The 144,179-nt window shown below is 40.3% G+C and overlaps 1 protein-coding gene across 1 annotated transcript; it reads left to right on the top strand.

The window, feature by feature from the left end:
- Positions 1-73,309: 73,309 nt before the first annotated feature.
- Positions 73,310-140,122, top strand: cdh2 (cadherin 2, type 1, N-cadherin (neuronal)). The gene is made up of 16 exons (XM_086081251.1): positions 73,310-73,780; positions 75,479-75,587; positions 109,060-109,271; positions 113,833-114,000; positions 115,581-115,736; positions 116,522-116,666; positions 116,755-116,927; positions 119,879-120,016; positions 120,355-120,540; positions 121,166-121,419; positions 122,768-122,910; positions 123,683-123,916; positions 125,410-125,643; positions 125,855-125,994; positions 131,010-131,174; positions 138,635-140,122. Exons 1-16 carry the CDS (start codon positions 73,718-73,720, stop codon positions 138,839-138,841), a joined length of 2,727 nt encoding a protein of 908 aa, XP_085937377.1. The 5' UTR covers positions 73,310-73,717; the 3' UTR covers positions 138,842-140,122.
- The last annotated feature ends 4,057 nt before the right edge of the window (positions 140,123-144,179 follow it).

Below are 144,179 nucleotides of genomic sequence, written 5' to 3'. Positions count from 1 at the left end.
CCCTGTCAGCTCCATTAGAAATACAGGCTTGACCATTGCATTTTTAATTATCCCTGAGTACTAACATATCGGGGAGCTGTCCCGCGTGTCACCGCGCATAACTCTTGGCGAGAGAGCGGAAATGACTTCATGTATTTCACACTGAATTTGAGATCAGACAAAATGTCGCACAAATTTCAGCTTGTTTATGCAACAAACTTCATTGCTTTTTTAGTTTCCTTAATCAGGCTGTTAAAATTAATTAAATAATTAACTCATTTACTGCCATTGACGGCTATAGCCTAATTAATTTGAACTAGTATGAAAACAGAACAGATATAAATGATCGTGAGTTAACTATTGAAATCATGCGATTAATTACAATTAAAAATTGTAATCGTCTGACACCCCTAATTTTTAATAATCGTTTTTTCCAATAGTTAACTCATGATTAATCAAAAATTTTATATTTGTTCTAAATGTACAATAAAAAAATTCTAGGTTTTCATACTCTTGTTAACAAAAGTGAAAAAAAAAGTGAAACTAATAGAAATAGTTCAAATGAATTTTTGATGTCTATAGCCGTCAATGGCAGTAAATGAGTTAATTAATTAATTAATTAATCTTTACTAAAAAAAAAAAAGCAGATTTATTTCAGAAGTACAATTCAAAAAGTGAAACTTAAATACACATTAAATACAAATTAAATACACACATACGGAAATATTATCCAGAAGGCCAATTCAACTCAATTTTTTTTGAGTTGGTAAAACTATTTAAAAAATAAATAATTAAATATTTTGCTCCTTATAGTGAATATGCCTTATATTTAAGTAACACATTTTGAATTTTACTACTGTCTTGTGACACGTCAAGCATTTTAGGAGCCCTCTCATTGAGAAGTTCTATGTAAATAAAATGTATTAACTTATTTAAATAAGTTGAGTTTTCCATAATATTGTAATTATTGCGATACACCTGGCTAGCATCTACAGTACGTGGCGAGAAAATGGAAAATGTACAACATGCACTTTACAACTTAGCGGAAACTATGTGCTTCAGAGCTGCTGTTTTGGTCAGCAAGTGAATTTAAATGTGCTTAGAACTTAACTCATTCATGTCCCAAGTAGATGGAGATGTAAAGGGTGTGTCAGAAAAGTGCCAGGACCTGGGTGATACATTTAAACCCCAAACTACAAACTATGAGCTTTTCCTCTTCAAAGTGGGCCAAATGATTTCCTAGCATGTCTGCAATAGGGATAGGCCGGTTATCTGCGTTAATATTGGGCATTTTGATGAATATTGGTATCGTCTTTTTTTTTTTTTATCTGACGGCAGCTAAAAGCTTAATCTAAAAACATTTTAACCTCAGTGAAGTGTTTATTTACATTTTCATTTAACTTTATAAGAGATGCTGCTGATCCTGGGAACCTTCTGTTTTTGTTTGACATTAAAACAAAGGAATGTGAAAGTTTTTGATTTCAGGTATTTTGAAATTTTGGAAAAAAATATTTACTGTAGAAAACTATAGGGAGCTACTTACTTCCATTTAACTTGATAACCTTGGGACCCTGAACTTTTTTTTTTTTTTTTAATTTAAAATGAAGTCTATTGTCTAAGATAAAAAAAAAAAAAATTACATTTTGAAAAGTCTGAAAAGCCCCCCGCTTTTTACTGAAAATTAATAACTTTAAATATCGGTTATCGGCCTTCTTAACTACAAATAATCGGCATCGGTCATGAAAAAAACCATATCGGTCTATCTATCTAGTCTGCAAAGACATTCTGTGGCGTTTGCTTCATTCAGTGCAGGAGAAGAGGCAACAGTCGTGGCAGGGCAACTCGTGCCTGCTCACAATGCCCTGAGCATCTGACAGTTCCTGGCCGAGAATGACCCCATGCTGGTGCAACCTCCCTACTCACCTTTTTGTGTTCTTTCAAAAGCTCTAAAGCTCGTTTTGAAAATGCGGATGACATATAGATGGCCTTATGGAGCTGCATGGAATCCCGAAAGAGTCCTTCCAGCAGTGCATGAAGGCGTGACAGTGAAGGCCAGCAAAGTGCATTACACTCCAGGGAGATAACTTTGGATGTAAAAACTTGTAGTTTGCACTTTGGATTTGAAATGTCTTTTGCGATGCTGGTCTTGAAACTTTGTTTTGGACACATGTTGTATACAGTATTTGTCTGCATTTGATGCTATGTACTTTTGTTGTGGTTGTTCAGCAATTCACTATTTAATGACCATAAATGAACAATAGCGTCAATGAATTGTGATAATTGCAGTTATGAAAGATGTTTTTTCTACAACTGGAAAAGAAAGACATGTGGAAGAAAGTGTTTTTAAATGCCTCAAGTGGATAGCGGCATATATATTCATCTTGAGCAGATGACTCACAAACAGCATCAATTTGAGAGAGGCATTATTTATGTGCTTTTTGTTTTTAGAGTTCAAACTGGGATCAGCATTTAACTTTTTTTTATGTCTGTGTGTGACCTCAGATACAGTAACTGCCTTTCTAGACGTCAATTTGAAGGAGGCATTAATTTGTCCAAAGTAGACTCAGCAACTAATTGGGCCACTGTGTCCGCTGCAGAGACGAGCATTATTTGAGGAAATAATGTATATATTTAAACAAAACAAGCAAAAACGAAAACATGACCTAAGTCTTAAACTTGAGGCTCCCATGGCGATGACAGCCGTGAGCATATAAGAAAAATCCTAGCGTGTGTTATGTTGACGGGATAAAAAGTGAAGATTGTTTTGTAGAAGTATTTTTTTTTTTTTGCAGAATGTTACCAGAGGCGAGACTTGTTTGTTGAATAATTCAACCATTGATGAATAATTTAGTCGTGGAGGATCAACAAAACTGCCTTTTTTCTTTCTTTCTTTTTTTTTTTTATAGCATAAGCAACTCTTGCTGCTAACATTACCGCTATGAATGCTACATTGAGTCTTTTTCCTGTGTTCCCGCACAGGTATATTGAACATTTGTAACACCCAAATAACCTGTAGCCTCAGAAACAAACAAGAGGCAATGCTTGAAGTTCTCTGGCAAGCTCAAATGATATTAAAAGTAAAAACTCATTCTAATGCCCAGCAAAACATACTTTTTCCCATGTACCTAATAACCATTAAGGTCACAAACTAATTAAGTGGACTGGGAATATTAAGAAGTAGTATGTACGCACTAACACACACTAACCTATTAGAAAGGCATCACAACAATATCATTCGGTAATTCTCCGTGGAAACATGATCATTGATAATAGTTAAGAGGTGTGCTTAGCTGGGTAATTAGATGTTAGCTGCTTGCCATGCCATGAAAAGATTTCCAAGTCGTTGTGGGTCAAATGAAACCAGACAATACTTGTTGCTGTGGAGAAACATTGCTATGACTTCATTATAGAACAAAAATTATTCAGGCAAATTTGTCATTTAGCACGGCTTCATCATTTGAAATCAGAAACTGCGGACCCCTTGTAACTGAATCCTGTTTCTTAGTATCCTCGATGCAGGGGTAATCGATTTACAACACGGTTTATGTTACAAAGCTCATAATTTACATAATAACCGCCCCCCACACTGAGTTTCTCAATCCCTTATTTGGCAGTTCCTTAATGTGCCATTGACAAGAAATAAACTACACAGAAGCACGAGCATGTCAGAGCCAAATTGTTAGTTGAGCTTCAGTGTTAGCATATATTAACCTAGCTAACAAGAAATTAGCCAGTGCTTGCAAGCCTGGAAACATCTTTCGCTCTGTAGCAAGTCTCAAAGTCTCCAGAGTCTCCAATTGGAAACAAAACAAAAAAGTGGCTACAATTGTTGCTTGTCACTTTTTTGAAGTTATTCAGGGGTCAGAAAAGTCACAAAACAGAGCAAGGAATTAGCTAAATTAGCAACACTGATTAGGCACTCACTTGATTGCATGCCCTCGCTCCACCCACAGCCTTCATCATTGTATTGTGATTGAGATGAAATGGCCAACACAGCTCACCACCTACAGAAAATGCCTGTTTTAGTACCAAGACTGAGCTGTGAGAGGCAGCACGGTGCCACAGGTCATCCAGATTGAGGAAAAATACAAAGAAGGGAAAAAAATAGCTAGGGACAAGGATTTATGATACTAAATATTGAAACGGTTTGACATGGTTGAATGGAGGCAAATGTTCATTGAAGTACAGTTCACCTTTAATGCAAAAGGCTTCCACAAGTCAAATTTTTGTGGAGTCTCCTTCTGTCTCTATAGATAGTATCCGCTTGACATCATTTGCCCCTGTTATGATTGGTGTCCTGTCTTGCTTGTTAGGTTTTGTTTGCACCTGTACTCGTCATCCTGGTCCCTTGTGTCATCCAATTATCTCCCCCAGCCATTTGTGTCTTGTCCAGGTGTCTCTCGTTGTCTCGTCAGTTGGCTTGTATTTAGCTCCCTGGTTTCGTTCAGTCTTGGTTGGATCATTGTCACTGTCACCATTCTTGTGTTTTGTTGTTACTTAGATTTTTGGTCTTTTCAGAACTTTGTTGGTTTTGTTTATTTAGAGTTTTGCTCAGTACCCCTGTTAGTGTTTTTGTTAAATAAATCGTGTTCAGTATAACATGCATCCTTGCCGTGGTTCGCCTGCCTCCCTGCATTTGGGTCCTCCACCCCCAGCCGTGACAGCCCCACATTGTGTGCCGTTCACGGGTCCACGGAATGTCGAATGGAAACGGACAAAGAAGTGTCCGGAATTGCAAAGATACATCTAATGAATTTCCAACCGACAAAGTCTACCAAAGTGTGTTCTGACCATTTTGATTAAGGTAAGTGTCCATCCATCTATCCATTTTCTTAACCGCTTGTCCTCACAAGGGTCGCGGCTGGAGCCTATCCCAGCTGGCTTCGGGCAGTAGGCGGGGTACACCCTGAACTGGTTGCCAACCAATCGCAGGGGACACAAAGACGAACAACCATTCACACTCACAATCACACCTATAGACAACTTGGAGAGTTCAATTAACCTGACATGCTTGTCTTTGGAATGTGGAAGGAAACCGGAGTACCCGGAGAAAACCCACGCAAGCACGGGGAGAACATGCAAACTCCACCCAGGAAGGCCGAAGCCCGGACTCGATCTCACGTCCTCTGCACTGGGAGCGGTCCGGGAACTAGCTAACATGGTTAAAAAAAAAAAAAAAAAAGAGATTCTTCACCTCAAATTCACAAATGATAAATGCACATAGCAACCAATAAAAGACAAAAGTACAGAAGACACAAGAATGTCCGTGTTTTGGGAGCCATCCTACCTCAGAGCATACATTGTTGTAGTCCGGTCTGGGCAGTAACATCGGCAAATATTTGTAATCCAATCGATTCAATTAATCAAATGTTTCAACGTGTACCGCTGCAAGGATTTTTGTGCTAAATCTTCCGCATACATCTTGATTATACATGTAATGTTAGAGAAAGCTGTGGAGGGTTGGGGAGGGGGGGGGCATTCATTAATAACAAAAGAACATTTGGTGTAAACACTATAGAAACAGAAAGTTGACCCATCATGAGGGGCGGAGTTGCGATCCCGTGATGTCAGTGAATACCATTATAATACAATCTTTCCTTTAATTCCCTAAACAATTGACTCCAAATTCCATAGTGGCACCTTGTTCTCTATATATTTGTATAACTGTTGTTGATCAATATTACACTGCAATAGACGCTTTAGAGTGTTTCAAGGACTTTCGACATCATTGTACAAAGTTGTATCGCAATTACTGCACGACTGGCCACTTTCTTTGCTTGAGGAGTCTCTGCATTGTTTACACAATGGTACCTGCACATTACATAAAGATCTCTGCACTTAAGTGTCACGTCTGTCATACTTGCTTGTAGCTCATACTACCGGAGGCAAATTCCTTGGGTGTTTTTACATACTTGGCCAGTAAAGATGATTGTGTTTCTGATTGTTGCTGTTGTTAGTGGCCATGTTTCCCGTGAAATGAAACAATTTTTCAAGAGATGTCAGGAGAGGGTCTTTCTAGTTTAACGTAGATGCCCTTTTCAACACCTTGATCAAACAAGTGGTCATTCCTATCCAGAACTCGGACATCATTGTCTTCAAAGTAAAATTATTTTTGAGACTCATATGATCTGGTGACTCCGGACATGAAAAATCTTCTCGTAACCTTCCCTGTCCTATATTATGCCATGATGCGGTTGCATTAAGGCTGCCTGGTCTTTCCAACGTTGATATCATTGCACTCCTCACTACATTGTGCTGAATAGTGGCCACTAATGAGCTGTTTTGCCTCCAGGCAGGTAAACCAGCGGTTTGCATACAGGACGGTTGCTCCCCAGCCACGCCAAACAACAGCAAACCTTTTGTGGCCTCCCACAGGGGACACAACCACCACAGTCTTAAATGGGGAGACTTCACTCTTGAAATTCTATCATTTAGGAAACCTTTTTGAATAAAGGTGAAACATCTTCAACAAACAAAAATCCATCCTATGTGGATTACCATAATCTGGATGACTAGGAATCTACACACCCAACACTGAAGATTATCTGACTCACCGTTTTCTCAACAGATCAGGGAGGGTGGGAGGAGCATTCTTAAAATGCCCCGCACCAAGGATAATTGGTCAGAGACATCCATTGGGGCCTCTTCTAACTTTCATTTTAAGGGAGGGAAAAATTTGGCATGACTATCGGTATGGCTCTTGTCATACAGAGATTTGGCCAAACAGACTTTGAGAAAGAGCGTCTGGGGAACTCCCAAAGAGATCCACAATTTGCTCACTTTTAATTGCAAAGTCCTGCTGGGTCGAAAAATGTTCATCATTAGAGCCATTACTCATAATCTGCAGCGTTTAGGGCCGGACCTCACGTCAACGTGCACAGACTTGATGGCTACAGTCGGGGGGCCGCCCGTGTAACAATCATCGCTCGTGACAGGCGGCGGCTCTTTGGAGCCTTTCACGGGGCAAGCTGACCGTCTCATTTCTTTCGGGGCTTTCATTACGGCGCATTGTTTCACAGAACAATGTGATTTATGAGCATGAATGATTGCTACACGCTCGCCACAGGTTGAAGCGCGCCGATGATGGATAGCAACGCGGCCGGGTCATAATTCTAGAGCTGCCGGTGACTTTAGAGCGTTCCACCCACAGCCATCGACGAAAGCTTGCTTTATTTTTGGTGAGGCGTTAATCAAATAAAATTGCCCGGGCGCTTCAGAAGTAGTCCGAGCGCATCTTGGCACGCTTTGCTCGGGGGCAGATAAGCAGCGGCAAAAGAGCAGCGAGGTCATCTGCAGTGCAGCCTGCAATTAACTCCATGGAATTAATTGGCGATTTCCGACGCTTGAGAGGAATAAGGGCACAATAAGGAATTCAGGGGGATATGCTATGATTGGCTTTCACGCTAGCTTAGGCTGAAATTTGCGGATAATGGCCAACATTGTGTATTAGTATTCCATTAGAGTGTAGCCTTTGCTACATAAAAAGAAACAACCCACCAGAGAATTTTCTGTGCAGAGGTAATGTGTCACTCTGTTTTATGGCCATTTAAGTGGAAATGTGAATGCTAGTGTGAGAATAAAATGACTTTACAGGAAGGAAACTTAGAATAAAGCCGCAATGTTATGACAGTAAATTGATGAATTTATGAAAAATGGTTGTTTAAGGAGAAAATGTCATAATTTGACGTGATTGAAGTTGGAATGACGCACATGTAGTCTTAATTATGCGGGGACATTTTTATTTATTGCAAGAATCTATCATTTTTCAAGGATAAAGCTAGAATGTGAAGTCTGAATTAGAAGAATAAAGTCATATTTACATACCAGAAAACATCATCATCAAAAAGTTGAAGAATATATCATAAATACAAGAATAGCCCCTTAGCAGTTATATTGTCACAAACGTGGCGAATTAATGACAAAAAAGTTGGAATTATGAGAATAAAGTTTGTTTTGTTTTCTCTGGCGTTCATGATCATTGCTAATGATCAACTCATCTTATTCAACTTGAAATGCTTCCCAAGCCTGGAGGTGGGGCTCGAAGGCGAGCGTCTGGTGGCCGGGCCTACACCCATGGGGCCCGGCCGGGCACAGCCCGAAAAGGCAACGTGGGTCCCCCTTCCCATGGGCTCACCACCGGTGGAAGGGGCCAAAGGGGTCGGGTGCGCAGTGAGTTGGGTGGCAGCCAAAGGCGGGGGCCTTGGCGGTCCGACCCTCGGCTACTGAAGCTAGTTCTGGGGACATGGAATGTCACCTCTCTGACAGGGAAGGAGCCCGAGCTAATGTGCGAGGCTGAGAAGTTCCGACTATATATAGTCGGACACACCTCCACACACGGCTTGGGTTCTGGTACCAATCCTCTCGAGAGGGGCTGGACCCTCTTCCACTCTGGATTTGCCCACGGTGAGAGGCGCAGAGCAGGTGTGGGCATACTCATTGCCCCCCGGCTGGGCGCCTGTGCATTGGGGTTTACCCCGGTGAACGAGAGGGTAGCCTCCCTCCGCCTACGGGTGGGGGGACGGGTCCTGACTGTTGTTTGTGCTTATGCACCGAACAACAGCTCAGAGTACTCACCCTTTCTGGAGTCCTTGGAGGGTGTGCTGGAGAGCGCTCCCCCCGGGGACTCCCTCGTTCTGCTGGGGGACTTCAACGCTCACGTGGGTAATGACAGTGAGACCTGGAGGGGCGTGATTGGGAGGAACGGCCCCCCCGATCGAAACCCGAGCGGTGTTTTGTTGTTGGACTTCTGTGCTCGTCACGGACTGACCATAACGAACACCATGTTCAAGCACAAGGGTGTCCATATGTGCACTTGGCACCAGGACACCCTAGGCCTAGATGATCGACTTTGTAGTCGTGTCATCGGATTTGCGGCCGTATGTGTTGGACACTCGGGTTAAGAGAGGGGCGGAGCTGTCAACTGATCACCACCTGGTGGTGTGTTTGCTCCGATGGCGGGGTAAGATGCTGGTCCGACCAGGCAGGCCCAAACGTATTGTGAGGGTCTGCTGGGAACGTCTGGCAGAATCCCCTGTCAGAAAGAGTTTCAACGCCCACCTCCGGCAGAGCTTCTCCGTTGTCCCGGGGGAGGCGGCGGAGGTTGAGTCCGAATGGACCATGTTCCGTGCTTCCATTGTTGAAGCGGCCGATCGGAGCTGTGGCCGTAAGGTGGTTGGTGCCTGTCGGGGCGGCAATCCTCGAACCCGCTGGTGGACACCAGCGGTAAGGGATGCCGTCAAGCTGAAGATGGAGTCCTATTGGGCCTTTTTGGCCTGTGGGACTCCGGAGGCTGCTGACAGGTACCGGCTTGCCAAGCGGAATGCGGCTTCGGTGGTCGCTGAGGCAAAAACTCGGACATGGGAGGAGTTCGGTGAGGCCATGGAGAACGACTTCCGGACGGCTTCGAGGAAATTCTGGTCCACCATCCGGCGTCTCAGGAGAGGAAAGCAGTGCGCCATTAACACTGTGTATAGTGGAGATGGGGTGCTGTTGACCTCGACTTGGGACGTCGTGAATCGGTGGGGAGAATACTTCGAAGACCTCCTCAATTCCACCAACACGCCTTCCTTTGAGGAAGCAGGGTCTCTGAGGTGGGCCCCCCTATCTCTGGGGTCGAAGTCACTGAAGTGGTTGGAAAGCTTCTCGGTGGCAGGGCCTCGGGGGTGGATGAGGTTCGCCCGGAGTTCCTAAAGGCTCTGGATGTAGTAGGGCTGTCGTGGTTGACACGTCTCTACAACATCGCGTGGACATCAGGGACAGTGCCTCTGGATTGGCAGACCGGGGTGGTGGTTCCTCTTTTTAAGAAGGGGGACCGGAGGGTGTGTTCCAACTTTAGAGGGATCACACTCCTCAACCTCCCAGGTCTATTCGGAGGTGCTGCAGAGGAGGACCCGTCGGGAAGTTGAATCTCGGATTCAGGAGGAGCAGTGTGGTTTTCGTCCCGGCCGTGGAACAGTGGACCAGCTCTACACCCTCAGCAGGATCCTTGAGGGTGCGTGGGAGTTCGCCCAACCAGTCCACATGTGCTTTGTGGACTTGGAGAAGGCGTTTGACCGTGTCCCTCGGGGAGTCCTGTGGGGGGTGCTTCGGGAGTATGGGGTACCGGGCCCCCTGATACGGGCTATTCGGTCCCTGTACGACCGATGTCAGAGTTTGGTCCGCATTGCCGGCAGTAAGTCGAATTTGTTTCCTGTGAGGGTCGGACTCCGCCAAGGTTGCCCTTTGTCACCGATTCTGTTCGTAATTTTTATGGACAGAATTTCTAGGCGCAGCCGGAGTGTCGAGGGGGTCCGGTTTGGTGGCCTCAAAATTGCATCTCTGCTTTTTGCAGATGATGTGGTGCTGTTGGCTTCTTCAAGCCGTGATCTCCAGCTCTCGCTGGAGCGGTTTGCAGCCGAGTGTGAAGCGGTTGGGATGAGGATCAGCACCTCCAAATCCGAGACCATGGTCCTCAGTCGGAAAAGGGTGGAGTGCCCTCTGCGGGTCGGGGATGAGGTCCTGCCCCAAGTGGAGGAGTTCAAGTATCTTGGGGTCTTGTTCACGAGTGAGGGAAGGTTAGAGCGGGAGATCGACAGACGGATCGGTGCAGCGTCTGCAGTGATGCGGACGCTGTATCGGTCCGTTGTGGTGAAGAAGGAGCTGAGCCGAAAGGCAAAGCTCTCGATTTACCAGTCGATCTACGTTCCTGCCCTCACCTATGGTCACGAGCTGTGGGTCGTGACCGAAAGAACAAGATCCCGGATACAAGCGGCCGAAATGAGTTTCCTCCGCAGGGTAGCCGGGCTCTCCCTTAGAGATAGGGTGAGAAGCTCGGTCATTCGGGAGGGACTCAGCGTCGAGCCGCTACTCCTCCACGTTGAGAGGAACCAGTTGAGGTGGCTGGGGCATCTGGTTTGGATGCCTCCTGGGCGCCTCCCTGGGGAGGTGTTCCGGGCATGTCCTACCGGCAGGAGGCCCCGGGGACGACCCAGGACACGCTGGAGAGACTACGTCTCACGGCTGGCTTGGGAACGCCTTGGGATCCCATCGGAGGAGCTGGCTGAAGTGGCTAGGGAGAGGGAAGTCTGGGCTTCCCTGCTAAAGTTGCTGCCCCCGCGACCCGACCCCGGATAAGCGGAATTGAAGACGGAACGGAACGGAACGGAACGGAATGCTTTCCAAGCATACCCAGTCACCACAGGTGTGCCCCAGGGCTGTTGCAGAGGAACTGTGCATGTTGCAAACTAAGGAAAATGGTAGACATTTACCAACAGTGTTTGCCAAATGCCAAAAGAAAGATGAAGAAATGGAAGAAGAAGATAAAGTAGTAGTCATAGCAATTAGTAACCAATATGTGACATATCGCTAGTTGACAAAGATTTGCTATTTAGAACAAGAAAAGTTATAAACCGAAGTAAATTAACATTTTTATCTGAAACCGAAAACCGAAAATGAAAAATGCTTGGCCGAAAGCCCAAAACTGAAATGCAGAAAATAAATTATGCCAATTTTTATTATCATTGTGTTTATTATAATTAATTAAAAATATAATATTATTATAAAATATTTATTTAGCTGCACTGGTTTTTATCAAAGCACAATATAAATAGAAATGTGCCCACACCGCAGACATGTTGGCTAATGGTACATTAAACACCAAACGAGGGTTGAGCATTTTCTGGCGGTGCGATTGCACCTTATAGTCAATGTAGTTCGGATGCGTGCGGCGGGACAAGGTGCGGCACACTTAAAATCTGCACATTCATATATTCACCAACGTTTAAAAATAAATAAATATATTTGTTCACACCAGCTAATCGTCTTCGGGAACGGACTGCAAAGTCACACACAGCGTCCTGTACAAGTCTGTCGCCACCCGGAGATAGCAGTAAGTGTTCCCGTATTTAAAACTGTTGATAGCAATAGTGCTAGCATTAGCTAAAGTATTTAGCACGGCCACTGGGATGCCGGTGAAAAAGTAGAAGCGTTTGAGGGGCTCTTATAAAAAAAATGTAAAGAAGGGAAGGCGCTGCAGGAGAAAGAGTGGCACCTGTACACGGCAGTTCTGTCTTTTTTCAACCCGCTTAAATGTTGTACGACGCCCCTTTCCTCCGGTGTGTTCAATGACCCCGGGAGCTGTTGTGACCGATTGGTGCAAACTCACACGGCGAGAAGCGAGGCGGACTCTCACCCCCGCGTTCGCTGTTTAGTTCAAACAGATGCTTGCTTGCAGCGGTTTCTTGTTTGCGTCACCACAACATCCTATTTCGGCCATATTCTTTCATTTTATTTCGGCCGAAAATTTTCGGTGACCGAATATTTGGTGCATCACTAGTTAGAAGCTTTGATACAACCAGAACTCACTCACTATGATTAGGGAACGGAGATTTTGGGTTCAAGTCCAAGTTCTACTGTTCTTGGTCTCAGTTTTTGTCAAATAAATTTCCGTAAAAAATGTGATTTACAGTATTATGCTTTTTTTATTTTTTTATTTTTTACTGTTGTTATTTATAATTGGAGCAACTTATAGTAAAAACAATACGGTTATTATTTTTTTTTTAAGTGAAGCATTATCTACATAAAAAAATTACCCACTAAATTAGGGGTGGGAAACCCTGGTCCTTGACAACCACTGTCCTGCCTGTTTTTGATGTCTCCCTCCAACAACACACCTGATTCAATGAACAGGATCGTTAGCAGGTGTCTACAGAGTTTGCTAAAGAGCTGCTCATTTTAGTCAGCTTTGTTGGAGGAGGGAGACATTGAAAACAGGCAGTGTTCCCTACCCCTGCACTAGATAATCTTCTGTCCAGAGACAAAGTGTCATTTAATTTAAGGTCATTCAAGGAAACTATTATATGTGCGACATTAGAGGATTTTTATTTTAGCAATGCTCATCTCTGGGTCACTATTATTGTATTGTTTGTTCAAGATGGTGCTGCATTGTCCTTGAATTTCAAATATGCCGTCAGTAATCCAAGGAGACCTCGCCTACTCATGTGCGCTCCGTTGCGAATGTGTCATGTTTGCACAAGGTGACTAGACTGTCAGGATTGGTCCCTGGTCAGCCAATGTCCAATCTAGTGCGAAAAGGGGCCCGAGCTGTCTGTCAGAATCAGGCCATAAAAGTACAATCAGGCCTCTTTGTGTATCACACCGTGTCATCCATTTACAAAATAAAAGACACTTTTGATTAATTTAGACAGAAGTTTGTGGCCTCAAAGCGATTTTACAGATGACTAATCACCCGCAATCTGGCGGCCTAAAAGACAAATGAGATGACGGGTTAATTAATTTGCTTTCATGGCACAGAAAGGATTCAATCTTTGCCTGAAAGGGATCATGGAGTCAGGCACTGAGACCCAGCGGTTTTAGGACGGCTTACAATGAGCTCTACTGTGACCAAGCTGTTACCATGACGAACGGGAGCACTGCCTGATATTTGTGACCACAGAGGCTTTGCGGCCTGCTTCTTGTCGTTTCGCCATCAAGTGTATACCAAACAGCAGCCTGCATTTGGTCATCTTTTCTTTATTGTAAACTATCTCTATTAGCCTACACTATCAGAAATAGGTAGATAATGAAAGTGTACATGGTAAGACATGTACTTAAAGAACCAAATATTTGTACAGTCAACTTCATTCATAAGCACAGTAGGTTCACATGTAAAAAAAAATTGTGTGTGAAACAAAACTATTGCTGAAAAAGACACCTATTCGCACCTGTTCTGTGCTCTTTCTATAACCATAAGATGACACCGCCACTTTACTAAGCTACAGTATGTAGCGTTAGGCTAACGCTACTACTAGTAGCTACTGGCGTTAGCTGCTATCTAGAAGCTGGCCAGCTCGACAGAAAACCGTAATGTGATGAAGAATTGCAGTTAAGGTCCTACAGGTAAAATAAATGTGTGTGGTTTGGACATAGCGGGCTGATAAACCTCTCAAGATGAGAAAAGTCCGGATCACCATCATGCTCAGCAGTGGTAAACAGCTGACTGGCTTATAATGGCGCGCTTGTCCCATGCTGCTGTCATGAACGAAATACGATGGCACGCCTCGATCAAATGCACCAAAATCACCTTACACCATCTGCGCCACCACTTAGACCTGATTTTAGCAAGTCTAAAGTCAATTTTTTGTTACCAAATTGCTCACAGCATACTCAAAACGCCTATCGAGATGTAGTAGGCTCTACCAAATTCACCAACATGCTAAAGCCAGTATACTATTGAGGGCTGGTGTGTTGGTGAACGTTTGCAAAGCTACCGAATGGTGATATCTCGTTAGGGTTGCCCAGGGTTTGTTCAAGGTCGCAACATTTGGTAAACATTCTCTGTTGGCCATGCATTTGCCAAAGGTTTTCATTATTTTTCGCAAGGAAATTTAAGAGCATATATGAAAGAAATGAAAAAGCATGGATTCACTGTACAGAAAATTAAAAACTCAGTTTTCCATAATAAATTAATTATTACTATCTCTATGCCATTAAATAAGGTCATAAATTCCCAAATTTAAATATGAAAGCGTGGAGGCTAAGGCTGTTTTACCATCACCGTCCTACTCCTGATTGGACAGGTGATAGGTAACAAATGGGACAAACTTCAACGCTCTACTCCCACATCCTGAGATGTCATTTAGCTCCCCAAATGTTGTGCCAGGGAACATCATTCACAGCTGTCTCGCCTATAAAAACATAATAGAAAAAAAAAGAAGAAAACATGATTTGGAGCGTACCGACAGAATTTCAAAGAACCGCTGATGCATCTTTGTGAATTCAATGCTGCACAAAACCTTGCACTCTGTATTTTTGAGGCTTAATAGGATGCAATTTTAATTCAGAAAAAAACCCATTACAGGTAAGGAAAACAAAAGAAAATTATTTGACTTCTTCACAATCACTTAGCTCTTGCGTGGGCAGCAACTTCTTCAAAGATGATTGCAAAAGTTGGTATGACAAAGGAACATTTAGAAACATTAAACTAATGCTTCTTATTGTAATTACAGCTCATGTTTGTGCAGGAAAATGTTGGCACTGGAAAAAAGTTACAAAATATAAATTCAATCTAGTTAGTATTATTACTAGATGCAAACTATAGTCAAGGCTTGCATTAATTACAGAAATGCTCTCTATGTCAAAACCAAACATTAATATTATGTCAATCATTAAAATATGTTTTTTTGATATTATGAGAAGTCAAAATGAATACTAAAACTGTAACAAATTTCTGTAAAATCTCCGGTAAAAAAATGACAGCATTTTTTTATGTTTTGTAATTTTGCAGTATTTAACTGTATACAGCAATGCATTATGGGTAAAACAAAGTGCACTATGGGTAAAAACAAAGTACAGTAATTTGGTGTATAATTAGCGGTCACGTAAATTTTATAGCAACTATGTTTTGGCACGTGGATTACAGGTAAATAATGTAAAGATTGTTGGATTTTGGCGGTTATCTCTACAGGAGAAGAAGCAAATAGCGGACCTTGTATTGTCACCGGAGCAAGGACAAGAACAATATTTTAGCGCGAGGGCAGTCTGCATTGTCTCCACATCGCATTTCTCCAATAAACAGGCAACATTACAGCTAACATTCATTTATGCACTCGGCATGGTGGCTGACTGGTTAGCACATCCGCCTGCCAGTGCGGAGGGCATGAGATCGAGTCCGGGCTTTGGCGGGTCTGGGTGGTGTTTGCATGATCTTCCCGGGCCTGTGTGGGTTTTCTCCGAGTGCTCCGGTCTCCTCCCACATTCCACAGACATGCATGGCCGGTGTGGATGGTTGTTCGTCTCTGTGAGCCCTGCAATTGGCTAGCAGACCCTTCAGGGTGTGCCCCGCCTGCCCAAAGCCAGTTGGGATAGGCTCCAGCGACCCTTTTGAGGATTAAGCGGTTAATAAAATGGATGGATGGATTTTACAACAACATACTCTATTATGTATTTACAGGAATGTAAATTACGTAGAATACAAGAAACGGTTGTAAAATACATTACAGTGAATTGCTGTAAAAGTAAATACAGTAAGTAACTATAATTGATATACAATAAATACTTGTAAAAAAAATTCAGTAATGTACTGAGATTTTACAAGAATTAGCTGGCAACTTTTTTGCCAGTTATTTTCTGTAAATTCTACAGTCAATTCGATACAGTGAATATGTTACTCACTCACTGGAGGGGGGGAAGTCTAATCAGGTCTAAAATATGAGAACATCAACGTGTTTGGAAAATTACGTTTTTTAATTTTAACATAAATTTATTTTGAAGTTCAAATGTGAGGAATACATATTGCAAACGGAAAATAAAAGGTTCAATTTTTGGAGGATAAATCTGAATATTACAAGACAAAAGATAGCAACACTGGGAAAATTTACATCAAATAAGTTGTAATGTTAAAAATGTGTATCATTTGAGTATAAAGAGATTTGTAATGGGATACATTTTAAAGTTCTAATTTTAAATTAATTAAAAAAGTCACATTAGGAAAAATTAAGTCAACATATGACTTCATGATACGGTAGAGCTTTGAGTGGCATCTCTAATCGAGTGATCGAGCATAAAAACTGGTGCGTCTTCATTTTCGTGCCGTGCAAGTCTCATTTTGCCTGTTTGGGAACTTGGCAGACGGTTTAAAGTAGACTAAACTTTACACCTGCAGGAAATATGTCTAAGTATTAGCACAAGTAGTTGAATGCAATTTTGGTGAATTTGATTGAGGTGCAAGCAAACAGATCCTAAGCTCCGTCAAAATGTGGTGGATGTCATTGTATTTCATTCATAAATATGACAACGGCATATATCGAACCAGCTGAATCATTGCAGACATCAATTTATTGATTGCATTATTATTATTATCATTTATCCTCTCCCTGATGGTCTCCAAGTTCCCACTTCAAAGATCTATGATCACCTAGCTAACTTGGTATAATCTGCTCATATAATGTTGCAGTTCCTTATAACTGTACTTAGGCACCTCGCTCGACCTGGGTTAAAGTTAATCAAGTAAATCGGTGTCTTCTTTTGCCATTCAAGGAGTATCAGTACACCTCCCGCATGTGGCATTTAAAGGGAGATGCTTCGATTGGGGGCAAACAAGTTGGCTGTGTTCATTCCCCTTTTTCAAAATGTGCCAAACTGCACCAGCCTGCACGAGTCTGCGAAAATACCAATAATTAGTCTATCCTGCCCATGTGCAGATTTGCACCGCGCCTTGTGCCAGACTGGGCACAAATAGAGCCCCATGACTTAATTCTTGTAACATTCAGTTTTTCTTGTATCTTACATTTGGCTGTGTAGCCCTTACACTCCTTTTATAAAGACGGACTAAAGTTTTCATTCGTTTTTTTTTTCTTGTGTGAGTCTATACTTTGAAAGTGTTTTTGTTTCAAGGCCAATGCGCATTTTTTAAAAGTAAGCTCCTTGCAGGTTCTGTGGAACTGAATTTAAATATGACCGGCCCCAGACACCGCTAACGCAACACATTTGTCGAGGCCCAAGAAAAACACGCCTGACCACCTGTCAACCTAAAAGCCCTTTAAAATAAATCACGCCGACCTGTACCTTCCACAGGGGACGAGCTAAGTGAAAAGAAATGGAGGTAGAGGAAAATAAAGAAACATTTTAGTGAAAGGGAAAAAATGTTAATGATTCTCTGTTGAAAGAACGGTGCCAGCAACACTCAAATCTTGCAGATTTAATCTTTTTTTCATTAGTGAGACACGTTTACCATCCCAGACTCGGTTCATTCATGGTGCCTTTTTAGTGTTGGCTTTGCAATTTACAAGGCTCATGGAAAGAAAAAAAAATTGTTAACACTGCAAACTTTTAATTAGGACAAGGTGTGAAATAACAACATTGGAATAAAAAACAATAAAAGAATAGTAATCAGGCTGCCGTGACTACCATACTGCTAATTACAAATATCTGGTTGATGCTTTAAAGGTGACGCGTACAGTAAAAGGAAGGCTTTATTGCAAACAGAATCACATTTGTAGTTCATCCGAGTGTGTGGACAATGCATAGCGGAATGCTAATTACAGCCTGAAATTCAATTAGGGGGCAAGGTCGCAAACACAATATTTAATTCATCTAAACAGGAGAGGGGAAAGCAGACGCTAACAAACAACAAAATGTGTCAACATAGTCATAAAATTCAGAGCGCCAAGCGATAATAGATTATAATACATGTTTAAAGGAGCATTTGAATTTTATGAAGGAGTACCAGGAGGGCCAAACTGACAACAACAGCAACAACAAAAATACATTCAACTACCAGAATGAAATCATGTTTTTTTCAAGTAATCCACCTTGGGAAAAGAAATCCCAGATGACTTTGGTAAAAAGCTAGGCTGGTCACGAGTCAATCACACAGCACATATATACTAAATGAAGACAAGCTTTTACAATCACATTCACAACATCGTCATTTTTTCTGACTGATACCAGTACGAGGATTCATAATCTCGGATTCCTCTAATACTTTTGATATATAATTTCCTTCACCACGACAAGATATTTTTAAAAAAGACCTTTTTTTCTGATGCAAATGATGATTCGCCGATTTGTCAAATTGCCATAGTATGCGGGAGGAGGATACCGATACTTACCTGGTATCGGTACTTGCAAAGCTCTAATTTTAATATTACAACTTTGATTTTGAAACATTACAAATGTATTCTTGAAAGTAGTGCTGGGCAATATGGAAAAAAACTCATTTTCAAGATAATAATAATCATAATAATTAAATCTCTCTCTATATATATATATATATATATATATATATATATATATATACACACACATTCTCATGTGTTTTGTATTCACATTTTATTGAACAAACATTATTTTAAGTATTTCTTTTTCTTTTTAAATATGACTTTTGGTAAGATTCTGACATTATTTCTTACAATAAAACTGTTTTCCCAAAAATGTAACCCTTTTTTCTTTTATTATTACAGCTAAACTACTCTCATAAGTTTTTAGCAAGACTCCCTATGATTTTTCTTCAAAAATATCCTGACAAAATTTCAAATGTATTCTGTTAAAAAAACAACAACTGTATTTTAAAAGGTTCTGGCTGTTTTTAAAGAAAGAAAGAAAAAAAAAGGAAAAACAAATATTATTCTCTTAAAAAAATTAAGACATTTTTAAAAGTTTTTTTTCCCTGTGCTGTCCAGCTACCTGCATACTGAATATCATGTTCTAAATCGCACACATACGCTGAATTTTGAAAATGGCATTGGCTAATATTGGCCTAACATGCATATTACAGCAATTGCGCTTGTTTTAGCAGGTCAGCTGCTAAAAGACTTTTGGTTTCGGTTACAACGCTGGCATCAATGTTGCTTTTTTCGGTCCATGACTATGTCCAAAAAAGTCAAATACTTTTCAACTTTAAGAGCTATGTGTCTGAAAGGTAAATTCATGTTGAACAAGTCATACATTTTGTCCTTCGAATAAGTTACATTTTGTTGAGCTGTTGCTGTTAAGCATGAACAAAAAAAAAAAAACGAGGCCCATCAGCAGCTGTGTAAATTATTTTACAGCTCAGCATTGAAAATTAGTTTATTGACAAAAAGATAAATTGTGCCTCTTTCTAAATGATGTGATATTTATCAGGAACTAAGTAAACAATATCCATAACTTGGCGTGAAGTTGATTCTTTAGTCTCAGCTCCCATGGTAATATGAGTACAATGGCCTAATGGGTGGTAAAAAAAATAAAAAATCATCAGCGGTATTTCTGCGCTAGCAGAGTGCTATCAGCAATGAGTGCCTCACATTGAACTGATGGCACTTTGGCAAGTTAGCAGCTTTTACCTCAGTTAATTAAATAGCGTTAAGACTCGCTATCACTCATCGGCCTTTGTTGCTTCCAAGGCCATGTATGGTGTGTCTGCACGCTGTTATACGATGCTACTTATTGAGTTTCAGGAGCGATTGCTCAGGCCTATTTAAAAGCTTCAACCTGGAACACGTCAAGGATGCCACTTTATACTCCTGCTTTCCAAAAAGCTTTGGAATAAATGTAATTAACAATGACTCTTCATCTCGCTTCACTTGTCATTATTATTACAGCCATGCTCTTCTTCTTCTTCTTCGTCTTCTTCTCCATTGAAATGTTTTATTCTTTGTCAAAAAACAATGATGACATTCAAAGGGAGTGTTTAAGTACATTTTTGGCTTGAGCTTGAAAGAACACGCAGCAAAATTTGTGGATTAAGAACCCATTTGTGGGCCCTGAATGTATTTGCTCATAAAAACAGTAGGCAGCTGTGTGGAACTACACAAACACACGCACACACTCTCGTCACACACTTCTGATGAGTACTATCTTGGTCATCTATCTCGGAGTGAGGCCTGACCAGGTCTTAAGGACCAGGTTATTGAATTTGAGATCTTGGCCACAAGCTAACCAACTGAGCCGCAACAAGAATGTGAGTAAAAACATTTGAAAGTCAAATCTGAAGTTGGGAGGGAAGAGAGCAGAAGCCGCAAACTGGATTTGAACTGCCGTCTGCTGGAAAATGGGAAAACGTCCATGATACTAAAGCACGGGCTCTGAGCTACTGCGTACACGATCATACACAACTTGCAATTGCATATTTCACCATCAGCAAAACATGTTCATTTTAATATTCTCATGTCACAATATTGAGGGAGAAAGTCAGCGTATATAAAGATCACGAGATTGAAATATGAATGTACAATTTTATTTCAATGCTATTGTGACTTAAATTTTGAAAGCATTTAACATTCAACTTTGTCTTTACTTTATTCTCGATATGACTTTTAATCTTGAAAATGTAATTTTTGTCTTGAAAATATACTACTTTATGTATATAAATATCCACTTTCCAGGAGGAAGTCCCAATAGTCCTTACAACTGATATCATCTTATACCTGATACAATGTCATCAACCTGAGTTCCAATGCATGTCTATGGAAGCGTGAACTGCAATCTGGAGTAAATTGACTGGCAAATAATTCAAACGTATTTGCAAATACGTTTAAATAAGTTCGTTTCAACGTGTAAATACGTTCAATCATACTTGCAACTAAGTTTCAATTAAACATATTTGCAAATGTTTTTTTTCAAAAATGTTTAATCTACATTGGCCGTTCTATTTTTCCGTACTTTATAACCTTGTGATGACCAGATGTTCTCTTTTCTCCTGATGTTTTGTCCTTTTCAGTACCATTTTAAAACACATTGTAGTCCTCCCTCTGTGGTTTAGGTTTCTGATTAAGACCCGCTCCCGCATTAATGTAAATTTCAGTCACTGTCATACATGATTGGATGAAGTAGACGTCACTCAGTATAGTACAAGTAGAAGCCTTACAGATGGTTTGCGATGTGTCTCTGTGTGTGCATGTTCAACAACTAAATCCTGTAGAAACATCCATCCATCTTCTTAACCGCTTGTCCTCGCAAGGGTCGCGGGGGTGCTGGAGCCTATCCCAGCTGGCTTCGGGCAGTAGGCGGGGTACACCCTGAACTGGTTGCCAGCCAATCGCAGGGCACACAGGGAGGAACAACCATCCACACTCCCAATCACACCTATGGACAATTTGGAGTGTTCAATTAACCTGCAATGCACGTCTTTAGAATGTGGGAGGAAACCGGAGTACCCGGAGAAAACCCACGCAAGCACAGGGAGAGCATGCAAACTCCACCCAGGAAGGCCGAAGCCCGGATTCGATCTTACGTCCTCTGTACTGGGGGGAAGGACGTGCTAACCAGTCATCCACCGTGCCGCCCCTGTAGAAACAATAATATTTGTTTGATTGATTGTTTTTAGTTTATAAACATGGAACACAAGAAAACAAGACATGACACGAAAATAAATATGATCTAAACAACAAAAATATTGTGACAATAGAGGCTTACTACATTTTTATTTCATTTTGGAACCAGTGTCACTAAAAGCAATTATATATATATATATATATATATATATATATATATATATATATATATATTGTTGTTGTTGTGTGTGCACATTTTTACATTCTTACGTTTAAACTTAAATTTTAAATTTGACAGTCGGCATCCGTCTTTTGAGGTTCGACTGTATTCTGTTTTGTATCTGTTTTGTAATGTTTTCCCCACCCCATTGCCAGTGGCTGCAAAAATGACCCGTGATTCATTTTATGTGCGAATGCAAATCTTTAGAGCCTGTCTTTATTTTCAGCTCCATTGTAGCAGAAATCCTTTGTTGAAAAGAACAGGACTTACACTTTGGTGAAAGCAATGTCAGACCAACCCAAAATAAAATGGATGACACGGCTGACCAGCTGAACTTGTTGAAACATAAAGCCAGTGGAGCGTTATCAGCGCATTCGTGCAGGATGCGCACAACGGCATCAGGGAGAACAAGGACAGACCTTCACAGCTCGTTTGATGAGGACGGACACAAACAAATAAACAATGTTGTCAGGGGGCGACCAAAGTAGATTCAGGCCTAAATGGATGGTAGATAATCGGTTTGTTGGCTGTGTGGTTGGATAGTTCAGTAATTGTTGGTTGATAGATTGGATGGTTGATGGATGAATGATTGGTTGTATGTATGTATGGATGAATGGATGAATGGATGGATGGATGGACGGACGGATGGACAGATGGATGGTTGATTGTTCGATAATTGTTTAGTTGGATAGTCCGATGGTTGGTTGGTTGGTTGGTTGGTTGGATAGATGGATGGATGGATGGATGGACGGATGGTTGATTGTTAGATGATTCTTTGGTTGGGTAGTCTGATGGTTGGTTGGATGGATGGATGGTGGATTGTTAGATAATCTGTTAGTTGGATAGTCGCATGATGGATGGATGGACAGATTTTAGATATTTAGATGATCAGTTAATTGGATAGTCTGATGGATGGATGGAAGAATGGATGGATGGTTGATTGTTAGATGATCGTTTGGTTGGATAGTCTTATGGTTGAACGGATGGATGGTTGATTAAAAGATAGATGATCAGTTGGTTGAAGAATTTGATGTTTGGATGGATGGACAGAGTCCGATGTTTGTTTGGATAGATGGATGGACAGATGATTGATTGTTAGACAGATGATCGTTTGGTTGGATAGTCTTATGGTTGGTTGGATGGATGGATGGATGGTTGATTACTAGATAGATGATCGGTTGGTTGGAGAGTCCGATGGTTGGTTGGTTGGATGGATGGATGGATCAATGGATGGATGGACAGACGGTTGATTGTTAGATAATCATTTGGTTGGATAGTCTTATGGTTGAATGGATGGATGCTTGATTAAAAGATAGATGGTCGGTTGGTTGGAGAGTGATGTTTGGTTGGTTGGATGGATGGATGGATGGATGGATGGACAGATGATTAATTGTTAGACAGATGATCAATTGGTTGGATAGTCTTGTGGTTGCTTGGATGGAAGGTTGCATGGAAGGAGGGATCGATGAATGGACGAACGGATGGTTGATTGTTGGTTAATTGGATAGTCCGATGGATGGATCGCTAGATGATGGATGGACGGATGGTTGATGGCTAGACAGATGATTGGTTGGTTGGATTGTCCGATGGTTGGTTGGTTGGATGGATGGATGGATGGATGGTGCATATATAAAAGGATAGATTTGTATCCCTGTGGCAGACAACAGACATACTTCGAAAAGTCCTAATACCAACATACCCTGAGGTTGACTGGCAACCTGGTTAAGGATAGTTATAGTATCTATAGAATATATAGTACAGAAAATGGATGGATGCAATAATATAAAACAACCAATCAATGCATTGTTCTCATATTAGTCAAAGGTTTATATATACAGCATATCATTTTATTGGAATCTTATTTCTCCACATTAAGGTAATGCATAACTGTGCCGACGGTCTAAATAAGTACAACTGAATTGAACTAATGGCAGCTGCTCATACACTTCATCCACAACATACGCAATTGCATTGATCACACTGGAGATGTCAATCGGCCTCCCCTGCAATAAGCAAGGAATCGCTCAAGGGGGAAAACTGCTATAATTAAGAAAGCGGCCACAACCATTAAAGCGGCGGCTAGTTTAAACCTCTTTCGTTTTTGGAGTGCACACACTTCAATAGTCCATTACTGCGATGTACAGGTCGCAGAGGAGCAAAAACTCAATACGCCGGCTCAGACGGCATTATGAGCGATATCAAGTTCAGTCCGCCGTCAGCTCGACAATAGAAGACTTTTTTGACGCCGTATATATATCACTTGTAATTTCTTAACACGATGGAGAGGAGATAAAAATAGCTTAAGACTGTCACACTGCATCAAGTGTGACACGCGGGCGGACGGCGAGATGCTGACAGAATAAATGAAGGGAAAATCCCAAACTGCAGTCAGCTTCATTTAAATCCCCATAAATAATAATAAAAAAAGATATTGGAATTCAACAGTGAGGTTTTTGCTGATAGTGTCAGTCAAACAATAAAGCACACCTTTGGGGCCGTCGGGCGGTATTGGCACGTAGAGTGCACAAATTAAATACAGTCTAATGCTGCCTTCATGTGGTATCGAAATTATGGTAAATACCACGTCGAGTAGAAAATTGCACGTGAACGACCCCTCATGTCCTATTTTCTACTAGACAACTGCAAATTTATTTTGATACCCGAGTTTTCCGAGTTGAGAGAACTATTCAAGTTGAATGGCAAGAAATATTAACACTTAAGGGTGTTAACATCCGCTAGCACAGCAGGTCGTTTTAGAATCTAAACAATTACGTAGCAAACACTATTTTGTTAGAACAACAAAATCACATAAACAGAACTCTGTCGTAGTTCGGAGTTTACGAGTGGTAAGGTCCATCTTTCCCATAGCACGTGAAGGCATACCTCAGTATTTGTCATCTTTCCATCCATCCATCCATCCATCCAATCCAATTAACGAAACAACCTACCATCCGTCAAATCAACCATCCAACCGACCAACGTACCAACCACCCAACCAACATCCAACCTGTTCACAATACCCGGAGCATTCGACAGTTCCTGGCCACTCACTCGGTCGGCTTTGTGCAATTTTCTCCTCTTTCTTAAGCTCAAGCGATGCATCAAAGGGACCGGCTTTGTAGACGACAGCAAAATGGCCATGATGCCAAGTTGTGGAGTACATGAAGGTACAGCAGAGAAGGCGGCAACTGCAAAGGGATACTTAGCTGAAATATAACCCCACGCAAAAAGTAATATAATTTACAATTCAACCAACATTTTGTGGGGAAAAAGAGGCAAGCAAATGTGGCAATTCATTCCAGGCTTCAGAAATGTTCATGATATCTCAGCTTATAGATCAATTTTGGGGGGTTTATTGGCAGTATAGCCCCGATTCAAGAATTTGTTGGGGTTATTTATTTATTTCAATTATGGCTCTCTATTACTACAAATCGTAACTGCAAAAAAAAACCTTTGTCCATTTAAAAAAAATTTTTTTTACATTTTTTGCATTCATCCCCAAAACATAAAAAAAAATATTTAAAAAATGACAAAAATTGACATAAGTGTTTTTCACATAGCAGCGACGATACGCAGATTTTCATTATTCACAGGCTGGCTGTATCTAATACCGGTGGTCCAATGTACAGAAAGGCACTGGTCAAGAGCTTTATCTGAAATATCAAGTCAATATGGGTTGATGCAAAAATTATTTTGCGTCTGATAATAGTGAACCTCAAAGAAAAAATCAATTAGCTGAGCAGCTAGTCCACGTTTAGAAATAAAGAGATTCAAATCCAGCTCACATTTTACAAACACATATTTTGAATAAAATTAGAAAAGTTCAACTTTTTTCCCCAAACAAATTCATTTTCCCCAGCACTTTGCATTGTTGCTGACATGATTTGACAAAGGAGATCAATAAGAACACTGTGCTTTCAAACACCACATACTTTCTCCAGCCCACTTAATGCTCAGCAAATGTGCTTGAATTTGAATGGAAATGACAAACAAACGGCCTTTGTTGACGCGCTTTGGAGATTTGAAGAAAAACACGAAGCCAAACAAACAGAGCGGAAAATGACTCTGTCCTTGGCGACGGGAACAATCAAAAGAAAAAGGACAGGAAGCAGGATCACATAAACATGCAAACACATGGTGGAAGCGATTGATAGTTTAGCATCTTCGTCAAGTGTGCTTCATATTGATGGTCTGCATGACTAACTCTTCATTGAAGTGCTTTTATAATGGATTGGGATCACACATTATGTGGTTGGCACATCTGCCTCACAGTCCGGATTCAAGAGAAGTGTTTTTTTCAAGACCCTCCTTTGGGAACATCTCCCTTTACTTGCGTGGTTTTGTTCCCACATATAGACAACATTGTTAGGTTTATTGAAGAGTCTAAATAGGTGTTAATGTGGGTGTGAATTTTTGTCTATAAATGGTGTGCAATTGGTTGGTAATACAACCAGCTTCTCAGCTAAAGTTAGCTGGAAAAGTCTCAGCTCAACCTGATACTAGTGTTAATTTTATCCACCATTTAAAAATGTGTCTCAGTTTTAGTCCAGGTTCTATGACGCTTGCTAGTTTTTAACAGAGATGGGAAAAGTACTGACATTCTGTACTTAAGTAAAAGTACAATTACTTGCATAAAATATTACTTTGGTGAAAGTACTCATTCAAATAATTACTCAAGTAAAAGTAAAAAAATACAGGCTTAAAATATACTTTGCAATTAAAAGTAAAAAGTATTTTCTTCCTCGTGTCATATAATTTGAAGACCATTCAATTTAAAAGATCATCACTGAGCAAACCCTGACTTAAAACGGACTAAATCGCCTCATGTAGCCCTTGCAACATGTTTTTACTCCTCTAGATGGTGCCCTTGGTTTAAGCATGCCATGTAAATTAATGAAGTTTTCACTGCATCAACCCAAAATTTCATTTAGAGGAGTTAAAAAATATCACAAGTGCTTCATGAAATCTGACAGCAAACAAATGGAACCTGGTCTATTACGCTAATATAGCATTTAATGCTAAACTAATGTCACTGATCTGACTGATATGCCGATAACGATAGGCCAAGACTTTTGAAGCCGCTAGACCACCATTTTGCTTTTCCCAAGAAACGTTTCTCGGCAAACGATCCTATACATTGACAGTCGAAATTGGAGAACATTAGCAGAAACAGCATGATTTATGATTTATTTAAATTTGTTAAACATAAACAAGAGGACTACAGACATTATACAACTTGACTTAAATACATGTATAAATTATATGCTTAATGATGTTTACAGGAGGAAACTTGTATCTTTTTTTGTTAAAGAATTATAACTGAGCGATAAATGAAAAAGGGGGTCTTCAAAGCAGCACATACCGTCCACTTGTTCTTTTTTTTTCTTTTTTCTTTTTTCTTTTTAACTTATTAACAGTGACCACCCTGCCACAAAAGCCCCGCCCCCGCCCCTATACTAACTGCCTATGAGCTGTATATGTCTCATCTGTATGTATACCGGATTGTTTATACAGTAGTCTGCTCGGGCTATCGTCTATCCAGTTATATATTCAGAGCACTGCATTAACCAGGGCCAAGCTAACGGAAGGGTAATGATTATTTAGCTTTACTGTACCTTACCTCAATAAATTGTTTCAGATTGGACGGGGAGTTCTTGCAGGCGGCTAGCTGGTGGACTTTAACTTTACACAACACATGAATCGTTCTTCGAGCCGACCACATTTCCCGCAAGTAAGGCCATGGTTGGGGGGGGGGGGGGGGGGGATTGGGTAGGCAGACAGCCGACTCGCTAGCTCCTTCTGAGTGTTTCAATCTCGTTTCAACTTCGACACTCTCCATCGCGTCATCTCATAGGTTGAGATAGAGCCTATCACAAGCGGGGATGAAAAAGAAAAGTCCTGCAAACATGCAAAGTTCAAATGCTCATAACATAAAAACATAACCAATTTTTGGGCTGTGGCATTTAATTTTTTCCTGAATTTAGAATGGCCCTACGAGAATTTCCTGCTGAGACTTTAGTGTATTTTGTGACACCTTCGTGCACAAAAATAAATCTGCTCTGATATATCCTTCCTCCCCCGCTGTCTGTTAAATGTTAAACACCTGCAATGTCCAAGCGATGACTTTTTAATGAGACTCTTTTTGTTCAGCGTTTCTAAAAGCCAATCGGGGACTTTGCATCCTAGAAATTCACTTTTTATTCTTTGAGATGATTGAATGGAACTACTTTCTGTGCTTTTCCATAATAGCCCCCACTAGATAACGGCCCAGCTCGCTACGGTTGAGCTCTTAAAAAAAATGTATATTTTACAACGTCCTTCATCAGAGACGCTGGCTGACAGTTTGACACCAAGAGATGCTTTGTTTTCCTATCAAAGTCTACTTTTCCCGCCTCTGTTTCTGTTTATATCGGAACGGCTTTGATGATAATCACGTTCAACTAAATTTAGGCACCAAAACTCTTTGCTTCTGCTGCTTTGGAATAAAAATGTGTCGCTATTAAACGTGCAATAAGGTCTCCAAGGGTGGTCAACGTGCAATTTATTTTTAATGACATCTTTTGTGAAAGCTGTATTTAATTACAAGATTTATCCTTAGAAAGTCCAAACCACAAAGCACAAAACAATGAAAACAAAGGATCACACTATGGTTAATTAGCTTTCCAATGGACTCATATTGTTGTCATTTAGTTGCCCTGAGAATTATACTCGCTGTGACAACACTTAAATGATGCCCTTAAATAGAAATGTCTTAGTATTAACTGTCATATAAGTATTTCCAAAAATGAGAAAAAACACTGAGGCACGCAAAGGTGTTCGAAGTAAAATGTCTTTATTGCCACTCGGCCAGTTGATAAAAAAAAATTGCGTTTCGGCCTTGGTAGGCCTTTGTCAGGGCAAAGATTTTTTTTTTTTGATAAATCCAACATATCCTTGCAGCGCTCCTGCATACTCAGATTTTTTGTCATATGAGTATGAAATGAAATCAACAACCAAATTAAAATGTACTTTACTATGCCTAGAGCGAAACGTGAACCCATTACGCCTTCTTGTCCCATAGCAGACAACAGGAATGTGTGTGTGTGCGCGTGTGTGTGTGTGGGGGTGTGTTTGTGTGTGTGTGGTCTTGTTTTTGTTACATAGTGGGGCCAACATTTCGGGATTTCAGAGAGTTGTGGGGCCCTTTGGGGCCATTTTGCTGAGCCCCACAAGATTAGACCTCTTTTTGAGGGTCAAGACTTGGTTTTAGAGTTTAGGTTTGAATTGGGTTATGGTTGAGGTTAGGGTAAGAAATAGGGGTAGGCAATCATTTTTATGATTGGGGTTAGGAGGAGGGGCTAGGAAATGCATTATGTCAATGAGATGGCCCCACAAAGATAGTAAGTATATATATATATATATATATATATATATATATATATATATATATATATATATATATATATATATATATATTAGGGCTGTCAAAATTAAAGTGTTAACTTGTTTTGATGCTTTTTGGAGAACTCTACAGTAATTTGCTCACTTTGCAGAGCCAAAATCAAATCACATCATCTCAGAGCAAAATTCCCTGCTTAAGTTTCTTCGCAAACCAATGCAGATGGAGTGTGGTGCTTGTGAGCAGAACTAAACCAGCTGTAAGCAAGAAGTTCTGAGAATTGTTTCTATGAGACAAAAGATGGGGCTTTGATTTATTTAACAGTTGTATTTTACAGAAGTATTGTATTCAAGGATCAAAGAACGCTGTAAGAACAGTCTTTGATTCTAAACGTATGTTCTACTTGATGATTTTACATCAATTCCAATCTACTCATGTAAATATCTGTTACAAGCGTTGAAGAAAAAAAGCAAAAGTAGAGAAATGGAATTAATCATGATTAATCACAATTAATTGCGGAAAATTGTGCAATTAATTAGTTTAAAAAAAACTGTCAACACTCTAACATATATAAAATGCTTTGTCCTGAGTTGTTTAACACATCTAGATGTAAATGCCTTAAAATAAAAACTTTTGTCTATTGGCATGTATGCGGGTACTTACTTACTACTTTCAGAAGTGTATAACAATACTAGAAACAAACAATTCCCCAAATATTTTTAACATGCAATAAGACTCCTAACTCATACGAGACACTTTTTACATGCCCCTTGTGAGGCGCATGGTAAAAGTTGTACAAATAAAGGTTACTGCGGTTTGAGCAAAATATATATATATTAACAACGACCCTTCACCTACAAGAAAGAAGACAAAACTCAATATCTTGTCGTGAGAACTGCTTGGAGGCGGGTGGTGGATAGGCAGGCAGCCGAGGTCCATCGGGATATCGCCGGGTGAGAGCGAAGCAATCGGCTCACAATCGAGCCTCGACGTTATTGAAGTTGTTTCAACTGGAACTCCGGTGACATCTCGTCAGTGCTGGACTAGTAAGATGTGTTGAGTGTTGACTCAGACCGTTTTACTCCGGAGGTTACGTTGGAGTTGTTTTATTTAACAAAGCTTCTGGCTGAACTATTCAGAGAAGCAGGGCAAAAGAGCTCTTCTTATATCAACTATTGACATATGGACTGTGTGTGGTTAAATTGCTGCAAGAATATACTGCGCTTATCATATTTCCTCATATTGAGGTTTATTCATACAACTGCAGTTTGTTGGAGGTGTCTAATGGTGGAGAGGCCTTTATTTGTATACTTTTTAGAATTCAATTAAACAATGGTATGGGTATATTACAATCTATCAAACTTAAAACAATATAAGAATGATTGGGTCCTCTCAAACAACATTGTGGAGTGACCACATCAGAGACTTGAAAATATTTTCTAAAAGTGTAACCATTGAATGAATCTTGTTCCAGTTACAGTAAATGTATGTGAGAACATTAAAAATGCACTGTATTTCAATAAAGGGTACTAAATTGTGGAGTAAACTAACATTGAGTATTGCCATCCGGGGCACGGGACCAATTGCAAACTTGTATCGGTTCATACTCTGTTTCGCTATTTAAAGGGATACTTGACTCGTTGAGCCATTTTCAACAGTAAGAAGATATTTTGTCTATAATTAGTGTGATAACGTCATTAACAATACCTTTTAAAACTCATTTTGACATCACCTGTGCTGAGGTAGCAGGTAACGACCAATCACGGCTCACTTTGCTGACCAAACCCAGAAAACAAGTGAGCCGTGATTTGTCATTACCTGCTACCTCAGCACAGGTGATGTCATCTTCAGTCAACAGAAGGTGGAAAAAAATTATTTTTATAAGTACTAATTGTACATGGAAAATAATTAAGTTATCAAATTAAATCTGGACAAAATATTAACCTTTTTACTGCAGAAAATGGCTCAATGAATCAAGTATCCCTTTGATGTATGCCTGAAAGATCGACACACGGCAGTGGAGCCTTTTTCTGCCCGATGCGGAAGAAGGTCTAATCTAGCCAACATGCTTCTTACTCTTATCTTCTTTTGACGAGGGCGGCTCTGTGTAGCCCATGTGACAATGTGTCAGTCTTAAGCCAGGAGAAAAGTTCACAGCAATACAATGGCGGCCGTGGCTCACGATGTAGAGACGGTCGTTCAATAACCAGAAGGTCGGCTGTTCGATCCCCGCTCTCCCCAAAAAGTCATCTGTCGTTGTGTCCTTGTAATGATTTCCGGAATAACCGGATAGGGGATCCCACAAACGCAGAGACACAAAGGGTGTGGATTGACAAATTTAATTGTACACACACAACGGAATTCTACGACACAAAGCGCTGGACGAAGCCGGTAGAAGAACAGTTAACAAAAATCGCTTGCAAAGTATGCAAGGAAAATAAAGTAACAAAAATACACCCGAGGGCTGTAGAAACGCACAACGCAAATAAGAAAAACCAAAATACAAAACGAGCGATACAAAGCGGATCAACTAAAAGCGACGCGGGCAAAACAACACGTGGATACCAATCACTCAAGCGTAAAGCTGAGGAAACACAAAACTACGGAGCAAAAAAGTCTCAACGCGTGGTTAACAAGCGCTCAAGCAATAAGCCGAGGAAACAACAACATAAAACTACGTGTCAAAAGACTCTCGTGAGAAACTGGAAACAAGAAAGGAAGCTAGAGATAGCAATTTGGAACACAAAGTAAGAATAAAGCTCTTGGGCGAGGACGTAGCAAGGTCAATACTCCGACGAAGAGTGCCGGCAGTTCCAGTCCTTATAAAGCCTTGATTTGTGAATGAGAAACAGGTGCGGCGCACAACCATAACAGTCCTTGGGCAAGGCACTTCCCACACATTGCCTCCAGTGCTACTCACACTGCTGTATGAAAAGGTGCGAATGTTTGGTGGTGGCCGGAGAGGCCGTAGGCGCACACTGGCAGCCACACTTCCTTCAGCCTGCCCCAGGGCCGCTGTGGCTACTGAAGTAGCTTACCGCCACCACACAGTTTGAATGTGTGAGTGCATGAATGATGTATCCGTTCCATTGTAAAGCGTCTTTGAGTGTCTATAAAAGCGTGTTATAAATCCGATGCATTATTATTTATCATTATAATTGTCTAGCTGAAATCTACTTATGAGCCCAAGAAGCCTTATCTAACATACCAATCCACGTCATATTTTACTCGTTTAGAGCATTGTGGTAATTTTGTCTAAGAGTGTTTACGGGCAAACTCAATTTTAAATAAATATGGTGCATGCGTTCATTCTGAAAGATGGACCAGCCTCAACCAGAGGAAGACAATGACATGAGGTGAATGGACTTACTTCATGTATCTCAATACGTTTATTCAACATCTATATATTTTACTGTTAATGGCGCTTCAAATGTAGCTTTCATATTCTGTACAGTTTGTCCCTGAAGCAAAAATGATTCATAATTAATGATCAACTTATTTTCATCATTTGCTGTCGGACAAATAAAAATGACTTGAACGGCGGGGTTGCAGTCTCGTCATTTCACCTTTCCATTTGAACAAACTTTAATGGAATGTGCTTTTTCCTTCTTCTTTTTTTATTTACTTCTTGCAGGGCTGATAGCGTTTGGTTTCTAATTGACCTGTAAAGTGTGAGCCCATATAATGGTCCCTCTAATGTTTCTTTGTGGGGAAACGGCTCAAATATATCTCTCCAGTTCCAAGCCAATCACGCTTAAATCCCTCCCCTCCCTGACTGTCAGTTTTGTTTGTTATAAAGCCTCAAGTGCTCAATGTCAAGAGCATAAGAAAGATGTAATAATAATAGAAAATACAAATAAAAGACAACACAGTTCATCACTGGACGCAACGTAACAACAGTTTGTGGCATCATTAGCGATATCACATTTAGTGCAGCCACAGGGGGTTGCAAAACAAAACACGAGCAAAACTGGACTCCCACTGGACGAGATCATCAACAGATCAGCGGGATGTTAATAGCATCCCAACCACCTTCCTCCTAACAAGGATATATTGTTTATGACAACGCAGAAGAAACCCTTGTATTCCCGTGACTCGCAGACGTGGCTGATGTCGGAGATGTTGACCAATCAATAATGTTGACAACTAATTTGTCATTTTCGGTCACTGCTGGATGGAAGACTTATCTTTTAATGAAATTCCCCTTAATGGAGAATGGAGCCAGACTTTGGTATTTAAAGGGGCAGGAGTCATTACAGAAAGTTAATGTTTAACATTCCACTGACACTGAATAATCGAATAAGCAATTAACCCGCTAATTGCAATTAACCTCCTGATCGGAAGCTACCGATCAAAGTTGCTAATTACAGACATATTTTTTTCCACTGGACAGCATGCTCTATTTCTGCAAATAGTGGCTGCAGGGGGGCATTTATTAACTGAATTGCAGTCAGTGGCAAGGCCTTATTAGTAAAAACCCACCCATATTACCAATATATTCCAGTTTATGTCAAGTGAAACAGGAATTAAAAGTAACACTAAGAAACTTTTCAATCTTAATAAAATATTTTCATACCTCTTCTGATGAAACATCGACTTAAAACTAGTTGAATGGTACCTTTGCCATGGCCTGAGGGGTTCTGTATCATTTTTACTGGCACTAAGCAACTTTGAGGAGGATGGTAGGAACACTGCCACACAAAGAACTACAAATGTGCTGACTGCTTTATGGCATACATCACTGACCCCTTTACCCATTCGTTACAAAGACTGAAGTCAATTTGAGTGTCGACGCACGAAAAAAAAACCGGCTCAATGCTCTTGTCCTCATGGGAAATGTGGTCTTCTTTCAGGCACATTACCGTTTTTGTCCATATGGCGGCGCCATCATCAACATAAACTGAAAGTTCCTTAGTGTTGCTTTAAAGCAGTCAGGTCACAGTGATAGAGGAATAAGGGATCAGAAAGAAAACAAGATAATAATTAACCATTTATCAATTAATTAACACAAGTAAAACAGAATATTAGAGTCGTAGAATGATAAGGAAACTTAAAAACAATGACAAAAACACATTGTGGAAAATACTAAGCAATTTGAATCTGTATATTATAGCAGTATACAGCATAAACAATAATACAATAAGGAAAAATACAAATATTAACAATTAGGGTTATTGACTAGGGCTGATTCTTCAGAGCTGCCAACCTATAGAAACTCACGTCCAAAACACAATTGTATGAATTGTCAATTTTTCTTTTTTTTACCTGAAACAAAGGTTTGATTAAACAATAAAAAAATATGACAATCGAATGTTTTAATATTTGAGTATCCTACTGCAAATTCTATCAAACAATTAAATATTTGGATAAAGTACTTTTTTTTTTTACTTGATTAAAGAGCAATTAAAAATACAAAAAAAAGGAAAAAAAACATTTTACTTAACAATTAACAATCTTTTTTTATATATATAAAATCAAAATCTACAGCATAGCAGCAAACTATTTTCTTATGTAGAAATATTTTCTGCGGCGCAATTTCAAACACAAAAATACATTCAGTTTAAACATTAGCATTTCTTTAACTGCCTTAAGGCAACTTGCGAGCATTTTAGCCAGTGGCATATTACAGAAGGTTAAATTGATTCATACATCTCCTGAAAAACATCTCACAACGCTTTTCAACAGCAATATTTAACAAAGAAATTACAATTTTGCCCAGTCGATATATTTTCTTTTTATTGATTTTGGAGAATATTTATGTCACATAAATTAATCATATTACTCCATATTGAAAAATGTCATCACATTTTGAGTAACAGTAAATACTGGTCTCACATTTCCAACTACTACAGCAATCAGAATAAAAGACCGCCCTTAACACAGATGGTAGAGGAATACAGCTGTTAGCGTTGTTACATTTGGAGTCATTGCAAATGCAGCCGTGAACTTTTGACAGATAGTTTGATAGATAGTTCCAGCCTCCAAACATTTTAGTCCTACTGATGATTTTCATGTGAAGACATGATCAAGAACCAAAATAAAAACAAATGATTAAAAATGTCACTCACCATTAGCTACGCTTCAATGAGCCGTGAACATATTCCTACTAAACAAATATGACACTGACAGTAACGGCACAGTGCAGTGTCATGGCGTTTGTATTTCTATGATTAATAAAGTTATCGTTAGGTTGGTGTCTGTGCATTATTGGACCTAATAATCTGGTGATGAAGCTTTCATTATTTTTCACTGCTGATATGCATTTATTAAGATTAGCAGTGACAGAGGTTACAACTTTTTGACTTATGTTGTTAGCTTTCTGCTAATGTTGGACTTGTCGGCTAGCTTCCAATGCCCATGACTGAGTATTGGCTACCAGCAGAAAAACGCTGCCTCTGTGGTTTGTTGTCGAACATAGATCACAATTCACTATCAAATATTTTTGTGGTTTTCAGCCTGTTAGTCGTATTTTTTAAATATCCGTCACATTCTGTATTAACGGACCTAATGAGGTAGCGTTAAGTGATTTCCATATCAAAATATGCACAATCCGTAATAGTCAACTAAATTGGCATTTATGTAATGATAGACATTTGATGTAACATAACACCTTTCCTGCTGTAACATATTTGGACGATATTTTATAGGTGTCTTTGTTCATGTTGTTTGGGCCAGTGATAATTTCGCTGACGAAAAATTTTCCTCATCATTTTCGTCACGAAAAAAAAATGTCAGACGAAAATTAAACAAAAACTAAAATAGAAGCCATTCATTGAGACGAAAACTATAACTATAATTGACTGACAATTCCGTCAATGACTAAAACGAAAAAGAAAACAAGACAGTGATGAAAATTCACACAATCCAATCAGAAGGAATGAAACGCGGGTAGGAGAAAAGAAACACTCAACTGTCCAGTGTTCACTGCACTTTATTTAATGTTCAAACATGTTTACATTCATTGTGCACCTGTAAGATTAATCTCAAGCAATTATGCACTTTTTTTTTATTTAGGTGAAAATTAAGTTATATTATTGTCAGTTCAACCAACATGTTTCATTGAAACAATTAATAAAGACACCGTTACTACAGTTACAAATAGGTGTGTTCGGTATAAAAGTTGAAATGTATGCTAAAATGTCAATTAAGTCGACAAAAATTGCTCTTTATTTTGTTGACTAAAATTGGGTTAAAACTCAAATGCAATCAGATGACTAAATTATGTCTAAAACTTTTAGACTATAACTAAAACTAAATTAAAATTTCTTGTCAAAATTAACACTGGTTTGGGGTATGTAAACATCAGCCATCGGTGTATTTTGAAGACGATGCGATGCGTTCGTATTGGCAGACGTCCGGATACATACTAGATTTTTATCCCATTTGGAAAAGGCCTGATTCCAATCCGAGGACATTCAATTCTATGTAGTATTTTCTCTTTGTGTTGCCATAAAGCATATCACAATTATGTCACTTGTACCATGCAGTGTAAATCAGCTTAATTGAGATACTGCATCTATACATGGAAATGTGTAACGTGTGTTATAAATAGCTTTGTTTACCAGTGAGAACGAGAAAACAAGCCTGCAAAGCTTTGGGACAAATGATCATCATCAATATTTGTGTCAAGACAAATTGTTTTGGATTCCTTGCAAGAACTTCACGAGCCAAAAGTGAGGTGTTTTTGTTTCGTCTTTGTTGGCAAGATTAATGATGATCATAAGGCCCTTGAAGGACATTGCTAGGAGAACTAGCATGTCCGTACGCACATATAGGAAATCTCATCAGCCATTATAAGATAACACATTTTGCCCCTGCTTTGCATGCGACGGGATGCCTCAATGTCCTTTGGAATCGCAGCGCACTTAATAGAAATTAAATTGATGGCATAATATCGCAATGGGGTGGGGGGTATTTTTAGCGTGCCATTTGGAGCGTCTTTAAGCCTCAAGTTAATGCTCAAGACTGAGCGCATCTGTCACGTCCGATGTGTTTGAGAAGCAGAAGATATGAATCGATGTTAATGCAAAATGTACAACGAAGATTTTCCCGGATGTCAGGCAGTCTTTTTGGACTTCCACTTTTGGAAAAATGCCACTCAAGATTGAATAAGGACAATATTGTTGTCCAGCTTGGCAAAAGAAAACTTTGGTAGAAAGATGATGGCAAAAACTCTTACACATATGCTTTGTTTACTAGTCATACACTCGTGGGGTTCCAATAAATTAAGATTACCATCGCTTATGAAGAACGGAGTTGCCACACGATACAGAAGGCTTTAAAAACAAATGATCATTTTTACTCGGTGTTGCAAGGTAAAATTCCCATATGCCGCTGCTACAGTAAAGTGAACAAAAGAAAAAATGGAGCAATTGAAGTACTATAAAGCCCTCACATGAAGAGCCACAGCCGCAGGTGCACTTTCCGTTTATTGAACGGGACATTCAAAGACAAAAATACAAAATGAGAACCCACCCGACCCACCTTACTCCTGCTACTGTCACCCATGAAACCATGCTCTTTAAAGCATCCAACACACAAATACTACAGTACATACATTAAACCAGTAAACATTCATTATGCTGGGATGAGTTAATGATGTCTCAATTAATTTCAATATAGAAAATTGATTTGATATACAAGTAAATACAGGTAAATAAATAGAATGCCCACCTTGAGTGATCACTATTAATCTGAATTTTATTTGAATCACTTCAGTATCCGAAATAAGGCTCCAGAAAGTGGAAAGAGGGTATTTTTCATACAATTTCATTCATCTTTCTTTTATTTTTATTTGGCCATTGGCTTCCACCTACAACAACCACAATAAAAAGGGCTTTTTGCTCATCAAGGCCAATGCAAGTATTGGAATATTTCCCAAATCTTGTCACCATCACTTCTATGTTTATCTTGCTGGCTTTGTCTGCGTAATAGGACCTTCAGGCAGCAGTGAATGGTGCAATACAAACCTCAATGCGAGCCGACCCGCGGTCCATTTGCAATGAGTGAAAGCAAAAATGTTCAAGAGCCATCTGGGCGAAAATCAGGGGAAATGCTGATAGAGGAAGGATGTTTAAAAAGTGTGATTTGTACAAACTGAACCATGCGGGCTGATTTATATGATGGATGGATGGATGGTAGGGCTGGGCGGTAAAACGGTAATACGGTATCCCGGGGTGTCCAAAAATGGCAAAGGTGTCACTTTCAATGCCGTCATTTTAAAAACAAAAAAAACTGCAGCGTATAATGACCTATTATGATGTTAAATTTATTTTTTTGATAACACGACATTTGTTCTCAAATTAGTAACACTATAACAATTCATATTACTATAACAGTTTAAAGTTAATAGTAAGCTGTTAGTCATGTCAGTCACATGACCGAGCGAGACAAAATGACCAGTCGGCACAGCTCGGTTAAGCGGTCCCCTAAAAAGAAAAGAAAAAATGAAACTGCTACAATTTGGCAGCAAATGTCGATGAGGCCCGCATGCAAAATCTGCATGGACTGCAACGGTGTGAGATATATTTCGTATCTCCGGATTTATCTGAAGAACAATACCGCCCACTCACTGCTGCAAATGAGATGAGTTAGTCCACCATTCGTTGACCAACTACCGATACTTTTAAGTCAATATAACCTCCAGAAGCGCGCCACAAGCGCTTTTATTGAGTAGGCTATATGTGTGTGCTCTGTGGGTGGGGGCGTCCCGTGCATATGTTTGTGTGTCCCGTAGATGTCGAGTGTGCGCCCACAGCGGGGTCCCCCGACCCAGTAAAGAGTCCAGTAAATCGGGAAACAGTTTGTAAGTGTGTAGGACCGCTAGAAGTTTGTGCGGGTCCGCGGGGAACAGTTTATGCTACGGTAATGCTATCCGATCTTGGCTCATCAGCGTAAAAGGAGCGCATGCACGTCAGCTGCACACTTCAGCCAAAGACGTGCTGTCATGGAGTGACAGACATTCAAATGCACTCCGTCACACAAAAGATTATTACAAATGCAACCGGAGCACACAGTGAACGGATCTGTGACCATTAACTTCGAGACAGATTGGCTGTTGTCAGCACAAGATAAGTCTATTTAAAAAAAAGTTTAAAATTAGCAATGGTATTACCGTATACCCCTGTGAAATGTGGAGACGGTAAAACGGTGTCAAAATTTTAATACCGCCCAACCCTAATGGATGAATGGTTGGTTGTTTGGTTGATGGGTGGTTGGTTGCTTTGTTAGTTAGTTGGTGTGTTGATGGATGGATGAATGAATAATTGGATGCTTGGAAGGGCAACAGTTTGTGGTCAACAATATTGACAACCTAGCTAGACAGTGGCTAGGCTGCATTAGCACTAGCATCAATGCTAATGTTCCTGTTCAAAGTTATATATACAGCACAGTGAAACAAATAATCATGCTTATCTTGAAACCAGACCGAGCTGGTGTGTGAGGCAGAGAAAGTCCGACTAGATATAGTCTGCTCTCCTCCACACACAGCTTGGGCTCTGGTACCAATCCTCTCGAGAGGGGTTGGACTCTCTTCCACTCTGGAGTTGCCCACGGTGAGAGGCGAAGAGCAGGTGTGGGCATACTTATTGCCCCCCGGCTTTGCGCCTGTACGTTGAGTTTCACCCCGGTAGACGAGAGGGTAGCCTCCCTCCTCCTTTAGGTGGTGGGACGGGTCCTGACTGTTGTTTGCGCATATGCACCAAACAGCAGTTCAGAGTATCCACCCTTTTTGGAGTCCTTAGAGAGTGTGCTAGAGAGTACTCCCCCTGGGGACTCCCTCGTTCTGCTGGGGGACTTTAACGACCACGTGGGCAATGACAGTGAGACCTGTAGAGGCGTGATTGGGAGGAACGGCCCTTCCTATCAGAACCCGAGCGGTGTTCTGTTATTGGACTTCTGTGCTCGTCACGGATTTCCATAACAAACACCATGTTCAAACATAAGGGTGCCCATATGTGCACTTGGCACCAGGACACCCTTGGCCACAGTTGGATGATTGACTTTGTAGTCGTGTCATCGGATTTGCAGCCACATGTTTTGGACACTCGGGTGAAGAGAGGAGCTGAGCTGTCAACTGATCACCACCTGGTGGTGTGTTGGAAGATGCCCGTCAGACTTCGTAAACCAAAACGTATTGTGAGGGTTTGCTGGGAAGGTCTGGCAGAATCCCCTGTCAGAAAGAGTTTCAACGCCCACCGCCGGCAGAACCTCTCCCATCGAGTCCATGTTCCGCGCCTCCATTGTCAAGGCGGCCGATCAAAACTGTGGCCATAAGGTGGTCGGTGCCTGTTGTGGCGGCAATCCTCGAACCTGCTGGTGGACACCAGCGGTAACGGATGCCGTCAAGCTGAAGAAGGAGTAATATCGGGCGTTTTTGGCATGTGTGACTCCGGAAGCACCTGACAGGAACCGGCTGGCCAAGCGGAATACAGCTTTAGCGGTCACTGAGGCAAAAACTTGGACATTGGGGGAGTACGTGAGGCCATGGAAAACGAGTTCCGGACGGCTTCGAGGAAATTCTGGTCCACTATCCGGCGTCTCAGGAGAGGAAAGTACTGCACAATTAACACTGTGTATAGTGGAGATGGGGGTCTGCTGACCTGGACTCTGGACGTTGTGAATCGGTGGGGAGAATACTTCGAAGACCTCCTCAATTCCACCAACACGTCTTCCTTTCCTGAGGTGGGCTCCTATCTCTGGGGACGAAGTCACTGAGGTGGTTGGAAAGCTCCTCGTTGATTGATCGATTGATTGATTGATTTAGGCAGGTGGACAATCTGTCGCATAGTCATCTTTCTTCAGTCTGATAGAATTGGCCTCACCATATAAACACTACTTATAAACACCTTGCACCCTCTACAGATGAGTGAATAAAAAAATTTTTTGAGTCTGTTGCTAAAACAAAAAAAAAAAAAAATCATAATAGTGTAACTTCAAATCTTGATGTCCACACAAGCCCTCCAAGAGTCTCCTGCTTTGCTTGTTGCCATCTCACTGTCACCTCACTTAGCCCGATCCGCCAGTCGCGCTCACAGTAATGCGAGACGACACTTTCCCCGCACAATCCTAAACTCTTGCCACAATACGATCTGTCATCACATTTGGAAGCTGGTGACATTCATAAGCGATGGACTGTCACGATCGATTTCATTTCACGACGTTTGGTTCCTGATGCTCTTATATGTTGAAAACAAAGCTTTTCTGGGGTGTGTTACCTGAGCCTGAACATTGCAAATGTGACCAGTGAAACCTGACATTGTGCATTTTGGGGAAAGATACACTTAAAAATGATAACCATAGAATGAGAAATGGAAGTCGTTGCGACATATAGCATCTTACACGCATCTCTGCCTTGACTGCTCAGTAAAATCTAGCAGACCAGTCAAATTCCAGACATCAATTGAAGACTCCACGCAAGTGGCGAACTCACTTCTAGCCTAAAAGTCAGCAGGGATAGGTTTCACCGCCAAGATAAGGGATGTACGATAATATCGGTGGCTGATAATTATCGGCAATTATCGGCTAATTTGACGTCATACAGATAGACCAGTTAATAACGAATTCAGCCGATAATTATCGTCATTTTGTATAAAACAACCCATAAAGTTGGGTCAAATTGACCCATAAAGTGGTTCGATCCAGTTTTGATCCATAATTGGGCTACTTTTGGTAATGTTTTTAGAGTGTAGTCAAGACCCACATGAGAACAACGCAGTAGCTCTGCACCCGGTCGTCATGGTAACAAAACCCATACTAGGCATAACTGAATCAAATTCTACAACTATTGTGTCTATTTTGACGCAAGCAATGTCTTTTATTGTCACCTGCTAACTCCTATAAATTGTGGGGTGAAATTCTCAAGACATAGAATCAACTCCGACTGGATTCTTCTGGCTGTTTTCGAAGACATTTTCTGATCCGAGCAGGCGTCCATCAGTTCCAGCACCAAAGCTAGATAGGACAGCTCGGGCCTGAATGTTGGTGTGGAAATCAAAGTATAGTGAAGTCTCCTTTTTTTTTGAGTGTGTGTCCTAGTTTTCATACAATTCGTTTTTTTACATCATTTTAAGCTAAATTTTGTACCTTATCGTACAGCCACTCTGCTTTTGTAAAACAACAAAAAAAAAAAAAGTCATCATAATTTGTTTCCCAGCATCAATCCGCCATGCCTTGTGCTCATGACTCAGTCTTCCTTTGCTTCTTGTTGTGTGAGGGATCAGCATATGGCAAGGCGTATTCCAAAATGTTTTGACCCACAGTATTCCACTCTTATTAACAACTCAAACCAATAACAACACTCCGGGTCTGCTTGGCAACACTCGGGCAGCATCGGCATAATACATGCAGTGCATAATACACATAGTGCCGAATCCACTAAAGGTTTGTGTGGCATTTGCGCAATGCTAACCATATAAAATGGGCAATTCAGGTAAGCGGGTATTCTTAGGTAGCCTCAATTTGACCCATGAATGTATGACTTTTATTTCCATTATTTCCTATCCTGGTCAATTTAAGCAGTCAAGCAGTACCACCTCCTATAGTGTGTGCCCCCCCCCCCCCCCAGCCCCCCATCATTGGAGATCAGCGCCGTTTATACACACCGTTCGCGCTTTACTTAAAAGCACTTTGGAGGCAAAAGCATTAATGACCTATGGAGCTGCAACAGCGAGCAGCAATCAAGGTGACGTCTGTCTAATTTGTCCCAGAGGCAGCAGTGAAGTCGAGGCGTAATGATGCGTTTATGAGAAGTCATTTCTGACCCTTCAGGAAACAAAGTAAATTAGGCACCAGCGCATTAGTACTCTGTCTCTTGACCTGGCTACCATTATTCTAACATTTGCATTAACATATAGCAGGGGAAATTTAATTGAAGGTGGACGTAACCTTTTCATATGTGAGGCCAATCAGTAGTAACGTCAAGGCGAGGGCGCAGCGCTTACTTAACCTACTCAAGCCGCATCACATCTAATATATGTCGTTTTTGCAATAGAAAAGCAAAGTGCTAAAGTGAGTGGGGCAACTTAATTAAAAGTTGACCACGAATCCGCGCGTCCAAAGGTCAGCAATCAGTCTTACTGTACGCCGAGAGGCACAAAATTAATCTTGTCGTGTTAGATTAGGTTAAATGTACTTGTGGCACACAACTGTAATAACAAAAGTGCAGAAGAAAATCAATTAAAAAAAAAAGAAAAGACTGATTATTCTTTCTATTTTTAGATGACTCACCTACTTGTTTATTAGTTCTTTTTAATGTGGAGAACAGACGCCGGCTCTGCCAACAGAAATACTCTGTCAGCAACTTGATTGCATTTACATGGTAGAGCGAAGCGCAGGCTGGAGCGCATTAGCGAGCTGAACCGTGAGCGTCGGAGAAAGAACAGGCCTTTCAGCGAATGCCAAGTGGGAAGAAAAGCTAAAATCAACAACTCGCTAATGTATGCTCTGTATATAACGGGGCGAGCAAAGACAAGCTCGATGTGTTTGTCTCGTTACAATCCAAGCATATGATGAGCACAATGCACTGTTGTGAACACATTATTATGCATACATTATTTAAAATCTTTATTTAAGCAAAGGAAGATTAATTGTGTGAATGTTGAAAGCATTATTATTGTTATTCGCATTCTTTATTTCAATCATTCCCCTCACTTTTTTTGGACGTCATTTAACGCCTGCATACAACATCCGATAAACACCGTTCCAATTTCAACTTGCTCCAAAAATTCACGCCACCCGGGCTCATATTTCTCTCATTCAACGTACTTAGAGTTTTCACACAATTTGACGTTTAATATCTAAAGGATTTCTTCCATTTTCAATGGGACAGACGTTCAACATTCCACTCCCTTACGTTACGTACCACTCATAATCATTCACAGGTGCTTGAAGCAGCTCAAATCCCACCGCCAACTGTACACTGCAAATGTCCGCATGCCATGGGAATCACACTAACTGATATGCATATATACTAGTGATGGGAAAATGAAGCTTCATGAAGCACTTGTGATATTTTTTGACTCCTCTAGATGGCACTCTTGGTTGAAAGAGGCAGTGGAAATGTAATCAATTTCCTTTGCACTAGCCTTCATATTTAAACCAAGAGCACCATCTAGGGGAGTCAAAAAATATCACAAGTGCTTCATGAAGCTTCGTTTTCCCATCACTAATATATACCTACTGACTATCATATCAGGAAGTGCATGTTGATTTCACTTAAATGATTAGACATATAACAGCTTCAATGATAGCATCATACCACATTGTTCAATACAATCACATACCGTGCCACAGATTTTTCGAAGTCATCAATAGTGCAATTAAAGCAAATGACTGCTGCGTGGGAGACCATGGTTCGAATCACTGTTGGAGAAGATTTTAGTCCAAGTATAATTTCATGTAATAATAATTCTTCGACTATTTAACATCCATTATATTCAATGTCATTTCACATTATTATTATTATTATTATTATTATTATTATAAAGCATTCCACCTGATTCCATACACATTCAATTAGCAAATATTAGCATTAAGTTATTGCGTTAATATCACGTTAACTTAAAGTGCTTTTAACGGCACTCATTTTTTTAACCCTCAATTAACGACCGCCCCTTATTTGGAAAGCCTCTACTGAAGGGAATTCCAGTCATGACGCAGCAGAAACGTCCACGTCAAAATTACCCAATAGAAATGCACTGTACTACACTGGAGCTAAAACACACAATGTTTAAGGGGCAGAATGTTAGCGTGGAGGAGCCATTTGAACTGTGTAGCACTTTCGCCGGTTTCCCTGCTTTGAAAGAACGCGCTCGGTTAGCCGTTAGCAATGAGCTAGGTTGCTCCAGCAAGAGGTGCTCGTGGCAATTTTAAACCCTGTGAGAGCCAAGAGCCGAATGGACGCCGTCTTGTCAGTTGGAGTGACCCCCAGTGGCCACTTGATCTTTAGATGTGAGGCGTATTTTATTCAGCAACTCCAGAAAATAGCTCGTTAAGTGTAACACAGAGTCGTACTCTTGGCTCGCTGTCGCTTGCAGCAGAACAGCTCTCTCTGGCTTGCAGTAAAGCGATGTCACTTTACAATCAATGTGCATCCGAATTTAACAAAATAAAAGCGTTCAACGTCGTGGAAAGGAGTCACTATAACACAATTTAGCTGTACTAAATTAAATAATAATGCATATATTTGTGGGGACTGGCGTCAAGTTGCATTTTACAATTTTAAAAATGTGCAGAAGTTCGCAAGTTACTTAAAAATTAGAAAGCGATTAATATGAAAATATCTTTTGTTTCGTTTCCAGTAAAGTTGAGTCATTTTACAATGTGCATCCATTTTGAACTTAACAAAATAAAAGCACTGAACGTTGTGCAAAGGGGCCACTGTAGTGATGCACCGAATATTCGGCCACCGAAAATGAAAGCATAACGAATATGGCCGAAATAGATTGCGTTGACGCAAGCAAAAAAACGCTGCAAGCAAGCGTCTGTTTGAAACAGCGAACACGGGTGTGAGTGTCTGCCTTTTCTTTTCGCTGGCTTCTTGGTGTACAACATTTAAGTGGGTCGAAAAGACAGAACTGCCGTGTATTGCAGTACAGGTGAGCCACTTTTTTTATAAGAGCCCCTCGAACGCCTTCCGCTGGCCATGCTAAATACTTTCGCTAATGCTAGCACTATTGCTATCAACAGTTTTAAACACGGAAACACTTACCGCTATCTCCGGGTGGCGACAGACTTGTATAGGACGCTCTGTGTGACTTTGCAGTCCGTTCCCAAAGACGATTAGCTGGTGCGAACAAATGTATTTATTTATTTTAAAATATTGGTGAATATGTGAACGTGCCGATTTTAAGTGCGGTGCACCTTGTCCCGCCTCACGCATCCGTCCCCGCCTGAGTGAATTACATTGACTATACGGTGCAATCGCACCGCCAAAAAATGCTCAACCCTCGTTTAGTGTTTAATGCCAATGTTTAGCCAACATGTCTGCGGTGTGGGCACATTTCAATTTATATTGTGCTTGGTTGAAATGCCAGTGCTAAATAAATATTTTATAATATTATAATTTTAATTAATTATGATAAATGCAAAGATAGTAAAAATTGGCATATATTTTTGGGGCCGTTTTGGTTTTCGGCCAAGCATTTTTTATGTTTGTTTTTATGTTTCGGCCGACCATTTTCATTTCGGTGCATACCTAGGTCACTGTAACACAATTTAGTAGTAATAAATTCAATAACAATGCATATATTTGTGGGGATTGGGGTCAAGTTGTATTTTACAGTTTTTATTTCACAAGTTACTTCATGTTAAAAATTAGTCAGCTCTTTACATGAAAAGGAAAATGCACTGAGCAGTCACCATTGTCTTATAAACACAATTATGCCAGGTAGTGAAAGAAAAATGACCAACAAAAATCAATGTCACAAAAAAAAAATTATGAATTGTTATGAAATTACTGTATCAATGACTAAAAACTGCAACCATATTTTTATTAGATTAACATTTAAGAGTATGAAAAAAATAATAATAATTCTGTACACTTTCTTATAAATTGAGCTATAAAATGTGTGATTAATTTGCGATTAATCGTGAGTTAATTATTGAAGTCCTATGATTAAAAATGTTAATGGAATGACACCTCTACTTTCAGCATTCAATCGCAATTTCTCAATAAATTACACGTCTAGTTAATCTCGTCACATTATTTTGGTGAAATTTGGTGACAGAAAGTAGACTGCACTCAGGTTAAAAGACAAACATATTCAATTTCATGCCGGGGGCAAGTCTAGTTGAATGCGTTTGTGAATTTGGCAGACCGTGCTACACCTTTTTGGTGACAAAAAGTAGATTCGATTTTAGACTAGCTTGTGGTGCGTGTGGTGTAACGCAAATTTGGTGGATTCGATTGAGGCGCAGGCACTCGGTGCTCGGTGGTCGTATGCGGTTGACATAATCTACTTCATTCAAGAATATGACAACAAAGTGAGGGAATCCCTCTGAATCATTGTAGAAATCAATTAATTTAACAAATTATAATCATTATCATCTTAATAGCACTGTTTGGGTGGTGATTTTAATTCAAATGGAAGATGCCACTACGACTGCGGCGACAACGGCGCAAACGCTCCGTTACACTCAATTCTAGCTGTGCAAGGCCTACGAAAAAAACTAAAAGAACGAAAACCCTTTGCACTAGACTTGCACTGGTATGTCACTTCAAGTGAACATGGAAATAGACAGTCAATACGATCGGATATAGGCATTAAATCAGAATTAGGTACTTGGACCTGCAGTATAAACCCAGCCATAGTGACGAGGATACAATTAGATGATGAGAGCAGCATCCAACCATCACTATTTTCACCTCAATCATAGAAATATAATCATTTCCTGCAAGGATATAATGGCACGGTATGTTTCCAACTGTGAAGCTGGAACTTTGTGGTGGGTAAATTATCATAAATACTGCTTTGTCTCACATATTTTCCACAAACTATTAAACACATCTAATTTCATTTCTGCTTTTGAAGAGTTACTGTTTTCCTGGACAGCTTTCAACCGTCACTCGGCCAACTACAGTCTTCATGTTGCCACTGAGGTTAGAAATATGTGCTGGAAACACATTACTCTGGCTATGATGTATCTGTGGAAACATTTGAAGGTGACTTTAAGGTCACTTTCTTAAAATTCTAATAAAAGCAGACAAAAGCCACCAAGTAAATAAAACTAAAATATAACTAACTTCAAAGTAAGCTGTAAACAAATCCATTAATTGCATTCATTCATATGGCCGTGCCCAGCATATGAGCAAACACAGCAGTTACTTGTTCAAGCTAATTGCCTATGCATTAGGGGTGTGCCAAAAAATTGATTATCATAAGAATCGTGGATTCTCATCTAGTACGATTCAGAATAGATTTTAAATGTCCCAAAATCAATTTGATTTAAATCATTTTATACTGTCTTGCCTTTGTCTGTGTGTGCCTTTATTTGAAGCGCTGTTCATGTTGTACCCGGTTTGGCCACTGAGGGGCAGTGTGGTTCCACACGGTCTAATACACTGTTAAGTTGTAGTCACATTAGAGAGTAAAAGGAAAAAGTCACGATCAAGTTATTCCAATAAAAGTTTTTTTTTCAGCGTGGAGCCGTTCTTTTGAGTGATAAAAGTGCCGCGAGTAAGACTGGAGTAGATCATTACAATTCCTTGCACATCTATAGATTGAAGCAAAAATCAGTGTCAATCAAATCATTTTGAATCAAAAATCGTTCTTAATCGAAAATCGAGTCTGAATCGAATCACAGACACAAAAATGGGAATCAAATCGAATCGTGAGACATTCAAAGATTCACACCCCTACTATGCATGTTAAGAAAATAATTTAAAAAAACTCCTTGAGCACTGTTTTCGGTTCAAGAACATTGTTGCTGTCTTGATGTTAAAAGAAAGCACGTTTATTCATCACTGAAACAGAACCAAATAAATAATGGTGGACAGTTTTTTTTTTTCATGAACTATGAGGTGGCCATCCCTGGTCACTCTCTGGCCACCACACATCTTGAGATAAGCAATTACTTTCCAGTTAGAGGGAGGGCTAGGAATTCTATATCACCCGTGTCCTGCCATAATAAGTCACAAACCTATTTAGATGTTATACAAACAAAAGATGTAGGCAAAAAAAACACACTGACTCAAATGCACTTCATTTTGTGCAAAATTCTAATGGGAATAGACTCCTAACAGCTACGCACCATTTAACCCCTCATTAATATAAAAACAGATGCTTCACACGCCATATAGAGCATACAAAGTGCCATATTGTGAATTGTTTATAGGGGCCCACATTAAATAATTAGCATCGCGGTAGATAAAGTTTATTAATTAATAGACATCAACGCTACCCTCCAGTGAGTAAAGCCTTTTGCCTTATTGCTTGCTCTGCTATAAAAACTTTATTGCTATCCACCCTTGTACAGTGATTGGCCTTAATGTGCCCCAGATATGCATTATGTCCACTGAAATGTGATAGTATACCCGTCCCCAAATATGAAATTCCTTTAGTGGTGATGACATTGACAACTACAAAAAATAAATAATAATTGTGTGGCTGATTCTTGTCAACTTGCTGACACAGCAGCTGTGAGCAATACATTTGTTCACGGCTGCTGCGTGCGTGCGTGCGTGCGTGCGTGTGTGGGAGTCGCACTTCCATGTTTGTGAGTGTCCGGGCAGGTGGTACGATGCGGTGACGGCTGTGAGCTGAATAGCAAATGTAGCATAGCGCACACCTGAGGAGCTGACGCTGTCATCATCAGCCGTTTATAATGTGCGGCAGAAGGGGGACGCCAGGCCACAGGAGGAAATGAGGTCACTGTTGCTAGGCTTTTTCATCCACCTTTTTTAGCCTCTCATTACCGAATGGAAACTTAAAAGGGACATATTAAAGAAATGGACTTTTTAATGGCTTGTATACAAATAGTTGGCTCTGGAGTGCAAGCCCACCAATCAAGTGTGAAATTAAACAACCAAGTACTGTAAATCTTCTGTTTTGCTGCCTATTTGGGAAAATGTGTCTGTGAGCAAGCACTCCTGTACTTATAATTCACATTATAGCCACCCACTTGAATTGATCCACTGTCATGAAGATACACCCACAGTTTAAATTAGCGTGTCATCAACTATGTAATATTTATCCTGCTCATGTTAGAATAGAAAGGGGAAAAAAACAAATTCTCACCATCAAATCTTTTTTTTTTTTTTTAAACAACATTGACTAATTACCAGTCAATCACAAGACTAGCACACACTCACAAGAAAATTCATCTTGTATTAACCCAACATGCATGCTCGTGAGGAAACCACAGAGGGAAGCCACGCAACCACAATGGGAAGCGTTGCTAACCTCTCAGCCAAGGACGGATTTGGGAAACGCGACACTCGAACCGCAATTTTCCAACTGGGCCCCATAAGTCATGGCCCTCCTAAACCTTTTACCATGTATCCTTCCATTTCCATAACGCTTATCCTATTTCAGCACAGGGAAGCCAAGATAAGCGTATAAGCCGGAATATGCAATACAATGTGGGTGTTTAAGTGTTGTTGTTGTTCGCACAAATATAAATTTGAAATGATGCATTGTGTGGCCTTTTCAAATACCAAGCATAACAAGCATTATAGGTAAACATGAATGGTCATAGATGCCTGCATTGTATCTCAGCAGTTAATGATATGTATATACATAATTAGGGATATTACTTACCACTTTTTTTCAGACTGAATCTAGTACGAGTACTCAACTCCTGAGTAGTCACTGATACTAAGTACCGATACCACTAGTATTCTTGATACATGACATTTCCCCCCCAAAAAACAATGACATAATTTTAAAGAAAGATCTATATATCCCAATATAGCATTTTCCCTTCAAATTGCATCGTCTCAATACTGTTACATGGTATACGTAATGCAATGTTGTATATGTATTAGGGGTGTCAAAATTAGTGTGTTAATTTAATGTTCTTGCAACGCCACAATTATTTTTAATGACCGCCCCTTACTTGGAAAACCTGTACTGAGGGAATTCCAGTCAAAATGCAGCAGACATATCCACATCAAAATTTAGCAGTAATAAATTTAATAATAATGCATATATTTGTGGAGACTGGGGTCAACCCTTGTATTTTACAATTTTAAAAATATGCAAAGTTACTCCATGTTAAAGATGAGTTCTTAATATGAAAAGAAAAATGCACTGAGCTGTCACCAACGCCTTACAATTGCAATTATGCCATCTAGTGGCAGATATATGACCTCAAAACGAATCAATATCACACTCGTGTTTTACAGTTTTCTTTTTAAATTTAACACCATTTTATGAATTATTATGAAATGGCTATGAAAACTTGGAAAATAAGTTAACTATTGAGGTCATGCGATTAATTATGATTAAATATTGTAATTGCCTGACACCCCTAATATATATATATATATATATATATACACACACACACACACCCTGAACTGGATGCCAGCCAATCGCAGGGCACATAGAGACGAACAACCATCCACACTCACAATCACACCTATGGACAATTTAGAGTGTCCAATTAACCTGCCATGCATGTCTTTGGAATGTGGGAGGAAACCGGAGTACCCGGAGAAAACCCACGCAAGCACGTATGTATATTGTACTATATACACCGGCACTGTCCAATTTCAATTTTTATTTAGCACAATTTAAAAACGGTGCAAGGAGGGAAGGAAGCAGAAATGGCTTATACAAGATTCCACTCCATACACAAAGGGTCATATCAAATTTGAACAAAAAAGATTCATTCGAGATGGACAATAAAATCTATCAAAAACAAGAGAACAAAATAAACTGAATTAAGGAAAGAAAGAACTCAGAATAAGAGGTACATACAGTAAAAATGGATTTAAGATTTCATTACAAGTAGACAAAGAGGGAGATGTAAAATAATTAAAATCAGGATAAGAGGATTATTATTATTTTTTTTTAAACTGTATAAGAGGATGCATTTTTCAACGACATATCCCAAGTCATTCCAAAAATGTTGGACCTCTGAATGCAATATTGTTCTGGTCAAATATCCGTGGGCAAATTTTGACTTAAAAAAAATAATTATATCCTGAATTAACTTATGGCAAATGTATCACATCGTACTTTGATGGAATCATAGCAGAACTTGAGTGAAACATATATCTGCGATGCATCATAGTGCATTATCATTGTAATCATGCAGTGTAATGAATGACGAGTGACTCATACCAAAAAGGTGAAGTGAATCATGCTACATCGATAAGAGTAAATTATATCATTCCATTTTGGAGGGAATCATATTCGTCGAGGGGTGGGGGGCCGGTGGGGTTAGGGGTTGTTGGACGCGGACAACATCCAGCGATTACTATTTGTCATTCTTCGTTGGGGGTAGTGCACGTGTGGTAATAAATATTTATTAATGGGGAAACTGGCCCAAAAAATGGACTGGCCGTTTGGAAAATTCCAGAAAATTTTGATGGCCCTGGAGTGAACAACATAATTGGAGTGAATGACATCATATGCGAATTGTGATAATTGTATGAGAATGAATTTTACTGTGCCATAAGGGAAGTGAATGGTATTGCATCAAAATAAATGTAAATGGTATCGTTCCATAATTGGAGGCAATCATAATCTCACAATTGGAGTGACTCTCATATCATAATTGAAATGAATCGTATCATATTTGGAATAGATTGTATCACATTGTGATTGAAGTAAAATAATGAATCTCATAATTATAATGAATTCTATCAGAATTGGAGCAAATTGTATTGTGACTGGAATGAATCCTATTGTAATTCAAGTCAGGCGTTTGGTATCAGGAGTAGCTTTGTTCATATTGTGAATGAATCGTATCATTAGCAGTGCATCAAGATTGATCTAGCATCAGCTTCAGTGATCGTAGAAGACAAAACAAAAACAATGTCCAAACGATCCCTCAGTCCTCATTGACAGTCACAGTTGTCACATATGGACAAGTGGACACCTGGCTCGACTTCCTCTGCCACTTCATCCTTCACACCCTTTATTCCCAGCAGATTTTCTTCCGGACACTTTCTCCGAAGAGCTCAAGGTGACACGTGGCTGACTGGCCGTGTCCCCCGGCCCGCTTGATGAGCCGCCATTTGGCCGCCCCGTCACCCCCACATCATCCCTCCATCATCCCCCCCGCCACTGCAACAGCGGGCGACCCAAACGCACCGTGAGCCTTTTGTTGTTTTTTTTGTGTGCGACACTAACAATGAGGGGCAGGTTGACTCACTTCCAGCTCACTGACACAATCATTCACTGCTTGTATTGGGAATGGTATGTGTGTGTGCGCGCATGCACCGCACCGCAGGGCCAAAGCCTGTTGGACAGCCTGGCGGATTTTTTTTTTCTCCGGATTTTGCAGGGTCAGCAGTGAACGCGGCCAAGCCACCGCGGTGACCGAGTGAATCAATGGAAGCCAATTAGACACCACCAAAAAGGTGCTAGATAAATTGAGCCTCTAACAATGAAAGAGAGAGGCAAAAAAAAAGAAAGAAAAAGATGATCTGAAAAAAGGTTATTGAACCACGCAATTTGTAAGGAATGTCAAATGGGACATGACAAGTCCAATATGAGTCAACAAAAACAGTGTTGTAAATGAGGCTGGATTTACACTGCAGGTCCAAATGTCCAAATCGAATACCTGAAACCAATATTTGTCTTTGGTTATTTTTCATATAGGCAGTATAGTAAGGTCATGGTCAACAGGTGCTGTATGTCTATCAGTCCAGAAGTCCAAATCTCAGCACAGGCCTGCTTGTGTAGAGTTTACATGTTCCATTCCAAAAACATCCACATTAGCGTCATTGAAGCCTGTAATTTGTCCAAAGGTGTGAATGTGAGTGTGAAAAGTTAACCATGGATGAGCAATTGTATTTATTTATTTATTGCATTTTTCCATTAGATATCATTAGGTCCACCTTTCCATCAAAATGAATGGGGGGCACTTTCAGATAACACTTTTCACAAGCATTCAGCTAAGCTATTAGCTTTCAGCATTACCGCGCAATTTCTGCAGAAATTGCAAATAGTCTAGTTAATAAATAATAGCTGGGACTAAATCAGTATGCAATTTTCTTGATAAGATGGAAATATACTTCACTTAATAAAAACTATGGACATTTTATTTCATGAAAAAAGACGAGATGAAAATTATATGATTTTGTAAAATCGTGTTTCTGCTAATCTGTCACTGTGACACTGTCATGTGACACACAGTGCCCCCCTCCCCCCTCAAATCTGCAGCTAGCGAGGGCACAGGAGGTGGATTTACGGTAAAAGGAAGAAATAACATTCCAACAATAATGCTAACCGCTAACTAACTAATGCTGGCTAGTTTACTAGCTCGTAGCAATAGTAGCCACTGTAATTGTGTGTAAAGTTGTTTTTGATAAAAAAAAAAAAAGAAAAAAAAAGATGAGCGGAAAATAATTATGTGAAACAGTTTTAGATGACTATGAAACATTAGCTGCTGACAAAAAAATATATACAGGGGTAAAATGATTGTCCTGTCTAAAACTAGACTAAAACTGTTTTTGTTGACTAAAACTACACCAAAAAAAACATGTTTCTTGGACTAAAATGAAGACTAAAATGCTAGTTTTAAGTTGTAGAATCACCATTCACCACTAGATAGCAAACATGGCTTAGTTGTGCTTACGATGGGTCTTATACTGCCCTTTCCTAAAGCATGAGTCAATAATATTAAAATGTTGAGTCAGTTGATTTTTGAAATTAGTTCTTGCACTTAATGTTCAATCGCTATTCAGCAGTTTTGTGCCGTCCTTGAATTTGAATATTTATGCAAGAGGTCCCTTAGCACTCGAGAAAAAAAACAAAAATTAAAAGGTACAGTATGTGGTTATTTTGTTGTTTAAATCAAATCCTTTGTTGTTGGGTTATGATGTATGAATGATGAAATAATGAAATGTATTTATATTTTATACACATATTTTGCACATATGCACGTATTTTGTCCATGTCTAAAATATAATTTTGTCATACATTTGGTTAGGAAGTGTACGGTCCTCTGTGGCCCGTGAGTAGCGCTGATGAAAATGTGTGCCTTCAGCGTTTAAGATCTCTGGTGTACAGTGTACACTGACTCTCAGACTAAAGGCAGCAAGGGTAGGCTCCAGCTCACCGAGCACCCTAATATGGATGAAAGATGGATGTACATTTCTTTCTACTTATTCCTTTATTATTTACATTTGTCCATTAATTAATTTATGTATTTATTCATTTATTACCATGTGCAATTTATGTATTTATTACATGCAGTTGCACTGTCAAAATTGCACACTAATATTTCACAAGCATCAACACAGGGCAGCAACAAATCAGCACAAAAGTAAAAAATTATATATAGATTAAACAAATATTGAATGTTAAATAGTGTTTAGTTGGCCTAGGCTGACTTGTCCCCATCCCCCCAAGCTGATTTAAATTAATATTACTTTTAATGTTACTCAACTGGCCCTTATTGGCAATTATTTTTGATTATTTCATGATGAATAACCCTATAGCATAGCATATTTAGAACATATTTAATTGTATCTGCTTTCGCTGTACAGTATTTTACATACAATAGCGTTTTTTTTTATGTGTTTATTTGTTTTCGCAGACAACTGCTATTTGTGGGGGATAGGGAACGGGCTGGGCTGCAAAGAGCAAAATCCATGCATAATTGACGGTCAGTATACATTTTTGTGTTGTTTTCTTAACCCCCAAAATTTTGGGGGGGAGAAAAAAAAACAGAAAACGGAAGTTGCTCTAATTAATTTTTTCTTTTTATAGTTCGTGATCTTTATACTGTACAAGTGCATTACAATATATACTGTACGTCACTGGTGTACTTAATTGATGTCAAGCTGACATGAATAGAGTATCCACATTTGGTAGAGGTCAGATTTTTTTTCTCTTTACACTGCCATGACACATATCCGACTTGCGCCACTTGAGAGCAAAACATCAGAATTGTTTCACTGGAAAACATGCAGTGTAAATCCACCCTCATGAGCGGGAAATTGTTCAAGATTTGTCTGCTTCCGCTGACTTTTTGACATTACGGTCATGTGGTCTGATGGTGAAGAGTGCATGTGGGTGTGGGTGTGACGGTGGGTGTAAAGGGAGGGAATAAAATGCAATATGTCCCATGATCACCTCCAGGGTGAGCCAAATGAGCAACCTGCCACTAACATCTGCCATATTGGCGTACAATGCACTTTTCATCAGTCATATAAGCTACATACTGTTCAGCAGTGCAGCGGTCATCCAGTACATACAATGAAAATGTAGAAGAAAATTTAAATAAATAAAATAATATTTATTTATTTTAATACAATAAAAAGGTTGTTTAAAAATGAAAAAGAAAACACATGAAAAATCAATACGGGGTGCCTTGAGATGTTTAGTTTAATTCATTCCATGACTATGCTAGTAACTCAAATCACTCATATTTCAAATGATCATTTCGCATTGCAAAAAATAAAAAATATAAAATAATTTAATGATAGTTTTTTAATGAAAACATAGTTATGCTCTTGTATTTGTATTAAAAAAAACATAATTATGACACAATTAAATAGATTAATGCAGTTTTTTAATGAAAGCATAGTTATGCTCTTGTATTTGTATTAAAAAAAAACATACTTATGACATAATTAAATCGATTAATGCACGTGTGCCTGGGAGGTGACTCTTCACATTGAGACACTTCAACTTTTCCTATTGATATTGATTTACTAATATACTGATATCTCACAAGATTTTGAATCCCCTCCCCTTGAAATTGTAGTTCCAAATTGTACGACTTAAGTGTTGTTTTAATTCACTGTGTATTAGATGCCAGGAATCTACTTGAATGTCATATTCATAATCAAAGTTGTGTTTTAATTTCTTCTGTCTTGTTCTTTACAGAGATTAGAGAAATCAAATGAAGACAAGGAAAGTGGAATGCGAATCATTTGCTAACCTGCTGACTGCTAATGAACTGTGAAGGTAACATTATGCACCACATAATAATCTTGTTCCCGCTCATTTAAAAAAAAAAAAAAAAAAAAAGATATGAGCATCTACCGATGAGTGTGGAATATCAAGCCACAGCAATTACAATAAATTAGGACGATCTTGTAATCGCGTTAAAACATAATATATGTGTCTAATCAACACTTCTGTCTACTGTAATATGAGATTGTATGCATTTAACTCTTTATTTTTTTTTCTTACTCAGTAATCCATACCAATGCATTATCACCAATTTCCTTTCCTAATTGATAATAAAGAAAATTCCTAGCTGGTATCAGCGATTCTTTGTCCAAAAACACATTTAGTGTAAAAAAATAAAATTAAAATAAAAAGTAGTGTATGAATACAAAACATTAGCTCAATTATTTCATGCTGTAATGTCACTGAACAGTGTGCTGCTGTGCTTACACATGATGCACGTACCGGTACAGTACTTAGTAGTTCCCCCAACTACATATCATTTAGATAAGATCTCAATGGTTTGGTTACTTTACACTGCGTTCCTGTTAATGTATACTGTAATAACAGCTAGAGCCACTGAAGTATCAAAAATAGAAATATTTTGATTTGTGAATCGATTTCAAGGTCTGGTATCAATATTTCGCACATCAATAATAATTAAAGCTGCAAGCAGTAATGACGGGACCCTCACATCACCTTTAATAATGGCAAGTCCTCCAAATAATCAGCAATTTGGGTGACTTTCTATCCATACTAGTTTGCCCAGGGGAAAAAATTTGGCAATTTAGCATCATCCTTCTTTCTCCTGCTGCCTTTGAGGCTTCTTTCTTCGTAGGAGTTTATTCAAGTGTGAGCCCTGGAAATCACCTAAAATGGCTGCTTCAAACTAAAATGGTTGACGTTCCGTTCAATTTCAGGCATACCATGAGACTATTTCATGACACGCATGTTTATTTTCAGGTAGTGCAACAATTGGAGAGTTTTCTGGAATGAAAATTAATTCATCAGGAGAGTAATGATACACACAGCGATTCCACGAGTCGCTTTTGCACCGCCTGTTGCTCAAAATAACTTAATAATAATGTAACGTTGGTTTCATTTGCAATGGACGTCACGATTTTAATCCTGTTAATGAGCACGCTGCGCATCCTCACAATCTGGCAAACCTGGAGAGCAAACAAGCAAAAGACGGCAGTCATTATTCACACACTGTTAACAAGCTCATGCGCTGCTTGCTGTTACGATTGTAAAATATCAAGTCTCCGACCGTCGTGCTTTTAAAAAACGAAGGCCATGCTGAAGTCATGAGTCACAGGGGTGGACTGGAGTGAATCATCAGCTCCAAAAGATGCCGACAAATTCATCAAGGACCCAGCGCCCTTACAGGCTGTTAGTTGTGCACTCCTAAATTGGAAAAGGCCACAAGCGCAGTCAAGCGAATACTTTGGCCTTTTTGCCGATCAATAGTGAAATTCAACACATTTTGAGCTACAAATACGGCAGGTGTACACAGATGTGCAGCCACTTTGGCTGTACAAATGGATAACGCGTGCGGTTCCACCTGCAGTGAGATGCTGAGAAGCTGTACCTTAAGGGAGGGAGGGAGTTGACATGTTTCTGGGTTCAACAGGATGATAAACATGACGGTCCACAGTCGCAGGTAGGATGGCCACTTCCATAAGGTCAAAAAGGAGGACATATTACAAAAACTTAATCAGTGTTCCCTCGCTATAACGCAGTTCACTTTTCCCTTTTTCGGCCTCGTTGTTTGGTTGATTTTTTTATTGGTGAAATTTTGCATGCATTTTTTTTTTTTTACAGTAATGTGCCTATTTATAAAATGTATGAAGGTTTGAAGATTGGGAATGTTTACTGTAAATGCCTTGAAGAGAAAAGTGTATAAACCGTGTGAAGAGGGGTTTTAGAGCCTTAAAATATTTATAATAAAAGGTCAAATGAAGCTATAACTACTATTTTTTGGAACCTAACCCCAGCGGAAAACAAGGGAACACTGTATATCAGAGTTGTGGTGTATTTTCGTCAACAATAACGTTTTGCATGGTTTATAGATCATGTTTGTGCACTAAATGGTGGAAAATATCAATAAAAAGTCAAACTTCTTTTTGACAATTTATTTGGTTTACAGTACCATGTTTTTAACCCATTAAGGCCGGGAGCGCGTCACCGCGCTTCTATCGTTATGCTACATTCACACCAAAAACGAAAAGGCGATCTGGAACGCTTCCTTCGTTTATTTGTGCTGCTAAGGTAAATTTTACCTTTGACACAATCGCGATGTAATTTCTTATGAAATATGAGTTATTTCTGTGGCTATTTTTCTTACCCGGAAGTTAAAACGCTCGGTTCAGTAAAACCCCGCGCCCCTCTCATGACGTCGTCCGAGCCGGCTGCTTCGCGCAACGCCAATGAAACATACAGATAGGTTTTAAGCCGATTTTTTAAATGGACTCTAAATTTCACGGGCTGCTAGATCTCTGCGTTTGGTCACGCAAGCCATCAATTCTTGAATAAACATTTGAACCAAAACGGGTCCTTGCCGCAAGAAATCGTGGAAGAGGAGGGGAGCAGAGAGGTTAGAGAAAAGAAGGAGGAGAAGAAGAAAAAAAGCACCACAGCGGGCGACCTGCGCCGTATAGTTTATGGGGCGAGCGCACTATCCACTACACCATCCAGTCATTTAAATTCATCAGCGCAAATGTTTTTCTTGTGGTGTACACCAGTGTCAGCCAATGGATTTTAAGACAGCCATTGTCATTGTCATTTCATTGCACTTTGGCATTGCAAATGTGAAGAATAATTGATTGCTTTGAATTCATTTGGACAGAATGTTTATTGATAAAGGCTACTTTTGTCATATCCCATAGCGTGCGTTTAGTCCGCATAGGCGGGGCCGCACGCAATGACGTCAAACCGTGCCAATAGCTCATTTTCTCAGGTTGGGAGGGGCTGGTGCTTGGAGAGCAGAATAACCTAGAATTTCTCATACAGGGGTAAATGGAAGAAAACACAACTTTGGTCATGTTTTTGGTGAGGAATTAACATTTTAACATGGCTAAATGCTCCAAAAAGTAGATTTTTCATGTTGCAGTCCCTTTAAGAGATATGACACAGTTGGATTTAATAACTGACCAACACCATAAAGAAGACTTTTTACTGCATAAATGACACTGGCCGCAGTCCAATTAGCAGCTGCTAAGTTGCTAACGTACCTAAATAACATTGCAAGACTTGCGTGAAACTACTAACTTCGATGGCTTTTTGGCCACACATAAAGGGGAAATAAATCCAAATTGTACAAACTTGTAAAGTCTTTGTATGATTTTGCTGCCATATTTGTTTATTGCATTTTATTTTATACGATTGTGTAAAACAAACAAACAAACAATGACTTGAGCACATTGTACGGGTATGGGGAAACATGTTATACTTTATGTGATGCACCAAAATCAAACAGTTGAACGTTAACTCAAGTTCCAGGCGATGTATTTTTTTTCAGGGGTAACTACATTGCTACATTAAACGGAAAAAATGTTGGATAATGGTGAGTGCTTTGACTTAACCGTCAACCAAGATAGGATTTTTTTTTTTCCTATGGCTAGAAGCAACACTTTGAATACATAAAATCTGTGTAAGGTGGAGCTCACTAGAAATTTGACAGACAATGGGCTGAGGCAAGGGAACGAAACTTGGCAGGGTTGCATTAGCATTAGCTAACGTAATAACACAACCACCGTTTTACAGATTGACTAGTAATCATATTTGTTATAGTTCCTAGTGAGACTTTATTGGATATTTGATGTTCGGCAAAATTGTACTGTACTGGTGTTAATTTAGGAAATCTGGTCACTTTACGACATTATCAAGTAAATTGAGATTACTAACATTAGCATTAAAGCTAGCGGTGATCATAAAAATATATTCTGTTTTACCGTGTTTGTACATTTCATAGGTTGCTGCAGATGAAATTGTGAAGTATCAAAAAGATTTAACCTTTCAGAAAAAAAGAAAATTACAAAGGAAAATGTAACCCACCACTTTGATGTGCTATTTGAAATCAATATACATTTTTAATTTAAGCACGAACCAATAAAGCTTTCCCTTCTTATTGGGCGCTTGTGCAGTTCAACACGATTTTGCCTTAATCAGGCAATCAATCATAATTAGATCTGGGGGCGACATGTAACGGAGTGCAGCAGGCAGATGTGTGCCCTGACATTCCTTCTGGCTCAGGCTACAATATCAAAAACAGTTAAATTGGTGCAGACAGGCACGAGAAGAGTACTTTAAATGTTGCCTGAGATGTCGCTAGATCTTACAAATCAGCCTTAATTTATTGTTGGTTGAGTGGCACCGAGTTGCTTTGATGACATGTTTTCATCGGGAAACAGCACTTTTCATGTTGTGCACAAAGATATAGCATGTCAATCATTATTTTTCTGTATGCTGTGAACGCTATTCAGCTCCTTTTTCCATTGGCATACGAGATTGAAAGGGCTGGTTTGGCAGGAGAGCCAAATAATCAAGAGTATTACTTTGGTCTTCGGAGACGCCTTATTGAATGCATAACAATAACTCTTGATTGGAATTGATAATGGCTCTGAAGAATAGGTCGCTCCGACCATCGCTCCAATTTGTTTCAAAGCAACCTTTGACGTGTGTGGGATTGACAATGACAAGGTAATTAGACAAGTGTTGAGTGGGGTCAAAATATGTGTGTTTATACCAAAAAGGAATACATTACTACAAAGGGCCACAATGGAGAGGCAAAAAAAGAATAATACAAGGAGATTGAAATTGTAATTTTATGAGAATAATGTTGTATATAGTTTTGAGGTGAAAAGTCAATATTTGAACAAGTACATTTCAAAATCTGGAACTCAACAATATACCTAAAGACCTTTTGCATCTCCAAATGTTAGGAGATATTGTATGTGCCTTTGAAAATCTTTATCAACTTTATCTGGCAATGTCTTAGATAACATTTTAATATTAGTCAATTCAGAAGTCAGTAAACACTACACTATCTTCACAACTGAGTGATGAAAAACATCTTATTAATAAACATTGTGCTAGTTTACCGATGTTTTTATTCGTTAAAATAAACGATTTTCAGACTATCAAAATAGCTATTTGATTGGTTAACCTGACAGCGAGTGCCAAAGCATGCAGTCTTTTTTTTTCAGTCACGTAAGCCAACAGCAGGGTTATAAAATTTGGTTTTACCAACCATTGAAAACTGGGGTTAGCCACGTCTTAAAGAAAATACACAAAGAAACCTGCAGATTCTGTAAAACGGCCCCAGGTCGACCACCATTAAAAAGCAATAATGGTCTTGAAGTTGTTTTTGTTGTTTATCTGCACACACGGTTAATAAAGCAAAGGGTTCCATGCCATCAAAGAAGAGCATTGACCTTAATGACATTTCTCTGATTTTGTGCTCGGGAAAATTGTATTTGTCTGTCTTAATTAAGAAGATGGATGGATGGATCACTCTTGATATCATCTGGACTTGGGCTTCGACTTGGACCTTGTGGACTCGGACTTGACTTGGACCTTTGGAACTCTGACTTGACTTGGACTCGCACCTTTGTTACTCGGACCTTTACTTAACTTGGACTCTGACCTTTTGACTTGACTTGGACTCAGACCTTTGTCACTGTAACGATTGTGACTCGGACCTGACTTAGACTTGCACCTTTGTGACTCAGACCTCTACTTAACTTGGACTCGGACCATTGTGATTTGGAATTGACTCGGACTCAAACCTTTGCGCTTGATCTTAACTTGGACTTAGACTCTGACCTTTGTGACTTGGACTTGCCTTAGACTCGGACCTTTGTGACTCTAACTTGACTTGGACCAAGGTGGATATGACTACAGCCCTAGTAAACTGAAACTCACCTAATGGAATGTAAAGCGTTAAAAACCTAACACTCATATTTAGCACTGCAAGCCAGTCTGCAGGTAGGAAGATGATCTAAGGGTGCGGGAAGGAGTGTGTACTTGCAGAAGATCGGATAGGTATTGGGGGGGCAAAGTTATTGATGGACTTAAATGCTAACAGAAGGATTTTGAATTGAATGTGAGTTTATGGAGGTATTTGGCTACGTTCACAGTACAGGTTTTAATGCTCAATTCCGATTTTTGGGTGAAATCCGATTTTTTTGAGTAAGCCTTCATATTACCTATTAATTGCGACACCCCAGTCTGTCTGCTGTGTGACCGTTATGCGTCCCCAAAGTGAACCACATGCGCAGAAGAAGATACATACAACGTTGTGTTTGCGTAAATACGTATGGTCCAGCATCCTTGTATGTTTCAATTTTCTTTAAGCTTCATTTGTGGAAAAAAATAAAAAGTAATAAAAATGTATGGCCCAACGTGTCAGGGCCACAGACTTTTTTAAGTCCGTCGTCGAGGCTCATATTTTTACCATCTCCTATCTACAGAGGAGTGATGCAGGAGGAAGTAGAAATAATATTTTGTGAAAATGAGGCGAGCCTGTTCGAGCTCCTCATCTCACGGGGACCTCTCCTTTTTTTTCTCCCTAACGATGACATCACGTCATTGCCACGCGTAATAAATGAGCCGTCTGCGTGGCTAAATTACTAATATCACCACTACAAATGTCATCTTTATACTTCATGTTTCAAGTGGAATTTAATTAAAGTAAAGTATAAAATCACAACTGTTTACTCGAAACAAGTTTTACGATTCGCGTACGTTTCCCGAGCCATGCGGACCTCGCGGATGCGTCAAGCGTAAATCAAGCTTAATGAGCCCACCTGCGCTCGGCATATTGGACTTTTGATGACATTGAGATCGGATATATGCGACCTGGCCGTTCAGACTGCGGTCGCATTTGTGCAAAAAAATCCGATCTGGGTCGCATTTGCCTGCAGTGTGAACGTAGCCTTAGTGACTTGGACTTGGATCTTTGTGACTCGTATTTGACATGGGCTCGGACCTTTGTGACTTGGACTTGACTTGGACTCAGACTTTTGTGGCTCGGAATTGAATGGGACTCAGACCTTCGTGACTCGAACTTGACTTGGTCTCGGACCTTTGTGACTCGAACTTGACTTGAACAAAGGTGGATATGACTACAGCCCTAGTAAACTGAAACACACCTAATGGAATGTAAAGTGTTAAAAACCTAAAACTCATATTTAGCACTGCAAGCCAGTCTGCAGGTAGCATGAGAAGATAAGTAGTGGTCTAAGTTTTTATTTCACACTCCTTGTGTCCTTGTCATATAGCAAAAACAGATTGAAGTGCACGAAACCTTTGTTAACAATAAATTGGTTTTATCGAACTGATCTAGAGTTCTGTCAAGCCACTGGCAAAGGGGAAAAAATCCAATAAGTAAAAACCTATCAAAATATCATCAGCAACAGCGCAGGTTTACCCTTTGATGGTGAATGAGGTCTACCGAGGAGTGTCAACATCATGCATTATGACAGTTCAAGGTCATGATTAGTATGACTTTAGTATTTTCCCCAGAAACTTCGTATTTCATGAGTTTTAAGGTGTTCAACATTGGCGGTTCTGCTGTATCCCTCTATGACAGAATACTACGACTACCATTTGTCCCTTTCTCATGAAATCAGCAGAATAAAAAGGGGATGTGTGCATACTTTGTTATAGGAGAAGTTCATCTATATTTGGCTTTTGCTTTGCTTCGCAGCATGCGCAAGAGAGGTGTGACCTGTGGGATATTCCTGTATCAACAAAAAGTCAGCATGAAGAAGCTAATGTAAAAGCTTTGCTGACCTTGTTGTGTTTTCTCCCAGTGTTATCAAGGCCACCGTGCTGTAGTGCAGCACGGTGCAGTACAAGGCGGGGGGGGGGGGGGGGGGGGGGTCTAGAGGCTCAACCACGGGCCCCTCCAGGACCCTCGGACACCCTCGCTTATGAGAGTCAAGCGGAGAGTCAGCACGGCTGCCGACATGAATCACACGGCTGCCTCCAACGACGTTATCTTGTCTGGGCGCGGGCGCGAGAATATATAACCCATCAACTGCACAACAACCTTGGTGCCTCCTTTGACTGGACATTTTACACCAAATTGTTTTTATGGAACATGGCCCCGTACGGCTTGAACTACGCTGACACCAAATTGGTTCGACGGACGCCTGCTCGCCTCGCGGCCGAGACAGGCGCTGATGAAAGATAGCCTCCTTTGGCATTAATCAAAGAGATGAAGCGGTTTGATCCCGCTCTCAATTAGATTAGATTACATAAATTGAAGAATTTGTTCAAAATGTGATATCAATTCTCAACAGGTCATTCGATTTGATCTCTTCCTCGCTGCTCACCGCATTAGATATGAATGTCTTTGACAAGGAACACCACCTTGTCGTGTTTGGTAATTGCTTTAAATATAGACACTATGGCAACCATGTCTTCTCGTAATAGTGTAAGGGTGATGATCAGATTGTTGCTTTGTGTTTACATAAAGACGGCATGGTTGTTTTTGAATTTCTTCACATTTCTGTCAATTACTATTATGTTTTATGAAATGTTTGGGCAGCTCGATGTGGCTAACCTCACAGTTCTGAGAATCTGGATTTGAATCTCGGTTCCACCTTTCCTGTGTCAATTATGCATGTTCTCCTTGTGGTTGTGAATGGGTACTATGGCTTCCTCACACATTCAAAAATACTATATGCATGTGGGTGTTCTGAGGAAACCTTCAACCAGTCCTTTTGTCTATAATGCTTGCAATATTATGCTAACAGTAACAACCAGAAGACTCTGTCTTCTCAGATGAACTATTTAACGGATTCCAGAAATATTGAGTACACACTGTGGATCCCTTTTCTGCTGGATGTGGAAGAAAAGGTCCAATCTGTCCAAGATGATTCCTATTCTTTTTACTCCGTGGGCCACACTCACGCAGTAGTGCAGCTCTGCCTAGCCCATGTGACGATGTGTGACTCTATGGTCTTAACTGGTTTGCAGATGTGAATTGTGCAAGGGTGCAGACAGATGGGAAGATGCAGAGCCAGGATAAAGGTCACAGTGACACAATGGCCTAGCTGAATTCACCTTGCTAACATATGCCAAAAAGGCCTAATCTAACATTGGGTTAATTGAAGACTCTACATCAAGGTTAGCCACATATGGCCCACTCTATTCTTTAGTCCAACAAGGGCAGTCACAAACAAATCTTGTTTAGAATGTATTCATTCCATATTTCTCGAGATTCCAATTACTCACGGAATCAGTGACTGTCACACTCGCCTGATCCTTATCCATTTTTCTTACACATTTCCAGAGGACACTGGAAACTTCCGTTAATCGTCAATTTCCTGTCGATGTCGATGCCCACCTTTCACCAAGTGCTTCAGCATATTCGGGGAATCAAATCAAACTTTATTTATCTACCACCTTTCATACATTAAAATACAACTCACAGTGCTTTATTACGCAAAGCCTCACAAACATGAGAGCAAACGTCTATACTCACCCCCGATTGACGGACATAAACATGATTCAGTCGGTGCTCAGTCCATGTATTTTTTCTAGACTTTGCAACATTGTGCACTAAGGTGGACGACACTGGACGTCGTCATCCACGGGAAGTGACGATTAACCAAAGTGCCCAGCTCTGCATATTTTCAACAATCATCACGTCACGTTACATTCAAAGGCGATCACTGCCATTTAGATGTGCTTTGGAGTTAGCTAGCTATGCTATTGTAGTCCTTAAGTGGTAGGTGGCCACCGGCTCAAATAAGGATAAGTGGTATGAAAAATGGATGGATAAGTGCACATTTTTAATAATTGTTAATTATGATCAAAATGTGCATAAAAAAAAAAGCATGAAAATTACTTTTTTTTTTTATAATAAAATAAACGTCTTTTTTTTAACCTCATCTGTAAATGCCCTGGTCCATCTTTCCGTTTCAAAAATCAAATGTGGCCCTTGAGCACAAATGTTTGCTCACTCCCTCTTGAAATTTTCCATATGTGTGAGAACAAGTCCGATAGAAAATGGATGGTTGGATTTGCATATTTTTATCAAGTCACCAGTCACCACTATCTGCTATCTCTCTGCTTACATTTGCATCAATAAATGTTCACTCTCATCCATCGCTCCATTTTCTATCACATTTGTCCTCATTAGAGTCACAGTTGAACTGGGAGCCTATCCCCGCTCACTGGCCGGGTGCATCCTTGATAGTCAATCCCTTGGCACATAGAATATTCAAACATTCACATTCAGTCCTACTGTATGTAAGATTTTGAGTCTTCAATAAACCTAACATGCAAGTTTTTAGGGATGGAGTAGAAAACTAGAGAAAACCCAAGCAAGCACACTGAGCCCATAATCAAACCTAGAACCTTTCAACTGTGGGCCAGATGTGCTGACTAGTAGCATGCTAAAGCTAAAGGCCTAGATACACCAATCCGACGTCGGCGAAATGTGACCGACACCTGCTTCCTGTGGCATCGGCCCAGACGTCGGCACGTCGCATACAAAAATGACGTAAATACACACCGCACTGACCCCGACTGGTACGTACCTTTAGCGCATACGCGAGAAGTAATTCCCCTCCATACCATTGGCGCCGGTAGTCATTATTCCTAAAGGCAACCGGAAATGTTGCGTGTTTTAAGGGTGTTGTTAACCATGTCGTTAGCCAGCTAACGTGGAAAAGTAATTATATTTGCTAATTACAAGCAGTTGCTATACTTCTCAAGTATAAAAGTAAATCCTACCTCCAGTCGCGTCCCCATGTCATGCCATAGTTTGGCTTTCATACCTTTGTTGGCATACCCTTTTACGGTAATATCATACAATGTCGGTCTTTCTTGAACCAAAGAGACAAAGTCATCTTCCTGATCTTCTATCAGACAGACATTGTACTTTCAAATGCAGGGCAACGAGGCGCAAAATGAGCGGGGAAAAAATGGTCCAGGCTTTCCATCAGTACTGTTTATCCGCGTTCACTCCAACTGCACGAACACACAGCTTAGTTTTAAAATGCACCTTCTTCAAAACTATTAAGTGCATTTGACTGTTTAATAATGGGGGATTTCGTCTTTGTGTTTGGAGTTTTTCACTCTGGAGCTGGAGTCATATTCATGAAATTACTGCATAGCTTGCTACTATGATTTGTTTCATGCTAGTAAACATAGTAACATAACATCATCACAGCGTTTCAATAAAGAACGGACTATGTAAAAAAAAAAAAAAAAAAAAATTACCTTTGCATTACGAGGTATATTGTCCCCCGTTGTGAGTGTAGCATCTTGTCCCAGAGACTTAGCCAGTGACAAGCTTTTGAATCAGCCCCGGTGTAAGGAGAAGAGACGGCATTGACGACTTATTCATATAGGTCGTGCACAGTTAATTCCAGCAAAGTCTGCAATTTGATTAACTTGGTAAAAACAGCAGGCAACAGAAGGTAAAGGGCTGTTTTCAAACTAGCGATCTCCAACTTAAGTAAATATTGCCCTCTATGAGTCCCGACTAAATGTGCAAATTCGACTGAGAGACGAACTTCGGTTGAAGTAGTAGATTCTAGTGATGGGAAAACGAAGCTTCATGAAGCACTTGTGATATTTTTTGACTCCCCTAGATGGTGCTCTTGGTTTAAATATAAAGGCTAGTGCAAAGGAAATTGATTACGTTTCCACTGCATCTTTCAACCAAGAGTGCCATCTAGAGGAGTCAAAAAATATCACAAGTGCTTCATGAAGCTTCATTTTCCCATCACTAGTAGATGCCATAGCTCTATGGGCAATAATAACTTGTAAAATAGCAGTCGCTAAGTCACTAAGTCGGTCCAGGTCACGTCCACTTTCATTCACAAATCATTTCCTTCCGCCGTCCGTCATAGAGCGTCGTGATCACGTGACGACGGTGCAAATGGTCAATACCTTCTGGCAGTGGTGCTGCCTCTCACAGGTCAATCTTGGTATAATGATAGTACATGCCAATTTTTTTCCACATTATTTTTGGAGTCTGTCACATTTTTAAGTTACAGAGTTTTCATTTGCCTCTCACACAAGCTTCATTTGCATCAAAGTGTGCACGTATTTGTTTCAAAACATGAACCATCAGGTGTGATAATCAATGACATGAGTGCAAGGAAGCACAAATCACTTGTTACCAACAATGAGATCTCTTCTTCCTGTACGTGGAGATCGAAAGTGGGCTGCAATAGCACTGTTGTTTGCTTACGATTACAATTCACCCACGGGCGCGGATGATTTGATTTGTAAGGAGGAGGAGGAGGAATAGATCAGCATTGCACCCATCTCCTTCCCGCATGATATTCCAATAAAGGCGGGGAACAACACGTTAAACCGGAGGAAGAGGTGAACCAAAAGTCAGCTCTTGTTGTTTCTTGGAAGGTGGTTATAAAACACGTTTGTTACCTAAAAGTAAAATATCTTTTGGTCTCAAACTATACATTCCATTCCTTAGTAGTTAATTAGGTGTCAGCGGCACAACTGAGGTAGCTTAACCTTCATCAGCTGTGCAGCTATAATGTAAGGAGAATTATTCATTGCATATTTTAGCAGCACATGAAAAAAAGAGCACATAAGTGAATGAACAGAATGCAAAAACTGAAAAAGAAAAAAAATCCGCAGTGGTTAGGCCGTTTGTGAAAATGAGAGCTTATTAGGCAAGACCAAGGAGACAGACATGAACACAAAAGCAGTGACAGTTAATAATCCTTAAAATCAAATGTAGCTGTGAAGAGCAATTAGCGCAGGGAGCCGCGACGAAATCGCCTACCTGATGATCAATAGTCTGGCCTACTCTTCTTCATGCAGAAGCAGGAGCAAACTGGCCGATAACAATCACATTTGCTCCCATTGATTTGAAAGTAATTAGCAAAGAATGTTGATATGCAGCCTACAAAATGATCGTCGTTCAATGAGCCGTTTGTCATTTTCATTAACTTTAGCATCTAAAACCACCATCATTAAATGTTCATTAACTTTGCAGGCATTGTGGTTAAATAACATTTTAAGAAAGGTGGACACATACTTATTTAAAAAAATATTGAGTGATTTATAAAATCTAGGAAACTCCACACAACAAGGGAAAAAAAATCTAACAGTGTGTTCTGACACATACACAGCACATCACACACACATAACCACATCTCGATTGACAATCGCAATCTCCTTCCCAAACCAGATGTACCAAGACTGATCTGTGTCAAAATGTTCACATAACTATAAAATTACACTGAATTGGTGATGTTTTGTGAATAAAAATTTGTAGCAGAAGAGTGTTTTAGCATTCACATAAAAAAAAAAAGAAATCAAATCAATGAGTTCAAAGCCTTTGAGTTGGCAACCGTCAAGAGCTTCATTAATTTTTCATTTTAAGTTGTATTTTTCCACTTTTTTGTTTTTTGTTGTTTATGTTTATTGTACATCGTGTGGAGCTAACTATTTCAAACTTTTTTGACCATTGCATTTGTTGAAGGAGAATATCGGCGCTTGATTGTTTGGCCTTTTCGGCAGCACATGCTTGCATTGTCACTCTTTCTATTGAAGGGAAAGTCGACACTATTTGACAGTTCCAGCTTTTTGGCCCTGGGGCACTTTTGTCTTTTGCGTCTAAGTAGGCAGCATTTTTGCAACAGCACCATGTTGTTTAGTGGAAATGTTAGCACTGGTGGACTGTCTGCGATTGAAAAGTAAACTGAAGAGGATCCAAGGACTGAACCATTCACCAACAGATGCTAATGTTGCTTGTTTGTTTTCAAACTTAGCATGTAGCAGACACCAGTGATGTCATGCATGTTGTGATCATAAATGCTTCAAACAGCATTACGCTGAAATGGAGAAAAAGATGTTGGTTTGTTATGGTTGTATTATTGTTAATGTTTTATGTCATGAGTTCTGTAAAGTGCTTTGTTACAGCTGCAGCTGTTATGAAAGCATTAATAAATAAATAAAGTTGAGTTGAGAAATGCAGTCTTCTGAACTAACCCTTTACCTAAACATAATTATCATATTTTTGTGCAAAGAGTTGCTCCTATTGGCCAAATTCTAAGAAAATTCAAAAAGTAAAGAGCAGATTGTAGTAAAGATCAACGCTGTTCCTGAAGAACCCTAGCTCTTGAGAGCTCATAAGGTGAGATGTATTAAGAGCAGGGAAGCGGACTTTTAAGAAGCTTAGGAGTTCCCTAAACTGAGGACAAAATGGCGGACAGAAAAGGCAGGAGAAATATTGTCCAATCACTGAATGGCAGAGTATTAATGAAACAAGCCATTTTGCCCTCATTAGTTCAACATCCATGCACATCTGGTGGCAAATCCAGTTCCAGAAAGAAAAAAACCCTGCCACACTTTGGCTTTAGCCCCAGGTGCTTCTACTCAACCGGTAGGTAAAGAGTAAAGAGTTAAGGCAGTGCTGGAAAATAATGGTAGTTACACAAAATATTGACATCTTGGGTATTTTCACTTTGGTATGTATTGACTTTTGTTGCCAAGGGTTTGCCTATGTATTAATGGTTGTGTTTTAAGTTGAGGGAACAGCAAATTTACAGTTATATAAGTCAAGTCATCTTTCTTTATATAGTGCCGTAGCTGTCACAAAGCGCTTTACAATAACACAACATGAAACTAACATAAAACATTAACAGCAATACAATCACAGCAAACCAACATTTTTGTTCATGCCGACATACACTTTGATGTTTGAAGCAGTTGTAGATAAAAGAGGAGAGAATCAGTCTCCTTTCAGCAGTTGATCAGTGACGTGACCACAACATGCAGGACGTCAATGTGTCATTTCCTTGGTGTTGTCCCATGAAAAGACATAATTATCTGCATAATTTTAAGGGGTGCACTCACGTTTGTGAGATACTGTATAAAGAATAAAAAGCTCACGGTGAATAAAATGTTCAAACAGGTAAAAACTTGTCAGTTTCTGCAATAAAATCTATTTTCAACAAGTTTGTGTTTGGTTTCGCAGGGTTAGGAAATAAAACATCAAATGATGCTAGTCTGCTAGTACTCGTGGCTCTATTTTGTCTAAAAATTATTTGTTGGCCTTTTGCCTTTGAACACCTCACTTAATAAGCTTTCAGAAACATCCAACTTTGAGCCTTCTTTGGACAAGAATACATTAAAAAAAAATTGGTGTGATTATCGGTATGAGTGTAGTCTCTTTTAACTTTATAAAATGTCATACAAGTGTGATCCTATTTTCAAGTCAAGCAGCAATGTGAACCAATACAAGAAGTACAATCCAGAAACGGCGCTAAACATTGCTTAAAGTAGCAACACTTTTACTCAGTTATCCACATTATTACAGAGGATGAATTCACAATATGAGAAGGAGATTGAAACACTTGATCCCCCACCTCTACCAAAGATAACTAATAAATATGTCTTTCAGTCACTTCCAATAAAAGGAGCGGCTTGCTAAAAGCACAAAAGGTACCGTTCTTGTTTAAAAAAAAAAAACAGCCACACCTCAAGATGAAAGACCACAAAATGTCCTCCATTGTTGTCCATTGTATACTGTGTCACATTCCTTTTTTTTGTTAGGCCGTTGGCTGGTAACACTGTGACGCACTGTTGTGATGTCACACTGTTTACGTAGCTGACCTATTGCCATCCTGCCTGCACACCCCATCAATCCATTTATCCAATTAGCTATCCACTTCTTGTTCAAATTCAGATGGGATAGGCTCCAGCCCACTGTGACCCTAGTGAGGCTAAGCAGTATAGAAAATGGTTGACTTGATAAATAATAATGGTCATGGTGATAATATAAATTTTAAAGGAAATAGTTGGTTAGCATGCTAACCACAAGACCACCATCTTGCAAACTGGAGTTCTATTCAGATTCTTTCAATGTTTTTGTTTTTATTTGGCAAAGGCAATAACAAACTGTACATGTTTTGTTTTGTTCTTAACCAAGATTTGTTTACTCAACTTTCAAAATTTGGGTAATTTAAAAAGGTATTATTATTATTTTTGTTTTAGTTTTTAAATGACCAAATTAATGTTTAAAAAAAGATATGATTCTTTTGTTTAGTTTAGTTTAAAAAAAATTTTTTTAAATATTTTTTTAAATGGCAAAAATAGTGATTTTGAAAACTATAATTTTTATTTTCAGACACTAATAAAAAAAACAATGTTATTATTTTGTTTCTAAATAACCAAATCAAATTATTCTTTTTTTAAACTTAAGCTGTTTATCAAGTTTGTTTTGAAACTAAAAAAAAAAACTTTAAATTTTTTTTAGTTGTCAGACGATATTGACTAGCTCGCCCCCTATTGGTTAGTAAAATAACAGTATCGTTACAGCGGAGTAATCTGATTGGACAGTTTAGTCTTTTGACGTCATCACTCATTTTTGGTACATTCTTTAATTCTTTGAAGAGCCTCTTTGTTCATCAAGGACTTTTTTTTTTAACTTAAAAGAGGTGTACAGCGATTCACCCCCCACCTCCCACCCGTTTAGTGGGTGGTGTTATTTTGTCGGGGAAGCTCGCGCTTCGTCTAGAGACGTGTGACCAGCAGGGAGAGACAGTGAGAGTCCCTTTTTAGAGCGGAGTGGACCAGTGGCTCGTCTTTTGTATTGCGTTGGAGTGAAGGAAGCAAAGCAGAGAGGAGGAGGAGGAGAGGAGGAGAGTTCGAGCAGCCTCAGTACCAGCCAGTGCTTCTCCCGGATACACTCCACGGAGGAGGCGAAGACGCGACCCAGCTTTTCGTCTCGAAAAAGAGAAAGAGGAATCGTATTCCCCCACTCCCCATTTTCATTTTTGACCAACGTGTGGGATTGTGGTTGTTCTTCGGAAGAGGATTTAACCCGACAAAAATGTACCGACGACGGGAGGGCAGCGGCGGGCTGCTTCTGCTGACGCTCTTGGCAGTACTGCAGGTAGGTAATCTCCGGCCACCGAGCGGGACACGTTTGTCTTATTGTGTGCTGCGGGCTGTTTAAAACGCGATGCCGCTACTTTATCTCACGAGAAAGCAACTCCCTTTTCTTTATTGTTTTTAATAAGCAACGCTATTTAATAAGACACGAGGGGCGATTGTTTGAGCGGAGCGTGCTGTTGGTGCTAGCTTACTAGATTCGTCCTCTTGTGTGTTTAAACTAAGAACAATCTTAAAACCTCTCCCGTAACATGATTTGCATTTACAAGGTAGAATGTGTAGCGTTGAATTCGCCTTTGTAAGTTGAGACGTTATACATGGTTAACCTAGTTTGAGAGCGCTTAAGTTTAATATGAACGTCCGTGCCTCTCAGGGACTGTGGGGGGGAGTTGATTGCATCATTAAGACCTTCTCATCAGCGTTTTTCTTTTGGTTGTTATTGTTGAATAAGTACCATACAACAATAAAAAATATACAGTATGTTTGAACTAGCAGCGTACTCACACAGACACACAAAAGCATTCAACTGTGGTCCATGCTACCCCACTACACGCAACAGGGTTGAGGCTTATGAGGCTTAAGGGCAAAATGAGTGCACACACCGCAGGGGGACAATATTAAGCACAAAGCAGTAATACTACAGGGTTTCAAGCTGGAATAGTTGTAAATTACTAGTTAAAAAAAAAAAAGATAATGCTGCCGCGGAGGGCAACCTATGGCTCATGGTCCGTATGTGTCCCAGTGAAAGCATTTCACATGGTCCGCAGTTCTTCAATTCTAATGCATGTAACCCACAAATAGGCTCATTTAATGTAATAAACAGCATCCCTGATAAGAAAAGGGTTGCCCACCCTTGTCCGTTAGTATCTCAGCTCCGCTCCCCCCTTTCCCAAGCATGTTCAATTTAAATTCCTCTGATTAGGCAGCAGCACAAATACCCACAATGGTCTTTTTTTTTTTCAGGCAGGGGACCCTCTCTCGTTTTACATTCTTTCCAGAGTTCATGCTATGAGAAACGGGGTCAAATCTGGTGGATGAGAAACAGAATCAAGGCTTAGGCAATGTTTAGGGAGTAGTAGACTATTTTTAAGAATTGCTTCACACCCTTTTGTGATGAATTTCTTGCCAATTCTGGGAAGTGGTCAGGCCAGTACTCCTTAACATTTTTGAGAAGATAAGTCTTCTGTTTTATTGCAATGAGTCATGTGTGGGGGGCATCCGAATTCCAGTAAATCCGCAATTGGTCATCGTTAAATCTTTATTTTTATTTTTTTGCTTCTTGGGTGTTCGCCCCTTTATATGGTAACAATAGCGGATTGTTGGCATGTATGTTCCGTGGCCGTGTTCCTGTTCTTGAAAAGTACACAGTTAGTGTGGATCAGAAAGGCCGACACAGAGGCTTGGCAGTAACACCAGCCTGTGCCTAGGCCCCTCCACTGGGACAAATGGAGCTTGTTCTTGCCCAGCCATGCTTTTTGGCTAATGCTTAACCCTTTTGGCCTCATTATCCTAATTGCAGTGCCTGCTATAAAAACAACAGATGCTTTTGTACAACTGAGAGAGGTGGCGATGGGGGACGGGGGGCGGCGGGGGATTCAGAAACGTGAGCAAGAGGTTTCAAGAGGCCACGGGGTGCATTTTTGCGGATTGATTTATAAGTCATTGTCACACCCCCTCACCTTCTTCCTTTCCACCACAGATTGCAGCAGAATGCGGGGTCATCCCACCATGCAGGCCTGGCTTCTCTGAAGACGTATACAAGGTCGGCTTGCCAGATATCATCGAGACGGGACAGCCCCTTTTCACTGGTGAGTGTTGATTCCATCCCCCCACCCCACCCCACCCCCAATGTCGGTGTATCGCTATGCTCCTCTGTTGTGTTTCAAAGTATTCCTGAGCAGAACAAGCTCAACATATTTGAAAATTAGTGGTAGCTACGAACCATGTTGTTTGCCTCATAAACCAGCTCACATGTGGTTCGCATTTATATCGCCCCATTTGCTTACATGTTCCCCTTTTTTCGTTGTGAGCAGAGGCCTGTGTACATACAGAGTGCAGCTTGTTAGTCAAAAGTGAAAGCATACATTGTGGCTAACACCCTCTGCAATTTGCATCTTTCACTGGGGGTCCCTGCAGGGCAGATAACGAAAATCCATTGCACACATTTCGATACCTATGCAACTTTAATCAAGCAATTAATGTGGCTAAACGTTTGCTGTGTAGCACTAGGACATCAGTGCAAAGAAATGAGTCATGCGTGTTGTAAGGTTTCAAGAATAAATGCATTATCTTGCCAGAAATACGTTTATGATGATACAGTTATTGTATTGTGATTTAAAAGGTGGTAATGGAAAAATAAGATGGATTAATATTACAAGGAATACAGTAAAAGGGAGTTTTCAAGAGAACGAAGCCATTGCTATTTTTTAAGAAGTGGACGATATGTGCTGCCTTGAAAGCCCCCCTTTGTCTTTTAACGCTCAGCTCCTTAGACTAGAATATTAGATTTGGCAGAGGCATCTTTTGTTGAATTACATGTATATCTGTTTTCGCCTGGAAACATCATTAAGCATAAAATTTATACATGAATTTAAAGTGGAAGTCATCCTTAACCATTTCTTGACAATGTTATATGTGACCTCACGAGTCTAAACATGACATTCTGATTAATATTACATTTGTGGAATACGAGTTATGAAGCAAAATTCAGCCGGTTTTCCCCCACCCCATGGGGGCGGCCATTTTGGCACGAGCAGTCAACTGAAGATGACATCAATGTTTCTCAGGCAACGACCAATCACAGCTCACCTGTTTTCTGAAGCTGAGCTGTGATTGGCCGCCCCCTGAGATGGATAAAAATGGCTGGATTTTGCTGCTTAACTCATATTCCACAAATGTAATACTAATCAGAATGTCATGTTTAGACTAGTGAGGTTAAATATAACATATTATTGGTAAGAATTTTTTGGGGGGGTTGACTTCCCTTTTAATTCATATACCACAAAAGCAATATTAATCAGAATATTGTGTTTAGACTAGTGGGGATCGCATAGAACCTAATTGTAAAGATTTTTTTTAAGTTGCACTTTAAAATGACAAAAGGCTGGTAGTTCAAATTACACACATTCACATCAAGATCTTTGAAAATGTTTCCATCTTTGTCTGCAGTTGCGTATTGAACTCCAAAAACGGCATGACCATTGCTGCTATTACTGGCTAACAAGGATGCGGCTACACATTGGTCTTACAGGCAGTAATAAAAGTGGAATATAACACCAGTGTGCCATTAGCGAGGTTACAGCCTTGAGGTCATTTGGGCCAGAAAACATTCTCGCTTGTGTTGGATTTCACAGTGCGTGCCTAAAAGTTGCACACCGCTGTTGGTGTGACTCAGAGGGGGGTGGATGGGAGGCAGAAATGACAAGATGGGAGAAAAAGTGCTTGGACGGGTGGTTGGTTGCTGCTTTCACTGAGCTTTACCTCGTGCACAAGTTTCCGTTTGATCCTGCAGGTGATGGATTTCCCTCTGCCGGCTTGTGGATGAGCCGTGACCGTGGGTAATCAGGTTCCTTTTATTTTAGATCCACCCCCCACCCTCAGTTTTTTTTGTTCTGCCGTGCCGTCCCCTCTCCCCAGCGGCTTGTTGTACTGGATGGAGATTTCCTTGACAGAGAGGGGCACTCCTGTGTCATTGTAATGCAGCCTAGCAGCTCAGCAGCGTAGGATGATGTTAATGAAAGTGCAATCTCCAGTGGAAGGCTCCTGCCGTGTTTTGCCAGAGACAAAAAGCCCCTGCGGTGTGAAGAGTTTGCTCAAGTTTTTCAATTTTGCCCTGACCATGCTGTTTTGGATATTGTTTTTGACCACAGTGTAGCAGGCTAATGCTTGTCATGTGCCCTCGCATTTCATTAGCTTGGTCAATTTTCACCTGAAAAGGCTTCATTGATGAATAAAACCTATTAAGAGGCATTTGTATTAGGCATGCCAGGGCTCTCCATTCAGGACACACAGACCCCCAGTACTCGTCTTTTTTTCAACAGTTCTGTTTAGCTATTTTAAACCAATTAAACCAATTTGAAATGGGATCATCTGTGTTAAGTTTCAGTAACATTACTCTGTTGCTCATATTGCATTGTCTAACACATGCAAACTACAAAGCTAAGGTAAACCGTTAAGCATATTTGTCCCGTCTAATTGCAGTCTGTCCTTTTGTGGCAGATGAAGGCAATACACAGCCGGAGGTGTGTAAAAAGGTGGAAATGGTGCGAGTTCACTTGCAAACAGCGCACATTGTATGCACTAAATTGAAGACTTCCTGTGGATTTGATGTTGGCAAACGGTGGCTGGCCAGCCAGCACAGTTGATTGTAAGATTTAATCACATTCCTTGGGGGCGTCCTCTAGACTTTAACCATCAGCCGGACAAGTGAGGCTACATTGATTTTCAATAAAAAAATATTTTTTTTCATAGTTAGTTGGCAGAGGGGCGCAAAGAAAAAGCCAGGAAGGACAATTATTCTTTTTTGAGAACTACTATCCAGTCCGATAAAAGGAGGTAGTACTCATTGTTAGCCGATGCAAAACCATGACAAGCTCTCTGTCTTTATGACCTTTCTTTTTAAAGGATAGAATGTTTGCTCTGGCCTGATAAGTGAAGAGAGTAGAACCAAAAGCAAGTTATTTATTAAAAGCCTTATACAGACAAAGATAGCTTATCTTGTAGTTGCCTGATTAAGCAAGGTGTTTAACAAAAAGGCATTCAATTTCAGGTGGGTCGTGGCAGCGGGTGGTTTTGCGCCTCAGTGGAATTCTGGTGTCTTGCAAGAGCTGATGTGCATTGTGCTGTTTTTATCCAGATGGGGCCTTAAAACCAGAGAAAGTGTGTCAGTCGGAGCATTATTCAGCAGAGGTTTCCCGCTCTAAAAACTGGGTTAATGAAAAGGCCAAAAGCCTTAATTTGTGCTTTAAACACTTCCCTTGCATCAATTCGTACATTATGCTGTCTTTACTTACACAAGCTTTTGTGGTGGAAACTAGGGGTGTGTCCAAAAATCGTTTCTCATAGGAATCACGATTCTCATTTAGTACGATTCAGAATCGATTTTAAATGTCCCAAAATTGATTTTATTTAAATCATTTTATACTGTCTTGCCTTTGTTTGTGCCTTTATTTATAGCGCTGTTCATGTACCCGGTTTGGCCACTGAGGGGCAGTGTGGTTCCACGTGGTCTAATACACTGTTAAGTTGTAACCACATTAGAGAGTAGAAGGAAAAATCATGATCAAGTTATTCTAATCAGTTTTTTTTCTTTCACCGTGGAGCCGTTCTTTTGAGTTATAAAAGTGCCACGAGTAGCGCGCTAATTGTCATTAGCGAGTCAGACTGGAGTAGATCATTACAATTCCTTGCACATCTATAGATTGAAGCAAAAATCATTGTCAATCAAATAATTTTGAATAAAAAAATCGTTCTTAATCAAAAATAGATTCTGAATCGAATCGCAGGCCCAAAAATCGGAATCGAATCGCAGGCCCAAAAATCGGAATCGAATCGCGAGACATTCAAAGTTTCCCGCCCCTAGTGGAAACGCAGTATGTTTATTGCCTGATTTTGCATCTCTGCAAAGGCTTTCATTGTAGAGGTGTCAGGAACTGGAGGAGAGGTTTTTACATCTGACCAGGTTAATGAAATAATTGGAATCATTAGTGTCAGAAATAGAGACAACATTGTACATGTGCTAGCGTGAAATAGATCAAGAATTTTCTGATAATCTATCATTAAGTAAAATTGCTTGTCTTTGCATTGTTAACGCGTGGCAAACCATTTAAATAAACTAAAATGTCGCCCCACAAAATCCTTAATTTTGCATCGACTGGGCCCACTTTTGTGTTGTTCCTGTCCTCTGCGCCATGTTAATTCTGATGGCCACGTGTACAGCTGTGGCCACTTAGATGTGTTTTAAGGGGCCCCCGTGTTTGGTGAGACATGACCCCGCTCGACCCTGCACTGTAAACTGGGCCAAGTACCCATCGAGCTACTCGAGCCCTTTTTCCTGCTCACAGCCTGCACGTGACAGTCGTGCAATCTTGGTCAGGTCCAAATGAACGGACTAGCGCACAAACAAGGTCAGACACATGGGCGGCGGGCATGGCTTGATGCTACATGGTCAGAGCGGTGTGACAGATTTTTGCATGTCCACAAGTGGCGTCCACACTTTGAGGTTTGACACATTTGACATCTCATTTAATGATGTGTAACAGCAGCAGATGATCGACAAATGTGAATAGCTTTTTAGGGACTGCCAATCAACCTTCCCATTTCCCATTTATTGTAAAACAGGAAAATGTCTTCAGCACAGTGTGCAAATCATCCATTCAATCCTTTTTCTATCGCACTTATCCTGTTCAGGGTCACAGTGAGCTGCAGAATATCCTAGCTGACTGGGTGAGAGATGATCACAGGACACATGCTGTAACGACAGCATTATTCACATTAACATTCACACCTATAGACAATTTTAGAGACTTTAGGGAAGCCTTGCATATTTTGGAATGTGGCAGAAAGCCTGTGTAGGAAATACTAACACCACACAAGAGGATCTGTAACGAGATTCAAACCCAGAACCTCTCGGCCAGGAGGCAGATGTGCAAACCACTATGTGCACCGTGCTGCCCACAATATACCAATGAAAGGGAAGTAAGATAAACACATGTCTGTAAGTACAGACCTGCGAGACTAAACTTCAAACCACAGCGATTCAGCCAGTTTTCTCAAGTTTCTTGCACAATGTGTCACATAATCCCCCCCCGAAAAACCCGGTCTTGATCTTTAAGAGAATTGGGAATGTTGAACAAGGTCACTGAGATGTCACAAAAATGTTGCTGGGGATTGTCATCTACAGTAATCGTTAAAAATCCTAAATGAACACCCGTGTTGTAATCTTTGCATGTTAGGCACGGTTGAATGTTATAGACAACATTTCACATCTCAATATACATCTTAACCGGGCTGTAACACGAGCTTGTTGACCTCTCACAAACTACAATGTCGCCTAATTGTATTTAAAATTCACTCTGAGGCGGAGTTGGTGGTCTGCAATTACAAGTATTTTCTTGCCATGTTGCATAGCTAAGGAAAGATTTTCACCAAGCACCACCTGCACAACACCTCACATTGGTTTCGATTCACTTCACCACAAAATTCCTCCAAATAATGAAGGAGGATTTAACATTTTCTCATTAAATCTGGTGAATGTGCAGATTCCCCAGTTTTCTTTTTATAATGTCCGCAATGTGTATGTGCTAGGGCAGCCTACCTTGGATATTTGTCATTGGTTGGCTTTAGCTGTCGATCCATGGTAAGCGTGAAATGATGTTTGGTGGTGTATTGGGAAAGTGTATATAATTGATAATGGTGAATTTGTGATAACATCTTGAATGTTCATAAGGTATCAATACAATAAACAAGATATCATTCAGCCCTAGTGTAAGGTTGAGAGGATTTTATTAATACATTTTCAGACACGGAATAATTCTGTTGTCAAACATGAATGTTTTTTGTAATTTGTATTCAAATTTGTGTGCACATATAAGAAATATAAAGTGCAACGGGAACCACCGGGAGGCTTCTTCCTTTTTTTAATAGTGTGGGCCCTGTTGCGTTTTACATATTCTCTGTCATTGTAGGACGTGAAGAGTAAAACAACCCCATGGCCAGTCCTCCTCCTCCTCCTCAAATGACATCTCGCGTCCCCTTTTATTTAACTATATGCACTTTGCTCATGCCATCACTCCATTGCCTTCATACTCTTATTTTTCTTTCCGGAATTGAATCAATACTCGCAGATCTTTGTTTACAGTGATCAATATGTATGTAATGAAGGCAGTGCTCCAATTCCCTGCTAAAGCGTCACTGGCGGGTTGGGGTTGAATAGTTGTTATTCTTTTTATTGTTTTCACCCTGCATAAATTTTTTTCATCTGCCGTCACAGAATCTTTTCTCTTCTTCTTCTTCCTGGGAGCACCATGGCCTAGATAACCAACACAAATTGTGACAGTAGATTGAATCCTGGCAGAATATATCTGTGGAAAATAACCTTTCCATACAATGTAACAACTTTAACAAGGAAGCCGAGTTGAGAGATATGAGTCAAATACAGGGGCCACCACATTTTGTTTTCTTTACAAGCTTCATTGCAGTCTTAGGTCAAAAGCGTAAACGTGAAATAATAATAATAACGTTAGCATATTAAAGCTGGCGCAACCATCTGTGGCTAATTGGTGGGTGCGTTTCTGAGCCTGCTGGGTGGCATGGCGCGGGATAAGGCATACATTTATTTATGTCTGACCTTTTTAGGCTGTAAGTTCTTAGCTAACTCGAGGCTGTCTGAAAATAATCTCTTGCTATGTGCAGGCACACCATGCCTTAAGACCATTACGATTACCATGTAGAGAGCTAACAGGGTGCCAATAACTTCTCATCACCTCGGTTCATATCGCAGTTATCAGCTACAGGCCTTGCCCTCCATTATTGGCACCTAGCAGTGTCTGACATTGGGCAGTCATGTCTGTCATGTGGGGGGTTGTCCTTCGCATATAATTAGCTTGTTCAATTCAAAGGCACAAACAGTGACACATTTGTAGTCAAGGGTTAGTAAATGCTATTTGACCTGTATAACCTCAATCAAAGGAAATCTTTACTGTTTACTCAAATAAATATGCACGCTGGTTGAGCTTTCGCCTCTTTCACTTTTAGGAGATCCCGCAAAATTGGTGCATCAGTCTCTTAACGTTAAATCCAGCCTTTGCCTGCCTGACATGTACAGATGAAGTCCGTCGGCAAGCGACAATTTGTTTTGACACAGCAGGGCAGTGGACGTCACAACCTAAGTGCCGTTCTACCTGATACTGCCTTTGTGTTAATACTGGGAATGCTGGCTTTCATAGGCATTGCGAAAGGAGCTTTGGCTTGTAATGTAGCTTGTGTGTGTGACGATGTATATCAAATCCTAATTTTGACTGCAGTGGCTTCACAAGCAGACTTGAAAGCCTTGCATTTGAATTACTCCTTCATACAGTTTAGTTAATCGGCGGGTTGGGTGGGGGTGCTGGGGGTTGTTGGGGCTGGTTTATAGCCTATTTGGTTTGAGATCACATCTGGGTCCAGACAATCTGAAATTACTTGTTCATTTGTACACGCTACAAGTTGAGTCGTGCGTGAAAGGACTGAAGGAGGATTTTATGCAATGTGTTGTTGATTTAATGGAAAAAATGCATTGGGGTCATGTATAAATAACTATTGACCTGACTTTCTTACACATATGGCTCCATATAACGAGGCTTGGTATTCTTCACCAGTGAAATCTGATTTTAGACAAGAAAATGCCATCTCGCATCCAGAAGAAAATGCATCAGTGTTGAGGTAATTCTTTACCCTTCTTGTGACTGATTTGTAGATCACTGAGCCATTTTTCTTCTGTAGGGGAGCGTTTTTTTTGGGCGGCTAAAGCAAACAACTCCATATCTCTTTCACGGATCCTGTCTACAACACAGCCTCTGTTCTGCAAGTCAGCCCAGCTGCTTATTCTGCAATACTGACATTCGATTTCGACCACTCTTTATCTCCCCGTTGTGCCCTTTTTTCTCATTAGGTTAAACGGAATCAGAGCGTACAAGGCCTTGAAGATCCTTACGTTTTCCATCAGCAGGCATGTGAAGGAGCCACTCCCCATAGCCATTATGTTCTCTGTCTCATTAAATCTTTGGTGCAGTAGGCAATATATTCAAGCTCACTTGTGTTGTTTTTATACAAGAGTGCATTTGCTGGCTGCAGATCTCTCTACTCTTAAGGCTGTCTTTACACTTGTCAGCTTTAGATCGGTTATACCATTCTGGTGCAACTGCTCTGACAATGTGGTTTGATTGATCACATGCAAACGTTATCATCTGATCTGTGGAACATGGTCCTATTGCAAGTGGACTCTGGTGAGGTTCAGATGATGATTGGCAGTTTTTCCCCCCAAATGAAAGCCCTGCAGCTTAAACAATGACTACATTCACACGCAGTCAATGTTCAGGTTCAGGTCAAAACTTTGTTTTCCGTAACATTCAGGATTCCCCGTTTACATGCGTGAGCGGACAGAGTTACTCCCACATACATATTCCGATCTCTGTTATCAACATTGGCACTTTCTAAATTAATGGTTTATCGTATCGGTTGAAAATAGCATTATCGTGCATCTCTAATATATAATTTTTTTATTTAGTGGGTGCGGCGTACATATCAAGTGCAACATACAGTATATACCGGTGTGCACCATAGACTGAATTCTACAGTACTCGCACTGGTTACACCAGAAGTAACTCTTGAATAATACAGTCAGCTGCATGTAGAAACTAGAAAGCCACCATGTTTAGCTTTATCCATGTATGCCACACTCAAAAGTCCAACTTCAAAACCCTACACTGGCACATGACGAGACAACACAAATTGGCTCGCCATCACATCTCTGACAAAAAAAGAAAATTTGAAGCCGGGACACATTGATTGACCCAGATACTGTAACCATGTTCACAAAGAGGCGGCAACCTCCCGCGGGCCACGCCAACTATTGTGTTCCCGGCAGCGGCTTCAATTTCAATGCACCAGCGCTTCGTTAGACACTAGCCTCTTGATGACTCAAGGTTGTATCTCGTGACATTGTGCATGCATCATTCTTTCATCCTTCTTTCCTTGCCCTCCCTCCCCTTGACCACAAATTCTCAAATGGAGAAGCCCCCATTGCTCCTGTCCGTCCCATGATGGATGTGATTTAATTGAGTGATGGAAGGATGGAACTCCTTTATTCTACGTCGTCAGTTCATGTCTTCAAATGACCTTTGATGCTTCATTTCTTTAACCACGAGTAGTACAGTATATAGGATTGTTTTTGTTTGATCTCAAATGGATATGTGATTGGGAACATGATGTGCCTCCCAAAAACTACAGTCTCACTGTGAGCATATGCAGACCGATATTACTTGTCTCAAGTGATCTACTGTGACTAGACCTTGCTGACACCAGTGCCTGCCTGCCATCTCACTATACAGATATTTTGATTATGATTGACCAGAAACAATTTCTAGTCTCAATTTGAGTGCACACCATGGTAGTAAGCAACATATCGCTCGGTGGCCCACGTTGTCTGAGTTTATACTATCACTGCCTCTGTCGATATTTATTGAGGCATTAAAGAGCGTGCGGCATGTCACCACTTTATTTCCTGCAGCACTGCCGGCTCAGCAGGAATGATGCTCAAAGGGGGGGTATATTCTGACTGAAAGATAGAATATAACTGCAGAATGAACGTTTGAACATTTTTATACATAGTTTCATATGAAATAACCTTGTTAGATTGGAAAATATGCATGAGGTGCCAGAAAATGAAGCATAATCATTTCAGTTCTGTTATCATAGATTTGCATATAAAAAACAACAACAACCTGCAATTGTGGCAAACATATTTCATGTAGCGTTGGGTATCTAAGAGACTATGATGAAACAATTGATTATAAGTAATTTTTTGTGTTAATTTTCACCTTTTCACATCACAACAGATGAGTAGTTAGCACTCTGTTGTCTTTATACAGCAAACATTAGCCATTCTGAATCAATTGCTTAAAGGCACAATTAATAGAAATGAATACCACATAATCTGTATAGTACAATCCATCAAACTAACTGGACAAAATATACCTGTTGTTGATTGAAGTATTTCAATGTAAAAACAGAATACAAGAGTTTCAGTCCAAGCAAAAGAATTTCGTTGAAAAAAATGAGGTAGACTGAATCAGTTTCCAAACATTGATTAATAGATTTATTTTGGGACACACAAATACATCCGGTGTCACTTCAAAAATCATGTTGAGTTGTATTAACTGTGTAACCTGTAATTCATAACATTTGGTTGATAGCAGTCACAGTCACACAGTAGTCAAAATATGGATGTTGCACTGAAAAGTAACACAACAAGCAGATACAATGTGGCGAAGCAGTCAAGACCATAAAAGGCTAGCAGAAAATCACTGCTTTAGAGGCGAAAAAGTAATCTTTGCAAAACATTTATACTGGTTTCATAGTTGTGTTTTATGTGACACCGTGAAGCGGGTACAGTTCTATTTCCCCTACGCAGATACAACTGTTTACAATTGTTGCACTGTGAAATCTCACCCCACTGTGACGTTTTCTCAACAACACCAGCCTACTGTCACCTTTCCGCATGCTGGCCTACACTCCATTTTCTATAGGCCCAATGTCAGCCTGCTACCCTCACACTAAGCGTTCTAAAGCATTGTGACCTTTGTAGAAGATAAGCTAAAGAGTTTTGGAATAACGGCCTCAGCCATTAATTTATGGCATTGCTAACCATATGAGGGCTGTGAGCCAAGGTTATTGACCTTTCACGCCTGTCCCTTGTGATAGAGTGCACTAGACACACACAGAAAATGAATTGGACTTATTATAGAGCCCAGGCTTGGTTGGGTGTTTATGTAAAGTTGCTTGTGTTTTACTTTTAATTCAATCATGTTGAAACCAGTTCAGCAGAAATTGAATGGGGTATAGTAACACAAGCATGACGGAGTAGAACTTTAGGATTAAAAAACAACAACTCCAGATTGAATCTCCAAAGGTAAGCATTTAATAGTATTTGGTTACAAATTGTCTAAGAAAAATGGCTGTTGAATCAAAAGTCTCTCACACTGTGGCTCAAAATATTTCTAGTATTTTTCCTGATAACATTCAGTTGCCTCATGGTTTCAACATTTCAATGCTAGATTGTCTTTGAGATTTGACTTCAGGTTTATTTTGCATGTGGTCTATTTGTAGATATAATACAACAGGAGGAATCTGATCAGACAGATAAGCATTTAAATAAAAAGGAAACATGAAAAGTATATCATGTAGAGGAGAGAGCTTTGGGTCAAGAAGATTGAGCTTATGTTATTGCAGCCTTGTCTTCCCTTTGCGCTCCCCCGCCTGTAAAACGCTGGCAGGGGGTTAGGAAGGCATGCATTTATATTGGGTCAACATGCCATGATGTCTTTTTTTTTGGTCCAGTCCCACTACTTGTGTTTATAATCATAAGCAGTCCCTTATGGGGCTTGACTGGCCACTTGTATTGACTCTATAGAAGCATATGCATTGTTTGTGAATATAGTTTGCCATAAATACATTTATCCATTAGAAGACGTACAGCACATAAAAAAAGGGAGGAAAGTGTCTGGGGCGTAACTAGGCCATAAGGTGTACTACGACTAGGCTATTTTGGATAAGAAAACTTGATGTTACATTCAAGTGGAGATTGTGGGCATTAAGTGGGTGGCAGGCAGCAGCTGATGGTCAACACATACTGCACAGTTAAGGCATGCTCTCACTAATACCAAACATGGTTGTCATCCAAAAGCTCAAGTAGACAATCAACAAAAAGTAAGTGACAGATAGTCATAGCATTTGTTGGAAGAACAAAGCAGTCAAATTTGCTCAATAATTAAGTTGATAGGCATAGTTTTTTTTAATTGTTTGTTTAGAGAGGGGCCCAGCTGCACACAAACATATGCATTGTCTTTTAAACGAGCTCTTATGGAATAAATAGCGGAAAAACAACTGTGGCGAACCCTTTAGAATTTCTCCACCAAGAATGTGATGAGGTCAAAAGGCACAAACAAGACTTTGTTCTCCATTTGTCAGGGTTACTCCATGTTGAGATATTGTAACGGGCAACAACCAGCACATATTATTCCATTATGTAGCTGTTGAAAGATTTATAGTTTGGTTTGATAGAATGCAAGATTTCCATTTGGGAGCTGAAAATCTAGTATTATAATTCAGGTTTGTATCATATTCCAATGGATATTTTTTGTAGTTTGTTAAAATGCATCAGTTTAATATTTATGTGTGTAAAAGATATTTGGCACTTCAGTAGTTGATATTTGATGACGCAAGACCAAGTACAACAAAATCCACTTTAGTGTTTGGCATTGAACATGACCGATATAAATGCACGCAAGAGCTGTTGCCTCATTTTTTTTGTCTTCAGTCTTGAATCATGGAGCTTCGCACTCGTATTGTTGTGGGGGACATATGCTAGCATAACATCATTAAACATTTGCTTTTGACAAGGCCACTAAAAGTAAAATATAAAGCAAAACGGGTAGAATTTGGTCATGCATAGAATATGATTTTAAACTTTTGAGGCGCGAATAACCAAGTCACTTCTAGAAACACTGTTAAACATACAAATATTGGATCAATAAGCACAATTTTATGTTTTTTTTTCTCGTTTCTTTAAGATTCAACTTGATTATTCTTTAAATGCCCAACTCCTGTGAGTACATTTCATTGAGAATAAGCAACAACAGTATTGATACCTTGTGCATACTCATTATGTATGACATCAATATTGTGTCGCAGCCGTATTATATAGTTACTGTACCTTGCTCGGGAAAGTAACGTTGACATTCCAACTGACATAAAATTTGTAAGGCATGTATTTGTAGTTTCATGTTGTGTTCCATGTCCGTTGCAATGAAATACTTTTCAGTAGACGTGACTCAGTCGCATTTTTGAGCCGTGATAGTGTTGCCTTTAATAGTGCTAAATCATGCTGCAGAACTGTTGTATACATTACAGGGTGTGGATGCATGAACGAGGACATGGAAGAGTTTTCCTTTGAAAACTTGGCCCCGGTCGCCATAGCTTCTCGCTTGCCCTATGATCTGGCCGATCGTTTATTGGTCTGTCTGCAGTGTGCTTGGAGAATGTAATTGCACCAACATTGATTTGTGTCTGTCTGAAATAAAGGAGATCCAGACGCTGCACACATGCTAAGTAAGAGCTCTTTTTGTGCTTTTCCTCTCTTCTAGCACTTTATGTTTAACCACTTTTTGTGAGCCGCCCAGTTTAGAGGTCGATTCCTTGGTTGCTCATCATGCCTTTTCCCAGACCACCAAGGGGTCTGAGCATGTGAACACTGGCAGCTGTGTGGAAGGAGTTGGAGGGGTGAGGTTTTGGTTGGCGTGATCTCTGTCCATCAGAGTGGGTTTCATCTGTTAAAAAATGGACAGCTGGGCGGGCAATTTTCAATCAAATGAGACCGGCAAGTAGCACGCGAGGAGCGGGGTTGCCACAGATTCCTGTACCTCGCTTGGAGCGATGCAAATGTTCGAAACATGTTACGTATGGCTAAAAGCAGGTTACTCACATAATTCTAAACACCTTGCGCAGTTTTAAAACGTGACCCCACACATTACAAGGAAAGAAATTGCCATGCGTGATTACTGTTCCTATAGTTTGAGGTGTACTTGAGATGGCTAACACAGCACACTCAATTTTACTCTGAAAAAAACTATATTCAGTCCCAGTCCAAACAGAGTCAACTTTATACTAAAAGAGAGTAAGATATATATTTAAAAAAACCACACTCTACAGTTGAGGAACAATCACAGAACCTTCAGGTTGGGAGACAGCCAATCTTACCACTGACCCATGCCACTCCTGCTCAGCCAATCTTACAACTGACCCATGCTACTCCTGCTCTGTGCCAATATATCACAGATGTCAGGTGGAATCCTCGTACCTCCATTTTTGGTTTAGAGTGGGACCAAATATAGTCCTTTTTTTTTTTTTTGATTAAAATTTCCTCTACAAAATTTACTCTGCGTCTTCACCGACAGTTTTCAGTCTCCTTCTCTAAACCAGAATGCTGTCGTAGTAACAAGACTGGTGCCACAAAGAAGAATGAGTGATTGTGAGTGAGTGAGTGAGTGAATGAAGAACGATGATCCGGGTCAGTACATACAGTCCTTCTCAGTCTGTGTATTTTTTCAAGGCTTTGTGTCATTATAAAGCAATTGCCGAAAATGCGGAAGTACTCGCCGAAAGGTAGAGGATGGACGTAACAACGGAAGTGCCCACCTCTGCATTTTTGTTACGGTGAATAACTTGGGAGGCATGTGTTAACACTCAACACAACTGGTTGCCTAATTGCAGTGTTTCCCACACCATGTTAATACTTGGGCGGGCCACCCAAGTAAATTGACCACCACCCAAGAAGTTTCCAAGAAAATGTATAAAAAATTTATATATATATAAGAAATAAAAAATAACTAGGGATGCACGATAATACCGATAAACCAATAATTTAGAAAGTGCCGATGTCGATAACCGATAAGTAAGTCGATAATTGTTTGCAAAATTAACTTGAATACAAATATACTTTCGAGTCCTACTACAAGGCTAACATGTACAAATACATTGCAAAGCACCATAAAGCTGAATCTTATTGATATCTCTGCTTCAAAGACAACCAGTAACTTATTTTGAGTTTGAAAACAAAACAGTCATGTTTTAAAAATGCAACAAAAAACTGCGAGGATAACATTTTGGGGAGACACAGTAAAGAAAGTCCACACTGGCGACTGCCATGTTGCCATGATGCATCTTCTGTCAACACAAGGTCCATTGTGCGCATTATGACATCACAAATATGCGACACTCACACTACCATAGGAGAGGGAAGAGGTTGAGGAGTTGGGCACAACTTGAGCCACAACCACAACAGACAGACCAACACGGCAAGTCTATTATTATCGGCGGACTCCTGTATTATCGGGTCTATCTGTGTGATGTCAAATTTGTTGATAATTGCCAATATTTATCGGCCGCCGATATTATCGTGCATCCCTAAAAAAAAAACTGTCGCGACAGGATATACTGCATGTAACGCTAGTTTGCCGTCACTCACTTGTGGATCGTGAGGCTACAGGAGACGTAGTAACAGGACTGAGACCCATCTCCCCTGCAAACCGGGAACCAAGGATCGGCCTAACTAGGTGTTGGACCACATACATAAAGATTTATTATTGTAAATACTAAACAGGTTTAACTGTAACGATCATCAACCTTTACTGTTTTCCAAGAAAATCGGGGTGGAAAAATCACTCTTTTTCACCAACCTACATCACAGGACTATCCCTCAGTATTATCTTTCAGAGACATCTGAGAATCAAGCCTTAGCACCAACATAATTGTTTTTAAGAGTGACTAAAGTCCTCTACATTGATGCTGTAAATAGCAATGGAAGGACAAGCATAAGAGGAGTAAATTATATGCGAAGAAGAAGCCTCCCTCCAGGATTAATGGGAGTCTCTGTTTCTCTTCACGGGAAATATGAAAGAGCCTTTGTTAGTGAATGGCTTGCTGCTGACAGAAAATAACTAGCCCCCTCCCTCAACTTCTAAATTCATTGCCTCCTCTCCTGCTCATCCGTCACTCCATTTTTTCCCTCTCCCGATAAGCCTCTGTGTTTTCTGTCAAAGTCGCTCATTTAGAATTCCACGCTGCGCCTGCTGTACGGAGGAGGGCCCGGGAGACACTTGGCTACATTGTTAGTATTCACTGTCTCTTCCAGACTTCCTGCCACTGGGTGGGCAGTAGGAGTGGGACATGTACAGTTTGTGATTCATGCTTTCACCTGTGATGTCCCTCACGTGTGTTTAAATTCCACAGAACCAGTATTGTATACAAGCCGCGCAATATATATTTGAGTGTGGTGAGTATGTGGCTAGCGAACTGCGCTGTTGGCAATGTTGTATTTTTAGCTCCTGTGCCGGTGTGTGGAATTGTTAACCTCCTTAGGCTATGCTAAATAAAGAATGGACTATCAGTGAGGGGAAATGACTACTTGGCACCGCACTGGCGGTGTGTCTTTCATCAGGTCACACATTGCTCTCCTCACACCTGCGGCTCATGACAGGATGTTGGCAGGTGTTAATTGCAATTGTAAAACAGGGCATGATGCTCTGTGTTTTTGTGGCATCTCCATTCTGCCCATGGGTTAAACAATGTTGGGCTTTTAAAATTAATTTTGACTATATCTTTTATTTAGTAGGCTGTATTCACAAGTTAGAATAAGCTCCGGTGCTTTAAATGTGTGGTTTGTTTGGTCAAGTGTGAACCGTAACATATAATACGTTGTAATATTATTCAAGGTTTTGTGCTTTTATGATGAGCAAAACAGATGACATTTTAGCAGCACATGGCCCAATATGGAGATTTGATTCCTCCTTGGGATTTGAATACATATTGTCTCAACGCATAATGTAGATATACAGGGAGTTCTCTATTTACGACGTAGCTCCATTCCTATGGAGGCAATGTAACTCAAATCTGTAGACAAATTAGAACACTAAGTCTCAAGTATCTTTAACCTAATGTACAAGTGAAGTCATACTTGAAGTAAATATTTGTATGAAAAACACTTCTTGCCTTCAAATGTTGCTTGATGACATAATCTTACGCTTCTGCGCAAGCTAGCCTCGAAACCTCGCATGTCTGGAACTTATTTAACTAAGCTAAGCTAAAAATTAGGAACATATCACACGTACTTTCTTTCGTGCTAGTTGTATGGCTGCTGCTGTGGCAATCTGGACTGTATTCATACTTTATTATTTATTGCCTCAGCCCAAACAGCAACACCTTAAATCTTTTTCTTCTGGCTTAGTTTTGATGTCGACTTTCCTTCAGCCCCCCTGAACGCTGATCAGAATTTTTTAAAACATTTTTTACTTAGTACATCCAATTTTTAAGACCATATATGCTTCCTTGTGTGTGTGTGTGTTTTAAATGTCATGAATCACAGCATCCCTTTGATATTTGTCAAAATAGCAAAGTGAGCACTAATCATCCATCTCGGTTGTAACAAAACATTTTATTGCATTTTTCGTCAGTGTTGCTAAGGGCAACACACAGCAGCGTTAGTGTTACAGATGTTTTTGAGCTGTTCGTCATAGTTTGCGTTTGCCTGCCTTGCCTCGGGAGTTCCGCATAGTCCCAGCAGAGAATCTATTGACTCCATATTGACTTCCTCCGGCTGTCTCCAATGGATTTGACATGGATAACGCGGTTGGGTTTTGAGGCGTGAGGGGGGAGGGGATGTAATAAAAGCAAGAGACCCACAAATGAAAGAAAGCGGGAGAAAGAGTGAAATAAAGGCGACTGAAATGAAGAGGGCTAAAGTTGGGAAAAGCCCATAGGTTGCCAGGGGCAACTACCTCACCCTCCCCTCTAGAAGCCTCTGGAGCAAGACTGCAGATGAGTAGGAGTGAGTAATACTTATTTGGCTCAAACAATATTCTGTACATTTATACGCAAGTGATTTATAATTAACTTTCCTGCTGCCCCGCTTGCAATGTAACGTTAATGAGTTTCGTAGTTTTGTGTTATTCTACGCTTTAATTGCAATAGCATAGGCAACGTGCATTTGTTTAATTCACTGGGCTGCTCTTGTATTGTAGCAGAGGCGTTAAAAGTCATTCTCTGGAAACGATAAGCCTTATTAGGTCTGATGGGCCTCCTGTCTCATATAAACCATTGTGGCCATGATAGACAGGATTCTGGGTTTGGATTCATTTATACAATAAATTCAAGCACATTCCCAGGCCCTGTATTCTGTAATGGGCCATTATGGGCCATGTTTGTAGATGAAGGGGCCAGATGTCCCTAATGTGGTTGAGGGTCCAGCATTGGCTTTTAAAGTGAGGAGGAGCATGAGCTGGACACTGTCCCTTATTAAAGTGACCCACTTGCCGCTAGAGTAGACCCATAAAACAGCGCTTTAATGTTCTTAGCAGAAGAGCGGCCACAATTTGCCCACAGCTCCACAGCCGTAAAAAGGGAATTGAATTCCATAAGAATGATCTGTTGTCATAGCTCATGGCACCAGCTGTCTGACCATGTTTAAATGCAACCCATGGGTGTCACTCCCTCTCTGTTGGCTGCTATGATCCTACAAGCTTATCTCCCACTGGTCCACTTGAGCAGAAGAGCCTTGTTGGATTGAGGTGGACATATGCAAGAACATCAAACATTATTATTTGCAAGATCATATAACCGTAGTGTTGGCATTGTCATTGATGTATGATGATATAAGGGATTTCTCTTTCTCATTAGTAAATTTACCTGAGAATTTACTTCGGTCTCAGCACACTCACCTTACTGTACAGTGTGTCTCAGTTTGTGCATGCATGGCAGCATCCACCCCCTCTCTGGACACCCCATATTGTCTTTGTGTTTTTTTGTGCAGTAAAACTTGATGCACGAGCTGCTATGGGAGCACATCTCGCGGTTCCTGCAATGCTGATGACCCCCTAATGTGGATTCCAGCGAGGCAGAAAGACAAATGTTTGTGCTTCCAGGTCTTCCCGGTATCCCGGGTTGCTGCAGCTGTCATGTTATCCTTTCTGTGGCCCGGACCTTTTAAGCTCAGAATGCAACATAATATCTACATGCTTGGAGGCAGGCCCTTAAGTTATATCTAGTGTTATTTGACAGAAGCGTTCATACTTTATATGATCATTGAGCTAACACAAAATAAATGTAACATTTACATAGCAACAACCTAAACGTGTAATTTTTTAATGTAGATGACACTTTTGTGATCTCTATTCAGACAGGCTAACAAGAAAGCTTTAGTAGGCATGTTAGGCTAATATACTGTGCTGATGTCTGCAGTTTCCACGAAATATTGTTTTCTGCATAGCTCTAACACTCTCGTTTTCAAAAACTTTCATTCACATCAGCCAAACCAGTATCATGTAAACGGCCCCGCATTGTGATTGTAGACACGTTCATAAACTTGGATAGCACCATGTACGTACATTGTATTCTACTCCCACATTGTCTTCAGTTTAATTCATGCTTCTCAATGGAACGCTGAAACCTCGTTTGTATGCTGGTCATACCGAGAGCCAATGCAAATCTTATTTACACTTTCTGTGTTCCGTAGTGTTGGCCAGCGCAGTGGTAAAGTGTCTAGTTTTTGCCAATTTGCAGAGGCTACACTGACCCCAGATTCTGATAGATGGTTCTTATAATGTGACAGCTGAAAGAAAAGAGCCCCTCCGCCTCAATTCCCCCTCTCATGGATTTGGATACAATGAAGCAGATACTCACAGCACCTCGTCCACCAGCCCAACCCCACTCTGTTCATTTTTTTGCTTCTTTCTTTTGCAACTCCCCTGTCTGTGGTCTGAAAACTGATAGGCGTCCACTGCTTCAGGTTGCAGGAGTCTTGCTTTCAAATTCGGTGCTGATTGTAGAGGTGTGGCTACAGGCATAGTGGGAAAACGAGCAGCAAGGGAGCAGACTCTCTCCGCTTTGCCGCTAGGCTAAAAGCAGCCAGCTCATGCCTGATGTGAGACCTCGCTCAAAGGGATTTGTGATGGGGATGCTCTTTGACCCTTCAACGCCTACATTATGTAAATGTGTGCTGCAGAAAACAAGGAGGATGATGTTGTTGTTTCCATAGAAGTGCACTTAGTTGACTTTGAGTAAGTGTGTTGATATTGGTCATAAAAGCACTCGGACATGTTATATGGACAACTCGAGATGTAGGAACAGTCGTAAACCATTTAGACAGCATAGGTAAAAACAACAAAGACAAACCTGTTGTCTTGTAATGGAGCTTCCTTCCATATGTTATGGTAGTGGTTGGTAAGGTAACCAGATCTCTCCCCTCCCCTCCTAAGCGATGTTATTGTCCCTGTGCACAAAGGATGGGGGATGTGTAATATAAGACGGAGCAGAGCGATGAGGTTCATGGACAACGCCCTTTCCCAGACTGTATAGCGTGTATCAGTTGACAATTTCAGGAAGAAGTTTAACATCGGATTTCACTCGAAAGATATGGGAATAGATGAGACTGGCTGCTACTTGTTAATATTGTGCGGAGGGGTTTCGGTTGGAATCTGTGTGTGTCATTTCCTGCCAAAGGGCAATGTCTCTACTCTAGTGAATTTGTTCACTGCTTTCCCCTATTTGTTCCGACTAATGACTGATCACTCCTTTTGTGTTTTAGCCTGTGAAAAAACACTTCCAGAGGCACTTACTGCTGCAGGACCGAGTATTGGGAGGGTTTTTGTGAGTGTCTACTGTGCAGCAGGTGGCGGAGGCTTGCTTTTCTTGTGTGAGCTGCTTATACTTAATACTGTGATGTCTTGTAAACCACAATGGTTCCTTGTGTGGATTAAAATCGGCATTGATGGCAGAATATAATTCAAATGTCTTTGTTTTCAGCATTTTTATAAGTGTAGGACTTCAATTGTGAAGGTGACTTGTGTCCAAGCACGAGTGGCTTTACAATTGAATTTAAAACAACTGATTTGAGTTGAGTGGTAGTATCTCTACAAAGCAAAATAAGTTTTATTATGTGTTTTAATGTATTCAGGACCTTCCCTTTATAAAGCTCGGTACAAGTCAGATGTATGTGATTCGAACCATATGCTGTGGATACTTGAAAGGGTTGTGCACCAACAGACACAGCTGGCTGACAGACAGTCTTGTGATCTCGAAGCCTGTACGCTGTCTTTTTGCTGATCTTGTCGAGCTCACCAAAGCACGACCTCCTTCGGCTAATTATTTGCCCTCCGATGACGTGCTGTTGGTGAATGTTTGTTAAAAGTGCCTGGCCAGGCTTGCCTAAGGAAGTAGAATGAGCTGGTGGGTGGGTTCATTGCTGACATAGTATGAATGTTATTTATGGTCACATGCTCCAATATAGGGTTTGCACTGCAGAATTATGCTCCAGATTGGTAGTGAGCTGGCCATGGACAGTGAGTTACAGCCCACCCGCCTTCAGCACTGATCATTAGCACTTCAAACACACTGGGATATTAAAGTTTGTTTTACAGCTCCCCATCAACAACCATGCAGGGCTGCGGAATATTGAATTCATATAACAGGACTTATAAAGGCGGTACATCTTTAGTGCTCATGTCACGGCATCTGGATGGTGTGGTCCTAGAGGATAGAGGACATTGGCTAATAAGCAGACGTGTCGTGCCCTGACCTCTGAAGATATTACAAGTCAAATTTTATGATTGCCAGAAAAAGTTATCATCGCAATCATGGCATTTCTGTATGAATCTCCATCCAGCTGAGTATGCTTATGTGCACAATCACTTTGTTCAGAAAGACACACAGTACAAGCAATATTAATCATCTTGTAGCTGTCTCTACATCCAAAGTAGATGTGTGTATTATAAATTGTTACCACCTATGCGTCTGAAATTAACATTTACTAATAAAACCGTCTTGGGCTTTTTGACCTGCATTGTACATTACGGTAGTCTGAGGTTACCATTATTTTTTTATAAAACTTTTTTCATAGTAGGTTTAACCACTAATGAATACAAAACCATTGTCCCCAAAACTTAGCAGAGGAATTGTGCATGAAGGAGAAACCAAATACTTTTCAGCAAGCAATTATATTTCGATCCATTTTGGTGATGATCTGCAAATGGAGCATTGATTCACCATGTGAGTCACTATAATACCATTGGAGCAGTCCAACCCCAGAATCACATTGGTACCAGGAATTAACTTGTTAAACCTATATATTGCCGGCTTTGGGCCAAAACCTCCCATGTCACCATTTCATTAAATTTCACAAATTATTCTATTTATCAGTCCACACATGTGGGTGTTATTTATACAAACTATTAATAATAATAATAATAATAATAATAATAATAATAATAATAATAATGCATTCGTTTTAAATAGCGCTTTTTCTAGACACTTAAAGACGTTTTACAGAGGAATGGATACATTATTCATGCACTCACACATTCAAACTGCGGTGGCAGTAAGTTATTTAAGTAGCCACAGCTGCCCTAAGGCAGTCTGATGGAAGCGTGGCTGCCAGTGTGTGCCTACGGCCCCTCCGACCACCACCAAACATTCACACCTTCCATACACCAGTGTGAGCAGCACTGGAGGCAATGTGTGTGAAGTGCCTTGCCCAAGGACACAATGACACATGACTTGGGGAGAGCGGGGATCGAAGAGCCAACCTTCTGGTTACTTAGCGACCGTCACACCCTGAGCCACGGCTGCCACAATATTATATATATTAACCAATATACAGCGTTGAACATGGCTTAATCTCTTTGACGATGCAATGTTAATGGTTGAAAAAACATGCTTTTTTTGGGTGGTAGGGGGGGTCTCCTGAAAAGTGATAATTTCTGAGCTAAAAGGATTTCGCCCGAAGCTCTACTTAGGGGAATGGCCTTACTAAATTAACAAATCCTCTGGTGACCAAGAGTTTTGCACAATACTTCACTTGTGTGGGGGAAAAATCCACCAACTCCAATCTTGAATCAATCTTGTGGTCAAGATAGGATAACAGTCTGCAATTAGCATTTGATTAAGAAATTTAACTAGTCACAGACCTTATATTGCGTTCTGTGGCTCACGAAAAGGCTCAATTCCGGTAATAGAAAGTTTGAAGCACAAATCAGACCACCTGGAACAATTTAATCTCCCAAACCATTTCCAACAAGGAAGAAGTGTCTGTTTAATGTGCCTGCCAACTATAAATTTGTCAAATTCTGACTGGGTCTTTGTAATGAGAAGGAAATATTCACATGCATCAAAGCTAGTCTGTCTTTTCTCCATCAAGTTCATTTGAGCATTTCCTGTATTGCTAGCAGCATCTGCAACAAAGAAATATCTTCCCATCTGCCATCAAATGTCTTAGTCTGGGATTAATTCAGAATAGTCAGAAATGAGTTTGTCAGTGGGAGAAAGAAAGACTAACAGAGGGGCATATCAGGAGTTTGTGGCGGATTATGCGGAAACAGTTTGATGTTTAATCACTCCTTGTGCATAAGGCGTGTAAAATGGAGATAGAATGGCTTTCCAGTAAGCTCTAATGGAAGCGCAATGTCCTTCTGGTGAGTCTTGCCTCTGTTGAAGTAACACACCGTGAACTCACACAAATGTGTGTTTCCCTGAGAGTCTCCACTGAAGCAGAATGATAGGAGAGGACTGACCCAGCACAGAACCCCATTTCTCCTCTGCCTCTCATCTCTTGCTCTACACTCGGCGGCTTGATTAGGGTGACACACGGCGAGGTATCATGCTTTTCTATTTTTTTGTGTGCATTTTTATGACACTGCAGCTGTCCTGTCTGAAAATAGAGCATGATCAGACAGTTATTGCGCTTCTCGCAACAATGCAGCCATTTTACCATCTTAAAAATAATTGTTTAGATGATTGCCATGTTAAAATAATGACAACATGCTACTGTCAAGGCTACCTACTTGAGCAGCAGTCAATAATAACGGTAGTTGAGCTGAGCACCAAGCTTCTTTTCCAGTGTTTACCACCTTTCAAAGCAACACTTTTACAACTTAGATTGCCAAAGGAATAGGACAATTTCAAGATATTATGTTATAATTCACTTCTGTTGGTGTCCAGTGTATTCACTGGTTTGGTTTCTCTAGCTTCTAACCACATCTGATCGATTAACACTTAACAAATGCATCTTTTGTGCTCCTGATTCGTATTCATTGCATTGGATTGTAATTCAATTCCACTTCACAACTGTAGGGGGACTCGCAAAGTCAAAATAATAGTCACGTCTCACGGATGAATCTGTAGAGTTTACATGACCAAGCCTTTCCATGTTTGCACAGAGACTGCCACTTCATAGTTTGTGCTGTTGGTATAATTTGTGACCCGGATGAACATGGCTCGCACTGCAAGGTGACACAACATTCCATCAATCCTCACATTAAAAACCCCAAGGTCTGGAAACATTTCCACAGGCGCTCTTTCCAAGCAGAGACAGATTTGTACATGGTCATGCTTGTGGTTCGTTGTTATGTTATAGCTTCAGACAAACTGAGGACAGATGTGTTTGGAATCATTTCCAACCCCCCCACCCCCATCCACCATATTCCTTCCTCCCCCTTCTTGATTCCCCTTTCTCTTCCGCCCTCCTTCTACTTCCCCTAATCTGGGACTCATTGTGTCTGTAATAAAGCCCAGCTGCACACATGCCTCTCTGCACCCACTCAGTTGAGCTTATTACATGGGAGTAAGAGTCCAGTCACACAACCATGCTCCCTTAACACAGATAATACACGTTAGAGGGGACGCTCCTTTTTTTTTTTTTTTTTTTTTTTTTTTTTTTTTTTTTTCTCTAAGAGCTCAGTATTGTTCATTCGGAAATGTCATCATCATTGCTCTTTTTTTTTTTTTTTTTTTTTTTTTTTTTTTAAATATATATATATATATATATATACACATATATACATACATATATACATATATACATACATACATACATACTTTTTTTTTTTTTTTTTTTTTTTGTGTGTGTGTGGGTGAGTATGTGTGTGTGCGTGCGTGCGTGCGTGTGTTTGTTAGCTCACCAGAAAACCTATTAGAAAAAAAAAATCTTATACCGTTCACCTAAATCGAACACCAGGAGACCCGAGGGGACCGAAGAAAACCAAGGAAGGTGAAATCCAGCACCGACCAGACACCCCCCACCAGAACTCCTCCCCAGCCCAAGAAACATCCAGACCCCAACAAATCCAAAAAACATAAAGTCAGGGAGGCCTCAAGAGACCAACGGAGAGACCGAGAAAAGGAAGGAAGGACAGACGAAGCCGCGTGAGATCCGAGACACCAGCCTCCACCGATTCAATAACCTGAGGGGACGCTCCTTGTGTCGGACTCATGCCAGTACTAATCGCTGACACCTGACGTTGCATTTGTGCCGGTTTACTTATAGCAGAAGCACAGTTTATGACGTTCAACGCTAAGGGTCTGATTTACTGAGATCCCATAGTGGGTGCTAAATTGCATGTTTGCGTTAACAGAATGAGCACACTGATGGTGGTTGTGTTGCATGTGAGCTGCTATGATTGTGGTCTTCATAGCTGCTTGTGATAGTGGCTACTAAATGAAGGGGTCACTTGCTAACAGATGCAAACGCGATGGGAGACCGCCTTGTTTTTTGGGGGTGTTTTTTTTTTGGGAAACTCTGATGGCTTTCACAATGTAACATTTTGGATAGCACCCCTAGTGAAAAATGAAGATTAAAGTGAGTGTAAGACAAAAAAAAGTTATTGTTACAAAACGGAATTGTATCACATCAATAATTTTGTGAAAGCCCGCAACCACCTAAACGTTTTGTTTGATTTCATTTGTCCCAAGTGCATGCCAATTGGATGGATCTGCCTTTCCTGTGTAACGTTGCTTTAAAAACATGAGACAGCATGCATGGAAGTCAGCTTTGTGAGAGGACCGCATCAATTGTCAGAGTACGGCAGAAATGACTCAGATGCAAGGAAATGCAGAGTTGAAAGGAGTTTAAGACAAGTCGGCCCTTAAATCTTTCAAGAGAGAATTGTATTACTAAATAGACGATAGATTGTGATAATTTCTGTGAAGATATCAAAAAGGTTTACACAAGTGCATAAGTTGTTTCTGCGTCCTCAAATTTTGCCTGGCTTATGCTGGCACCGCTTTGCATGTTGTTTTGTGCCTGCCTTTCTGACGCTCCATTTAAGAACACAATATCAGCAACTGGAATTCATCTCAGTTTTGATCAATCACATGATTTGCATGAAGGGTCCTACATTTTCGTCACTGTCCCTGTCGGAACCGGCATTGGGCCTGAAGTGTAGTTTGAATGATTATATCATATTCATAGCATCTCTATACTGCATCAGTTAAGCCTTATTTGAATTATATATGAATTCCGTGTAGTTTATTATTATTTTTATTTTATTTTTTGCGTTAGGCTTTTTTGCTGTATAAAATTTTATTGAACATTTACCATTAACCAGCATAGAAAAAAAGATCAATGGTGATTGATCATTTTAAGTGGACATAACTCAAAAATATAGATAAATATTACAAAAGCAGGAATGTGTTGATTTCATCATTGCCTGGTCGGGCCAGCATTGGTGAACTTAGGGTGGCGCAGCATGGAGTGGCCACTGGGCCGCTGTTACCTGCGCATGCCAACTTAATCTATTTACATTTACTCTACTACTCCAGCAACACGCAGAATGAACTGTGCTGCACACCAATTTAATTTGACACAGTCGGTTGCGGCGTGTCATTACATTAGCTTCCACGTCCTTAGCAAACCCGGCTCTAATGCTGTGAAAATTTGCACTGTATTTTTGGGGAATTTTGAGGTAATTGTCCCTTTTTGTTCCGCTTTTGTCTAATACAGTGATTTCAGGACAATAAGTAATCATTACAAACCCTTTATGAACAGTACAGTCAAAAAAAAAATTTCAATTAGCAATGTACTCTCAACTCAAAATTCTTGGGAGGTTTCACTATACTTTGTCAATTCCATGCAGCGTAATCCTGTGTGCATTATGTGAGACGAGATCTGGTAGCTGCAGTGTTTCAATTTGGCTGGCAGGATGGTGCTGAATTGCTTCAGCGCAGAAATAAAAAATGCATTCATGCATGTGAAAGTGAGCAGTCCTAATAGAAAGGTGTGTCTCATTTACAAATTGGAAGCCAGAACTTCATTAAACATAAAAATGGAGACATGGATCAATATGACTCTCGCCCTCGTTAGTATCGCCAACCATGTTTCTGCTAACAGGTTTGTGAGTAATATCGAAAGGTTCTTAAAACTACCCTAATTAGGGAGAAATTGTTCATTATGATGTAGTCCACCAATGTAATAAATCAATTGAATTTGAAACATGTACAAATGATAAGGAAGAATAATTATGGCATTCATACCTGTATTGGGGGCAACGTTGTAATCACACTGTAGTTTGACTACCATGGCAACAACAGCTGGGGCATCCAGGTCAGCTCAACTCGCAGCATCCACAAAAGCTTTTAAATGGATTTCTTTGTCTGTAGTTGGTAGACAACTTTGTCCTCCATTTAAAATCATGATGCCTTAATCTTTGAGACACAGACTTTCACCAGAAACCCTTTTCTACTTCACTCTGTTTATTTATTCGTAATGGTTGTGGGGGAGGTCAAGCAGGTTAAAGTAGACTAGTGCAAGATCTAAAATGTAGCTCGATGTATCTGACGCTACAAGACGATATTTTCACATGCACAAATGTATGCTTTCCGTCTGTTTTGTCTGTGCAAGTCAAGCGGCACACAACAAGCTGTCAGAATAGAAAATCTTGAAAGCTTTTAAGAGCAACATTGGTCTTGTCTTTGTACTGTGTTTCTGTACTTTTCTTTCTTTGTCAAGCGCCGGCTAATTGTGTTTCAAGCGAAATTTGACACGTATTGATTCAAACGTGCTATGAGCAAATGCACACACCCATAGTGTGGATTGGCAGCTGCTCTAATCCTTAGCTTTGAAGAGGCTTTTTTTTCCTTGCTCACATTGTTTTAGACTTTTTTTGCCCCCCTTTTCCCCACAGCCTTTCACTAGAAGCAGTGTCTATGTAGCCTCGGGTTGTTTTGTTTTGTTATCATGAAGGGCTTTTAGAGAATGACTTCCCAGTATTTCTCTTAAGTGTGTCACATGAATCAAAAAAAAGAAAAGTTTATCATGGGTAGCTGTGACTGCAACACACCACTGACTTATTGGTTTTGTTTAACTTAATAAGCTTTACAACATTTCAGCCAGTTTAGATTTTGCTCCGCCAGTTTATGAATTTTAAAATAGATTTTAGAATTTAGAGGATTGTTTGCGATAAATTAGTACGTAGCACAGAAACGATACCAGGAAATTCACACGTCTGGTGCCTGAGAGTGAGTGTCTCAGATGACATCACACGCAGCATAATAGTGGTTTCCAGCTTCCATCAGCCTCATCTTCTTTTGTCTGCTGCTTTGTTTCTCGGCCAAGAGGATGCACATGCCTCCTGTTCATGCACCGGTTTATCCAAAATGGAAAAGAAGGAAAAGCCAGAATTGTATTGGCTTTGTTCTCCAAAATGGCCTTCAAAGCCTATACATTTTTTATCTTTGCAAAACTGTCTTTCATCGCACGTTTATGTTTGTATGCATTTTACTTGAGACTAGTCATTTCAGTGGAATTGGCTTGTCAAAATATTAAGCTCATATTTGTAAACTCGTATTGCCGTTGTTACTATACAATGTATATGTCCTGTAGACACGCCAACGCATTTACTGTACGCATGAGCATGAGGCGCCAAGATAGTTATCGCATGACATCCCTCGGAGACATGAGGATTAGCATTATTCCTGTGTTACTATTTGTGAAGCACATCACATTTGAAGGCTCCTTGTCATGCACGATGATGATTGGAATAATGATAATAGACACTGGTCAGGTTTTTGCACTACTAAGTGAACGGTGAGCCGAGTGATCACGTGGGCGGTTTGACAGTTTGTCAGAATTTAATCACATTCTAATGTACCACGCGTCAATTTCATCAAAATTGATAACATGCGGTTTCCTCGGCGGTCAGTCTCTGTGGATAATGGCTTTGTCTTCCTGCACATTCATTTGCACAACCTTTGGTCTGTGGAAATCAAAGCTGTAATGAACTGTGCGCTTCCATTTAAAGCTCCCAGTTTAATCTGATTCATCAGTGAATGAACACCAGTATCACGTTTACATTGGACATCAACTCTGCATCTGATTGAATCCTCAAACCAATTGTTTTCTTCTCCATGTCCGTAGCACTATTTTGTGGGTTTTTTAATGATCAAAATTGTCAAATACATTTCTCAAACCACTTCTAGAACTGTTCTTTGCTGTCCATCTGTTTGCCAGAATGTGGCTGGCTTGTAACTTGCTCACTGCACAGATGACAAATATGCATTCTGTCAGGAATTTAATAGAAACAGTATGTCTCCACTCCTTCGTGCAGACAAACTGGGCTGAATTATTTGAACGCAATGATTTACATCCTAACCCAAATAAGTGCTAAATCTAGGATTCTGGAGCACACTACTTTTATTTGATTTGTCAAGTTGTCTCATTTCTTATTTAAGATAACGAGGATTTCCCGGCCATTGAATTGAGAGCAGCACATGACAGATGATATTTATTGTGGGTATAGAGAACATGGTTATAACAAGTTTCCCACATGCTGAAAAGGAGAACTGAGGCAATGACATCACAGGACAAGTCACCTAATCTGTTTTTCCATAATAAAAAAACAACAACTCAGCACGCTGATGGTCCCTGTGGGGAAACCTTTGGCACACTTATGCTTGTTTCTCCTTTTCCTCTTTCAGCAAATGTAAGAGAGGAACTTTTCAACGGCTGTAATCAAAAAGTCTAATAAGATCATCAAAAATAGTTACTTTATTTTTGAAAGTACCAATACTGTCATTTCATCACAGTACTTTCCATATGTGTATTACTGCAGTGTATGGGACTGTGTGCATACACAGTCTGAATCGAAGAATAGCTTCTATAACATGAACATTATCCTCTCAAGTCTGACAAGTTAGTATCAGAAGTACCCTACTACAAACAAGTGGATAAATTATGGCCATGATGCAGCAATTCTGTGGGGTCAACGTGTAAAAGAGATTGTTCATGATTTGTTTTATTTTTCTTTAAATCATATTTTCATCATGGTTCTTACCTTTACATTTACATATTTTCAGCTAGCTCTGCTAAAGGCCTATTAGACATCTTATTAACTGTTTAATGCCTCACTGAAGTATCAAGCCACTCGCCTCAATAACTTGCACAACAAAATCAGCACAGCTATATGCCCTGATATCTGTTGAAAGGTCAGCTCCCGGCTCCAGTGACACAATAATGGACACAATGCATGGCTGTGATTGTACTGTATTCTAACATCACTGTATTTGCCTAACATACCTCTGGAAATGACCACCCTCAAAGCTTGTCTTCTATGGCTAACCTGCAGACGTCCTGAGTTTCAAAGTGTTAGAAAAAGACTGTCAACTTGAATTCTCTTTTTTTGCAGATGAACTGGATTTCCCTGGCAAATAAGGGGCTATCACTAAATGTCACTGTAAGAAGCTCACAGTGGATGGTTTTGTTAAGCTATCTTTTACTTAGCTTCAGTACTTAGTACTTTATGTGGGATTAGACTACGAATGGAGAGCGGCAATGGTATTTTCCTCCTGGTCAAAGCACCACACCCTTTGTACCCTATGCAAATACTGAAACAAATTAGCACTCTCAAAGAAGACAACACTGTATTTTGGGATTTTTTTTGTCTTGTTAATATAGCTATCAAGTTTTTAAAATACTAACAAACTAACAAAATGAAAATGACATCCTTAGGGTCAGAATTCTTGAATCAATGAGGCATCCAAATCTGTGTTATCCACTCGGTCTTCCATGGTGCTTATCACTGTATTGCAATGTGGATGTGTGTGATAAGAGAAAGTCATATCGGAATGCTTTTTAAGGGACATCCTCATAATGTATTCTTAGCAGGAGTCCTCAGATTTAATGTGAAAAACAACTCTTAAGAGTATGCCTTTGCCACACAAAACAACTTATATCCCTTTGAACTTTTATGAACTGTTAAAAGGTTATGCTTGAATTGAACATAAACACTTAATGTAATGTTTTCATGTAAAACCTTTGCATATTTTCAAACCAACTATAAATGTGTGGAACGCTTTGCTCGTTTGAAGTGCATTACTAGAACGCCTTCAAGGACTTTAGTCTGGCAAAAGGCAAATGTCCTTATTTACAGATCCAAGCTTTACCTCCAAGCAGTTGACTGTGTGAAGAATACCGACTTTTCTGGGAAAAGAGAATGTGCCAGAATCAGCAAATAATTTGCAAATGATTGAGATATTATGCATGTCTTAGAGGCGCATCGCCCTGACGAGGTCGTCGAGGTACAGTTCTTTCTGTTCATGTAAGGCATTTTGTTGCATTGGTGCTAAAGTAGACAATTGTGTAAAGGTCGATTGCGGAGATTTATTTCAGAAACAGCAATTAGAGAAAAGTACAACTGGAAAGAATAACAAACATTTACATTTTTGCAAAGCAGCAAAAATGTTGTCACAGTGTTTAAATGCAGTTAAAATCGCAGATTACGCTGGTTTGAAGTATGGCTTCAGTCAATAACCTGGAGGTTTTACCCAACACATCCAGTGGGATCATCTTCTTTAATTTGCATCATCTCAATTCCTCTGAACTTGGTTAGGGTTCGTGTTTAGTCAGGGGTACTGTGCTATTTGCTATGGTGGGGGATGGGTTGCAATGCCTTTGGGGTATTGTTCCTGGATCTATATGCATCTGTAGCTGGAAAGAGTAATTCTCAAATAGAGGGCCTGCAAAAGTCGACTCGGCCTAAACTTGGAGATTGCGAAACATTCATTTTCCAATCTGCAGTCAGAAAATTAAATGCATCTCTAGATATTGCTCTCTAACCATTTGTGTGCAGCAGAGTGCACGTTTTCACGTGATGTAGCAAACAATAGAGAGGCACTATAGCACTTGGGGTTAACCAGGATTTTTGTGTTGCTTGTCACTGATGGGGGGCATGCAAACATTGAATAGAATCATTGAGTCGGAGGTAATTCCGGGCCCCGGTGCAGGGCATTTGTTGGACAGGCCATTCTGCTGACAGGCCCGTTTGTCCCACCGACCCCCTCCTTTTTTAACCCCTGGTCTCCCTCCCCCCTTGCTGCATCGGCATTTCTTTCCGCACTGAAGCCTTTATCGTTGTACCCATGACGACATGTCTGATGGGGCGTGGCAGCCAAGATTTCATTTGGCCCTGAACTGTGGGTAGCCAATGCGTCTAGATATAGATCGCAATAGCTATGCCGACACGTTGGATTTTTCAACTTTGACAAATGAATACACACACAAGGGACAGTCCCATTTATTATCATTGCAGATGGCTGTGCGTGCTGGGAATTTGTGGTGTGACTGTGGAATGTGGAGCCTCACTGGGATGTTGTGATCTCTGAATTTCAGAAAATGTTCAAGAGTTTTAGCTGAGCTCAGCAGCAGAACTCATGGGGGGGACATTTCTATCAATTCACTGCTAAACATTCACTGCATGCATTTTACAAAAGCTAGGACAGAGAAAATATGGGCTTCAAGTTCAAAAATATACAATTTTCAGCTTTTGTCCCCGTGTGGTTGTTCTGTATGAACAGCACAGACAGAATTTGAGGACAAAGTCAAACTGGCAATTTTATCCCTTTGGAGGTAGCATCAGAGCTGTGAAAGAGGTGGGATGGCGACTGTGGAATTCTGCAATGCCAAGATGACAATGTGAAGTTCAATAGCTGACACTCAACTTCCCCTGCCCCTGTTATGTTGAAAATAAGTACTCACAACGTACACAAGTTTTCATGTCATCAAAGTATCTGATGTTGCATATGCTGTGTCGCTAAGTGAAAGTGTAGATGTTGCAGCAATGTCTAGGGATGTACTGCTTTACATGGATATATATGGTTGTATAGTCTGCTGCACTCAGGCCAAGTAATAAAGTAAACCTTCATCTCTGTCATCATAATTTTATTACAAACAGGGCGTGGAACATTTTGGCTATTCAATTAGAGCCTAGAGGTTAAACTTATGATCCCAAATTGATCTACTACAACCTCCGCTCAAGCCCAGAGGAACTTCATCTAAGTGCAAATGATTCTCCGAAGAGAGGGTCTTGGGCCCCCAAGGTAGCACCAGAAAGAAAGATGAGGTGCCCCCTTGCAGGCTTTTGTTAAATAATGCCCATATCTGCTTGAATAATTCAGAGCAGCAATAGCAGAGCTTCTACACAAACCATACACCTGGAGAATGTCATTCTATCTTTACCTTTGTGCCATTGTGTGCATTTAAAGATGAGCGTTGCTAGCCGGGGAAGCCGGCCAAGACAAAAGGATCATATAGTAATAAAGTCATGTGTGTTTGTCTGTCCATCCATTTCTGCTATGCTATACTGCCACTAACTTGTACTAGAGTGTTGCAATCCTGCCTTTGAGGCCTTCGCTTTGACTGGATCCCCCCGTGAGACACCTGCCTTTGGTGTATCTGCACATCTGTGTGTTGTGTGTATGTTGTGATGAAATAATCATCACAAGCCCTCACTTGTGCCCGTGGGAGAATTCATCCATCCACGGCATCTCTGAATGCTGTGAGCCACAAATCTAGCATTGTGAAGGTTGATTAAACACTACATATGTTGGACGCATGAATCTGCACGATATTCCAGATATACTATTTTATCTTTTGGATTTTTTCCCCTCCTGTAATAGTTATATAAAGTTCAATTTCAGTTGCCTCCCCTTCAAACTCGATATTCCTGTGCACCTGTTTTGAGCGATACCTTTGGGGCACAGCTTGAAGTGAATAATTTATGAGCACGAGGGGAAGGAATCACAAAATCTTTGTGGACCTTCCGTTGCACTGTGTGTTTGTCGAGCTGTCTGTCTTCCACCTCCTTTGTCTTTGTCCTTTTTAAGGATTGTTTTTCACCACTGGACATTCTTAACTTTATCTCTCTCTTGCAGTGACGTTTGTCGACTGCAGCCGTGGGGGTCTGGTGCGCTTCGAATGCAACAACCCAGAGGACTTCCGGATAGAAGCCAACGGGGTGGTCTACGCTGCCAGGAATCTGCAGCTCTCTGGACTCCAGACGTCAGCGCTGCTAATCAAGGCCATTGACGACACAACCCAGCAACAATGGATAACCCTTGTCAGATTGACACCCTCCAACCAGCAGGTGAGTAAGCAACAGATCTACGATTGATGGGCATAATAATTAACCTAATTGTCATGTGGAATTTTTGGTGTTTAATTGGGACCTAGAGCAATTAATACAAAATGGAGTGCATTACTTGGCTTCAATCAGTTTGGTGTCATGCCGACTCTGGTACTGAAAGTTCGGGACATTCAGAAGGATTCACCCATCTCAGTAAAAAAACTTGAATCTAATTTTACATTTAGGTCATCAAGCAATTAAGTGAAACCTTAGAATCTACTATTTATTGCTATTGGTCGGTTGTATTTTACCACAATAGAAAGCCGGAATGATCAATTCTGCCCTCGCGTCAATCAACTTGCACTGATTACCCGCACTGCGCATTCACAGATGACTAGTTTCCCAAATTGTAGCAGGTGTTCCATGAGACAAGATGGATGCCTGCTAATTAAAAGTTAATGTGTCAATTTAGTTGGAGCACAAACATATACTTAACACGGTCAGCGTCTAGCGAGAGCAGATGCGCAACGACTGCTCATAAAATAGATTCCAGTGTGCGCGTCTTGTGATTGTAAGCTTATTGCCTGCGTGTCATCTCTGCGAGACAGTAAGCATCTGTTTGAGCTCTCCTGGACAAGACAAGCAGTCGTCTGCGATTAATTACGTTGTGCAAGTGCTCATATGTCAACATTGTCTTTGGCCGAGGATAAGAGAAAGTTCACGTTGAAGAAGTTCACATGCCATATCGGTCCTTCTTGTAGTCAGGAAATGAAAGAAACTTCTAAAGGCTTTCTAGGATTGTAGGTTTTAACTTAAGTGCCAGAGAATTATATGATCGTGCTCAGCAAGACTCTACACAGACAGACATGTTTTCTTTCAGTTTTACATGCTAGAACTAGTAGACCATAGCCAGACCACTTGTGTTTACAAACTGCCAAAGTCAAAAACAGCTGCTCAATCTCTGACTTGTTAGGATTCCAAAAACTATTAATTATTTTACAATTCAATTGATATTTGCAATTATTTGGCCCCTTGTTTTAAAGGACTCGAATGCACAACAGACAAAGGCATCCAAATTATATTCCTTTGTTCACCCCCCCCCCAAAAAAAGAAGTCAATATCAGCTCAAGCTGAAAATTGTATCAAGTAAACAGAAATGGAACAAAACAAGAAATATAAACCACAATTAATGTAATAGACATCAATCGATGCAATGTGTGCGCTCTATTAATACTGAAATCTTTCTATTTTACATAATCAGTACAGTATTATGCCTAAAAGTGACAACATATTTGTAAACGTGTGCCACCAGGGGACAATGTCATGAAAGGGGAATGTTGTATTTTTCTGAGGTTGCAGATAAAAATAAATAGTTGGGTTATTCTTGGGGCCAGCAAGCACATCTCTTAGCCAGGAACTAAATTAAAGTTTTAGCCAGTAATGATTTCACAGCCTCTCCAAGCACTATCATTAGCCACACACAAATGCAACTGCAGGTATAGGATTTTAATGACACTATTAGTCACTGCTGTTGGTAAGATAAATACTTTTGCCAAACAGGTAAACTGTCAGCCATTTTTTTAATAACATAAATCAGGCTACGCATCTGCATCGTGTGCATCCAGTGATGATTTCTTAATCACATCAGTGATTACTTTTATTTATTTATTTTTTATTATGCACTGTGAATGCTTCTGCCTTGGGGAGACATTTTAATCACTGACAACTAAACAATAACCTCATTAAGATTAAACCATGTCTACCTCCAATAGAACTCTGCAGCACAAAGCAACACTTAAGAAGCGCAAACAAGGGAGTTTTCTTAAAGGGTAAATCACAATTCAATGTTGAGGTCCTGAAGCTGTCAGAACAGTGTCTGTATGTGTGTTTTTGTGTGTGTGGTTTGGGGCTTCACAGGAAGATACGGGGTGAACAATCCCAGCACGCCATTCATCATTCCCAACGCAGGTTGCAAATAATTGCTACTCTCACTCATGCCCATTTTAATAAGGTAACAGATATTTCTAAAGCACGCACACAGCTTCTCTATCTGTCTGCTTGACGTGTTACTTGTGTAGTGTGTGAAAGCACTATAATCAAATTTCAAACATGATTAGTGGAAGCTGTCTGACAGTGGTCAGTGTGTGTGTGTGTGTGCCTAAGAGGTTGTGGGTCGTTATAGGGTGGCAAAGTGGTAATTCATTTCTGTGGTTACATGGAGCCATGTTTGGACAGTGAAAGCAGGCAGCGTGTAGCACAGGGGTGGGGGATACGATGCTCAACAAATGTTGTTTTTTTACTACATACTGTATTTGTGGGTAAATCGTTTGTGGGGTTTTATAACACTCCCTCTTTGGTTTTGGTTTTGCAATTGCACAGATCAAGTTCTTTCATAGACCATATATGGCCCACATTCTGTTGGTTCCCCATCTTTGGTTTAGTAAGATTTCAATGAATGAGCCCAGATAACAATCATCAACATTGACTGATTTAACATACTGTTTTTTTATTTTTTTATTGTTGTTCTTTCCCGCCTTGTGTTCAAGGTTATTGTAACTTTCCATGGCACAACTTCAGTCCCTCCTCCGTGTCTCTTGAGCAGCATTGGCAATTTGAGACATCTGTGTGTTTAGTGTCTGGCTTGCAGGTACCATCCTCCTTTGTTTCAAATCTCATTCATTACAGCTGAGGGAGGATGGCAGATCCATTATGGGAGCCGGTTGTGTCTGTGTGGGTGCATTTTATCAGGACATGAGATGAGGTTTGCCATTTAAAGCCAAGCGGTGCTGCTGGTGTACTGCTGCTACACTAACTGCATACACCGGAGCATGTCAAGGAGAATAGTGCTGTAATGTTGATTGGTGAAACCAGGGAGTGTGTCTTCTACATATTGAGGAAATTTAATGATCTACCTGAATGTTATGAACTGCTCTCTCAAATACAAGTATCCTTTTGGGGAAAATAATGTAAGCAGAATATGGATTTAGCTCAACCCCCCATTATCGTGCTGCATGTTGTTCTTTAGATGAAATAGTTGAGTGAATCAACAGCGCCTCTAGTGGTTGCAAGTAATGCCTGCCATGTTGCGTTTGTTGCTTCAAGGTGTTCATAATTAACTAATATCACACTATTGACAATTTGAACATCCGGGCATTTCGGATATTTCCGCAATGCAAACACTTAATTTACACGGTGAAAACAAACTGTGTATTGTATTGCGTTCGCCTATGACTAGCATACAAGTTATAATAGTCAAATGACACAGGTTATAATAGCCAAATGACAATTCATCACATTTTGATATCAAAATTATTAATCCTCACAAATCAAATTACAACAATCCAATGGCCAATTCTTTTCAATTAACAGAGAGCTTCTATCACCGAGTTGACCGCCATTTTGACTTGTAATGTGAGCTTGGAATTGTCAATTGAGTCAACTTAGGAGTAAGTAATGTAATTCATGTTTTTGTTGTCATATATTAACTCATTTTCACTGAAGCAATCCCCTTCACTCTCGGCTGTTTTACTGGATTTTGACTTATTTTGCAAGGCCCACAGAATATTGTGTTCTATTGCTATAAAAACACAGAACCTACCAAAAGAAAGATTATTCTCTTCTTTCATCAGGAAAAAATATATATTTTTATCTTTTTCAGTTTTGCAGTAATTAGCATTAGAATATAGTTAAGTTTCATCATTATTCACAAATATATTTAGAACTGTGAGTAAATGATCTTTTTTTCCAACATAGCCCTGGTTGAACTTTTATACTCTGCTTCCACCTGCTGGCCGTTTGTGTAATAACTACCATTTCTTCAACCCTTCCCTACATTTGAGAGGCTGCATCAAAGCCTTCTGTATGCTCGAGCTGTCTAGCATATAAATACGTCTTTGGGACACTTAAAACATTTATAATGGGCGCAAATGAGTTACGCACGTTGAGTCTTCTCAATCTGGATGCTAAATGATTGTCGAAGAGGTCCGCAATTTACACTGCAACTGACAAACGATTTCTTTGAGGCCTTCGTCTGGTAGATTTTCTGCTTTGTTTTGCAAGCCAGAACTCATGTCCAGAGGCTGACAGAGGCTACCCAGCCATGTTCCTGATGTTACTCACTAGACCACGCCCACTTATAAGGCATGCTGCTCAGACACATAGCTGATGTGACTGTCGTACATGCAGTTTATTTCCTTATATTATCTTATGTAATGTTTCTTTATTAAAAAGGCCTTGCAACATGTTTTGTGTTTTTGGGATGCTGAAATGGTTTAATTCATTTCAATGGGTATTATTTATATTTAAATGAAATGACAAATTGATTTAGGAGATTGGTCACGCTACAAATTAAACTCATAAATCAAAGGACCACATTGCAACGCAATAATAAAAAGTACATTTTTGATTTGTTTGTTTTATATGTATGGCTGTTGGCTAATTGTAAGACTATAGCGGGTCCCGACTTGCGTATAAATTAAGTTTCTGTGGTCACCGTAGAAACAAAAACAAGGACCCTGTCATGTCAGTTTTAGTTCTGGAGTCTTGTATGTGCTTATGTAGCAAATCATATTTTGTTTTCCAGGTCATGGAACGCGCTTCTGGTCCAGCCACATCCAAGGATTTGAAAGAAATAAAATTTCCATCACGGAACTTGGACAGCCAGCTGAAACGCATGAAGAGAGACTGGGTCATTCCCCCAATCAATGTCCCGGAGAACTCGCGAGGTCCATTCCCACAAGAGCTTGTTCGGGTAAGCCCTCACATGCCCACGCACGCGCACAATCATACTCTACTCATATCTTGAGTGAAAAGTCATTTTTGCTTGATATGACAACCTTGTAGCTCCCCCATAGCTCAGAGCTTCCACTCAGAAGGTCACAGCCTTGAGACTTGAAGAAAATGTTTCTTATTTACAGCTCTTTGCTGAAGGTCACCCCCGCGCCTTGCGTTATTTTGTTTTTAAGGGCCATACAGTACAACCTGCCATCGTATGACGGCAGAGAAAAAGTTGAAGTGCTCACCAGCGCTGTAGTTCCTCAGATATTATAGTGCTTTAATCATGGCTCAAGGACACATTCAACTGCCTTTTATTGACAACAGTCTTGTGGTTGAGGCTTGGTGTGGGTGGCTGACAAAGGACAAGCACTCCTCAGGTTATTTGAGGAGATCCTTCTCAGTATATTAAGCTCCATCTCTTATCAAGTCCTGTACACACATTTTATATGCATTATATTAATGCATGACGCAGAAAATGGGATATTCCTTGGCTCAGTCGATAATATTGTCAGGAGGAAATGAGATGTTCAGCGTGAAGCAGCAAGAAGGTGCAGAGGGTCTCAACTTACAACAGCAAAGTGAAAAAATATCCTCGTTAAGACAGAACATCAATACCACACATAAATCAATAATATCCCTGCTATTAAAATTACTTGTCAATAGGAGACTCAGGCTACAGGACATTACAGGGAGTCCTCAAGTTACGGCGGAGTTCTGTTCCTACGCTGGCGATATAACACGAATTATGCCTTAAGTTGGATTTCCCCTTTAAAGTCAATATTTACATCAAAATACTTTGTAAAGCAATTTTGAAAAACATATTTGCGCAACCCGGAAGACGCCGGAACCTATATTTTGTGTTTCCGCACGGACATTCATTGCTGACGGACGGCGAAACGGAGCTAATTCAAGCTTAAACACGTAATGTGACGCGCCTGATGGCGAGCCGACGAGCTGATGGACGTCCGTTGCTGGAGGTAACAAAAACACAACCTTAAATAACTTTAAAATTGTGTGATTATTGCGGGAAATTAACAATTAACAAAAAAGACGGTGCTGTGGACGAGTCACGGGCGCCGTAAAGTCGAAACGACGTAGGTCGCGTGCGACGTAGCTTGAGGACTCCCTGCATTAGCATATGTAATAGAGTTGCATGCTGTGTATAGCTTCTGATATGTGGGATTGGCTTACCAATTGTCAGGAATTGAATACAGTTATAAAGATTTTGAGAGGGAAAATTATCATTACCCTTCAAACACGATACAGATATAACCCCAATCATTCAATTTCATATTCAATTGTATGGTTTAAACATTTGATTATTAGACTATTTGATAATGAAAAATGGGCAAATTAAAATGTGACATTGTGAAACTAATATTTATATAGAAATATGTATATTACAAAAACGTTGAATGTATTTTATTTAAAATTTTGCATAAAACTATTTTTATTAATTAAATGTTGAAATGCTTCAAAACCACAGTATCGGTTATATGCTAATGATAAGTCAAGTTTTTAGGCTTTTGTTGTAACAAATCGTTCCACCCGCAGATCCGCTCGGACCACGACAATAACCGATCTCTGAGATACAGTGTGACAGGTCCTGGCGCTGACCAACCTCCGACTGGCATCTTTCTCATCGACCCGATCTCTGGAGAGCTCTCGGTGAACAAGCCTCTGGATAGAGAGCATATTCCCAACTTCCATGTAAGTCAAGCCCTATAATGATTTCCTTATGATCTGCCTGTTTGTTCTCTCTCATGGCAATGTTGTATTTTCCCTCTGGTTGGTATGCGCTCCAGGGTCATGTGTAGCCTAAACAGTCTGTTCAGACTCGATAAAGACTTGTGGCGTGATGTGGCACTAAGAGAACTGGATTTATCCGTCTGAGAATGTAAAGGATTGAGTGCGTGTGTGGTGTGTGTGTGTGGGGGGGGGGGGGGGGGGGGGTGCGTGCTTGCGTGCGTGCTTGCGTGCGTGCTTGCGTGCGTGGGTTAGATACATTAAGATAATCCTCAGCTCACAAGGAGCACTCTCTACTGCAGTGGCTCTTAGATGACATTGTAATAAAGTTTTAAGATAGCTTTGTGCATGTGCATGAGAAGGAATCATGGCTGAATGAGAAGCTTGAAGATCAATGGAGAACCGACTTAGCCAACACTGAGTGTATGGTCTTTGAATGACACTTATTATTACTCTTAAACCTTGAAGCTGACTATATTGATGATCTAGAAATATTCAAGATGAGATCTTTTCATCTAAACCAGGTTTTCATCATGTTTTATAGTGGACATACTGACCACTAATATATTAATACAACAATCGTGACTTAAAAAGCAGCTTGCCAAGGAACCATCAAAAAAAAAAAAAGCCTTTGGCAATCCAATAGTAATGGTTGGTCGCTTAGTTTGCAAACACTGCTCTAGGCATGAACAGGTGAGATTTTTTGTAATCAAGAATCCCTACTCAGGTGTGGCTTTGTCTTCCTTCAGCTAAGAGCTCATGCGGTGGACCTGAACGGCAACCAAGTGGAAAACCCTATCGACATTGTGATCAATGTGATTGATATGAACGACAACAGGCCCGAATTCAACCACCCCATCTGGAACGGCACCGTCCCTGAGGGCTCCAAGCCAGGTAACATCAGCAGTGTATAGAAAGAGTCGATTGCACTGTGTTTATTTTGTTTTACATAAAAATACATTGTTGTTGTTCTGTCCAAAAGGCACATTTGTCATGACGGTGACAGCAGTCGATAAAGACGATCCCAAAACTGCCAATGGGATGATCCGCTACAAGATCTTGTCTCAGAACCCAGACAGTCCCACCTCCAACATGTACACCATCAATAACAGAACTGGCGGCATCATTACTGTGGCAGCAGGCTTGGACAGAGAGGTGGGTAGCATTTTTGCTTTCTTTCTCTTCCATTTTTTTCTCTTTTTATGCTTTTTGTGGTTTTTGCCTTGCACGAAAGAATGAACTCTGCAATGGCTAAACTATACAGCAGGGTTCACCAATTCCGGTCCTCGAGGTCCGGGGTCCTGCAGGTTTGATATGTTTCTGCCCACTAGCACACCCGATTCATATAATCATTTCATCAGCAAGCCTAATAACGATCCTGATCTTTAGTATCAGGTGTGTTGGTAGACGGAACCATCTAAAACCTGCAGGACTCCGTACCTCGAGGACCGGAAATGGTGGACCATGCTATACAGTATACCACATAATACGGTAAAGGAACACCAAACATTTTGTTGTGATGAAGACTTGACTATTACACAGCAGTCAGACATTATATTAGCTCCTTTTAAGCTGACAGAAAACCAGTTAACAGATCCAAAGTGCAATTTTCCGCCTTTGTCACATTTCAGGAGATGCCAAAAATGGCATGTTTGTTCAACTATTAACATTATATCATCAAAGAGAGTGAGCCATTTCCAGCGTTGGTCAACTATTCGTAAAAATGACACCCGCACATGTGGACTGGCCAAAAGTAGAGATTTTTGAAAAAATTAATTTGACCAAAGGATGACTTATGAGGTTTCGGTTCCGATGCAGCAATACTCAAGTGGAAGGCTGAATGTTATGTGTAAGTGCTGGCCAGTGAAATAACATTCACTGTTTATGGCAGCACTAAAGCAACACACTGTTGCCTCTACAGAATCAACGTGGCATTACAAAGTCAATTGATTGTGCTTATAATAATGTGTTGTGGTTATTCCCAAAGTGTCTATCCTTTCTTTGTTTCCTTTTAATTGTACAATGTTTGTTGATATACACAGCACAACAGTTTTTTTTTACTTAAGTTGCTTATAATAATGTGTTGTGGTTATTTCCAATCTCTATCCTGTCTTTGTTTCCTATTAATTGTACAATGTTTGTTGAGATACACAACACAACCGTTTTTACATAAATGAGTCAAGTGTTTGTTAAATATAACGGCAATCACAACTTGGCCATGTTGCTTAATAGAACCAATGAGCCAAAGTACGTTTGCTGATTACCACCTAAATTGCAAGTCGAGCTGGCCTTTGCTTTTTCCACACACATATTTAATCCGACAAGAATGTTGCACGCATCGCCAAACATTTTAATAATCCCCTCCCCTCACATTCTCTGTCCTCATTTCCAAAGCACACGTCTTTTACTTATCCTTCCTTTGTGCTGTAAACAACCACCTTTCCCCCTAATTGGCTCACCGAGCTGTGGGAGGAAATAAATAAAATTAAATATAAAGCGCATGCCTGTTGATGTAATCCTAGTGAGGGCAATCTGGCTTGCTTGCTGCTCAATCACTTCCGCCTTGGGGCCGCCGTTTTATGTGCGACAGTCGCCGCCGTGAAAGTAATTTGCCCTATTCTCATTACCGAGTGACTAGTCCATCACCTGAGTAACTGTTAATGTGCAAGTAGTCGTTTGTCAACTTGGTGCTGGCGTACAGTAAAGTGTAGCAGTGGTGCAACTCACTCCTTCCCTCCCTGGGGAGTAAATCAATATTAGTCATAGGAATAAGGAAGCCATTTTAACTGGGCTTCAATTTGGTTGTGCAAATTTTTATGATTCTATGCCACCTCATCCGCCTGCTACAGTGAAAATCCTCCACAGTCTATGTTACTAATTGACTGTTAATTTGATTAAAGCAGGACCGCCAAATTGAAAAAGAATCTGTTTTCGTAATGTTGGATTTTTATTCCTGTTGGAAATACCAGAGCAGTGCTTCTTAACTCCCACCAGTTTCCTATGCACATTCACCGAACACTTCTTTGTTGAAAAATAATATATATATATATTTTTTTCAAATTCATGACAATAGGTATGGGGTTTACAAAATGAACAGGGAGAGCATCCTTTTTATTGAATCCGACTCTCTTCGCCTTGAGTTCAGTAAGCGTTGATGATGTTGGTAGCAACAGTTTGTGATGCTAATATCAATGCACCAAAAAGACAAGTAAAGTAAGCCATTACGCCGTGACGCTGGCAGGAACAACGTCAAAATTCCAAGGCATTGATGTCCATATATTATTTGGTAAGGTAGGGTTTATTTTAGGGCTGGGTATCAAATCTAACTTACTCAATCGATTCGATTTCGATTCACAAGAGTCCAGTTTCGGTTTAGATTTTTTTTTCTGATTTGATTTGATTCGATTCACTTCACTTCAATCCCATATCAATTAATTATGGAACATCAATTCTTCTTTAATGTCAAGGACATGATAAAAACTATTAAATTCCAAAGTAAACTTTAACATGTGTTATTATCACTTAAGTGTTACATAAAAATTTACATCAGCAAGGATGACATGAAAATATTTTTATAATTCTAATTCAATAACTGTAAATATAAATTAAAAAGATTCTTAATTGTCTAAAAGTGCAATAAATCAAGTCTTTCATAAATGTACAGTAAGAAAATACTTTTCAATTTGTCTAAACAGTAATTTCAAGAAAACTAAGATTAGAAAAATTGGGCCTTATAAAATTGTATTTTCTTAAGAATTTATGGGAAAGAGATTAAAATAATCGATTCATGTTTTTATGAATAGATATCGGGCTCGAAAAGGAAATTCGATTCAATATCGATTATTTGATTTTTTTAAACCCAGCCCTAGTATATTTTGAAGTTGGTCTTCTCACCGTGTTTCTGTCATGCAAATTATGCACAATTGTTGCTGCATTTAGATTGACTACTACTCCCTGACAGTGTTCATGTAAATAAGTGGGTATCCGAAGCAGAAAAATGCCGAGCATGTATTTGAACCAAGGCACTCAAAATACATGAGGACTCATATCACCTCTTCACCCAATTGCTATATTATTCTCAAACCATTCACCCTTTTCCACTGCAGAAAGTGCCTCAGTACACGCTGATCATCCAGGCCACTGACACCGAGGGCAACCCGATGTACGGCCTCTCCAACACAGCCACCGCTGTCATCAGAGTCACCGACATCAATGACAACCCGCCAGAGTTCACAGCTGAGACGGTAAGCAGTCAACACCTATCTGAGATGCACGACATGGTGACAGCCTGCCGGTTGTGTGCGCTCCGGCGGCAGCTCGGCTCTCTTATTTAGTTCAAGTTCAGCTACATAAGCAGTCAGCCAGGTGTGGCGTTGCTCCCCACACACACATATGCAACAATGGGGAGCGCAAAAAGCTCTTAGACTGAGACGTGTTGTTACTGTTGTGTTGTTAGATGAAAACAGGACGAAATGACCAGGATGATGCGATAAGATACCTTCTATGTCTGTTTACCCAACACTGGTTCCAGCATCACTAACTGTATACTCGCGTCTCCACATCTCATGCTTTATTTATGCAGTTTTTCGGCGAGGTGCACGAAAACCGCGTCAACGTGATTGTGGCCAACCTGACGGTGACTGACAAGGACCAACCCAACACTCAGGCCTGGAACGCCGTCTACAAAATCACTGCTGGGGACCCCAACGGCAGGTTCTCCGTGCCCACTGATCCCACGAATAACGAGGGCCTGGTGACTGTTGTCAAGGTAAGGTCAACCATTCAAACCCCATACAGATTCTGTGTATTTCCAATTTTTCAAGGTGGCTGAGGTTTGTTGTTTGTTTTACATAAACGTGGGCGGAATAAATCAAATGTTCACAGCTAAAATTAAATTATTAAAATAATAATAAATCAGATGTACTTTGAAGCTGTTTTAATATAGTTGAGTACTGCTGACCCTGGCCCACGAGTTGAGAATTCAGATGGATCCAAGAATGTCTTATTATGTACTGCAGCTATCAAGGCATGAATGCAGCAATCAACAATACAAGCATTCAGTGGCATTTAGGAGCAAGTCTAACAGATAATAGTTGTTTATCAGCCAGATTAATTTGATTCGTGTCTTCTCATTTGTATTTCAAACAGAAGAGGGTAATTAATAAGAAGCTGGCGGGCTTGCTGCTTTCCATTAATTCACCAAGGCACAGAATACTCAAGTCTATTGTGGGCTTTCACAGGAAGAGTTTTAGGCAGGAGGAAGGGAAACACTTTAATTTGCCTTATTACTCTCACACCATTTTCCACCATTTAATGCGAGTTCCTGCTTCCCCCTCAACGTATTTCACGTGATAACGTATGCCTCACCATTTCTGTCCCTTGTGTTTCCGCAGCCTATCGACTATGAAATGGGCAGGTCTTACGTGCTGACAGTGGAGGCAAAGAACGAGGTGCCGCTAGCCAGAGGCATCCACTCTCCCCGTCAGTCCACCGCCACCGTCTCCATACGAGTGCTCGACGTCAATGAGAGCCCCTACTTTGACCCCAACCCCAAAAACATTAAACTAGAAGAGGGAAAGCCACCGGAGTCCATGCTGACCACGTTCACAGCACAGGACCCTGATCGCTATATGCAGCAGAGCATCCGGTAAGAGGTTTAAACTGATACAGATCATTTGTGATCAAGGAGGCCGATAGCCGATATTCATGTCTAGTAAAAGAGAAAATACTAGCGTCAAAACTTTAAAAAGAAAAAAAAAGGAAATAACTTTGTTGAAATGCCATTAAAGGTGCATTGTGTCGTTTAAAAAGGCAATGTTAAAGCTTTTTCTACATCATGCATGCTCCACCAATGCCTAGATGAGTACGAAGAGCACTGACTATTTTACTCTGCATCTATCAGCTTTTATCTTCCCTTTATAGTAGAGTGTGCGGACCCTGCACACTCCACAGTTTCTTTGGGGATGGGAGGGGTGGAGTTTCTCTTACCTCATTTGAAGTCATGTCTTCCTTTGTCAACTTTGGCTGTCGCTTTAAGTACTCGCACACGCACCATAAACGAGCCTGACACAGATGCTGCAGTTACACTTTGGACTAGAGGTGGCAGTCGCGAGCAAAAAAGTGACAAAGATTCTTTAAGCATGTTTATTAAAATAACTTTTCACATTTTCAACGTGTTCTCTTTTAATTTTAAACATAATAGAGGATAGGCAGCTGGCAGGGTGATTCCAGGGCCATCAGTATGTGTTAAGCTCAATTAAAAATTAAGCAATAAAAAAAAAAAAACAGCAACAAGCAATACAGTTTTCTACAGTAAATAAAGTGTGTTTTAAATTCTGAACTTTCTTTAAAAAAAATAAGTGCACTAAGTTCCAAGTGCCAGCATAATCTTTTAATACATTAGTGGAATTTTAAATTAGTATATAAATAAAAAGTTCCCTGAGGTTAATCCAGCTTTACATTCATTTCTAATTTTCTTATCTCACTGAGCGACAAATGCATGTGAACGTAGTGAATTTTGGGTTTTCATCAAGGTTCATAAAATGTTTCAAAAGATATAGGCACAAAGTGAGAAAATAGTAAAAGTAAAAACTGTAAACCCTAACCATTTCACAACAAAATTTGCTATGTTCGCAAGCGTTTATCAGCCTTCAAATGTGTACAAAAAAAAAAGAAGCTGATGGCGATATTTGTCAAAATGCGAAATATCGGCATCGATAATTTATTGCTACTATATTCTCCACATTGTTTAAATCACATCTGAATAGTGAGCAATGGCAACAGTAAATATTCATGACTCACAAGTGTGAAATTGATCGGATATGATATTAGCTTGGCGGCGTCTTCCATAATCAGTCCTCATTTGAGCATCTTTGTACTGTATCTGTAGGTGCTTAGTTGTCTCAAACGTTTGTATTGTTTCACAAAATGGAAGATTTCACTTGATGCGAAATAAGACATTGAGGTGATTATGAATGTGTTTTGTCTTTCATCAGCTACACAAAACTGTCTGATCCGGCCAACTGGCTGAGGATTGATCCCAACAACGGTAGAATTACAACAATTGCCGTTTTGGACCGAGAATCATCTTTTGTGAAGAACAGCATATACAATGCCACATTCTTGGCCACTGACAATGGTACGTAACCATACACGTTTGTATTGTTAAGCTCCTTTAAATGTTCTGCTTTCATGATTTAGCTACTTGTGTCGGGATGCTTTAAAATGCTTTTGTCAGAAGATGCCTTTTAGAAGGTTAGATGTCTAACTGAGCGACTTGCGTGACAACTGCAGACATCCACCGTGCCTGAAGGTCAACCGCTGACCACCATTCACCTTACGGCTAATGTGTTAACAATCTGAGAAGCAACCGGCTACATGGATAGATTCGCCTTTTCCCTGAAGAGGATTTACCTCTGTTCGGGTTTACCCTGTTCTGCAGAGCATAGCGTAGGCCAACAGGCTTAAAACTTTGCCAGTAAAGAGGTTTCTCAGTATTAATGGGTCAGGACTGGATGACTAGCTCCTTTGAGCGTGGCCTGAATGGCAAAGAAGCCTCTTAGCCCAGTGAATACATAGAGGAGCCTGAGACGAGCGACAGTGGCCTCTGTTTTGCTGCTTTAGTATTCCCATCCTATGTCCTTGGTCAGGAAGACGTTCTCCTCTCACACACATGCACACATACCACAGTATCCAAATGCTCTAATACCGCACTCTTTCTGTCTGCCGCCTCACTTGAGATTAGTTTCTTAAATCAGTATGCGGTTTGATGGGTTCAATCCCGCTGGAGTACGTATCTGTTTGGAGACACAACAATCAACTCTGCTTCTCCGCCCACCATATGATGATTGCACAATCAACTGACATGATTTTCAGAAATATGTTTGCATGTGTTTTTCATGGCAATGTAGGCAATCCTTTAGCAACTGGCACAGGCACTCTGCAGATCACCTTGATGGACATCAACGACAACGCCCCGAGGGTGTTCCCCCAGGAAGTTGAAATATGTGAGAAACCCGAGCCCAACGGCATCAACATCACGGCCATCGACGGCGACTTGATTCCCAATGCTGGGCCCTTCGCGTTCGAGTTGGCTAACATGCCCATTGATGTTAAGAGGAACTGGACTATCACCAGATTAAATGGTAGGAATGCCGATGGATTGTTTTTTTACGTTCGAAAGCAGTTAAAGGAGTTTCATTCCAACAGAGGCAACATAACACACATTTGTACATAGTATTCACTAACCTAAGGTAATGCAATAGAAAAGTCACAATTAGTGTAAATATTTGTAGGGCGCGATCAATATTTTTAGCAGAAAGAAATACTGATTACAGGTTAACTGGCTGATTAAGTAAAACTATGCATTTTAATTATACGCATTGTGTGGTGCAATGCATTTCATTAATGAAGGTATAAGGACATGAATGTGTGTAGTAGTTTTATGTGTGTCATATTTAACACATTTATGTTGATTTATGTTGCATTGCCCATTTGGCCGATGTTTGAAAGGGTCATAATTGGCCGATTTAATCGGTTGGGCCCCTAACTATCACATTTGAGGATAAATGGAAAAATAAAAAAAACACACATGCTAAAGTTGGCTTATCCTCTTGTTTTGGACATTACAGTGTTTTCAGTCCACTCTCCACTTGGTTGCAGCTGCCCATTTTCTTGCTGACCTTCGTCTGTTCTAAAGGGGGGGGGGGGGGGGCGGTCTTGTCAGCATCTTGTGTCAAAATTTTATATTTGACGTTGAAAGCCTGACTGCACCAGGCAAGCAGTGCTGCTAATATTAGTAAAATTAACAACTGGGGATGCGAAGATGGCCGAATGAATGAATGTTCTGCACATTCTGCTAAAAAACACTGGAAATCTGCTGGCTGTAGAGAAGTCTGTGTCGAAATACAATGTATCTTTATTGGATAATACCATTTGGATAATCGCGGCGAGGAGTTTTAAGCTTAAGCAGCATTATCCAATGTCATTCAGTAGATTTGTGAGCATCAAATCGAAAATCCTTGTTTTGGATTTTATATGCCAATGCAAGTTGCCATTTATCATACAGAACATATGCATGTGTATATCGGCAAATAGTGGCCGCTGGCCAGGGGTGTTTACTTAACTCAACTGGAGGGGTTGGCGTCTATTTTAACATATTTTGGAATAATAACACAGCATTAACATTCCAGTGCTGTATTACAATTTATATCAAGTGAAAGTGCAGTCTAAAAAGGACTATTTAGTGAAATGACAAGAAACTAGGCAGAACAAATAAGATCCTTTGAACAGATGCACACAACTCAGTCGTTAAGTGTCGCCACATTAACATTTAGTCATCTTTAATTCCACACAATGAACTTGTTGTAGCATGCAATAAATCTCCATCCTTTAATTCAATTCAGTAGGTGCTGCTGTTTTGTTTAGCACTCAGCAGTTGACAGTTCAGTTATGACCCATTTTTCTAGGTGTCGGTTTGAGGGAGGTGTTAATCTCAGGCGGACAGCAGTTACAAGAGGGCAACCGCCAACCACTATTTTAAGAAATGTCATATTTGTGCTTGACAAATGTCCAACAATGAGCATGACCCAAAGTCCACTTGTAAGTAATCCTATGGCTTATCTTTGTTCCTCTGCAGGTGACTACGCTCAGGTGCGCCTGAAGATCGGTTTCCTCGAGAGCGGCATTTACGACCTGCCCATAATTATCACGGACTCTGGAAACCTGCCACTGGTCAACACCTCCCACCTGAGGGTCAAAGTGTGCCAGTGCGACATCAACGGCGACTGCACTGACCAGCAACACATCATGGCTGCCGGGCTGGGCACGGGCGCCATCATCTCCATCCTGCTGTGCATCATCATCCTCCTCAGTGAGTGTCACCTAAACGCTGCCGTCGCAGATTAGCACAGCAGCTAAACATGATCCCAATGATGATTAGATTAGCGCAGGATTATCAAACAAATATATAGTCTACAGCCGGCCTGAAAAGCTAAGACACAGGATCCGATTACACGTGAATGAAAATATGAGCACAGTTTTGTTTGGTAATACGACCCTACGTGTGTGTGTGTGTCTTGTAGTTCTGGTGCTGCTCTTTGTGGTTTGGATGAAGCGCCGCGATAAAGAACGCCAGGCTAAGCAACTCCTCATCGATCCCGAGGATGACGTGCGCGACAACATTCTCAAGTATGATGAGGAAGGCGGTGGAGAAGAGGATCAGGTAGGAATAATGTCTCTCTCTCTCTCACACAACACACACGCACGCACCCCCCCCCCCCCCCCCACACACACACACACACAGTAAAACCTCTAATAATGCTGTGGATTATTTGAAAAGCTCTGAAAGCACTTGCTTGTGCCAAGCAATCAGTTATTTCAATGGAAAATTCCCACTCCAAAGGATGACGAAGTCTGTTTTGTGGTACTGGAAAATGTCTCCAAGCCAAGGTTGGAAACATCACAATGTATGCATTCACTATAATACTGTCACAAATGTTTTGATGCTGTCGATTAAATAACAGTACTATTCATCAGTTATTTATGCAGGAAGGAAGGAAACAAATGATGAGAAAAATACCATTGAACAACAACAGCAAAAAAAAAAAAAAAAAAAAACACTAAATAAGAAAATGAGCATTGAGAATTTTCACAGCTACATTTTTTATGTAAACAATCTGAATTAATTTTTTAATTTATCTGTCATTTAGTTGGAAGCACATTTGTTTTAGTTCTTTATTGGACTCCTCACTGCTCACCTGCCTTTCACCATTTGCAGGGCTTAAGGCACTCCAGCACGGTGCCGGATTTCTGGCGTAAGAGCCACTAGCGCAATGACAAATCCAGCAAAGTAAACAATTAGGGAATATTTGACACGTCTGGCAAAACAATGCGGAGAGAAGGCCAACTTTAAAATAAGCCTCCCCATACCAAGTAATATGTGGCGCGCAATGCCAATGGACACTTTTATTTTGAAGTTGTTCCCGGAAGCGTTTTGCCAGTCGCGGCGCAACAGATGACTAGACTTGTCCTGCTGAACGTGTCTGCCGTTCTTATTGCCGGCGTAAACAATTGCGACCAAAGTCAACAAAACAACTTCGTACAGAAATCACGTTCGATTGCCTATTAAGGGCATTAAAAGAAGACTTAATTACGCTGACGTATTGCACGGTGCCTGTTGCCAGTAGTGTTGGCGTGCTAACGGTGCTAGTAGTCATCGGACTACTTTTCATCTAATCGACGAGATGATTTGCACACTTTGATGCTGACATCCGGACACAGTTGCCGTTCCTAGCGATCAGTTCAATAAACCGAGCTCACGCAATTGTGCAGTCGGAAAAATCAGACGTCAGTTTGTCTCACAGACCAAAAACTACTCAACTCAGAATTTCATTTCATACAAATTGCTGTGCATGGAGTAAAAGTAGTAGTAGGAGTAGGTAAATAAATTAGTAAATAAAATAAATTAATGAATAACGAAATACAGCAGGCACCATAAAACATTGAAACAATGATGAGTCTCATGCTGAGTCAAACGCCAAAGAACAAAGATGTGTTTTAAGAGTGGGTAGGGAGGGAAGTTGCCTAATATTTAACGGAAGGTCATTCCAAAATCCATGGGCAGAGATTTGTCTAAAATCTCCCTAACTTTCTAGAGAGGAAAATAATGTGCTGTTAAGCACACTTTAAATTAAAGTAAAAAAAAGAAAGAAAAAAAGTTGATTATCTAGAAATAAAAGTTGGTCGATCATAGTAAGGAAATATATTTTAAATATCTTCTGTATTCATAATTGACCTTTCACCATGCGAAAATATTATTTTTATCCAAATACATTCTATTATACAACATAATTTTCCGTAGGATATTTGAATATTCAATAGCTGCAGCACGAGAGGGGACTGCAACACGCAGTGCTATGCATCGGGAATTTCATGAGTTTCCCAAATGCCCAGTCCATCCACGGCACCGAATCAAATTTGATTCATTTGATTACAATGCATGTGATTTTTTGATTTTTTTACCGGAAGGATCAGAAAAGTAGTGCAGGTTAAAAATGAAAAACGACTATTACCATATTTTTTGGCGCACTTAAAATCCTTCAATTTTATCAAAAATTGTAATCCAACGTGGTTTATACATGAATGGCTTTTCAGTTCGTCGTCTTTAATTCAAATTCCTTTTTCCTTAATCAATTAGAATAAACTATTGAACATACAATGCATCGCAAAAATGTTTTTGCCCTATAACCCGGAGTGCCTTATGAATGGAAAATATAGTAAAATAGACAAGATCATTGATATTTCGCCTAATACGATGTGCCCAATTGTCTGAAAATTATGGAAATTCCCAGAATTTTAACAGGTTAAGTCTCTGATTGTATAGAAGCCCCCTATTGAGAACCCTTGTTGAAGTGTATAAAAGCTTTAAGTAGCAAAATGGCATTGTATGTGTTTACAACTCCGCCGTCTATCACTAAATGGGGAGTTTGACAATTCAACTGTGAAGGTTCTGCATAAGGGCAAACAGAACAGTAGAATCAATAGAGAAAATAATTTAAACACACTACGGTCCAGTTGGTTCTGGAAATATTGGACGCGTGTTCTCCAGTGCAACTGCTTTTCACTTTACAACCCAAACACTCGCACCCCCATCCCGAACAAAGGCCCGAGGCATAAATAAAGTCGCATCTCTGCATCTCGTCGCGCTGATCAGGCATGTAGCGACACAAATTCAATTGTCCTAATGACCCCTGGTTAGCGCAACAGAATCAGTTCATGGAGGAAAAAAAAGGCAAGTGTTATTCCACATAGGCTATTCTCTCACCGGCTCAAGTGCGGCAGCGGTTCGCATATTGCACAAATAAGCGAGAGACCCCGCTCTGACCCGACACAGCGGCAAATTAGCCTCGGAGACTTGTAATTGGTGCGCTGATGTCATTTGGAGACAGGCATCTGCTGTGCGCCAATAATGAAGCTCTGTAGTAAGGTAACAATATGACTACAAGACTGTCAAAACATCTGCAGGCAGAGAGAGAGTGCTTCCTCTGTATTTATGGCCACACATAAAAAGCACAAAATTTGTAGAGCAGGACGTGTCGAAAAGGAAAGTAACGCTGCTCAAAAGCAAATTAAGTCCAAGCTGCCGTTTATTGAGAGCGAACAAATTTCCATTTTAAATGGCGTAAAGGACAGCAGGATAAAATGGCCTCGTCTGCCCTGTCCAGTGAGTCAGTATTGGCAAAAAAAAAAAAAGAAGAAAAAAAAGGACCCGACTTTCCCGGCGCTGTGGTCTGTATAATACCCACCTCTGTTCTCCCTATCTCCCACCAGGGAAGAAATTGAAGTGTCAGTCCATTTGGTGCTCTCACAGTGTATGATTTTAGCTGCTGCAGCACAGTTGAAGCAGTCACTATCACAGGCAGACAGATGATCAAGTTGAGCTCAGAGAAAACGTCTGATTATATAGCTGCACCAGCATGCTGTTGTGGTAAACAAACTGATCAGTCGCCTGCATACTAACTCAGACAGCGTGTTTTAGTAAGTGACATACTCATGCAGGACTCAAAACAGAAGGATTCGATATCATTCACAATGTTTGTTTGTCAAGTTTCTGAACAGCAAGTTGTTTTTTTGTTGTTTTTTAGTCTTTTTCATACAAATATGTACTGAAGTATTTTTAATTTTCATGACTTTACTACTTACAACAGGTTAGTGATCGTTTACCGTGCCATCTTATAACCCTAACCATAACCCTACCACATCACGATTACAGTATTGTTTGAACACTTTATTGAACAACGAAAATTAAAAACTGACCAAAACCTAAATACTAACCTCAACCGTCCAGGAATGTGCTATCTGCTGAGGACATGTAGTATTGCACTTCGGCCTCTTCCTCAAACAGTTTTGTTAGTTCTGCCCTGGCTGACTGAGGGTTGAGTGTTTGTAATTTCCGATGCTGCAGCATGTTTTGAAAAATAACTGTACGTCATAAGACGGCGCATCATTAAATCAGCAAATTTTGTTTGATTTTTTTTTTAACCATTTTTAAAAATCCGTGTAGGCGAAGTCAAAGGTTTAAGTCCACCCGACGTGGCGCCACGCTTTGAACTGCACTCTGCATCCAGGCCTACTTGGGTTAATTGAGTAATTGTCCCTCGGTGTGCTTGTGTGTGTGGATGGTTGCTCGTCTCTGTGTGCCCTGTGATTGGCTGGCAACCAGTTTAGGGTGTACCCCGCCGACTGCCCAAAGCCGGCTGGGATAGGCTCCAGCACCCCGAAGCCCTTGTGAGGAATAAGCGGTCACGAAAATGGATGGAAGGATCGTTAACCGTGCCTTATGACTTATACAAATTCAAGTTATGTCACTGCAGTTGGAACAGAACTCCGTCATTAACAATCTCCAAATAATTCCTTTTCATCCAAAGAATGACAAGTTATGAAAATGTGTTTTCAAAACTGTGCCATGTTGAATGTGGGTCATTAGCGCTGGGGCTGTGTGCGTGAATGTGTGGTCCCTCTGTTGCTCTGTCATTAGGCCTTCTTGCTTGATATGACCAATTTGGTAGTGTCTCAATTCCTGTGACCCCCTCTGGTGTATGACCTAAAAAAATAATAATAATACACTTGCAGGAGTCAGCCTGTAACAGACCAAAGACGTTAGATGACATTCTTGTATGATGACCACTGTTTTGATCCAACGCAGCCTCGGGGCTTGCTGGCATGAGCATACACATGAGTAATGGAGTCAGACAAGAAATGATACTGATGTGTGTGTGGAGTAGAGTAGGTGTACTTTTCATTTATACATACACTGTGGGCAAGAAGCTGTAAGTACGTGTGTAGTAACTGGGCAAAGACACCTGTATTGAAAGGGGATATTAGAGATGGACGGATTAGGGACCATCCATCACGCATGCTTATTAGGAACGCCGTATCTTCTGTTGCGCTGATACCATCCGGCCATTCTCTCCCTCTCCCGGCCAAGACTTAGCGTTGCCTTGGTAATGTTAATAGGATTAACCCTGTCTTATGCATAGCCACCATGCCGCGTCTGGCCATTGATTAGAGTCTGCCCTTCCTGTGACTACATTCGTATGACGTGTCTGATGACTTCACGGCTTTCCAGTAACCGTTTCAGAACGCTCTGTTACACTGACAGCACAATAAGCACTCTCAGGTTGGTGGTCTCATCACACACCTCATTGACGCCACCCCTCCCCTCCATCCTTTCTGTAGGATTACGACCTGAGCCAGCTCCAGCAGCCGGACACGTTGGAACCCGATGCCATCAAGCCCGTAGGGATCCGACGTCTTGATGAGAGACCCCTGCACCCCGAGCCACAGTACCCCATGAGGTCTGCTGCCCCCCACCCTGGAGACATTGGAGACTTCATCAATGAGGTAAAAAAATTCATTAATAAACACTGTCTGCAAAATCTTTCCAAGAATCATATCAACAAGATTATTTTAATGTATTGGTTATTTATTTAAGCCCGTATGACACTGAGGGGCGAACATTTGCGACACTAGCGAATATTGATTTTACATTAGGACTGCTCGATTATGGAAAAAATAATAATCACGATTATTTTGGCAATAATTGAAATCACGATTATTCAAGTGATTATTTATATTTTTTCTTGTGCAGTAGGGCGATCATTTATTTTTTGGGTACAAAACAAGAAAATGTTTACACATTAAAAAATATTTAAACCAGTTTAAAAAATAGAAACACTATAATTATGTAAGTTTCTTTTGGATCATACAGAATTTATAATAATATATATTTATTTATTTATGTTGGCAAAAACTTGAAGTTGGAGTGCAGCATGTGCACTGTGCAGTAGGATGATCATTTATTTTTTGGTACAAAACAAGAAAATGTTTAAATGTAAAACACAAATAAAAAAAATATTAAGACAAATACAATTCTTTGAAACACTATAATTATGCAAGTTCCCTTTGGATGAAACTTATAAAATTAGTTGCAAAAAATATATATAATGCAAATGTATACATATAAACAACTCAAAAATTAGTATTAATTATCTTTTTTTATGATTATGGTGATTTTGTAATTGTGGAGTGTAATAATTGAAATTGTAATTGAATTTCGATTAATTGCACAGCCCTACATCAGGGTTCGTTCAACTTTGCAAACGTTCAAACCTTAAACCTAAACCTTGTTAAAAAAAATTCCCTGCAACAAGAAAGCAAACGTTTAGTGAACCTTGAACTAACCTGTGATTAACGCGTTCGCAACCTCCGGGAACACTCGCAAATGTTCGCCCCCTCAGTGGGATACGGGCCGTAGCGAATGTCCACACTCCCGTCAAGATTCGTTCAAGGTTCGCAAACGTTCTCTAAACAGTTTAAATGGTTCTCAAGAAAGTTGTAATGTTTTTTCTTGCCGCAGGGATGTTCAAATTTTCCTTGCGACAAGAGAGAATATTTAGGAAACGTTGCGACCTTAAGCGAACCCTGATGGGAAATCAACATTCACGGACAGCTGCACTTGTGCACAAAAGTTTGTCCACCCCGATATAAAAGTATAATTAATGACATAGGGGCGTGACATATAACATCCAACATTTATGTCTCAAGTGTTCTGTATTCTTCCTACTCTTTGTAAAAGCCACCAGTGGATAAACTAATGCTAATATTGCTTATGTGTGTAAAGAAGCAAGAAACCATTCCAAGTTATGGAAAAGAAGGGTTGTTTTGCTGCGGCACACATCTACTCAGACATGTGTAAAGGAAGAAGAGAACATGATGCTTACACACTTAAATGTAATGATTATTTACCCCCCTACAGAAGTAGATGTGTCAGGAGAGAGAGAGAGAGAGAGAGAGAGAGAGAGAGAGAGAGAGAGAGAGAGAGAGAGAGAGAGAGAGAGAGAGAGAGAGAGAGAGAGAGAGAGAGAGAGAGAGAGAGAGAGAGAGAGAGAGAGAGAGAGAGAGAGAGAGAGAGAGAGAGAGAGAGAGAGAGAGAGAGAGAGAGAGAGAGAGAGAGAGAGAGAATAAAATACATGTTGAGAGTGCCTAAGGCTGTCATTGACAGCTTGAAGAAAGAATGTCAAATGAAAAGCGCAGTCATGTATTTTTCACCAGCTCCAAAAGACATTCACAGCATTATAAACACAGTCTGCTCCTACTTTTTGGATGGCAACCATGTTTTTAAAAGAGCACTCTGCTGTCAGGCTATCCATCTCTCACACCTGTCGCCATTGTGCCCTGTAACGGAGGGAAGCGATGTTTTGCAATAGACAACAATCGCCACCATTTTTCATTTTGTTGGATCCTCACAAGACCTCGCAGTCACAGCGAGTGGCGACCCAGAAAAGCTCTGTGCCCAGAGAATGTTGCCTTTTTTGTCCCAGATTCCACTGTCACTAAAACTTAAAAACAAAAACCTTCTTACAGTGCTGGCATTGAAGGCAGCACAACCGGGTCCCTAATACCTGGGCATGACAAGACTCCCACTGATTAGTGGCTCTCAATAGATGAGCCTCTTTCTTTACCTTTATTTCAGACAGAACAAGACATCAGATAATCCCTAGGGACCCAATAATCCAGAATCCTAACCATTAGTGGTGCAATGGATCACAAAAGTCACGGTTCGGTTCGGATCACGGATTTGAGCCCCGGATCGGATCGTTTTTCGGATCAGCAAAAAAAAAAGAAAAGATAATTAATACTTTGTCTTCATTTATTTTGTAAAACAGTTTTTCCCATTTTTTTTCACCCAAAATTTCTAATATAGCCCTTTAGGATTTACAAACACAATTTTAAGTGCGATATGAGGCAGAAACATTCTTATTTTATACATGGTCCATGTGTAAAATAACAGTATTAAGTTTTAATGGCTTAAAGTTATGTTCGTAAAATCTAGATGGCTATGTTTGACATTTTGAGTTGAATGTAGTTGTTGTTGTTTTAATGGGGAAACATGTTTTATAAAATAAATGAGGAAGTTCGATTTATTTTTTATTTTATTTTATTTATAATTATAAAAATACCTCAAAGTGCACAGCCCCTTCTTTTAAACATGGAAAGTGAATTACAAAGTAGCTTTGGTCCAGGATACTAAAAAAGTATTCAAGTAAGCCATCAGGTACCAGCTGTCAAACTCACTTAAAGCTCATTGGTAATGCTAACAGTTAGCCGCTAGACACTTACCTCGGAGACTTCTGCCGTATTACACAATGACAGTGTAATTATTTAGGGATTTCTTGGCGTCCTAAATTAGCGATTGAATATGAGTTTGGGATACCATTGTGTTTGTTGATGTTGGTCGCAACTACAATGTCAATCAAAACTACGATAAAGAACTCCTGGACGTCTAAAAGAGAAGTCAAGCTAGCCATCACGCCACGATGTGGGCCAACTTCAAAGTAAAAGTGTCCTAAGGCTATTTGCATTGCCGTCAATGTATTACTATATTTGGTCACCTTTATTTTGAAGTTAGGCTTAACGTGTTACGTTGAGTATGTTTCAGCTTCCTTGACATGTCTGAATGGCGTGCATTGTGAATGCGCACTGTTTTTTTATTCCCCCACCAACCAATTCGAGGATCGTGGGAGATCCAAACTATGGGGCCTGATCTGAACCGACCACGGATCAATGGCGATCCGTTGCAATACCACTAACCATCGATCTGAATGAATCCCCATATGACTACTCAACCGGGACTAGAACCTAGTGACCAGAGGGAGAACCACTGATTTGTCATTGCCCATTAGATGATTTTCATCTTCAAACCTTCTAAAGGTGGTTTATTACCTCTGTGTAGGGTCTGATAGCAGGAAACTAGGGCAGAATCTCAAACTTAAACCGAAGTCCAATGACTATTGGAGCATAACTAGACTCGAATCCCCCTCCAAAAAACAGAGGGAAAGAACCACTGATTTTTTCAGCTCGAGTATAGATGAGTCGTCATGTCGAGTCCCCTAACTGTGGTTTGTTTGGCTGTGACTGTGGCGGGTGCAGAAAGTCTGTGAGTCAAGCCAACAAGTGGATGACTGTGCCGGAATAAAATTGCTTTGCGGGATTGTCTAACCTTATGAAGCTGCTCGTGGCGTTTTGGCTGCAGACGTGGCGGTCGGTGGGCTATAACCAGCAGAGCAATTACGCTTGTAATTGTAATGAACGATCCATGTGTAATATTCCCCTCTAGATTATCAGGCCCGCAGCAAACACTTGACAATGGCTAACAAGTGGGAAGTAATTGCTTATTGTCTAGACACTTTAAATCAATCTGTCTCTTTTTGGAAAAAGCACCGAGAATGCTTCCCGCGACTCTTTCATCCATTTGTTATTTGGCGGGTGGCAACGACAGGGCTCATATCCGAAGTGGTCAGTGGCCAAAGCGCAATGTCGACGCCTACATTACCGATCCATCAAGTCTTTGGAGCACCCTCGGGGGAGGGGAGTCTTGAAAATCAATAGTCAGGAGCTCTCAAGGCGCGATGAAGATTTCTGGGAATGTCGAGGGCCATCTTTCAAAGACGAGCGCAAGATAAAAGCCACACGTGCGTGACAAACACATTCTTCCTTTTGCCCAAGCCACAGATGTGCTCAGTGCTCTCCATGAGTATTTATTCATGAGCCCCAGATTGCTATCTCGATTAAAGATGACAAGGTATCGCTACCACGCGCTCTCACATCTCTTGAAGTGCAAGAGGGTGCAGCCAGGATAAAGAAGACATTCTATGTCTCAGAGACTGGAAAATTAATGCGAGCGTGACTCGAACCTGATCACCCTCTACACAAGTTGAAAGGAACAAACGTAATCATCTAAGTCCAAAACTATAAATCTGAGGTAACACGTTAGAAGCCCACTGATTCCTGGTTCTTGGAGCAATCAGACTTCATCTTGACCACTCTGAAGAGTGGCTACTCGGTGGAAGCAGACAAACACAAGTATGTATTAATCCAGCAAAAAAATGAAAATGAATGAAAGTGATTTTCATCAAAATACTTTACAATAATTTTAAAAAATATATTTGCGCGACCTGGAAATATGGGAAAACATTGATTGCTGACGGATGGCAAAGCGGAGCTAAATCAAACTTAAACACGGAAATGTGACGCGCCTGATGGCGAGCCGTCCGGCTGATGGACGTCCATTGCTGGAGGTAACAACAACGCAACTTTAAATCAATTTAAAATGCTGTGATTACTGTGGGAAATTTAACAAAAAAAAAGGTGCTACGGACGAGACACGGGCGCCTTAAAGTTGAAACGACGTTGGTCGCGTACGACTCCCTGTATTAAGGTTAACTTAATATATTCACCTGAATTAAGTTAATACAAAATGACTCCAATCCAAAGTATTAAGTTTAATAAACTCATAAGTACTTAAACTTAATATATTCACTTTGGACTAACTCAATTCAATTGAGCGTTTCTTTTAAATGGTTCAACAATTCTCTTTTTAGAGTCTCTGCCTGGTCAAAATGTGTGCCGCAGCTTTGAGAGACGCATTGATTTTTATATTATTTTTAGCACACCCCTACAGACAATCACAATGAATCAAGACAAAAACATAGAATAAACTCGATATATTCATACTCAAGTCAAGTGTGACTAGAACGTAACAAATTTAAGAAGACCCACTGATTCCTGGTGCTATGATAGGTGGTTGATCGTTTTGTGGTGTATTCCCTCTGCGGGGACTGAAAGCAGCAGACAAGAATCCAAACTATACATTTGATTCAATGGATATGAATCCTTGAGTGTGACTGGAACCTGATCTCCCTGCTTACAAGTATTGGATGAAGTGCAAAATCTTGTTTCTGGGATACATGAGTCCCCCTCTCACAGTGGTTTATTACCTCTGAGCAGGGACGGAAGCCAGCAGACAACCCCAAGCACCCAATAATGCAGAATCACCATCATAACACAGAATTAGCTCATAAGACAACTCGAGTGTGACAAAAACAAAAGAGATGAGTCTTGATTCTATGATGGCCGGGATTTCATGGTCAATCGTAAAATATCTTCAAACTTAACAGTGGTTTATTATGTAATTATGATTCTTGGTTCTTCGGCTGGCTTTATTGCAACTGCTCTTAACCTCTTTGGGTTTTGGTAACCACCATAGAAGGACTGAAGGCAACAACAAATAAACAAGCACACAAAAACACAGAATCACAATAATAACTAGACAGTGCAATTTCTGCAGAAATTGCATGGGAATGCTGAAAGCTGAATGGTAATCGCTGAATGCTTTTGAAGTATATTGAAAGATACATTTTGTGAAAATTACAAAGTATTAACTCATTCACTGCCATTGACGGCTATAGACATCATAAATTCATTTTAACTATTTCTATTAGTTAAAAAAAAATCTCTTTAGTTAACAAGAGTATGAAAACCTCTTTTTTTTGTACATTTAGAGCAGTTATAAAATGTGTGATTAATCGTGAGTTAACTAGTGAAGTCATGCGATTAATTACGATAAAAAAAAATTATTGCCTGACGCCCCTAATTTAAAAAAATATTTTATTAAAAAAATAAAAAAAATAAATATATATATATATATATATATTATTATTATAAATTTTTTTAAAGAAAATATTAAATTAATAAAAAATTAGGGCTGTCAAGCGATTACAATTTTTAACTGTAATTAATCGCATGACTTCACTAGTTACCTCACGATTAATCACACATTTTATATCTGTTCTAATACAATTCAAACATTCTAGGTTTTCATACTCTTGTTAACAAAAGTGGGAAAAAATTTTAACTAATAGAAATAGTTCAAATGAAAAAAAAATCTTTATTTTTTTTTCTTTTCTAAAATGAATTTTAGACGTCTATAGCCGTCAATGGCAGTGAATGAGTTAATTTTAATTGAAAGATAAATTAATAAAAAGAACACTTAAACCGAGGATGCGTGGATTTTTTAAGCAAGTTGAAATTTATATGGAAAAGTGTTATCCGATGTAACCTCCATTTATTTAGATGTAAAGATGTAAGAACTGATGATAAACAATGGAAAAATGCAACAACAACAAAAACACACTTAATAGCGCCACCTAGGCATGCAGTACCCTCCATTCATTTAGATGGAAAAATGGAACTATGATAGTCAGTTGGTTAGCATGTAACCACTTTGCATAACTGCCATGGATACATTTGCAATGTACAGTCAGAAATGGGACTTGAACCCGCGACCTCCTGGTTACTGGATAATGCATTTTTACCTAGTGCACCACTGAGTAGTATCAGAGAGCTGGTAATGGTGATCAGTTTGTATGTATGGAAGTGGACGTGGGAAAGTGTGACTTGGGGGAAAGTCGATATTTAACGTTAAATTGTGCAAATACTGTAATTAATGCTGAATGAGATGATAAATACCCCGGAAGGCGTGAATTTTTAAAGTAAGTTGAAATTTGAACGGTGTAAATCGGAGGTATTATTTGAGAGTTGTTTCACGGACAAAAAATTGAGGAGAATAAAAATCACAATAGCATTCCAGCATACCCACAAACAAAAAAATATTGAGGTGGCTCGGGCATCTGGTTCGGATGCCTCCTGGACGCCTCCCTGGGGAGGTGTTTCGGGCATGTCCCACCGGCGGGAGGCCCCGGGGACGAACCAGGACACGCTGGAGAGACTACATCTCTCGGCTGGCCTGGGAACGCCTTGGGATCCCGTCGCAGGAACTGGCTGAAGTGGCTGGGGAGAGGGAAGTGTGGGCTTCCTTGCTAAAACTGCTGCCCCTGCGACCCGACCCCGGATAAGCGGTAGATGATGGACGGATGGATGGAGGGACTGTGAAAGTTTCCAAGTTTGAAAATGTGCTTTTGATTTATTGATCTAACCGCGCGTTGCTTTGCCCCCCCCTCCAGGGCCTGAAGGCAGCAGACAACGACCCCACCGCCCCCCCCTACGACTCCCTGCTGGTGTTCGACTACGAGGGCAGCGGCTCCACCGCCGGCTCCCTGAGCTCGCTCAACTCGTCCAGCAGCGGGGGCGACCAGGATTACGATTACCTTAACGACTGGGGTCCGCGCTTCCGAAAACTGGCGGACATGTACGGCGGAAGCGACGACTAAGACACGAGGAGAAGATGACGACAATGACGAAATGAAGGAAAGATTCCTTGTGGATGGACTTGGATATGTTGCGATGGAACTGTGCGAGAAAATGATGCAGAGATTTTTTTCAACAAAAAAAAGAACACACAAAAAAAAAAACGAACCAACCAACTCGGCTTATTGTTGTAGTCTCCGCGTACATAATGCTTGTGGGCGGCGCCGGTGGACGCTCACACCATTCAAGACTGTTGTGGGTATTGAATGCGCTCAGTTACACTTGAAGTTCACAGTACAGAAGCACTGGGATATAATGTGCCTTTTTGTACATTTCTTTTGAATGGAAATGATTAGTTTTATGTTCAAGGCTTTAATGGTACTGACTTTTTTTGGTGGGGAGTGATTTCAAAGCAAGTATGTGACATTCTAGTATGCTTCGATCACCCCGTTTCTTCTTCTTTTTTTTTCCATTTGTTTGTGAAGGCTTATTTAATGAAGGATCATCTGTCGACCCGGATGGGAAGAACAATGAAGAGCAGCACTGTATAGTATGCGAGACTTGTCCACTAAAATATGACAGATTTGCAGCTGGTCGCAGCTAAAGGGAGTTATGGATCACACTTTTGTAGCAGATTTGTTTTCTTTTCTTTTTTTCTTGGAGTGATGTAATACAGTATTTGACAAAAACCACAACAAAAAAACTGTTCTGATCAATGTTCACTGATCAACTTCATTTGCCTTAGTCATTATCTGATATTTTGGACTTTTACTTCACTGTAAAAAGATGTGTGTACATACTGTTTTGTTGTTTTCTTTTTATCTTTTCTTTGGGTGTAGTATATGAACAAGTGCAAAAAGTTCCAAAACCTGTAAATGTTTCATTTGGACATCAAAAACGAAAACTTTTTTTGCATGTTTTTATCTTTTCATGGCGACAAATAGGGGGTTGGAAATGGTGTTACCCAAATTTAATTACAAGATGGAGAGAAAAAAGTCTGGGTGCCAGTGTATGTGTAGAAGTTGCGAAATTTTGTATAACAATATCATTTGAAAGGGGGAAAAAAACTATTTGAAAAATTGTCGTCTCGTCAGCACAACTGTTGAATTTGTACCCAAAAAAAAAAAAGAGAAAAATGTGGGTTGAGAGGGTGTGACATGCAAGGCACTGATTATTAAAGCTGAGCTTTAATAGTGGAAAACATTTTGGACTTGAGCTGTGTGGAAAAGCATTTTGTTCTGCTCAACTAATTATCTCTCTTACCCAAACTATCCAAATAAAAGTCCAGTTTTGGAGCTCAAAAATGTCTTGTTGATTTATTTGTATTTAAGTCAAATACTGAGTGGTTTCGCTGTTGTGGTTGCGATTTTCACAGAAGTTCTACTTTCTAATCCTTAACAAATAACAGTTGAGTTCTTGACTGAGATCTTGGATATTTATACGGCCAAATGTGGACCGTGAACTAGGAAGCACTAAGATTCAGAAAATCACGATATTCCCCCTCCATGGCCTTGAAGATAATTGTTTGATGTTGTCATCTTACGTCAACTCAGTGATGTAGTCCAGGGACTTTTTTAGTCAAGTTTGCGTCTACCCACTTCTGAATTCTCCTTCATGCACAGTTTTTGCGCATCATTGACCATTCAGCCGTGACCCACCCTCCGCTGCATCTGATCTACCTTGCTGGCTTCCACCCGCTGCCTTATTGGTGAATTAAAGACACGAGGACTGATGCGCCAATCAGAGAATGAGTTGGGCGGGTCATGCCGAGGAATTTATTGGTGTCAAAATGGTATGCTAAAAACAGGTGGATTAATCTGCTTATTTCTTATCCCACTAACTCTAACAATGTTTACACTAGTTGACCACCAGTGTTGCTTTATCACCATCATTAGTTTTATTTCTGTAGGTCCTCCATCGTGTTATTATTTTCCCTCGATTGCATTGAAAAAAATGTTCAAGGCCCTTTTTTTGTATCCGACCGCAGGATCAAAACAACAATCTTCTCGCGACCACGTTGAGTCAAGGTGAAAGCTGTGTGACTGCACCCCCCCCCCCCCCCCTCCCGTAAAGAACAGTAGGTCAGATTGTACTTGACTTCAAAATGAAGAAAAATAAAAGGAGGGGAGGAAAAAAGTTGCCTGGAAGGCATGTGCGCATGCTGACCCCCGGGGAGGCGAGCGGGGATGTGGAGCGGAATGACAAGTGTGTGTCCGCGTGGGAGGGGGCTGCACGGAGAACTTGCTCGGCTCCCAGTGTGGAACAATCAACGTCACACGTTTGGAGACAAACATGCGAACGCCCGAGTGAGTGGACAACTCAATCTGGCAAATATACACATGACAAATTGCAGAGATTGGGCTTTTCGAGACGATCTGACTTGGATAAAAAGTAAAAGACCTGAGATTCACAGATTCATTCTTAACTCTTTGACTGCCAGACGTTTTCAGAAAAGGGATGCCGCCAGTGCCAGCCGATTTAAGCATTTTGACTGATCTTTCAAGGTCCACAGAAAATGTTCTGTTCGGACTATGGAAACACACGCACTACCAATTGGACTTTCATCTTTCATCAGAAAAAAAAAGTTTGTTTCTACCTTATTCCGTTCTTTAGTAATCAACAATAGAAAATGGTTAGTTTCACCCAATTTTGCCTGTTTTGGACCAAAATACGGAGAAATCAAGCTTTTAGTGAAACGATATTATTTCATGCATTCTAGTGAATTTTACACTTCTTTTTGTCCATGAATGATGCCACAAACACTTAAATAGTGCTTTACTTCTATAAAACACTACCACCAAGAATGAAAAAGTGTTTTTTGATAGCAAAATACGTTTATTTACATTCAACAGTGTAACAATTTGACAAACTATTTACAAATGTGTGCAACTGTGGTGCTATTTACAAATATGTGGATGTTTCAACGACAGTTTTTCTTTTTGTTTTTTCTCCCCTGCGTGCAAGGAGACGCAACAGCATTTGCACAACAGAATGCCTCTTCGCGTGCTCCACTTTCTTGCAGGCCGTTTTTTCCGGGGAATAGCAAGTATATACTGCAGTGTGTGTTGCCATCAAGTCTAATATCAGGATCATGCTACGGTTTCGTTACGTCTCGCTTCCTCGTGTCCTTCAGTTGCTACACCGGGTTGTAAGAGATGTTTTGATCCATTTTATCCACTCCATTCATGGTGGCATCGTAGTCCAGAACCAGTGTCTTCTCCGTGATCAGACTGTACCCGCTCCTCCGATGAATATGCATTGGACTCGGGGTACTCTTCATTGTCCGACAAAATGTCCGCATGTGAAAGCTCCGACGTTAGCAGAGCTAGCCGGTGATGCTTTATGACGTGAGAATAAAGGCCGCGTCCAACTGTGGCGTCCAACTGTGGCGTCAACCTCGGGATTCACCAGCATCATCATCATCAATCTGCATTGGTCGATGCCAACTCTCCATCGCCCGATCGAATGTCCGATTGTGTAGAAGTACCCGGTCGGTTATTGTGCGCGTTTTCCGGCCTTAGCAGCGCTAGCCGCGCTTAGCCGGTGAGGCTTACTACGTGATCATAACAGTTGCGTCAAGGCTTCCAACTTTGGCGTCAAGCTCGGAGTCATCATCATCGTCGACATCAATGCGCTTTTTAGTATTGATCGATGCTTTCCGTCTTTGAAAAAAATGCTCAAGCGTGAGCTGCTTGCAACCGGTTGCTTGGTCAGCCATTGTGGCTTATTCAGCCATTGTCTCCTCAACACTCTAGCTCCGCCTCACGTCTTCTACTGACGCCCACGGTGGGCGGCCCATCCAACCTTGTGCAAAGAGAGTCAACGCTGCCCTCTAGGGGCCAAAACGAGTCTTTTACTAACCAGATCTGCCTGATACTTTCAGCACAGCTGGCCAAGGCTTTCCTGCACCCGTTTCCAAAAAAAAAAAAAAAAAACATAGTGAACGTCTTTTAACGTCCTCGGCGCCCTTCCCTAGGTTTATGCTAAACGTTTTATAACGTTTATGGCGGTCAAAGAGTTAATTTAAACTTTACTCGTCGTCGTACACGGCAGCTCGAGCGACAACACTTTCTGATCCCCTATCAGATGACTAACCATTAGGTAAATGCAAGTGAATGACGGAGAGCAGCAGATTCGAAACATCAACTTAACTACTTGTACAATTTTTTTTTATGAATATGTAAATAATAATTCTGGAAACATAAATGTACAAGTAAATATACATTTTAACAAATTAACTTAAATGCTTGATCCTCAGCAAAGCGAGGCATCTTTGTCGCTGGCCGTACCCAACACTTCAAATATCATCTTCTATCATATTCTCGGAGTATTATCCCCCCCCCCTAAAAAAATTATATATATATATATATATATAATCTCCCTAATACGTCGTCGTAAGCAGTCACACAAACATTTTTGTGTCATTTTTTTATGGGACTGTTAAATAAACCCAGGAAAGTGTGGTGTGGTTATTAGCTTTTATTTTGAAGGTCAAACTTTTGACAGGATCCATTACGTAGATGCTAGTGATGGGAAAATGAAGCTTCATGAAGCACTTGTGATATTTTTTGACTCCCCTAGATGGTGCTCTTGGTTTAAATATAAAGGCTAGTGCAAAGGAAATTGATTACATTTCCACTGCATCTTTCAACCAAGAGTTCCATCTAGAGGAGTCAAAAAATATCACAAGTGCTTCATGAAGCTTCATTTTCCCATCACTAGTAGATGCTGCCTGAGTGTTGCTGAGCAGACACCAGGAGGGTTATTATTTTTGCGTGAATAAAAACAAAACAAAAAAACTATATTCTCTCAAAACTTCTGTTTTCATCGTCTATGTTTTTGCCGACTTTGTTTTGATTAGATTTTATTTTGGCATGTTTTCCCTGTACCTCCTTTTTCCCATGTCTTGTTCATGAGGTCTTTGTTTCCTCCTGTTCTCATCAGTCTTGTTTATTGTGTTAACCAATCAGCTGCCACTCTCTTTGTATAAACTAATTACTAAGTTTCTACAAGCCCTGCACACGATTCTGAACAGTAATGCTATGATCTATGCTAGCTGAACGGTAAGGCTACCATAATTGCTAGCCTTAGCACAATATGAAGTGTCCGGTTACATCAGAAAATACAGACCACAGAAGTAGCTAATCTGGTGTTGTCATGGCAATAACAGATTATATTTTCAGCATCACAAAGTAGTGCAGTAATAAACAGACCGTCAGTAATTATCAGTTGACACGTCAATAGCTAATCTGCTATTTTTTTCACCAAAAGCTAGAGTACATTGTTTTGAAGCTGTCGCAATTAAATCAAATGATTAAATACGAATGCTTTAAATTGTAAATGTCATCTGAGGGAAAGTAG

The sequence above is a fragment of the Leptonotus elevatus genome, chromosome 1 (assembly GCF_054856555.1).
Source record: "Leptonotus elevatus isolate MCC_2025b chromosome 1, RoL_Lele_1.0, whole genome shotgun sequence".
Classification (NCBI taxonomy): Eukaryota; Metazoa; Chordata; class Actinopteri; order Syngnathiformes; family Syngnathidae; genus Leptonotus; species Leptonotus elevatus.
The sequence above is the reverse complement of the archived record's forward strand: the minus strand, read 5'-3'. Positions and strand labels throughout refer to the sequence as shown.

Excerpts from the sequence above, each read along its gene's own strand:
- cdh2 (XM_086081251.1), top strand. The coding sequence starts at position 73,718 with ATGTACCGACGACGGGAGGGCAGCGGCGGGCTGCTTCTGCTGACGCTC. Across the intron at positions 115,737-116,521 it reads AGCATATTCCCAACTTCCAT|CTAAGAGCTCATGCGGTGGA; the intron begins GTAAGTCAAGCC and ends GTCTTCCTTCAG. Across the intron at positions 123,917-125,409 it reads GACTATCACCAGATTAAATG|GTGACTACGCTCAGGTGCGC; the intron begins GTAGGAATGCCG and ends GTTCCTCTGCAG.